The sequence below is a fragment of the Zootoca vivipara genome, chromosome 2, assembly GCF_963506605.1.
Source record: "Zootoca vivipara chromosome 2, rZooViv1.1, whole genome shotgun sequence".
Taxonomy (NCBI): Eukaryota; Metazoa; Chordata; class Lepidosauria; order Squamata; family Lacertidae; genus Zootoca; species Zootoca vivipara.
In genome coordinates this window covers 21,717,850-21,862,028 of record NC_083277.1, presented here as the reverse complement: position 1 = coordinate 21,862,028, position 144,179 = coordinate 21,717,850, and the positions used below count along the sequence as shown (strand labels likewise).

At 45.9% G+C, this 144,179-nt stretch overlaps 2 protein-coding genes and 1 long non-coding RNA gene across 9 annotated transcripts in view; 2 read left to right on the top strand and 1 right to left on the bottom strand.

Annotated features, from left to right (window-relative positions):
- The window catches only part of FHIT (fragile histidine triad diadenosine triphosphatase), a 1,048,086-nt gene extending 1,026,784 nt beyond the window's left edge, over nt 1–21,302 (top strand). For 4 of the 7 annotated variants that reach the window (XM_060271291.1, XM_060271290.1, XM_060271293.1 and 1 more), the window contains 2 exons: nt 9,593–9,703; nt 20,845–21,302. In XM_060271291.1, coding sequence (XP_060127274.1) covers nt 9,593–9,694 — 102 coding nt within the window. In that variant the 3' untranslated portion in view covers nt 9,695–9,703; nt 20,845–21,302. The remainder of the gene's footprint in view (nt 1–9,592; nt 9,704–20,844) is intronic. The other 3 variants (XM_060271288.1, XM_060271292.1, XM_060271289.1) reach the window with 1 other exon arrangement.
- Nucleotides 21,303–59,722: 38,420 nt separating this feature from the next.
- On the top strand, nt 59,723–128,019 carry LOC132591692 (uncharacterized). Its single transcript, XR_009557085.1, has 4 exons — nt 59,723–59,955; nt 74,503–74,579; nt 127,468–127,572; nt 127,808–128,019. It is a non-coding gene; the product is annotated as an uncharacterized LOC132591692 (long non-coding RNA).
- Nucleotides 108,662–109,268, bottom strand: LOC118080063 (spermatid-specific linker histone H1-like protein). Its single transcript, XM_035104995.2, has one exon. It carries the CDS (start codon nt 109,265–109,267, stop codon nt 108,662–108,664), a length of 606 nt encoding a protein of 201 aa, XP_034960886.1. The 5' UTR covers nt 109,268.
- Nucleotides 128,020–144,179: the final 16,160 nt, after the last annotated feature.

Sequence of the window (144,179 nt, the reverse complement as noted above, 5' to 3'; positions counted from 1 at the left end):
ACTATTTGCACCCTTTTTTTGCTGGGCAAACCCTTTGTGAAGCCTTATTAGTGTAGTAGTAGTAGTAGTAGTAGTAGTAATAATAATAATATAATTTATTATTTATACCCCACCCATTGGGCCAGGATTCCCCAGCCACTCTGGGCAGCTCCCAACATAATTAATTTTAAGAAGAAGAAGAAGAAGAAGAAGAAGAAGAAGAAGAAGAAGAAGAAGAAGAAGAAGAAGAAGAAGAAGAAGAAGAGCACCAGACATTAAAAACTTCCCAGAGCTGCTTTCGGATGTCTTCTAAAAGTCAGATAGTTGTTTATTTCCTTGACATCTGCTGGGAGGGCGTTCCACAGGGCGGGCGCCACTACTGAGAAGGCCCTCTGCCTGGTTCCCTGTAACCTCACTTCTCACAGGGAGGGAACCACCAGAAGGCCCTCGGAGCTGGACCTCAGTGTCTGGGCTGAACGATGGGGGTGGAGACACTCCTTTAGGAATACTGGGCTGAGACAAAATATATTTGCATCACACTTTCCCCCCTACCATGGAATGTAGAGCAACACGCATGTGGTTCCCAGACAGTCTCCCATCCAGGCATGGATCAGACCCAGACCTGCTTAGCTTCAGGAAGGTGGCTGCATCACATGCCTTCAGACTGTGCCAAAGAAGCGTGTTAATGAACTGTGCACGGGAAGTATAACGTTCTGCCCATTGTATGCTGTGGGGATGCCATCATTTGCCCAGATATTATGTGGTGCTGTGCATTTGCACTTACCAGAAAAGTACGCTTTCTGCTTAATGTTTTCCCTACACTTCTGTAAGATGACGTTGGGATTTGACTGTACCGTCCAAGTCTGTTATGAGCCCAACTCTGTTAAAGCGTGTTTGGAGGGCATCCAGGTATTATACATGTTCTCCTCTGGATATATCCTCTGGTGCAGATAACACTGCTACAAATGTTTGGAAGCCCTTTGCCAAGCTAGTCTTTCCTTTCCAAGAATACCATCTCAGCTGGAGCCAAAATGGAATTTGGTCAAGATCTGAGATATATACCATTCAAAAAATTGAGTCTGTATATTCAGTAGATTATAATAGATTAGGAGACTTTATTTCATATAGATCAGAAACATGATTGGCTGCATAATTTTGGAAGGTGCAGAATTCTCCAGATGGCCCAGTGAGTAGATGGGTGCTCATATAAGGCATTTTAGGTCCAGGCTCCAGCCAGGCAGCTGTGGGAAACATCTGGCTCCACTTCTTAGCTGGAAAGTTCCCTACCATGGAGCAGGCAACACTAAGAGGTTTTACAAACCGGAGTGGGCTTTAGAGTGGTCCACTTAGACATGGAGAACCTGCTCTTGTGTTTTAGAATAATACCCCAACTGATGTTATTACTATACAAGACTTTTGGATGTCCCTGGCTTCACACAAATAGGGATGTGCAAAATCCCCTTTTTTCACTTCTGTGAAAAGTGGCCATGCTTGTTTGAGACATTTAAATAAATACAAAGGTGATGAGATGGGGGATCTTGGGGAAGGGGGAGGCAATCTGCTAGGACCACTTGGCAGCAGGTAGGTGAGGTAGGTGAAGTCAATGACTACCTAGCTCTGCTACAAAATTATGGAACTTGCTGAGACAAGTCAGATGTTTGACCGCAGCTTCAGGAGCGCTATCCGTGATCCTAAAGGCATACCTTGGTCACTCTACAAGGTGCTGATTTTTGCCTTCCCATGCCGCACCCCCCTGCCTGTCTGTGGAACCAGGAACTTCTGGCCTCCCCTTCTTTTTCAGATATTCACCTCTCCTTGGTGGTGAACAACCCCTTGAACCACAACACTTCTCACATTGCCTTGGATCGGATGATCATCCCAAGGTTCATAAACCATGGTTTGGGAAACCATGAACTAGCATCAGGACCAGAACTAGCATCCTCCTTTAGGGCTCTCTTCCTCATTTTGTGAAGCACAAATCCCATTTTGTATGAGTTCCCTGTTACTTCCAGACTAGAGAATTCTTGTTAATGTTGGCTCATGGCAAACTTGGAAAAGAAGCCAGGCTCACCAGTAAGGATGCATTGAGGAACTCCGACTTAATAAACTATGGTTAATGAGGAGAGGAGGGAGAAGTTCCACAGTGCCAGAGAATGTATGCTGCACAAGCAGAACATCAACACTTGATACAACCCACAGTTTCCCGCTGCTCTTCGACGTTTTTTTTTTTGTTCACATGGTTATTAGTTTTGCATTGGGTTATTTCTCAATGGTTTTGCATTTATTGATTTCAGTAATTTATGGACCACTCAATACCACAGTTCCTAAGCAGTGTCTTTGCTTTGTTACTTTGGGAGCCGCCTTGTGTTTTAATTTTTAAAAGCGGGATACATTTTCCCTCTGAACAATGAAAACTTGTCTCAGTGCTACTTCGCATCTCTGCAAGCAGCCCTGTTGTTAACATAGCTCTTATTGACAGGGAAACTTCAGGAGTGAAAATGCAACGGCTGAAACCAAGCCATCTGTCTTTTCATATATTGTTTGTTGACCAATAAACTGGGATTATTAGCATATCTCCATATTCTGCTCACCCACCCACCCTTTTTATGTGTGCTGTGTTTTTCCAGATCCCAATTTTGCTGCTAGCTATAGTGCTGTGCCCTTTTTACATTTCCCTACGCAAATTTCATCCTGCTTAGGCGGCGATGTTACATTAGAAAGCCATTTCCTACCGTAGCAAGGCGTATATGATCCAATAGCTGTAGGCAAATTAACCACATTATTGTTGTTCCACTGGCAGAAAACTCATTTTCATTTTGATATTAGCTCCAGGTATGTTATAAATCCATCTTGTAACATTATTAAAAGGGGATATTTTTTTATATTTTTTTGCAGGGCGGGGGAAGTAAGGGTAAAAAGGCTCAGTGTGTAACATTGGCAACTTCTGCTTCCAGCCCTTAGGGAGGGGCTTAAAATGAATGCAAATTTCATCATATAAATTCTATGCAACTGGAAAATGGATGAGCGAGAGGAGCGACCGTCGCCTTGGCTGCTGTTTTATGTAACAGGGTTACAACGGTGTGTGGAATGAATCGGCAAGCAAGTTATGGAAGACAACAGGCCTCACGCTTTTAAAACTGAGGTTCTGTCTTCAGCGAAGTGCGGGAGTTAAAGGAGAAAGTCCGGAAAATAGTAGGTATATGTGTTGGGCTTCAAGGGGCACCAATTTTATGAGACAGGGTGTGGAAAGCTTGACACTACAGCAGTTGCAGGTGGAAATGGTAGCCCTGCAGCTCCTTTCTTCCCTCCACCCCTGACAACATCTAGGGATACTCCGTGTATTATATATGATGGCATGTTGGTGTGGGGGCAGGGATTCTTCGGTCACAAGATGCGTAGGGGCATCTTGTCTATCAAAATAGTCTCTCAAAAAAAATTCTCTCTCAGAAACTTCACTGTGTGGTTTATCACCACAACAGCTACTCACTTGGGATTTTAGTAAAGCAAACAGTCTCATTCGTCAGCACCTAAATGATATCGAGCGTCAGAACAACTTGGCCACAATAAGGAAATTTTGCCCATGGTATGACTATTTTCCACCTTCCCATTTCTACTCTCTGGCACCAGATCTGCATAACCTGTTGTTGTTGTTTAGTCATTTAGTCGTGTCCGGCTCTTCATGACCCAATGGACCAGAGCACGCCAGGCACTCCTGTCTTCCACTGCCTCCCACAGTTTGGTCAAACTCATGTTGGTGGCTTCGAGAACACTGTCCAACCATCTCGTCCCCTGTCGTCCCCTTCTCCTTGTGGCCTCCATCTTTCCCAACATCAGGGTCTTTTCCAGGGAGTCTTCTCTTCTCATGAGGTGGCCAAAGTATTGGAGCCTCAGCTTCACGATCTGTCCTTCCAGTGAGCCTGCATAACCTAGTAATTCTAAAATACAGACGTGCTTTTACTCTCGCAAGATTGAATGTATTGCCCTCAGCTGTACTTGAGGGGTGATTCCAACAGATTCCACACGAAAAATGCTTAGGTCCCTGTGGAGATGGCAGTCTCAAATCAGTGGCGCATGCCCTTCTGGCTTGCACTCTTTATAAAGACTTGAGGATGAGATTATCACCCCTCTTTTATTGTCCATTCCGGGTCGCCCAACCACTGCCACAGTGTCCTTTCTCTTGGCAGATCAAGGTGAGCAGGTGACAGCAAAGGTTGCAAGCTTTTTAGCTGGGGCAATCAGAATAAGATCCACTATTTGACTATTGATTCAAAACCCTAAAATATATTTTAAATAAGTGACTTTTTATTTTTATTCTTTGTATATCGTATTGTTGATTTATTGCTATGGCCGATGGCTGACTCAAATAAAGATTCATTCATTCATTCAGGTAAACACCTGCTCACTGGGTTGAGCTTGTGTTCAAGAACAGACCAGCAGCTAGTGGAGTTAACACTTTGCGGTGATCTAAGTGTAATTTTGTGAGTTCATAGATAGCTGTGGTTAGGCTATCTCTTTTCAGGAGGGATCACGGATGGTGCAACAGCCTAAACTGGGGCTAATCCCGCCATGTGTTGGATTTTTTAGGCACATCCTGTTTCTTTGCTGTGTGTTGTTGATTCAAATCATCTATTTCCCCCTTGTTGTTTAAAGCTGTTTCCCTGATTTCGTTTCGTTTCATTTGGGGGGTTTGAGTTTTCTAGGTCTAGGAAGTCATGGCACAGTCCAGGGTATGATTAATGGATCATATATCTTTCACAGGGCAATAATAGTTTCTGGTTTCTGATGCCCTTGTGGATATGGCTATAGAAAAATCCACCCCCTTGGCTCATCCATCTGTAGATAGGAGGTTGAGCCAAAGACAAGAGTGCAGAACCAGTGGAGATCTAGAAGGTGCAGCATGGTGTCAGAAGGAAATGAGAAAGGGCTGCATTTGCCCTCGTGGCTTAGAGGTTCAACATCCCTATATTAAATAGTTATTGCCTGCCTTTAGATCTTTAGGTTTATAGACAATATAAATAACTTGATATAGGGACGTGAGTTCCTTTTCTTTTTAAATAACTTGATGCGAGCTTTCTCTGCCTGTCTCATTCAATCATTCAATGCACCATGCTCCTTCTAAAGGGAGATTTCAAAGAGATTATAGGTGGATTTACAACTTGGGGGAAAGGGAGGCTGAGTTCTATGGAATGGCAATTTGACATATGTTGGTTTGTTTTAACTTGGCGGAACAAAATAAGCAGTGGTGCATGCTAATGGTATTTTTCAATTCCCTCACCCCAGTTCTACACCCCAGCTAATATCTGGGAATCTGGAAGGATGAAGATGGCCTTTTTCTTTACAAAAAAAGTACTGTGTTTTCAAAATGAAAATCTAAGCCCAATATAATTTCTCTTCTTATTTTAGGCACAGTGCTGTTAACCTTTAAATGCAATCAATCTTTGATGATGCTAAGGCTGCTCTGTAGGGATGGTAATTGATTCTCAAACTTGCGGCCTACAGAAAGACTCTACTATTCTGAGTTTCACTACGCAGCTGCCTCCTGTAATTATGACTGGGGTGTTTCCCATATTTTCTGTGGGCACCATCATAGTTTTGGAGGAACTTGTGCTGTCAAGGTTCATATAAAGCAGATCTGTCTAGAAAGATGGATAACGGATTTGCAGGAGATGTTCAGTACGTAGGGCCACAGGGTTAAAAATAGTTTGGATTCACAAGCATGTGAATGCTGCACTGTCAAGTGGGGGCTTTGCATGTCTGAATAAGATTACAGATTGATCCTCATATTAAAGACCAATCCTTTCTGTCAGAGGGTCGTCGTGGCTACTCTGGAGTAACTCCGCTTAAGTCCAGTTTGTCTTCAAAGACGTTTATTGTGCTATTTATTTACAGTGTAGAGACAGCTTAAAACATGACCTCTCATCCCGAATCAGAATCCGGCAATGGCGTACGTCTGTTCCTATGCCAGCAAAGTAGTCTGGGCACCCCCAAAACGCCGCCCCTTTGACCTGTGTTGCGGCGCTCTCCTTACTTCTGGTGCCGGAAGGAGTGATGCCCTTTCAGCTTCCTCCCTCAGCAGTCGGTTCCCTGGCTCTGCAGCATCCCTAAGCGTCTGCCTGCATCCCTCCGCCCCCCCGAGCTTTCCCATTGTTCCTCCCTCTGATTTCTCTCCTCCTCCGAGTCTCCCCCTCCCCCTCTGGCTGCTTCAGAACCACTGGTGCTCTCTGTACTTGACGAGGTGGGCGTCAGGATGATGGGGGCTGGCTCCCTGTAGGGAGTCACCCTTACACTTTCCTATAGTGACGGGGTATAGTTTGCCTAATTCACACTTTGTGGAATGGCACACCAATGCTGAAATGCACCCACACTTCTGTGAGTTCTGCAACCAAAAAACCTCTACAAAAAACGTGTTTCTTAGGAGAAAGTGTGCATGAATATGCAATGCCAGATTCAGCGTTCTCTGTTGCATGAGGTTAAAAGGTGAAAATAATCTTTGTGCAGTTTGAAATCCCATGCAGCAGCTGTGCTAGTGGAAGATTGCAAAGCAACCAGTTGTGCAGCAAGAAGTATGGGGGTTGTAGCAATCTGTTGCATAACCAGCCGCAAGAACCATGCTCGCTCCCTAGGCCTTTCTCTTGTGTAAACTATTCGGCTAGCGCAAGCCATTCCGCAAGGGCAACTTGTACACAGCTAAGGAACTTTAGCATAGTTCTGCACTGAGTTCCTCCCACTTACATTTGTGAAAACGGTGCATTAAAATTCATTGTGTTAGGGGAAATGGCTTGCAAAAGTACTCCTTTGAAAGGAAAGGCAGAACACACACACACACACACACACACTCACACACACACACACACACAATATACCGTAGTTTTCCGTGTATAACATGCCCCTGTGTATAAGACAACCCCTATTTGGATTAAATCAATAAAATGGGGGGAGATTGGCCAGAATTGTTAAGCATTTTTGGGGGGGGTTGCCCAGAGTTGTTGAGCTTTTTGGGGGGATTGACGAAAATCTCTCACCCGCCTGACCGACACTACCAATAGCACACATTGCCAAAGCCACCAATCATCTGACCAATCATCGCCAGAAGCCGCCAATCGCCCAACCATTTGTCACAGCAGTAGCCAATTGACAGCAGCCCTTGCTGCACCCACAAATCACCCGCACAATCACCACTGACAATCTCCTGCTCGTGGCTGCATCCAATCGCCTGTCCCCCATATGCATTATCCGTGTATAAGACGACCCCCAATTTTTAACATTAAATTATAATATATATTTTTTTAAAAAAAACCACATCGTCTTATACACAGAAAAATATGGCATATATCTTGGCAAAATTGTGAACAAAACTGTGTATACTGAGCACTAGTAATGTGCACTAGAATGCTGATGATTTTCTGTGAGGACTTTAACAAATTGCAAACGGATGTGGAAATGTGAGCAACTGAGCTTAAGGCTGGTAAACTGGAAAACCAAGAGAAATCAAAATGGATAGATTTGTCCATTTGTTTCACACTGCATTGTCTCAGCATTTTCAGTGGAGTCACTTCACACATCCAGCTGCAGAGTGGTGTAGAGGATAGGAATGGTGTTCTCTGCTTCCAAGTGTTGGATGTCATCCGCCAACCCACACATTAGCTATAAATTTGCATCTGGATGGAGTGAAAGTAGCACTTGGTAGAACACGTGATCCTGCAGCCATTCATGATGCATATAGATGCTCCCATATTAAATAATAACAGAATCAGAAGCTCCCCATTGTGGCATGTCTGGGTTGGGGACCGGGCTGATCAAGACGGACGTGGTCTTGGGGTGAAGTTAGTGAGCCCCGATAAGGGGACTCACCCTGACCTAGGTAAGACCTGTGGCAACTCTTAGGTGCTTTAAAAAAAGGTAAAGGGACCCCTGACCGTTAGGTCCAGTTCTGGACGACTCTGGGGTTGCAGCGCTCATTTCACTTTATTGGCCAAGGGAGGCAGTGTACAGTTTCTGGGTCACGTAGCCACCATGACTAAGCCGCTTCTGGCAAACCAGAGCAGCACACAGAAATGCCGTTTACCTTCCCGCTAGAGTGGTACCTATTTATCTACTTGCACTTTGATGTGCTTTCAAACTGCTAGGTTGGCAGGAGCAGGGACCGAGCAATGGGAGCTCACCCCGTTGCGGGGATTCGAACCGCCGACCTTCTGATTATCCAGGGCTTCAGTTGGTTGTTATTGTTTGAACTCGCCCTTTGTGTTTTTCATCTCCTGATTGCATGAGGCGGTTCGGGGTTTTAATTGTGGCTGTCAGCCGCTTTGGTAGCAATATGATCTGAAAAGCAGTATATAAATTGGATGGATGGGTAGACAGATTAAGAAGTGATACAAGGTTTCCTCCAACCGTTCAAGTCTGGAAATCAAAGCTACATACTGAGCAATCTGAAAGTACCAAGATTTTTTATTAACCCGCCTACTGTATTTCCTTGCCACACAGCCCAAATATATAAACACACTCTTTCCGAGATGGGCCCTCCTTCGAGCAGATGCTTACCAAGGTCTGACTTATTGAGTTTCCTGATTAATTACCCTCCTCTTTTAGCTTGAGCAGAATAAGCACCGATTGTCACTTTTGATCTCTTATAAACAGTGAGGCTCCTTGAATATTTCTTTTTGCGAAAAAGAAGAAGAAGAAAGGGATTCATTTCCTCACCCGTGTCTCCCAGTGTGACATTCTACCCAAGCTGACAATTGGGTCTCGTGTTATTTTATTAAAATCAAGAGTGCTACAGAATGGCATACTTTTCTCATCTTCTTTCAGGCTGCAAGCCCTTGAGGAAAGCACAATGCGGTTGAATAACTGATTCAGATGAAGAGGGTCTCTCTGTCTGTCTGTGTACCTCTCTCTGCTTCTCATTCTTTACAGCAAGAACTTGCACTTTTCAGAAATGTACACCATTACTGCCACCTCCCAAACATAGCTGTCAAGTTTTCCCTTTTCTCGCGAGGAAGCCTATTGAGCATAAGGGAATTTCCCTTAAAAAAAAAAAGGAGAACTTGACAGCTATGCTCCCAAATCTAGGGCTGGATGTGGCTTTGACAGGCCTGTGTGTTCTGAAACTCTTCAACGTACCTGGAGATCATGGAGCATATCTTGATCCAGCTCCACTGAACTGAAATTTCAGCCTTCACGACATAGGAAAATGGCCAAGTAAACAGCTATTTTCGTGGAGGAGAGCCAAGATAATAACTGATATGCATGAAAATTCATATATAGCTATATAATCCCTAGTGCAGTAAGATACGACCTTCGGAGCAGGCATTTTTTTTAAAAAAATTATGAACCACCCTAAAGGTAAAGGTACCCCTGACCATTAGGTCCAGTCGCGGACGACTCTGGGGTTGGGGCGCTCATCTCGCTCTATAGGCTGAGGGAACCAGTGTTTGTCCGCAGATAGCTTCTGGGTCGTGTGGCCAGCATGACTAAGCCGCTTAATTGTTCCTTGATAATTTGTCACCGCCCTCCATGATGGCACCTGGGGCGGAGCGACCCTCCTTTCCTACGCCCCTGCAGGTAGCACCAATTAACCTTATTCTTCATCTTGCCATCCCTCCCCTCCCCTCCCCAGCTCCAGCGTCACGATAAAGAGGAGGAGGATTCCCCCAGCAAGTGGAGATCTGACGACGAAATGGCCGTGGAAGCAGCAAGCCTCGAGAAGTATTTTAAGTGAAAACATGAGGTAATTATCCGGCCGAGGACTAGTATAAACCTTTTGTTTATACAGCACCTTACATATCCTAGAATTATAAGGTTACGGTCCCTAGAATTCTGCAGGCGGATCACGTGAGATGCTGTAGTGAGACAGCAGCTCACAAGATCTAACATGATTTTCACCCTCTCGCCTTGGCCTTTCCCCCAATCCCCCTCATATACAGTAAGGTATGGAAGATGGAAATAGATGTTTTTATGCAGCCTGCCTGTTCCCCTTCAACTAGCCTGCTGCCCTCAGGGGTTATGGAGGAGGCCTACTGATCAGCAGCGTTGAGTGCTAGCCTGGCTGGTTCTGTACATGAAACTGTCCTTTGCCTCAGGCAGCAAAATGTCTTGGGTCTGGCCCTGTGTGAGATACTGCACCTCTCCATCCCCAGGCTTCCTGCCTTATGACAGAACACGCCACCCCCTGTGCTGTGATAACATCACACCCTGTGACTTTGAGCTTTTGTCGTAGGGCTGTTGCTCTGGCATTAGTGCCACCGTGCCAGCTTTCGTTTAATGGGTTTCCCATCTCTGAAATCTTCATTCTGATTCCCACTTTTCAGAACGGACCCGCTGCAAAGCTCAGTGCTCTGCTCCGGAAAAGAATGACATTTTAAAAGGCAAGGCCGTTCCTCAGCGAGGCCTCTGAAAAGTGCATCGCTTTCATGTCCTTCCTTTGGACCCAAAGGGCAGGCTATCCTATAGAAACGGATTGGCCCCCTGAGACCAGTCTGTGATGCAGCGAGATGGACAGAGACATGATGACAGCCCGGCTGCTCTTTCATTTCATTTCACTGACGCTTTTCAAACCATTTCATATTTCTTCTTCAAGGAAGCATAGAATCATAGAATCATAGAGTTGGAAGAGACCACAAGGGCCATCCAGTCCAACCCCCTGCCAAGCAGGAAACACAATCAAAGCATTCTTGACATATGCCTGTCAAGCCTCTGCTTAAAGACCTCCAAAGAAGGAGACTCCACCACACTCCTTGGCAGCAAATTCCACTGTCGAACAGCCAGCTCTTACTGTCAGGAAGTTCCTCCTAATGTTTAAGCCCCAAAAGAGGGGGTGATAAATGTATCACCAGGGTGGTTTCGTTTTTGACAGTCCAATTTAGGAGAGGATCCTCTGGCTAAATTTCACGAACCATTTACCCGTGTTGCTGCAGAGACCAGAACATCGCAGCATGTCCTGAGCTGTTTTGGTACTCTTTAGTTTGTTGAACCCTCTTCCTTAGACTCTTCTTTGCGCGCTGTTGCTCCCCCCTCTCATAATGTCTGCACTATCCAGTGGAATAGGTCAGGGCTGTCCAAAGGTCATTGTCCCTTGAGGGCAGACTGCTGGACCCCCTCAAACTCCTGCTGTGACATGCATGCCTCCAGCATGATCTCAGTGCTCTGGTTCCGGCAGTTCCCATCCCTCGAGGCTAATTAAATATAGCCACTGGGGTACCCTTTATCAAGAGGGATGAGAGTCAAGGGGAGTGCAACTTTGCACCTTCTCCTCTGTCTCTCGGTGATTTTAAAAGTCCTCCTGGATCAGCTCTGTGGTATGGGTAATGAAGACGGTCATTCCTTTCCTGCCTCCAGGGTTGGAGCCAAAAAGTAGCACTGGAAGAGTGCTTCTTTGGCCCCCTAGCAATTTTGCTCTTGGCTTCCTCAGGTCACATTATTATTATTATTTCTCAGGTTTCAGTGAATTCTGATCCTCCCCCTCTCATGCAGACAGCCAAGGAAGTAGTCAAGGAAGCTCTTACTGAGTCTTTATTCAATAATCACAGTGAGAGGTCTCTGTATGCTGCCTACTAGGTTAATGGCGTTGCTCCAACTGAGCTCCTCCCACTCCCTTCCTAGCAAAAGCACTTCCCCTTACGGCAGCCACCAGGGGCTAATTGTCTTTGAGTCCTTTGCTCTTCTACTTTCAATGCACACTGGGTGCCGGGAGAAGGGGGCAGATCAGAAATGCTCTCTAGTGCTAACATCCCAGCTGGCTGCTCTAGCTCTGTCTCCCCCTTCTCCTCTCCCAACACCTCCCAACACTTCTGTTCACCTGTCTCTGAGCTCTGACCTTCCTCAAACCACTGCTGTAATTCAATACTGCCTTCCTCTTCCCTGAAAAGTTCAGGGGAGGGTCCCATCATTCCTCTTCAGTCTCATCTCCCTCAGTCCAGTCCCTGACATCATCATCATTATCATCTATACCCCGCCTTTTTCCTCCAATGAGCTCAAGGTGGTGTACATGATTCTCCTCCTCATTTAATCCCCACCACAGCCCTGTGAGGTAGGTTGGGCTGAGAGACAGTGAGCGTCATGGCTAAGCAGAGATTCGAACCCTGGTCTCCCAGGTCCTAGTCCAGCACGTAAACCACGACACCAAGCTTGCTCAGTATTACCCTCAATGCCATTTCACAGCTACATGAAGTCACTGGGAGCAGTCATTAAGGCAGGCATCCCCAAACTGCGGCCCTCCAGATGTTTTGGCCTACAACTCCCATGATCCCTAGCTAACAGGACCAGTGGTCAGGGGTGATGGGAATTGTAGTCCAAAACATATGGAGGGCCGAAGTTTGGGGATGCCTGCATTAAGGGATTTGGAACATGGTGGCATCAGTACACTGACGACACCCAACTCTGCTTCTCCAGTCCATAACTTCTGAAATCTGTGGTTGTTATTGTATTTATTAGTCAGTCATTTATTTATTTTAATTTTTTAAATATAATTCTTTATTGAGATTAAAATCAAAAATGAAACAAAATATAACAATAAAAACCATACAAATAATATAAACAAATAAACCATACCCAAAACACAAAATATACATAACCAAAAACTTCAAATAAATTGATTAACTCCAATATATACACATCCTTCTTCTGTAAACCGACTTCCACTTGTCTTCTTCCCGGGCTGATTATTAGTCAGTCATTTAAAAGTAAATAAATATGAAGCTCAAAGTGACTTTCCAAAATGAATAGTTATGGCTGTGCAGGGACTGGGTGACAGTGGTGGGCTGGATGAGAATCCTGGTTGTGTGAGAGAGAAGAGTTCAGGAAATAGGTCATTTTCCTGTTCTGGAAGAAGTCGCCCTCCTTCTGAAGAAGCAGGTACATAGCTTTGGGTGTTTCTAGATCAGGCATAGGCAAACTCGGTCCTGCAGAGGGCCAAGTTTGCCTATGCCTATTCTAGATCCATCACTGCCATTGGAAGCCCAAATGACCCTCACAGAGCTATGATTCTCAGAGTTTGCTGGGAAGAGGGATTACTGCAATCGTTAAAACCACTTTGTAGAATTGTAGGTCTGTGAGGGGGTAGAGGTGTCTCCTAGAAACTCTCAGCCCCCTTAACAAACTACAGATCCCAGAATTCTTTGGAGGAAGCAGTGATATCACCATGCTTTATGGTGTGAATGTGGCCCTAAGCCAGGCAAGGGAACATCCTATGTTGAGAGAATAATGCACATGATTCTAAACTGTGCAACATGAAGCTGATTGCCTGCTTAGAAAAGGGTCATAGCCAACTTTGCTACTAAATGTTTTGGCCAGGTTTTCCTTCCTCCTTTGTTGCCAGGTGTCCTCACCCTGTGATTTCCCCCATCTCTGCTCTCTTTCATTGGTTGTTGCCAAAGCTTCTGGAGGGCAGCCCGCTTTGGACGGCAAAGGTATTGGAGAGAACGAAACACAGGGCTTATCCATACTTAACTTTTGCCCCACTTTTTCCAGGCACAAGTTTGCCCTTTAAAGCTCCACATTCCTCCCTTCTACACAAAGGTAAGTGTGGATAAGCCCAAGAGCCCTGCGGTTTCTGGTGTCTTTCCCCATGTCTGCCTATCCCCCAAACTAAAACTGGTTTCAGTCCATCCCTTGCAATGAACACCACTAGCAATGGGCTATAGTGAAAGTACAGCAATATAAAATTCAGAATCAACGTTGGCACAAATTGCACATGCAGGGCTTTACAGAGAGGGGGGGAATGGGAGATTTAAGTGCTTCTTTATTATATTCAAATGACTCCCCCCATCCCCTGTTGCTCATATTAATGGGAAAGAAAGCAATCTGCAGTTCCTTAAGACCTTCTTGACCTGGAAGGCTTTGTAAGTGCTGGCGCTTGAATGTGTTAATGGGAGGAAAGAGAAATTGCAATTGAGGGAAGGTTTGGGATATATATATATATATAATCACATTACAATGTGATTTCTCATTTTGTGATCCCATTGTTCACAGCAAAAGCTTGTTAAATAAGTGGCACAATTGGCCGGCTAATCTGGCCCTGTTGAGCTGACCCTGTAAGACCAATAATTGTATAGGAAGATAACTTGCTCTGAGTCAGCATTAGAACTGCATGACAGGAATGTTACAGATCATCAATGAAAGATGGGCACCTAGCAGATTAAGCTGGAGGGGGAGGAGCTATTGCTTTGGGAGCAACAAATAAGTCTTTTTCCTGCTTTCTGACATTACTCGGCTGGTTGGCTACTGTGAGAACAGGATGCTGGACTAGATGGGCCATTGGCCTGATCCAGCAGGCAATGCCTGACACTCAGCTTTTTCTTTTAAAGAAAAATGTTGCATCAAGCTTGGAAGTTCTGCTATAGTACAGGCATCCCCAAACTTCGGCCCTCCAGATGTTTTGGACTACAATTCCCATCTTCCCCGACCACTGGTCCTGTTAGCTAGGAATCATGGGAGTTGTAGGCCAAAACATCTGGAGGGCCACAGTTTGGGAATGCCTGCTATAGTACATGTGTGTTGCACACACAGGGCTAGATGAGCTTGTTTATGCTTGCAGGAAAGATTAAACAGTAGTTAAGGCATTAAAAGGGTATATCAAGGGAGTTTAAGTTTGGGTCCCTAGTGATGTCACAGATACTATCCAATGGGTAACTGTGACATTTGCAGTGTATGCAACATTCAGACATGCTTGGGGAGGAGGACTGAATTTTCATTTCCTCAATGCCTGGTAACGGACCTGCAAATTTCCTTGCAGTGGAAATGTTACCTTGAGAAAAGAGAACTCCGTTTCAGCTGCCCATCTTTTGCTCACACTGCTACCCAGATCCCATTAGCTGCTGCTTTAGCAACTAGGGTTTAGGGGATCAGGCTGTAAGATGCGTAGGACTTAAGGCATTTAAAACTTGGTTGCAAGCCAGCTGCTGCCACCTAGTTCCCATCCGGCCAAAATGTGCAGCTATTATATTTATGATGCATTAAGCCGTAAGGCGGCATGTAATTGCCAGCGTTGGCACTTCTGTTGTGCAAACTGATGTGTAAGGTAAGCTCTCATGAGAGGGTCATTTAGAAGGCAGCCGTTAACAGGCCACGTTGACGGCTGAAGACTGCTTTTCAGATGTGTGCAGATTCCTAGCATTGTGGGAATCGGGCGTCTCATTAGCAAGATAAACGTTTTGATGTCCTCATGTTCCTGTATTTTTTTTCTTTATAAAAAAAAACACAGAGAGAAATTTCACTCTGATCTGTCAGGGGCACTTGATAGAGCCAAAAGGTTTGTTCCACTCAAGCAGCAGACACCCGCTGACCCAATGGAACCTCCTGTTCCCTGCAGCCATCCAATCTGCTCCAGACGGTTGGGGGAATCATCCAAAGTATATTTGCAGGGGCAGGCATGTGGGGAGAGGAGATGCACATGCGCAAAACTCCAGTTGGTGCCACATTAGATTCAAGCCTTTGAACGGATTGGTTCAATGATTTGGTTGGATGTGGCCCACGTGCCGACAAAGGTCCGTATAGTTAAAGCTATGGTTTTCCCAGTAGTGATGTATGGAAGTGAGAGCTGGACCATAAAGAAGGCTGATTGCCGAAGAATTGATGCTTTTGAATTATGGTGCTGGAGGTGACTCTTGAGAGTCCCATGGACTGCAAGAAGATCAAACCTATCCATTCTGAAGGAGATCAGCCCTGAGTGCTCACTGGAAGGACAGACCCTGAAGCTGAGGCTCCAATACTTTGGCCACATCATGAGAAGACTCCCTGGAAAAGACCCTGATGTTGGGAAATATTGAGGGCACAAGGAGAAGGGGACGACAGAGGATGAGATGGTTGGACAGTGTTCTCGAAGCCACAACATGAGTCTGACCAAACTGCGGGAGGCAGTGCAAGACAGGAGTGCCTGGCGTGCTCTGGTCCATGGGGTCACGAAGAGTCGGACACGACTAAGCAACTAAACAACAACAACAACATATTTTGGGAAGGGGGCAAGAGAGTGGAGCCCTAAGCTATAGCTTGTTTACTTTATACATAAATCCGGCACTGCACAACCTTGATAACCCCCCAAATATTAAAAAAGGGCATAAGCCCAGCAGTGCTATCGGTGGCAGCTGCTTCTCACTGACAGTTGGTATTGCTATGGGAGTTTTGAGGCTGGCACGGGCCTTCAGATAGATATTTTGAATTATGGTGCTGGAGGAGACTCTTGAGAGTCCCATGGACTGCAAGAAGATCAAACCTATCCATTCTGAAGGAAATCAGCCCTGGGTGCTCACTGGAAGGACAGATCCTGAAGCTGAGGCTCCAATACTTTGGCCACCACATGAGAAGAGAAGACTCCCTGGAAAAGACCCTGATGTTGGGAAAGATTGAGGGCACAAGAAGAAGGGGACGACAGAGGACGAGGTGGTTGGACAGTGTTCTCAAAGCTATGAACATGAGTTTGACCAAACTGCGGGAGGCAGTGGAAGACAGGAGTGCCTGGCGTGCTCTGGTCCATGGGGTCACGAAGAGTTGGGCACGACTAAATGACTAAACAACAAACAAGCCCATGTGAATAGGTGGTGTTCCCCCAACTTCTTAAATTCAGCTTCTGGAGTTTTTCCCAGGTGTGTCTACCTTGGGACAGATGCTTGACTGTTACCTTTCACACATGCATGTGCTCCTGGGGTGGTTGGTGCCATATGTCCCTGATTTGAAGCATAATGCCATGGAGGGCCTTGGAAGCACCGTCATCCCGCGCCAGAGCCCCAAAGGGGCCTCTCTCTTGCTAGATGCAATCGATCTGCGTGATCCGGCTGCGACTGCACTCAGGAACTGTTTGCATATAATCCTTGCACAAATACGCATTTTGGTAATCAGCTGTGGATTTTGACACACTCCAAGCCTTAAGTGCTATTCATTATATCACCCACTCAGCCAGCCGTAAGAACCATTAATTATGAAGCAGCAACAGCGGCAGCTGACTCCTGTGTGGATCTCCTCCGTTGCGAGAGACGAGAAAGCAAATCTGCTCGCTCCAGAAAAAATATGTTTTCTGAAGGTCACCTTAATAAACAAAACAGAACAAGAACCACATCTGTCAGTAGCACAGAACAGAGACAAAGTGTTTTCTTCCCGTAAGCAGTTTTAACGATTGACTTTTAAAAAATAAAAATAAAAAAACAGTATGGAAAGCAGAGAGTGGAAAGCCACTCTGCATCACATTTCAGGGGTGGGTTTCTTCTTTCAAATGAGTTTTCTCACAGTAGTAAGAAACAAGTAAATAAGGAGCAATATTTTCCCGCCCCCTCCTTTGCAAGTGAATTCCATAATATTGGCAGAAGGTTTGTAGACAAACAGAACCTGGCGGTGGTGAGTGCTATTTGAAATCTTAAAAACTCTACAAGCAACATGCCGAAAGTGAGGTGGTGGGTGGAAAGGAAGGCTGGGATGAGTGGGTGGGAAAATCCATATCTCAAGCAGAAAATATAAGCATGTAAGAGACAAATGCAATTACTTTACCCAGATAATAATAATAAATAATAATAAATTCTGTTATGTGTATGGGAACTCTGTTCCCCATAGGACTGGGAAGCATTAATATCTGTCACGCTTTGTGCTCTGCCGTGGTGTCTCTGAGTAAAATCCCACTTTACCACTTTCCCCTCCCAAATCTAGCTCAACGAACATTAGCTATCACAGGAGCACACAGTTGTTCAATTGAGAGCTTCCAAACATGACAATCAAACTGTACCTTTCTTCTTGTATCTCTGGCATTGCATCTATCTATAGATAGATACAGATATAGATATAGATATAGATATAGATATAGATATAGATATAGATATAGATATAGATATAGATATAGATATAGATATAGATATAGATATAGATATAGATATAGATATAGATAGATATAGAGACAGAGACAGGGACAGGGACAGAGATTTAGATTTAGATATACTGTATTGGCCCAAACCTAGGCTGCACCCGCAAATAAGCCACACCTTTAAAATTCAAGGGGAGGGGAGAGACAATACCCGAATATAAGTTGCTCCCTTAAAATTGGGTTACAGGCTGACAATTGCTGTGGTTGATAGAATTGTAACCCCGAGCCAATTTAAGCCTTTGATCTTGCAAGCCCGCCAAAGTTACCGTACAATCGCTAAAATCGCAAATCGCTATTCAATTGCTACAATTCCGCAGGCACTCAAGCTCACAGATAGGGAATAAAACATTTTTTTGTTCCGTTTTACTGCATGCATGTCTGTTTCAGCAGCGATATCATAGAATCATAGAGTTGGAAGAGACCACAAGGGCCATCCAGTCCAACCCCCTGCCAATGACAAGCAAGAGTCATTATTGCAGTTCAATGAGAGATTTCATCAAAGGAAAAGCACATGAGGGGTTTAACTATGCCACAGGTCTAACTAGTCCAGCATCCCATCCTCAGCTTGGGAAATTCAAGGGAGCACAGGCTAGGAACATAGAAAGCTGCCTTAAGTCGGAACAGGGGTCCATCGTAAAAGCCAGTTTTTGTAAGGTCCTGAATGTTAGCCGCACCTTAACTTTTCACGGTTGGAATTTGGGGGGAAAGTGCAGCTTATATTCAGGCCATTATGGTATAAGGTAAAGAATGCATGCTCCAGGAAGCCCAACACATCAAATCTGATCCTTCCACAGCCACATTGCAGGCAGACACATTGGCATAAAAGGTAAAAAAAAGAAGAAGAAAAAGTAAAGGACCCCTTTACTTGTTCAAATCTTGTTCAAATCTGTGGTAAAAGGTAAAAAAAGGTAAAGGACCCTTGGATGGTTAAGTCCAGTCAAAGGCGACTATGGGGTGTGGCGCTCATCTCGCTTTTCAGGCCAAGGGAGTCGGTGTTTGTCCACAGACAGCTTTCCGAGTCATGTGGCCAACATGACTAAACCACTTCTGGCACAATGGAACACCGTAACGAGGGCCAGAGGGCACGGAAATGGCGTTTACCTTCCCGTCGCAGTGGTACCTATTTATCTACTCACATTTGTGTGCTTTCGAACTGCTAGGTTGGCAGAAGCTGGGACAGAGCAATGGGAGCTCACCCCGTCATGCAGATTCGAACCACCGACCTTCCAATCAGCAAGCCCAAGAGACACAGCACCACCCGCTCCCTATTATATAGATATATATAGATAACAATCAAAGAGGGTGAAAAGCAAGGCTGGGGTGTGGCGTGGCTGGAGAGTGTGTTGGAGTCCTGAGGGCCACTTAGAGAGGCTTGGAGGGCCGCATTTAGTCTACAGGCCTATCATTCCACACCCCTTTAGCATAAATGCAGGTCCCACGATGCTTTCTGTGGGAACCATGTGTTAGGCAAACGTTCGCTTCACGAGTCTATGATTTCCACTGTTTCCTATGGAAATATTTCTGGTGCTGGATTGGCCTGATCTCTCTCCATGGAAAAAAGAAACCAATCAACAAAAGAGAGACAAAGTGGGGGCGGGAACAGATTTGATTGCTCTATCCTGCTCTCTGTTTCATCCAATCTTGCCTCTCTCTCTCTCTGGTTTCTTCCTGAAAATGGTTGCTGCCAATCAGCAAGACATAAACGAACAAGGAAGGAAGGAAGCCAACTGTTGGGATATCTGAATCTGCAAAGCTTCTAGCAAGGTCTGGGCACAGACCGTCTTAAGCATATCCAGTGCCATGGTGCAAAGATCCCTCCGGCTCCCCACCCCCCCAATTTCCCAGAGTTGTCGACCTTTTCCCAAGCCTCTGCAGGGATCGCTCTCCTCCAGTGCAGGATTGGAAAGGAAGCTGCACACCCGCCAGCTGTATAGTTGGCAGGGCACAGCTTCCATCATAAGCCTCTGCAGGGATTGCTCTCCTCCCGCAGAGGCTTGGGAGGCAAGCTGCATGCCCACCAGCCATATGGTTGAAAGGGCGCAGCTGGTGGGCATGCAGGAGGGAAAGGGGAGGCCACCGGCAAAGCCGCACAGCTCCCCCACTAGCTGGGGCGCCCCTGAGAGGCCGGCGGCCTGGCGCAATGCGCCAGTAAACCCAATGGGAAAGATGGCTCTGTCTGGGCATAATTCTTTACATGCAGAAAAGTGAATTTTCAGATAGCGAGCGGGCAGGCAGTGGGACCACTTATATATCCAAAAGAGCTGATGGGGTTGCAGTACCTGTTTTCTGCAAGGATGAAACCACAAGTGGTAATACCATAACTATTACATGATGAAAAGCCAAGCTGCATAACAATCCCAGGCAGATTCCCAGTGGCTGCTGCCACTGCCAGCGCTGGCCACGCTGCGGTGTGGTTATCCTGGGAAAGAAGCAGAACCTGGTGGCTCTCCAAATGTTGAACATCCACCAGTGCCAGCCAGCATGGCCAATGCTCAGTTCAACAATATCTGGAGGGTCACAGGTTCCTTGAAGACTGCCTGAGCATCAAGAACCAACACCAACACAGCTCAGGCATAATCTACGTGTAGCAGATACTGCTAGTCTGACTTCCTGATATGCATGATGCTAGCCCTCACATCTGGCATGCATGATGCTAGCCCTCACATCTGGCCACCCACCCTTGAGCACCTTCAAAGGGGCACTTGTGCACAATGGGACCTTTGAGTGCGTGGGACACCTACACACATTCAGCTACTCACATGTAAGTTGGGATGCCCGTGAACTACAACTTTGGGGGTGGACTAGAGGCATGTCTGCACTCCACATTAACCTGCTATGCATAGATGTCTGAATCCGGCTCTCATTTCTTCGCCCTGCCGATTTCTTTTTCTCCTTCACAATCACGATTCTCCCTTGGATAAATGCTAATGAGAGCTAGCTGATTGCTTAATCTCATAGCTTTCGCCTTGCTCACGTAAGGCACAAAATGTTACTGCATTTGACAAAACATCTTATTTTTTATGTCTAATCAGGCAACAAAGCACCTTTGGCGAAGTCTGGCTGAGGCAGAAGACAATGGAGGAAACCAGAGGCCCTCCCAATCTTTCCGGGACCGAAAGCTCAAGAGATGTCAATATATTCTGCAGAGATGCAGGATTCTTCCACGGGATGCTTTATTAACCTCACCTAAGGGTTGTTTCAGCAAAGATGCTTGTTGGTTTGCATATCACACAGAATGCATTGAAGTTGTTGCTTTAACTTCCTATGAAATTTTTTTTAATCTGTTCCTTGGCCGAAAACAAATAAAGCACTAATAAAATAAATAGTTTCTCTGTTTTTTTGTTGTTTTTTTAAAGATCTTTGGAAACGATGCCTTATGAGGAATGGCTTAGGGAGCTGGGTATGTTTAGCCTGGAGAAGAGAAGGTTAAGGGGTGATATGATAGCCATGTTCAAATATATAAAAGGATGTCATATAGAGGAGGGAGAAAGGTTGTTTTCTGCTGCTCCAGAGAAGCAGACATGGAGCAATGGATTCAAGCTACAAGAAAGAAGAATCCACCTAAACATTAGGAAGAACTTCCTGACAGTAAGAACTGTTCGACAGTGGAATTTGCTGCCAAGGAGTGTGGTGGAGTCTCCTTCTTTGGAGGTCTTTAAGCAGAGGCTTGACAGGCATATGTCAGGAATGCTTTGGTGGTGTTTCCTGCTTGGCAGGGGGTTGGACTGGATGGCCCTTGTGGTCTCTTCCAACTCTATGATTCTATGATTAGGCATTGTGAAGTTGTGGCCCTCCAGATACTGTTAAGTCTCCAGCTCCGATCACCTATAAGCATTGGACACGCTGGCTTGGATTGATAGGAGTTGAAATCCAACAGTACCTGGAAGTCCACAAGCGAGCCACGCCTGCCCTAGCAGGAGGTTCTGCTGAGTTCTGATCCACCAGCAAATGGAGCCCTTTATATTTGTGGAAGGGGCCCTCTGGACATTTGGAGAAAATGCAGCTTTAGACTTACTTATTTCTCTACAAAATGAAAAAAAATAAGATTTGATATCAAAGATGAGACAGAGATCGCACAACAATGGGCGTATTCGAACAGCTTTTTCCAACTGTAAATTTCCTCGCCCTTCCTCCTACTTTTTTTCTCTCTCTTCCCAGTGAAGTAAACAAATAAAAAACAGAAAATTCTGAGGGTGTCTGCAAATGTGCAGAAGAAGAAGAAGAAGAAGAAGAAGAAGAAGAAGAAGAAGAAGAAGAAGAAGAAGAAGAAGAAGAAGAAGAAGAAGAAGAAGAAGAAGAAACAGCAAATGCAGAGGGCAACAGAGGCAGAGCAGGGATGCTTTGGGAGACTGAAAGCCTTAAGAGTCCACAGCAAAACAAACACATGAGAGTGTGGCTCTTTGTTTCTGAATATTTCTATTAAGTGCGGAATATCTATCGAAAGAAATCCACAGCCGTGCCGTCGGGATTGTTGAAAGCTGATGACGTCTACTTCAAAAAGACTCTGGGAGCTGGGAGCCCACCCTGCATTTGATAACTGCACGGCGGAATATGGAAAACTCTCGAGCGCAAGTTCTTGAACTTTTGTCACAGTGAAACTCGCGTCTTAAGAGCCAATAACTGGCTGCGTCTCTCTCGCTGTCTCCGAACATCACTAGCAAGCGAGGCAGGAAGAATGGCTTTGTGAGAGGCTTTCCCTCTTCCGCTCAAAAGCTTGGCAGGGAAAGAAAAGAAGATGGGTGACAGTGAACAGAAAGCCAGGTAAATTAGGATATCATAGAATCATAGAATTGTAGGATCTTGTAGTTCAAACCCCCCCCCCCGGGCCACCTCCACTTAGGCAAACTAGGCCATCGCCTAGGGCGCCAAAATGGAGGGGGCGCTGTCGAGCCTGCCCGCCGCCTGCCGGCTGCCGCCCGCCAGCTACCCGCCGGCTGCCCGCGCTGCCGGCGCCTCCATGCGCGTCGCCGGAGCCTGAAATGGAGGGGGCGCTGGCGAGCCAACCTTTTGTTGTCTCCGTTACTTCACAGCAGTCAGAGGGCCACAAATTGCTCTTGCCTGGACAACCAAGGCCTGAATCACAGTGGCCATACCATCCCCATCCAGGGATGATGGCAGTTCTTTGAGTAGACATAGTCTGTAGAAGGAGCTCCTAGCCACAAAGACCACCAGGGCCTCTATAGTGAGAAAGATGGATCCAGGAGGACCCCTTTTGGGTTGCCACACTACCAATAATGGAAATGCTAATATAGAGCTAGGGAGATAAAAGCAAGCATCTCAAAGAGGTGGGGAGGAGATTGCGAAACGGCAGCCCCCTTGGGAACAATTAGCGTGCTGTTTGCTGCTCCCCAAAGCAAAGTTGGTCGGAACGAAACCGAGAAGGCGCCTTCTTTGAAGTCGCACGCAAGGGCCGGAGACGAGCGAAGAACAGAAGCTGTAGCTTCCGAGTGCCCAGCTGTGATCAGCTCTTACTCAAAGCAAGAGCTCTTGTGAATTCGGTTGTCACTTCTCCGCTTTGAACATTAATTTGGGAACAAAAGCTCCACATTACCCGATTGTGCTCGTTGGAAAGAGGAGGCTCAAGCTGGGGGGGACGTGCAGCAGGCACCACTTGGCAGATTTGCAGGATCTTTTACAAAGACAAGAAGCCTCCAACACGGCAATGCTCCAGGTCCCCCATCCATCAAGCCGGGCATGCCTTTGAGCTGCTTGGGGTAGTTAACGGGCTTCCTGCGGAGAAGCAGAAGGAGGCGCAGGGGAGGGAAAGACCACATCTCCTAATCAAGGGCAATGCAGAGTCATTTCAAGTGAATTAAAAAACCACCCCCTCTTTGCAATTTCTCCGCTCTCCATTGAGAGCACCCTGCTGCTATAAATACAGGGCTGTCACTGCACACACTGAAGTTTTCTCCTGCGTTTCCAGAGCTGGGCTGCCTGGACAAGAGATGCAAGTAGCGAGCTGCAGCAGCAGCATTTTTAAGGTCAACCCATGAAGCAGCAGAGGAATTTAGAGGTGAACTGCGGGATTCTTTTCATTGCCACAAAGGGCTCAGAAAGGATGGAGGGGTCGCTCTGTTTGCAGCCCGTGTCATCCTAGCCTGGTGTTTGCATTCCCAAGTCCATTCTATTTCCACATCTTAGAACCATATTTTAATTTAATAATAATAATAATAATAATAATAATAATAATAATAATAATTTATTATGTATACCCCGCCCATCTGGCTGGGTTTCCCCAGCCACTCTGGGCGGCTTCCAACCAAATATTTAAAAAACAGTACAGCATCAAACATTAAAAACTTCGCTAAACAGGGCCGCCTTCAGTTGTCTTCTAAAAGTAAAATAGTTGCTTATTGCCTTGACATCTGCGGGGAGGGCGTTCCACAGGGTGGGTGCCACTACCGAGAAGGCCCTCTGCAATGGTGAGTGGTTGGAGGATCATAGAATCTCAGAATTGTACAGTGGGAAGCAGTAACGTCTTAAGGGTATCCAGCGCTGTGGTGCAAAAATCCTCCAGCGGCCCCCCCCCGCAGCGCCCATTGAGCTTCCTCTCCTCCTCTTCTTGCACATGAAGCAGAATCAGCGAGACTCCTGCCTAGAGCAGCAGCAGGCACATGGTGCCACTCTAGGCAGGAGTCTCGCTGATTCTGCTTCATGGGCAAGAAGAGGAGGAGACACCAGCCCATGAAGCAGAATCATGAAGCAGATTGGCGCCCCTTCCGCGTCCCTGGTGGCCAGGCTCCCTGGCACCTTGCGCCACCCAGCCCGGGCCTAGAGACAGCCCTGGTTGGAAGGGACCCCATGGGCCGTCTAGTCCAACCCCTTCCAATGCAGGAATCTCAACTAGATCATGCATGGCAGATGGCCATCCAAACACTGCTTTAAAAACTCCAAATAAAGAGTGTCCACCACATCTAGTGGGAATCTGTACCACTGTCTAACCCTTACTGTCAGAAAGTACTTCCTTATGTTTAGCTGGAATCTCCTTGAAACTTGAAGCCATTGCCTCAAGTCCTACCCTCCAGATCATGAGAAAACAAACGTGTTCCCTCCTCCAAGTGACAGTCCTTAAGAAATTTGAAGGTGGCTATCATATCTCCTCTCACCCTCCTCTTTCCAGGCTAAACATGCCCAGCTCCTTCAACCGTTCCTTGTAAGGCTTGGTTTCCAGACCCTTGATCATCTTGGTTGCCCTCCTCTTCACACCTTCCAGCTTGTCAACATCCTTCTTAAATTGTGGTGCCCAGAACTGGACACAGTATTCCAGGTGTGGTCTGACCAAGGCAGAATACAGTAGGTCTATTACTTCCCTTGATCTGGACACTATACTTCTGTTGATGCAGCCTAGAATCTGAAATTGTTATTATTTTTTAAGTAGGAAAAGTTACATTAAATACATATTGTCGGACGTGGTCATTGCAAAAACAACTGCTTAGGAATTGGTGCCTGAAAAACTTCAGCATTTGGGGCTTGAGAGCTGGACCATAAAGAAGGCTGATCGCCGAAGAATTGATGCTTTTGAATTATGGTGCTGCAGGAGACTCTTGAGAGTCCCATGGACTGCAAGAAGATCAAACCTATCCATTCTGAAGGAAATCAGCCCTGAGTGCTCACTGGAAGGACAGATCCTGTAGCTGAGGCTCCTATACTTTGGCCACCTCATGAGAAGAGAAGACTCCCTGGGAAAGACCCTGATGTTGGGAAAGATTGAGGGCACTAGGAGAAGGGGACGACAGAGGACGAGATGGTTGGACAGTGTTCTCGAAGCTACCAACATGAGTTTGACCAAACTGCGGGAGGCAGTGCACGACAGGAGTGCCTGGCGTGCTCTGGTCCATGGGGTCACGAAGAGTCGGACACGACTAAACGACTAAACAACAACAACAACAAGTTTAAAGACAAGGCAGGTAAGAAGCGACATGATAAAGTTGCGTGTGGCATGGAGAAATGGATAGAGAAAAGTCGTCGTCCCCGTCATAACACTGGGATTCGTGGAAGCTGAATGTTGGAAGATTCAGGACAGATAAAATAAAGTACTTCTCACACAGCACAGTTAAACTTTGGAACTCACTCCCACAGGAGGTAGTGATGGCCACCAACTCGCTTGGCTTTAAAAGAGGATTGGACAGATTCATGAAGGATAAGGCTGGCATGTGAAAGTTTTTAACAAAGATGGAAAACGTAAATCTGCAAAATGGCACCCTCATGCTTCTCCTGCACGTAGCAGAGTTTCTCCTTTCTGCGGAGCTTTAAAACGTAGCGGTTTGCAGCTTTTCTGTTTGTAAAGCTCTCAGCAATAAAACGCTGACACAGTTTCTTCCAAACTGTTAACATTTATTAATAAACTAATAAACTTCCAGGAGAGCTTTCTCCCATTGCTTCCTCCTGGCTTGAAAAATGAAAGTAGGAAGTTTCACACACAAAGAAAGATTCCCCGTATGTGAACAGCCCCACCTAGTGGCCAGAGCATCATAGCAGAGCCATTAACTCTTTAAGCTCTGATATTCTTCACATGGCAATGGATATTAGTTGCAATAGCTACTGTATGTTCTACCTCCACTGCACAGTTGGATTTGTGTCCTGCTTCCCACAGGCATCTGGCCGGCCACTGTGAGGAAAAGATGCTAGACTAAATGGACCATTGGCCTGATCCACTGGGCTCTTATTATGTTCTTATGCATTTCCAAACATATTAGGACTTTTAAATGCATGTTGATACATTTTTCTGAGGTGAGAACTGTGGGATGACCAGCCTCATATAACCAGCATGCTTAAGTCCAATTGATGCATGAAAGGGTTAAGACCATAGAGTAAGCTGTCCTCCTTAGCCATTCACCTTGGGAGGGACTAGGTAATACAAGCCTTTGCCTCCCCCCCCCATCTACCTGAGAAGCTCAGCATGTGAGGCATGTGAGCCACCACATGGCTGTGACAAGCCTCTCGAGTTCCTATGATAGTAATTTAAGAACTTTCACCACTCTAACGAAGGGAAGTTTTACTGCCTGTGCAACCTATTCTGAAGCACATGAATCTGACCTTTGGAGAGTTTGTAAGTAAACCATTTTTTAAAACTTACCAAATTTTTGGTCTTTTTCTATGCCAGGGGGAAAGGGAAACTTTGGAAGCAACTCACAAGGGCATATTTTAAAAGTCTAACAGACTATATTTCAATGCGGTGCTTTGCTGCATATTTTGTTATTTTAAATCTCTGCTGGGGTTCACTCACCAAAGAGTGCTTCCTCTAAACCTCCATCTTGGCATCCAAATAATTCTCCTTTTATAGTTATTTTTTCCTTGCAACAAAACAAGAGCTGCACTGCAAAATTCAAAGAAGTTGTGAAATCTGATGGATCTGAAGATTAATCTGGAAGGAGTGGGTCAGATCCGTTCGTATTGACATTCACAAAGAGCTATTCTTCAACCATGCAATTCTCAGATCATGCAGTGCAGCCTTTTGAGATAGCTTTACATTGTGAACCAGAACTTGGTGTATCACTGCAATTACTCTCATTTTGTACCTTTTTATCTCTTTATAGATTTCAAACTCATTATTTTATTCTGTAGCAAGGGTTATTGGGTTCTCTGAGCAATTCTGATGGCTGGCGAGTGTTCAGCCAGCCTATCCCTTAGGTATCCAAGGCAGCAGAATGATGCTCTTGATTACCACAATGATGAATGATTCGTTTCCTCCCTCTAGTCCTGCATTAAAGAATGTGAGGATTTCTGTTTCAATTGGCTAGAAAAAAAACTGGCCAGTGAGCATGACTAGGGTTTAATGGAATTTGGGTTAGTCTGAAATGCAACATCTCCACTGCATCCTGTCAGGGTCTGGTCGGCGGGAGGTAGCAGGCCCGACTCAGGACGTCAGGACCAGAGGCAAGATGGCAGGGTGGAAGCAGGAACGGGAGTCCAGGTGGCATGGGGCTGCGGGTCAAGCAGCAGGAAGTCGCAGGGTCAAAGAACCGAAGGTCGGGAAGCAGGGTGTCACAAAGGCAAAGGTCTGAAGGTCAAGGAGCAAGGCGTCGGCAAGGCAAAGGTCCAAGGGTTGAGGAGCAAGGCATTGGCAAGGCAAAGGTCCAAGGGTTGAGGAGCAAGGCATTGGCAAGGCAAAGGTCCAAGGGTTGAGGAGCAAGGCATTGGCAAGGCAAAGGTCCTAGGGTTGAGGAGCAAGGCGAAGGATCAAGGAACAGGAGGCCAGATGCAACAAGGCAGGGATAGTGTTGCTGTGGCCAAGAGCTGAAGGGAAATGCTGAGCTTTTATCCCTCCCAGCTCTTGCCACCAGGTGCAGTGAGTTATCAAGTGGCCTCACCTGAGTGGCCACTCCTTGCTTCTCCAGCACAAGCTGAAGCAGGTCCCAGTCCTGCAAAGCACTACAGGCACCAGAGCCTGACTCCTGCCCATACTCCTGACACATCCTCTTCGTGTCATCCAGCAGAGCTCTTTCAGTTAATCTGGATTTTATTACATGCTGATCCTAATTTAACAACAACCAACCACTTTTTTTGTGGCAACTCAAACTGACTTACAAAACCCCCACATGCATTAAAACCAAAAACATACATTAAAATACCCTGTTTCCCCGAAAATAAGACATACCCATAAAATAAGCCGTAGCAGGATTTCTAAGCATTTTTGCAATATAAGCCATACCCCGAAAATAAGACATAGTGATAGGCGCAGTTCTGGAGGGCGCCAAGGAAGAGGCGAGGCTGGACGCGTAATTAAAAAATAAGACATCCCCTGAAAATAAGCCATAGTGTGTCTTCTTGAGGAAAAATAAATATAAGACTGTGTATACGTTAAAACACTGTACCCACTCTAAAAGGCCAAAGATAATTAAAAGCCAAAGGCCAGGTGAAAAAGGAATGTTGCCTGGTGCCTGAAGATATGCAACCATGGCCCCAGGTGAGCCTCCCTACTCCACAAATGGGGGCCACCACTGAAAAGGCTCGTTCTTGTGTTCCCGCCCTCCGGACCTCTCATGGAAGGAGCACGAGAAGAAGGGCCTCAGATGATGATTGCAGAGTCTGGGGCAGTCCCCATGGGGAGAGGCAGTTCTTGAAATATTGGGGTCCTGAGCCATGTAAGGCTTTACAACTCAATGTAGTGGTGGGCTGCTGATATCTGATTGCAAAGCACTTTGAGGATAAAATCACTTGCATCCACCAGGACTTGAATTCCATTATTATTATTATTACTAGCTGGCCCTGCACGCGTTGCTGTGCTTTAGTCTGTGAAATGGAGGGTAATAGCCCCCCTTCAGATCCCCCTGAGCCTCAGAGTCCCCCTGAGTCGAGGCTAGACACTGTGGAGAGGGCAGGTTTCATCCCTGTGTCCTCCCCACCCGTTCTGACCCATTACGTATCCCTGCCCTCTATTGCCCCCCCCCACCTCCACTTGGCCTAGTCTGGAAAGCGGCCTAGTCTGCAAAGCCGAGGGGAGATATTGTGGAGAGGGCAGGTTTCATCCCTGTGTCTCCCCCCCCTGTTCTGACCCATTACTTATCCCTGCCCTCTATTCGCCCCCCCCACCTCCACTTGGCCTAGTCTGGAAAGCGGCCAGGGGCCTACATAAAACAAAGGCCTAGTGGTCTTATAATGGCCGCCTTTGTGGGTGTGGCTTAGATTTCACAGGAAGGGAGGGGGTGTACTGTGGGAGGAATTCCACTTGAGGGCGCTGTTTGACTTGGTGGAAAACCAGGTCTGTACCTGCGCAGGTGTGCTATTTGAGGGATTTTTGCCCCCAACAATGCACAGGGAGTGGCCTGGATCGTTGTGTCAAAATTTCAGGACGATCGGTCAAGCGGTTACGGAGAAAAGTGGAACCTGGATTTTCACGATTTTTACATTTATATATATATATAGATAGATTATTATTATTATTATTATTATTATTATTATTATTATTATTATCATTACAATTTTACACCACCCAACTTCCTGTAGCAGGTGAGTTTCAGCCGTACTTGTGATCCAGCAGTACCGGAAGCACAGTACAGTGTCTGTCTGCTATAATAGACTAGATAAAGGCTAACAAACTGAAGCTCAGTCCAGTGAGTGAGGTAGTTTCAATGCCCAGCCAGTTCTGGAAGGGGTCTCACTCCCATTGAATGATCCAGTTCCTTGCTTGGGCATACTCAGGGATCCATTACCGTCACTGGGACACAAGTGGCTCAGTTATGGCCCTATCTGGGCATGAAGAGCCTAGCAACAGTAGTCTAAGCTTTGGTGACCTCAGGCTAGATTACTGCAATGCCTTGTGAACAGGGCTTCCTTTTGAAGATGATTTGGAAACAACAGCTGGTGCGGAATTCGGCCACTATGAATATATTGCACCGACTATGACCCAGCTGCACTGACTCCCAATACGGTTCTCACCCCAGTTTTAAGTGCTGGTTTTAACCTATACAGCCTTCCGTGGTTCAGGACACTAATACTTTGTGGCAGGGGCAGCGAACCTTTGTCCTCCTGAAGGTTGCATTCGCCTTTCAGGGGCCCCATGCCAGTGGTAGAGGGTGGGGCCAGAGGTACAAATGGGTCAAGTAGCAATGCAAAATTGTACTTTTGTACAGTTTCTACACACACATCCACACAGTCCAAGAGGCAAGAGCTGGAAAAAAAATTATTTATTTGGTTCTTCAGATTAAAATTTCACAGTCACATGCATATCTAACATACAACATAAGAACAAGATTCCAGGGGATCTCTAGGACTTCCCTCCTCCCCTTTGTGGGTCCTACTGTTAATCATTTCCTCCTGCATCTTTTATAATAATCCAAATCTTTTCTCTCTCCATTGTATCCAAAAATTCACCATTAAACTACAGGTGTTATTCCAATCCTACTAACGATTTTAACTGTTTGAAGTGGTCTTTAAGATAAGTTATAAATTTTTCCCATTCCTTATTAAAATGTTGGTCTTCCTGATTTCTGATTCTTCTGTGTCTTTAGCCATTTTGGCACAACCCATCATCTTGATCTGCCATTCTTCTCCAGTAGGGACTTTTATCTTCTTCCCATCTGCGGCAAGAGCAGCGTTCAAGGGCATATTGCAGCCAAGCAATATGATTGGAAAGAAGATTCCACCTAAACATTAGGAAGAACTTCCTGACAGTAAGAGCTGTTCGACAGTGGAATTTGCTGCCAAGAAGTGTGGTGGAGTCTCCTTCTTTGGAGGTCTTTAAGCAGAGGCTTGACAGCCATCTGTCAGGAATGCTTTGATGGTGTTTCCTGCTTGGCAGGGGGTTGGACTGGATGGCCCTTGTGGTCTCTTCCAACTCTATGATTCTATGATTCTAAGCAAAAACACTCAAGTGTGTGTGTGTGTGTGTGTGTGTGTGTGTAGTCAGGGTGGGTGCGTGACCTGAGGAGACTCCTGTGGGCCAGACAAAAAGGCTTGGAAGACCACATTTGCCTTCCCCCTCCTGACCTGAGGTTCTCCCTCCTTGCCTTAGAAGACTGAATACACCGAGAACATTGAGCTTTTCCGAGTGGCTCTTAATGTTTGTAAACCAGACAGCTCTCTTCCTGTCTTCCTCTCTCACCAGGGAAGAAAGAGTTGGCTTTAATTTTGGATCTTGTGCCTTGCCCACTCCCACCTCCACCCCTTTTGCGTAACCCATTTCTGTTGGCGCAATATAATTTGGGGTCGTCGTTCTTACAAGAGGCCGTGCCGCTGTGCACGGCATGTAAATATTTGATCACCCGCGCTCCCCTGGGATTATCTTATCAAGAGCAAAGATATTGAAATAGAACTCTTGTCATGTCGCTGCCTTGATATTCCTTAGCCTGCGAGTTGACTGACAGAAAATGAACTGCTGGAACTGGCTCTAAAGTGTCTTTCCACACATTGCTGTAACGCCGGAGGCTACTGGGGTTGCGTTCGTGGGCTGGAATGGAAATCCTTGTCGTAGTCAAAGGCGTAATTGATGTTGCTGAGGGCTGGGATGGGAAACTCAGCCCTGAACCTTCACTTTACGAGAATAAGGCAGTGCTCCTTGTTTTGACTTCCACTCTCTCCTCTTTGACATCCCTAACAAACCTCGTGCCGTTTCACTTTTATCCGTCAATATCTGACGCTGCGGCGCCAGCAGCTTCCAGAGCAGAACTGAAGTTAAGTGGAGGTAACACTCTTGGCCTAGCTAACCTAGACTCACCTCTCCCCCAGACCCTCCAAGTGTCCCTATTTTCCAGGGACAGTCCTGGATTTACAAAAACCATCCTGGTTTCTGATTTGATCCTGGAATGTCCCGCTTTTCCTTGGGACATCCCTATTTTATTTTCCTTAGCGAAATGTGGGAGGGTGTGGGAAAGGACATCCCTAATTTCATTGGAGAAACGTTGGAGGGTATGCTTCCCCCACCTTTAGGGCAAGTATATGGACCATGATGGGCAAATCTGTCAATTTTAGTTCCTACCAGTTTCTAATTTTCCCAATGTTACGTTTGGTTCCCTGTATTTCTGTATCAGTTTGTGGACATTCTCTTCCCTCAGGAAAACTCACGAGCATTTTAGTGCATACATCTCCTGGCACACACATTTTAGCAAAACAATATAATGCACTTCCGTATGTGATGGTCAGCAATGTTCATTTGCATGCTTCTTAGCCGGTGAGTTGAGGGACAGAAAATACAGGATGGGTGACACCTGGCTTGAGAGCAGTACGTGTGAAAAGGATCTAGGAATCTTGTAGGACCACAAACTTGACATGAGTCAACAGTGTGATGTAGCAGCTAAAAAAGCCAATGCAATTTCCTGCTCGACAGGGGGTTGGACTGGATGGCCCTTGTGGTCTCTTCCAACTCTATGATTCTATGATTCTATGATTCTAATTCTGGGCTGCATCAATAGGAGTATAGCATCTAGATCAAGGGAAGTAATGTGTGAAATGCCAGAACTGTGTCCAGTTCTGGGCACCACAGTTCAACAAGGATACTGACAAGCTGGAACGAGTCCAGAGGAGGGCAACCAAAATGGTCAAAGGTCTGAAAACAATGCCTTATGAGGAACGGCTTAGGGAGCTGGGTATGTTTCGCCTGGAGAAGAGAAGGTTAAGGGGTGATATGATAGCCATGTTCAAATATATAAAAGGATGTCATATAGAGGAGGGAGAAAGGTTGTTTTCGAACCACCGACCTTCCGATCGACAAGCCCCAAAGTGCCCTAGACTGTGGTTTAGACCACAGTGCTGCACACCCACACACCCTGTATATACTGAATATGATACCTGTGCCAGAGAACTAAAGTGGATTCTGCACCATGCAGTATCCTAGTAGAAGATGCAAAGCCTTCTGAAGACACACATCAGTGCAGACAACCCTAACTAGACTTATTGGCGCAATGCCTATAACATTGAGGGGGGGGTTCATTATTTTAGAAAAAATAAAAGTGGAATAAAAAATAAAATAATAAAAATAGAAATAGAAATAGAAAAAATAAAAATAGAAATAGAAAAAATAAAAATAGAAAAAAATAAAAAGTAGAAAAAATAAAAACAGCTGAGAGGCGTGGTGAGGTGGCCCCAGGCTCGCGTTCCCCGCGCGCCTCCGGAGCTTCACGCGGGGAGCACAAGCCTGGAGCCGCCTCCACTGCGCCTGTCAGCTGTTGAGTAGTTTCAGGCCGCTCTCCGGAGGCATGCACGCACCTCGGGATAGCGGCCTGAAGCCGCTCAACAGCTGACAGGCGCAGTGGAGGCGGCCCCAGGCAGCACCGGCGGGCGGCGGGCAGGCTGGGCAGTGCCCCCTTCCATTTGGGCGCCCTAGGCAGCTGCCTAGTTCGCCTTAATTGACGCGCCGGCCCTGGGGGCAATTGCTGTGGGTGTTATCTCCCTATGTTGGCAGAGCAGGTGAGAGCTGTGTGTGTGTGTGTGTTACCTGGCATTTGATGCTATCCAGCTCATTGCTTCCCCCCTGCACCCACCTCACACCTCTTCCAGCGTGAACAATGGTTGTGCAGAAGCAAACTAATTGGACGCCAAGCAGGCTATTATCTCTGTGGCATGCCAGGGCTCTACATGGGTGACTCCCATTAGCGGTAACGGACGTTCCCCTCCTTCGCGTTGCCTTTCCCAGACTCTCCGCAGAGATTACATTACTCTAACACTTCGCTTACAGCAAAGGTCAGAACGCCGGAGGGGATTCCCTGCCCAACCCCCACAACTGCTCCCGCCTTTTCCTTTCTTATTCTTCCGAACATGTTCCATGTATTCAATTAAAAATAAGTGGCATTTTCATCACCATTAATGATCTTCGCAATCACCGTAATTAAATGGATGCTCTAGCAGAGATATTTTAAGTGGTGCTGTGGCATTCTAGCTCATGACTGGGAGCCAGAGCACTCTGCACTCTTTCAAGGACACATTGTCCCCCTGGGAGCTCCCCCAGACAGCGTGTTTCTTTTTAAGAGCAGCAGTTGTCATGCTGTTTTCTGGGGAGCTCTGGGGTCTGCAAAGGTTCGCCAGGGATTCCTCAATCCGAAGCTGAGCAGCAGCAGCAGCAGCAGCAAACAAGCTTCTCTGAAAGTCAGTTTGCCTGCTGATCTTCCCATTCCTCCTTCAGGTGAGGATGTTTACCCAAGAGAATATTTACCTTAGCCCCATATATGCTGCTTCAATTGGCAGACCTTCAATCGGCAGCTGTCAACTTTCGGATTTGAAAATAAGGGATCAGCAGCCTCACCTGTCCCGGGGACAGTCTAATGCAGGGGCAGGCAACCTAAGGCCTGTGGGCTGGATGCGGCCCAATTGCCTTCTCAATCCGGCCCGTGGACGGTCCAGGAATTGGTGTGTTTTTACATGAGTAGAATGTGTCCTTTTATTTAAAATTCATTTCTGGGTTGTTTGTGGGGCATAGGAATTTGTTCATTCCCCCCCCCCCAAAAAAATAGTCTGGCCCACCACATGGTCTGAGGGATGGTGGACCGGCCCACGGCTGAAAAAGGTTGCTGACACCTGGTCTACGGTATATCTAATAATCCAGGATAGCAGCAGGAAATGGAACAAGGGAATTTCCAGCAAAAAAAGGGAAGGTTGACAGCTGTGGCTTGGAATAGGGGAGTTTCCCACAAAAAAAGGGAGAGTTGACAGCTATGGTGTGTGTGTGTGTGTGTGTGTGTGTGTGTGTGTGTGTGTGTATTCCTCATTAAAATTTGCTAACATGATAGTGCAAATTTCTCCTAATATGCACGTTGGACACAATTTTGCCTCCTATTTAAATTTTTGCAAGGCAATTTCCCCTCATTTAGCACATTTTTTAAAAATATTATTTTCACTAACGTGTTTCAAAGCACTATTTTATCCCAGTATACACATCTCTGCACTGCATCTCTTGGCTGGAGAACTGCACTGAAAAATTTGGAGAAGTGTGAATTTCAAAGGACGGCTGTGTTTCGATTCAGGTATTGTTTTGGAAGGTGTGAATTAGGTAGGTTCACCTATAAATTCAAACTGAATTGACTTCCTCGAGCATCCCCAGTGGTAGGTGAGCTGCGCAAGTGATTATACACCTGTAGCTCACCTTTACCTTAAACACAGCCCTCAATATTTACTGCATGCCTCCTGCAGCTCCCTTACTTTCACATCTGCCTTGCAATGAGCATGCATTATTAAAAGATGTCTGCTCAGAGGAACCCCATGATTTGAAAATAGTTTTCATTAGTACAACCGTGCCAGGATACTTCAGAAATCTCATTTAGTTTTTCTTCGGGCTTAGCCAGAGGGTGGATTCTGAATGTACTGATTTGTAGCCCAGGGTTTAATTTTACTAGGTGGAATTCCACACCCTGCTAAAGTGATTGTCCCATTAGCACAAGCATTTCTGATGGAACCATCTCCCCTCTCTTCCACCTGTGCACTCTTCTGAGGGGGTCTCTTGACACCCTCCCCTGAGCCAATTTTGGGGGTGCAGAGAGCACACAGGGCGTGTGAGAGAGGGAGCCCTGAGTGAGAAGCAGGAATGGAATATCTCCAAAGGTGAGAGATTAGGAGAAGAAAGGGAAAGCGCCCAGGTAAGAGGTGGGAGAGTCTGTCTTTTTCCGTGGGGGCCTGGATTCAGAGCTACCTTTGGATAGGTAGAAAATTCTGTACGTGTGCACCGTTTTTGAATTTTAGATATTCTGCTGCTGATTCTCTCCTCCTTTTTTAAAAGCAGTTATGAGAATCTGGACTTTAGTGTGTATTTCCGATTTTTATAATCGGACTTTGGATTTTTATATTTCATTGAGATTATGTTGTGCATTGACATCTGTTTTCCATTTGTAGGTTGTGCTGTGGTTTTTGGATGAATCTAATAAATCTAAATATAACACTAATAAATCAATAATAAATGTAAGATTTGGGGCTGTCCAGGTTTCTTTCTTCTGCTCTGTATTTTACATTATTTTTGTTTAGACAGTAGACATTGGTCGCATAAAGGTTCCTACATTGAGAGAGTTTCAGTTTCTATTGTGGTCAAAGCTGGTGGCCAGTAGCCAGAGTGCATAATTGGATCAATAGCTATTCTTCAACATCACCTTTGTTGGACTGGTCATGTTGTGCAGATGCCTGATGATCGTCTTCCAAAGCAACTACAGTGGTACCTCTACTTACGAATAACTCTACTTACGAATGTTTCTACTTACGAATGGAGCTCCGTCCGCCATCTTGGATGCGGTTTAGATAGGATTTTTTCTACTTACGAATTTTTAGATAGGGTTGCTTCTACTTACGAATTTTTTCTCCCTATGCATTCCTATGGGATTCGACTTACAATTTTTTTCGACTTACAAATGTGTGTTCAGAACGCATTAAATTCGTAAGTAGAGGTACCACTGTACTTTATTCCTAACTTTAAAATGGGAAGCATAATGCTGGTGGTCAACAAAAGAGGTTTAAAGACTGTTTCAAGGCAAATCTAAAAAAAAAATGTAGCATAAACACTGACAACTGGGAAACACCGGCCTGTGCGCGTTCCAGTTGGAGAACAACCTTTACCAAAGGTGTCATGGGCTTTGAAGACACTCAAACTCAGGACACAAGGGAGAAACGTGCTAAGAGGAAGGCACGCTTGGCAAATCCACACCGTGATCAACTCCCACCCAGAAACCAATGTCCCCACTGTGGAAGGATTTGTGGATCCAGAATTGGCCTCCACAGTCACTTATGGACTCGTTGTTAAAATTGTGTTTATGGAAGACTGGAAGACAATCTTACTCGGCTACGAGTGATTGCTGAAGAAGAAGAAGAAGAAGAAGAAGAAGAAGAAGAAGAAGAAGAAGAAGCGTTTGCACAGTGACTTAACGTCCCCAAATGAATCACCTTCCCCAGACTGAAGCCATCACTACCAAAAGCAGCCAGCCACTAAGGGCATCATTTCACTTTTTCGTTGCCCCACTCCTTGCCAGCACATGCTATAGAACCTCCTGCATTTAGTCCGTTACGTAAGGCTTTATGAGTAGTAGATGTGTAAGCATGCCTTGGGACAGCTGCATTATGTATATAGGATTAACTTCAGATCCTTGCCGTCTCTGGTTTTAATTTCGCATGCAGCAGGGAGCCAGTTGGAGTTTGGACGGCAAGGTATGCAACTTCCTTTATATCTCCCCAGGCTTCAGATTTTGCCTTTGAGGAAGATTATCCACTCTCAGGAAGACCAATCGTAGGATATACACTTCCCTGCGGCACCAAAGCTTTGGCATCCATGCTGAGCTTCCACCACGCTCCTTGCACGGTGGCCTGGGACAGAGAAACACTCAGGTGCGTGCTTCCATGGGTTCTTTTACAGCAGGTGGATTTTTGTTTTAAGTGCACACAGCGAAGAGTATCTCTAGACCAGCACTTAAATAAAAAAGCAACGGTGGATGTGGAAGGATTACCTGGATTTATGGCACCGCAGCAATTTGTCTGCTCTCCAATGACCCCTGTCAGAAAAACATCACCCTGACAAATGCTGAAAGGCAATCTCCTCATATCTCTCTCTCTCTCTCTCTCTCTCTCTCTCTCTCTCTCTCTCTCTCTCTCTCTCTCTCTCTCTCCTAAAAGCCCCCTTAGCAAAAGGAATGGCAGTTTTATACGATTTTCAGAGGTGGAGCCGTGCTAACCTGTTCCGACCAGAAAACACCAGTGTAAAGAGTCTCATGACATCCTTATACCTTTGGCATAAGCACACACTTGGTTCATACATTCCCTGAGGGTAAAAAGGTGAAGAGATTGAAAGAAAGAAAATAGCCCCACAATGCAAGTGATTTACTTAACCAGAGGTATGTCACATACATACTATGGGGAGTACAAATGATGCTTAAAGGTTTCCTGCTCAGATTCCCTAGACCAGTTTGAACCCTGTGGCACAGCTAATGAGTTCACAATGGACCCAGAACATCTTCCTCACCCCTGTCTACCAGGCTCCCAACCCTAGTCAACATGGCTGGTAGCCATTGATAGCACTATCTTCCATGAATTTGTCTAATCCTCTTTTGAAGTCAGCAGAATTGGTGGCCAACACTGCCCCTTGTGGGGGAGACATCCATAGTGTGTGTGTGTGTGTGTGTGTGTGTGTGTGTGTGTGTGTGTGTGTGTACAGTGGTACCTCTACTTACGAATTTAATGCTTTCTGAACGTACATTCGTAAGTCGAAAAAAAATGTAAGTAGAATTCCATAGGAATGCATTGGGAGAAAAAATTCATAAGTAGAAGCAACCCTATCTAAAAATTCGTAAGTAGAAAAAAATCCTATCTAAACCGCATCCAAGATGGTGGACGGAGCTCCGTTTGTAAGTAGAAACATTCGCAAGTAGAGTTATTCATAAGTAGAGGTACCACTGTAATTGGATCTAAGAAAAACAGTGCAACACAAAATCTGTGACTGAAATTAAAGTGATGACTGTAAAGGGAAACAATAACGGGGTGGGGGGGAGACTTTTTCAGGGAAACATGAAATAGCCACTCCAATGGGAGGTGGGAGTTGCCAGGGGCCCCAGGATTTGCATTCAACCTACTAATAAAACTCACAAAGGGGAACCAAATGGCGTCACGTTCATTGTGTTTTACTGTTTCTCTTATGGCTCTGCGTTGGCACATCAGAAAGGGCAGAGTCCCACACCTTGACCACCAGTGTTCCTTACCAGGGTGCTCTGGGGTTTTCCAGCTTTGAGCAACTTCCAGGGCTTCGTTAAGAAGATCTTCCATTTGTATGACTCAAATCTTCCAATATCCAGCTTCATTGGATGCCTCCGGGTTCTAGTGTTATCAGAGGAGGAGGAAAACATTCTCCATCCACTTCCTCCACATCCTGAATAATTGCACACACACCATTTCTCTTCTTGCACACATTTTCTCTAAACTAAAAAGCCACAGAATGTAACTTTTCCTCATAAGGGATTTGCACCATTCCCTTGATCATTTCGGTTGCTCTTTTTTGAACCTTTTCCAACTCTACAGTATCCTTTTTGAGGTGAGGCGACTAGAACTGCACACTGGCGGGGGAAGAGGAGTGGGCGGGAGCGCGCTGCCCCTGGAAGCGCGATGCCAGCAGGGTGCCATCTCGCCTGCTGTCCTGACCGCACTAGGCGCCATGCCCCTACGGGTGGTGCACCACGCCCCCGGGAAGCACGCCAGCCCCGCCCCTGCCTGCTCTCCGCCCCCTGGTGCCAGAGCATGAAGCTCCGCCACTGGAACTGCAGACAGTGCTTCACGTGTAGTGGCACTGTAGGTTTGCATTATGCCGTTTGTATCTTGCTAGCTTGTAAGCAAGGGTAAAGTGTATCTTGACAGCATCTTAAAAAGCAGAGACATCACCTTGCCTACAAAGGTCCATATAGTTAAAGCTATGGTTTTCCCAGTAGTGATGTATGGAAGTGAGAGCTGGACCATAAGGAAGGCTGATCGCCGAAGAATGGATGCTTTTGAATTAGGGTGCTGGAGGAGACTCTTGAGAGTCCCATGGACTGCAAGAAGATCAAACCTATCCATTCTGAAGGAAATCAGCCCTGAGTGCTCCCTGGAAGGACAGATCGTGAAGCTGAGGCTCCAATACTTTGGCCACCTCATGAGAAGAGAAGAATCCTTGGAAAAGACCCTGATGTTGGGAAAGACTGAGGGCACTAGGAGAAGGGGACGACAAAGGACGAGATGGTTGGACAGTGTTCTCGAAGCTACGAACATGAGTTTGACCAAACTGCGGGAGGCAGTGGAAGACAGGAGTGCCTGGCGTGCTATGGTCCATGGGGTCACGAAGAGTTTGACACGACTAAACGACTAAACAACAACAACAATCTTGCTAGCTTTATTTCCAACCTCTTACCTAATGATCCCTCGCATGGAATTTGCCTTTTTGGAAGCTGCTGCACCCTGGGTCAAGATCTTCATTGACTATGGCCCACAAGGGCTTTTTTTCTTGTCAGTTCAGCCCCCACATGTGCATATGTGAGATTCATCTTTTTTTGTGGGTTCTTTTGCTCCAATGTGCACCACTTTACCCTTGCTTACACTAAATCACAATTGCCCTTTTCCACTACCCATTCATTCTTTTTGGACAGATCCTTTCATAGCTCTTCACACCAGCTTTTCTTTTAACCACCCCGATCAATTTGGTATCATCCGGAGCGATTCACACCATTGTATGCCATAGTCACATCCCCTGTAGGAAGGCATTTGGCAAACTGGCCACACGGAACCTGAATAGAAAAATATTAAAGAAGTACATTATTTGCTGAGTGTTTTTGCCAGAAATCTGGTACCATCGCCGGACAGGCATATCAGATCACTTGTAGCCAAGATTTTCCTTATTTTGTATCATTAGTATTACTGCTGTTGTCTTTGTCCATGGAGTTTTCTTGGCAGGGATACTGGAGTGGCTTGCCAGTTCCTTCTCCAGGTGGATCACGTTTAGTCAAAACTCTCCACTATTACCTGAAGCTGAAGCTGAAGCTGAAGCTGAGGCTCCAATACTTTGGCCACCTCATGAGAAGAGAAGAATCCTTGGAAAAGACCCTGATGTTGGGAAAGATGGAGGGCACTAGGAGAAGGGGACGACAGAGGACGAGATGGTTGGACAGTGTTCTCGAAGCTACGAACTTGAGTTTGACCAAACTGTGGGAGGCAGTGGAAGACAGGAGTGCCTGGCGTGCTGTGGTCCATGGGGTCACGAAGAGTCGGACACGACTAAACGACTAAACAACAACAGTATTACTGCTAATCATAATCATAATGCTGTTATATGTTTAATACTTAAGGCGGCTAACGTAAAAATGCAATGCAATGCAATAAAGTTAGCAACGTGACGTGACAATACAGCGAAAGCAGATTGAACAATCAGCAAGCCACAACCTATTAAATTTGCTTTGAAACATACAGCAGCAGAAAAACAAATATGCTCAATAGGCCCAAATGCTGCCTAAATAAAAAGGCAGAAGGGTTTCAGAACAGTGCTAGACGGGCCTGCTTTGGAAGAGAGTTTTTCGGAACCTGGGGGTTGCCACCATGAAGGCCTTTTCCTAAGTTCCTGCCAAACAGAGATCAGATGTTGGTGGTCCAGAGACTACCCAGAAGATCCCAAAACCTGAACCGGTTTGAGGGACATTCTTCTCACTTAAACACGGATGCTAGCTTTTATAAAGCCAGATAAATAAAGCTCTGATTTTCATACGGTTTGGGGCATTTCACTTATTCAGATATGAAGCTTTTAGATTTAATCAGCGGAGCAGAACGCAATCAACATTCTTATGCTGGTTGACTGGTGCGTTTTTTTAGTGTTTTTTTTGGCAGAGCAGCGCTTTCTGCTCTGATTTGCTGAACAAAAACCAAACTCCAAACTCCTTCTAATGTCATTACTTAGTCACAGATCTTATTAAAACATTTTTTAAAGACAGCTGCATATGCAAACTGATTAAATTTTACATTTGCTTAAAATCAGTAATGTGATTTTAATTATAACGGATCAAGGAATATAAAGGCATTAGTCTGATGTAATCACGTGTGAGCTGATTGGATAACAACATTCCGCTCAATTGGTAGCAAGCTAAGCTCACATTAAAATGCAAATGAAGAGTTCCGGCGCATCCTAAACACTAATATGACAGGCGAGGAGGAAACGCATTGTTGATGAGGATTTAATTTCCAGTGGAGAGTTCAGCACCATTTTGTTAACACCTCCTCTGCGATGGGTCCATCCTTGCATGATAGGTTACAGGCGAGAGAGGAAAGGAGTAAAGCAGCTTAAAGGTAATTCAACTGCGTGTTTGCAAGGGCACCGCGGTGCAGACACGAGGGGCCTGGCATGAAGCTCATTAACACCAATGGAAGTCCATCAAGTCACTCTAATTAAGTGCATTCCACTGTAGCTCCATGTAAAAGTCTCTCATTAACATACCGTCCACACACCAGATTAAAGATTTGTACTATTTCTGGCATGACTCGCTTCCAGAAGTGTCTACCGCTTCCCTACTTCCCTCCTGCTGAATATTGTAAATGATCTATTTCAGCACATTTCATGCACGGGAGCCAATCATTTATTATACAGATATTTTTGCTATTTACTCTTCATGTTGTGCTCCTGTTGTTGGGATGTTATTTCTTCCGAGCACCAGGTGTGCTATACCTTTCTACCTTGTCTACTAAGGAACACTGACCAGTAAGCCGTGAAACCAGGGGCGGAGGAAGGGGGGTGCAGTGGGGGCGGGCCACCCTAGGTGTCACCACTGAGGGGGGTGACAAAATGCTGGGGTGCACTCACTGCGCATCTCTTCTGGGAGTGGAATGGTGGCTTGGGTGCCCGCAGGCTCCGGACTGCCCCCAATGGTCCGCCCACCGCCTCCCCCTCAGCTGTAGGGCAGCTGAGTGGGCGGAGGCAGGCAGAATCCTCAAAGACCCCGCGGAGCATCCTTCCCCGGCTTGCCCCACCCAGAGAGCCAGTGTGGTGTAGTGGTTAAGAGCGGTAGACTTGTAATCTGGGGAACCGGGTTCACGTCTCCACTCCTCCACATGCAGCTGCTGGGTGACCTTGGGCTAGTCACACTTCTCTGAAGTCTCTCAGCCTTACTCACCTCACAGAGTGTTTGTTGTGGGGGAGGAAAGGAAAGGAGAATGTTAGCCGCTTTGAGACTCCTTCGGGTGGTGATAAAGTGGGATATCAAATCCAAACTCCTCCTCCTCCTGGGCGCAGGGCACTGATTAGCTTGCTCTGCCGCTGCGTGGAACCCTTGTGCAAGGCAGAGTTTCCCAGCGCTATGTTTTAGGGTGGCACATTCAGTTCATGCAGAGCCGCAGGCAGGCCTATAGAGGATCATTGTCCCAACCAGTGTGAACTACAAGCAAGCTCTGCAATGCATCTGAACCTCCTCTGCATTCACGCCTTGCGGGAAATAAATTGGTCGCAACGAGCAAGTTGCCTCTCAAGAAAGCCCCCCTCTCATCACTCCTGATTTTGATCACGGAGGAATTCTTGCAAAGCTTCCAGGGAACCAAAACACAATCTGAAAGCCGCTGCCTGTGAGGAATTACCTGCTTTGTGGAGCCCACATTGATCGTTCTTCCACTTTCTACCTTCTCGGTCAACAAAACAACCTGACTCATTTTTACCGAGGCAGGGTTACAAAGAAACTCTTTTGTTTCACTTTCCGGAGTATCAGAGTGTTGGAAATTCCACCTCTTAATTTACTTACCGCTTTCAGTTGGTTATGGGCTATAATGGCACATATTTGTCATAGCTTGTTACAGCCTCGGTCAATAGAATAATGGAATAATCAATCACCTATATTTTAGGAGGAGGCATAATAAATAAAGTGCAGAATAGTCAATCAGGTTCCTTCTCAGGGAAAGTCGAACAAGTACAGGGGTTGTCAATTGTAAAGTGCCTTTGATAAGTATGCAAACATTGACCCCAAGTGTTACACTGGAGAACATGGAAATTAAAATCATCTATCTTATTTGTTCGGAAGCCCCTTGCATGGCATTTAAGGAAGAAGCTTGGGCTGGGCTCAAGATTGCATCTCCCAGTTAGCTCAAAATTAAATGAAGTCAAAAACTTGGGGAAATACGGGTTTAATTAAAGACACTCCGCCAGCTCATAAATTATACATTATCCCTCCCGTTGAAGAAAGGTCCAAGTAGGATATTAATTGTTAGAATTACTGAAAATCACCCACCGCCCCAATTTCTTCCTTTCCTCCCTCCCACCCCTTTTGTTTCGGCTTCATGTGGCTTATGAAGCAGATGCAAGAAATGAACGGCTAATCGTTAGGAGTTTTCATATTAATGCCTTACTTCGTTTAGCGTGGCGGCAGTTTTTATTAAAAGAGCTGCCTCCGTCAGATTGGCGGAGTTAGATAACCAGTGGAGTTGCCTTGTTCCCTCATCTTCGCAAAAGCAGTCCGGTGGCAACAGGCGGAGGATTCACTGCCCACAAAGGGGATTCTGTGCCTTTTCTGAGACAACTGCAGTTAATTCCATTTCCCAGTTCTACAGTGCCAGTCTGTGGCATTGGCTGCCTGAGGTGAAGCACAAGGTGTTCCTGTTGTTGTATTTATTTATACCCCACCTTTCTCCCTGAAAGGGACACTAGGCGGCTTACAGATGAAAAGAAGAACAGTTAGAAGCATTGGAGACCCAGCCTTTGGGTCAAAGCCCTGGAGCAAAGGAGCCATTGGCAAATCCTATGAACAAAAAAGAAAGGAATCGGAGCATTTGAAGACCTGTCTATAAGTATTTAACACCAGCAAAACTAGCTAAAATGTATAGGATGAGTAATAAAATGTGCTGGAAATGTAATGTGAAGGAGGGAGAGTTTTATAATATGTGGTGGAAATGCGTAAAAGTTAAAAGATTTTGGGAAATGATATATACTGAACTGAAAAAGATTCTTAGGTATACCTTTCCCAAAAAACCTGAGGCATTTTTACTAGGACCTATTGGACAAGAGATTGCAAAGGAGGACTATATAATATTCTTGTATGCGACAACTGCGGCTAGGACTTTGTTAGCACAAAAATGGAAAACCCAGGAATTACCAACGATTGAAGAGTGGCAGACAAAAATGATAGACTATGCGGAATTAGCAAGACTGACTAGCAGGATCCGGAACCAGGGGGAAACAAGGTTCCAAAAAGACTGGAGTAAATTTGTGGACTATATGGAAAAGAACTGTAGAAGTTTAAAGACACTTGCAGGACTGAAATAAATCCTACGAATTGATTTTAAATGGATGGAATAAAGGAAAAGAAAACCAAATGAGGGGAGGGAGGGAAGTCAAGCTCGGCAGAGCATCAGGAATGAGAGAATTGGGAAGAATTGCTAAAAAGATAATTGTGTGTGTGGTATTTGTTTTGTGAATGTTTGTTGTGTTTATTGTTTTTAATGTGTTTATTTGGAAAACTCAATAAATTGCTTTTTTTAAAAAAAAGAAGAAGAAGACCTGTCTATAAGTAGAAGACTGTGTTCCCCCAGCTGTACATTAAATAAAAGAGAGAAAGGAAGATCTATTTCCATCTGTTGAGCCCATAACAACATACTGTACCAGAAGCCACCCTTACGAAGCTGAGGATCTTTGGGGCATTCCATCTCTTTTTAATTGGACCAACACTGTAGTAGTGCCACCTTGATAGGACGTCTTGCAGCCGGTGTACAGCTTATTGGCAACTCTCGGCCGAGCCTTTTGATCAGCGCAGCTTTGCGATGTCGTGGCAGCAACGGTCACTCACAACTGAGCAACAGGGAGAAAGCCCGGCCAGCTGTTGCTGAAAGAAGAGATGTGTTTGGCTTTGAAATTAGAAGAGAGATAACTCTGGCTACAAAAGATCAAGAGCTCCGAGAAGCATGGGGAAGAAGAGAAGGCTGGATTGCGTGAACTGAGGGTGGGGAGCCTAGGGGGTTGAAAAGGCAACATTTCCATTCAAGGCAGAAAATGGACAAGGCACTTCATGCCCATGCATGCTTCTGCAGAACAACCATGCCAAAGAAAGCAATCTTTAGAAGGAGAAAAGTTTTACCCTGTATAAATCAGAAATGACCGTGGTTCAAAGGCTGAAATATTCCCCAAGAAGGATTCGGAAAAAGAGCTCCAAGTGGGCATACTTATTGAGAATACGAAAGGAGATGCTTATGATGGAGAAACAAAGTTCAGGTTGGTTTGCAGAGCGTAACCACCATCGGTTTTCTGTGTTGTTGGTAGCACTTTTCACAGGGAAACTTCCTTACATGGTTGTTAAAACACCCATAAAGTACTATTACGCAGAGCCATAGAGCCATGGTGCCTGTTCTCATGTAATATTTCCAGGAAGTGCTTTCTAACTATTGAATGGATAACCTACTCTGGTCAAATAATGTTGATGTAACTCTGCTACAGCTCTTCAGGTTAAGTACGCTTCAGGTTAAGTATGGACTTCCGGAACGAATTACACTCATACCTCGGGTTAGGTACGCTTCAGGTTAAGTACTCCGTGGACTGTCTGGAACGGATTAATCCACTTTCCATTACTTTCAATGGGAAAGTTTTCTTCAGGTTAATTACGCTTCAGGTTAAGTACAGACTTCCGGAACCAATTGTGTTTGTAAACCGAGGTACCACTGTAAAGCAATATATCTAAGTGGTGTGTGTGTGTGTGTGTGTGTGTGTGTGTGTGTGTGTGTGTGTGTGTAAAACAGGGACTTACAGTAGCTTACAAGGACACCCTACATGGTCGTCTCCAGATGTTGCTGGACTACAGCTCACATCACCCCTTGACCATTGGCCATGCTGGCTGGTACTGATGGGAGTTGGAGTCAAACAGCATCTGCTGCATTGTCTGTTTTGATGTAGTGTAAGCCAGGGGTCAGCAAACTTTTTCAGCAGGGGGCCGGTCCACTGTCCCTCAGACCTTGTGGGGGGTGGACTATTTTTGGGGGGGGGATGAACGAATTCCTATGCCCCACAAATAACCCAGAGATGCATTCTAAATAAAAGCACACATTCTACTCATATAAAAACACACTGATTCCTGGACCGTCCGTGGGCTGGATTTAGAAGGCGATTGGGCCAGTTCCATCCCCTGGGCCTTAGTTTGCCTACCCATGGTGTAAACCAGGCATAGGCAAACTCCTGCCCTCCAGATGTTTGGGGCTACAATTCCCATCATCTCTGACCTGTTAGTTAGGGATGATGGGAATTGTAGTCCCAAACATCTGGAGGGCAGGAGTTTGCCTATGGCTGGTGTAAACCAATACATAGAGAGGAGAGCAGAATTAATCTTCATCTTCACACACTAATAGCCTCTTCTGCACAGAACTGATATGCATTTTTGCAGGGTGTAGGTTGCACGGAGAGATTGAAGGGCTTTAGCACATGCACTGAAAGCAGAAAGTGCTAGGTTCAATAGTGTGACCTGCTATGAAGCCGGCTGTGTTCCCATGTACAAACAGCATGCACAAGTAGCTCTGTGCAGAATCCCAATCCTCTCTTCCATACATTACTTCACCCTACATCTTCCCAAGGCTGATCTTCCCCCATCTACTGGGTTGCTCCTAGGGACACTGGTGCATTTTCTGTCCCATATATTGGTGGATCTTACGCCGATCCTCCCGCAGCGGACACCCTGCAAGACTGTGCAGCCCAGTGCACTGGCTCAGGAACAGAACTTCAGGAACAGTAACTTGAGTTCCAGTTGCTTTTATTATATAAGGTGAAGGTAAAGGGACCCCTGACCATTAGGTCCAGTCGTGACCGACTCTGGGGTTGCGGCGCTCATCTCGCATTTTTGGCCGTGGGAGCCGGCGTACAGCTTCCAGGTCATGTGGCCAGCATGACAAAGCCGCTTCTGGCAAACCAGAGCAGCACACGGAAATGCCGTTTACCTTCCCGCTGTAGCGGTACCTATTTATCTACTTGCACTTTGACATGCTTTCGAACTGCTAGGTTGGCAGGAGCTGGGACCGAGCAACGGGAGCTCACCCCGTCGCAGGGATTTGAACCGCCGACCTTCTGATCGGCAAGCTCTAGGCACAGCGCCACCTGCGTCCCCTCTTTTATTATATACAGCAGAGCAAAACCAAAAGCAAAGCATTTACAAGTTACCATACACAGCTCTCTCATCTAACACACACCAACTATCTCCCGACTCTCTCAAAACTCCCCAACAACCACCCTGCAGTATCATGCTGCTTATCAGGGAACTTTCATTCAATCAAAGCCTGTTGCTAGGCCTCTAGGTTGCTGGGCAAACTTTAGTCACATAGTCCAGCCAATTTGGCTGCTTGCCAGCTTTCTAATTGCTTCTCCAAAGCTGCCTTACTTTCTCAGACTTTAACACCATAAGCCTGGGCAGGTGAGCATCCTGAGCTGTGTTCAATCTTCTCATCTAGCTGAAGCTGGGCTAACCATTCCCCAGTCCATCCTTTTCTGTCCGACCATCCCTGAACACTCAGTTTTCACTAAAGAGAGCCTTGCGGTAAACGTTGTTTATGCTTGCTGTGCCGGCATGCAGAGTTGGAACCCCCCAGGTTATAAAACAGCTTCCGAGCCCTGCGGTTCTCCGGCAGGAGTCCTCTTAAGTTGGGCAATATATATCCGTGATAGAAGAGGGAATTTCTAACTTAAAAGAGAGAGCAAGCCAATGAAGTTTTTAAATCCCTGTTGTAAAAAGGTCCCACCGCAGTACAAATAACGGGCGCAATCCAACTAAAGTGAAACATTCTCGGAGTCCCATTGATTTCAGTAGGAGGAGTTAAGCTGCCCATGTTTGGGGGGAGGGGCATTGTGTGTCTGGGTATTATTCCAGGAGCACTCTAGTGATGGGGAAGGCAGGAGAGCATGTTGAGTTTCACACCCTTAAGCCCACCTACCCACATTTCCCAGTAATGAAAAAATCAGGCTGCAAAGTTGCTGGGGGTCTGTTGATGTTTTGATTTTTAGCTCAATCCTAATTTCAGCAGTGATAGCTTTTCCCATTGTGGGCGCAGCTCTCCACCCCCCACCCCCGCCCCAGTGCGTCACTAATGTCTAAAAGCTCATGGCTAATTGCATGCACCATTGCTACCTGATCATTGCCTCCTATCTTAGCCAAGTCGCACAATCCCATTCTCTGTGTGCTCCACCAAAGACAGGAGTGGAGGGTGGCCGCAGGAGATCGGAACTTTTCAGTGGTGGCCCCAGACTGTGGAATGCTCTTGCCTAGCATGGAGACTTGCCTAGCACCACCTTTGTCAGGTTCTTAGGCTAAGACCTTTCTGTTAAGGCCCTGAGTTAATTAATGTTACCTCCTATGGTGGTGTTCATATTTTAGTGGGGTGGTAGGACTTGACTTCATTAAGATGTTGCTGGATGAACATTTTATGTATTTTTTCATTTCCAGTTTTTCTGGTTTTAAATTGATTTTATGTGTTGCATTTTATTTTTTCAGGTTGCTCTGAGACTTTTTATTATATAAAGTGACTGATAAATGAAAATAATGGCGATGGTGATGATGATAAATAAGAGAATCCATATGTGGTGGTGAGGCTTTGAATGTTACACCAGCCCCAGAGATTGAACTCCTGGTGGGAGACAGTCCTGTGCAACTGTTGTAACTGTCTCTGAATGGGATCCTTTGACCCTTTTTTCCTTATGACCATGCAGCAAACGTCACTTTATAAGATACTAGTTGGCCCCTGCCACGCGTTGCGGTGGCTCAGTTTGTTAAATGGAGCCTCAGAGTCCCACTTCAGACTCCCCTCACCTTCAGAGTCCCCCTGTTTTTCGTGTGTTATGTTTACATGGGCGCATCCCTGTGTCTCCCCCCACCCTGTTCTGTCCCTCCCCCCATACCCGGTTCATCCCTGTGATTGGGCCCACCCTGTCCCAACCTATGACCTGTGATTGGGCCCACCCCACCCCTCACCCAGGCAGGCCCCTACCTCCACTTGGCCTAGTCTGGAAAGTGGCCTAGTCTGCAAAGCCGAGGCGAGATACTGTGGAGAGGGCAGGTTTCATCCTTGTGTCTCCCCCCACCCTGTTCTGACCTATTACCTATCCCTGCTCCCATTTGGCCCCCCATCCCCCCCCAGGCAGGCCCCCTACCTCCACTTGGCCTAGTCTGGAAAGCGGCTTAGTCTGCTGCGGCCTTTTCAGTCTGCTGGGCAATGTTGGGCCTTATTGCTGCAAAAGGCCTGTTTTCAGTTGGTTGCTATGGAATTTTGTGATGTCATCTGGTGGCGCGGCTTTGGAGGCAGCAGCATGTGATCTGTCTTTCTGTTGGATGCTGTTGAAGTCTTCAGATCTTCTGCTGGTGATGTATAATTTGGGCGCCACTTTTTGTGTTTAATCATTATTTTAGGTACGAAAGGTGTACTTTTTTGGAAAAAATTTTACGCAAGATTCCTCCCTGATGGGCATGGAACGTTGTGGCCAAATTTGTTGGAATTCAGTTCAGCGGTTACGGAGGAAGGGTGTTACATACGCGCACGCAGTGGGAAATTATATAAATATAAATACAGGTCTCTTGCTGCCATCTATCTGTCCTGGAAGCATAGCTGCCAAGTTATCCCTTTTTTAAAGGGATTTTCCCTTATGCTGAATAGGCTTCCTCGTGAGAAAAGGGAAAACTTGGCAGCTATGCCTGGAAGGCAATGGAGGAGTGCACCTTTGGGGGTGAAGTTCTAGCCCATGGCAAACAGGACTTCTCTTTTCATTTCTGGTGCAAGAAGGAAATTGTGTAGTGCAATCCTAAAGCAGTGCTGGCTTCTGATTTGAGCAGGGTGCTTGACTGAGTTTCATCTCAAGTTGCAGGGAACCAGGCAGAGGGCCTTCTCGGTAGTGGCGCCTGCCCTGTGGAACGCCCTCCCACCAGATGTCAAAGAGAAAAACAGATACCAGATTTTTAGAAGACATCTGAAGGCAGCCCTGTTTAGGGAGGCTTTTAATGTTTAATAGATTATTTTATTTCATTTTTCTGTTGTAAGCCGCCCAGAGTGGCTGGGGAAACCCAGCCAGATGGGCGGGGTATAAATAATAAACTATTATTATTATTAAAATGGCATCTCTAAGCTGATTGGCTGGGGAGGGAGGAGAGTATCCTGGTTGATGCCAAGAACGTCATGTGCTGACACCAGGCTTGATCCTGCACATGTTTACTTTGACGGAAGTCCCAGCATGCTCCCTGGTAAGTACCGTATTTTTCCGTGTATAAGACTAGGTTTTTCCCTTTTAAAAAAGGCAAAAATTAGGGGGTGTCTTAAGAGGGACCCAGGTGGCGCTGTGGGTTAATCCACAGAGTCTAGGGCTTGCTGATCAGAAGGTCGGCGGTTCGAATCCCTGCAATGGGGTGAGCTCCCGTTGCTCGGTCCCAGCTCCTGCACACCTAGCAGTTCGAAAGCACATCAAAGTGCAAGTAGATAAATAGGGACCGCTCCGGCGGGAAGGTAAACGGCGTTTCCGTGCACTGCTCTGGTTTGCCAGAAGCAGCTTTGTCATGCTGGCCACATGACCTGGAAGCTGTCTGTGGACAAACGCCGGCTCCCTCAGCCTATAGAGCGAGATGAGCGCCGCAACCCCAGAGTCGGACACGACTGGACCTGAGGGTCAGGGGGCCCTTTACCTAGGGGGTGTCTTATACATGGATAGTGTATCCCCCCATTTTCTTAAATCTGAGTCCCCCAAAATAGGCGGCATCTTATACATGGGGGCGTCTTATAGATAGAAAAATACGGTATGTTTGGGATGGCAGCCTTTACAACAGCGAAATAAAGTTACATTATTCAGCATGTGCACTTCATTCCTGTCAGTGAAGCTGGGGTTTCTGGTCACAGAATCTTTGATTCTATAAACATGTTGTAAATTCGAAGAGAGATGTCATTATTCACCTACCCTCAGAAGCTTTCCTGACAAGAGTCCCATCAATCGGCGAGAATCTCCTGGCCCCTGAAATTTAGCTTGCACTCTTCTCCTGTGTTCAGATCTGTTTGTTCCTCGGCTGTTATATTTGGCTGATTCTTATCCAAATTGCTTGCTCCTGGTAATTTTTTTAGGGAGGAAAAAAGACCAACCAAGTGTACTGAGGCTTCCCAACTAGTTCTAGTGATTAATGGGTTGTTGTCACTGCATGTTTGGTATTTCTCAAAACGGAAGAAAGAAGAAAGGCACAATGCATGTTTATTCCACAAGGAAAAGCGGGGGGGGGTACCCCCACATTTCAATGTCAATATGCTGTGAGTTTCAAATTATTCTTTGTGTGCACAAGTCATAAAGTGAAAAGAACCATTTCCATAAAGATGAATGGACTATTCAAGGATGGAAACCCAGGGGGAGGCTAGGAAAGCCTGTTAGGCCATAAATACTTATTAGGCTCTAATCAGTACAAAGCACAGCCCTGCTATCTCATATTTAAAGAAACGAATGTACCTTTTTTCTTTTTCTTTTTTGCCCAGCCTTAGTTTGGATAGCTGTACAGGCCTCCCAGTTTACCTCAAGGTTGTCCTAGATGGTATTGAAAGGTGTGCAACGTAAGGTTTGTTTCAGGCAGTGACATAGCTGCAAGGTCTCCCGTTTTTCGCAGGAAACGCCTGTATTTTAAACCGGTTCCTGCTGGCAGCCCGGATTGGAAAAAATCCCGTAAATCCCCCAGATTTCCTACCTGCCAGGGAGGCTCCATTTGGGGTCCTGGCGTCACCCGATTTCCGGTGCCCATACATGGGTAGCGCGGCACCGGAAGTTGCTTCTATGCATGCCCGGACATGCGTAGAAGCGACTTCCGGTGCCACTCTGCCCATGTCTGGGCACCGGAAATTGCTTCTACGCATATCCAGACATGCATAGAAGCGAATTCCGGTGCCGCGCCGCTGCTGATCCCACATTTTTCAGCGGGAGACTTGGCAGCTATGGGCAGCGGGAGACTTGGCAGCTATGGGGGCCAATGTCCAGGCCTCACTCAGCAGGGTGAGGAGAAAGGCCCACAATGGCAGTAGGGACAGGGCTGCCATATTTCAGTACCCGCCCCCAACCTCGCTGATGTGGTCCAAATAGGGTTGCCATTTGTTGAGTGTTTTTTTTTAAAGGAAAATTGTCCAGCTTTTAAGGGAAAAACCAAAAGTTGTTGGGCTTTAGTTTACAAAAATAACACAATTTTTTGATTGGCATACCTAAAATCCGGTGCCACATTTCAGAAATCCCCCCCAGGTGTCAATTCTGCCTTTGAAATGCAGGTAACGTCCAGGTAAATCCAGTCGTATGACAGCCCTAAGTAGGGAAGGCTTACCATACATAAGGCCTCTAGACCCGGAGTCTAAAAATGACCTAACTGCACCACTAGTTTCAGAATTCTCACTGGCTGGATCTTACCAATATTTATCCCAGTCGAAAGATCCATGTCTTTTTAGAACGATATGTACAAGTCAATTCTGCGCACGATCCACCTCACTCATTCTGCCAGGGGGCACAACTCCATGTGTGCCAAAGAATCTTCAAATTTAGGTAAAACATTGCTAGTGGTCGGAGAGCTTGGGGTTGCTGGATCGTGGTGGTGGTGGTTGTATTTCTTTCTTTAGACAAGTTTTAATTCACTTTTGCATACAGGGAGTCTAACCATAAAAATACAGCATGTGACAGAGTCATACTAAGATCAAATTGCAACTGAACCTTAAAAGCAGGAGTGGATGGCAAAATTACCCCTCAATGGTTCTGATTAAATCAGGACATCCTGTTTTTGAGGGGGGGACATGATAGCCTGGCTCACAAAAACGCATGAGACCACAGAACCCAAAATTGCGCAACATTGCGATCTTGCAAGAGAGCATGGTATCCAAAGATGTGTGTCTTCTGTGGCCGCGCTCCTGAGTGAGTCATGTGACCCAGAGAAGAGCATGGCACCTGAAAACATGTGAGATCGCATGGTGCCCCAAAACACGCCTTTAGGGGCACCGTGCTCTTGCGCATGTGATGTGGCCCCAGAAGACGTGTGTCTCAGTTTCCCACTGAAACATGTTGGAGGGGATGTGGTAATGGTTAAGAGTTGGTGCTCTTCCAACTTCTGAGTCGCCTGCTACCTATTGAGAGGGAGAATGTGAGGTGGCGGGGACACCGGCACTGCGGAAGTGCAACAGAGGAGTAAATGTGGTCCTCAGGGCAGTGTGTTTGCACCATGGCAACCTCCCTTCTGCCTCTCTCTTCTCACTCCCCCTCCCGGTAGACAGCAGTGACTCAGAAATCAGGAGGTGAGGAGAGCACCAAGGCCCCACCATACCATTCACTGCTGATCGCAAATATCCTTAAAAGAAGAACAGAATTAACCATCTATTATTGCAATAACTATTACAATAATCAATACATAATTATTACAATAATAATTATTGTAATAATTATGTATTTACTTATTCCCTGCCTTTTCTCCTGACAGGACTCAATACAGCTTATGGTTAAAAAAAAAGAATTGGTAAAAAGATTTTTTTAAAAAATAACCATTAAGAAACAATTAAACATTAATAGAATTTAAACTATACATATATACAGTCGTAGCTTGGATCTCGAACGCCTTGTGAGTTGAACGTTTTGGCTCCTGGACGCTGCAAACCCGGAAGTGAGTGTTCCAGTTTGCAAATGTTCTTTGGAACCTGAATGTCTGATGCAGCTTCCGCTGCTTCTGATTGGCTGCAGGAGCTTCCTGCAGCCAATCGGAAAGCACACCTTGGTTTCTGAAAGTTTTGGAACAGATTCCATTCAACTTCCGAGGTACGACTGTGTGTGTGTGTGTGTGTGTGTGTGTGTGTGTGTGTGTGTGTTTAAAACATACAGATACAATAAAAAACACCACAGCACCAGCCCTTTCATTAAAAGCAGTCAATTCCCAAAAGCTGGTTGGAACAAGACGGACCTCACCTGCAGGTGGAAGGAGAGCAAGGAGGAAGGCAGTCTAGCTTCTCCAGGGAGGGAGTTCCAGAGTCAGGGAGCAGCCACTGAGAAGACCATGCAGTCCAACTCCTTACTCAAGGCAGTGAATCCTGAGCTAAAGCATCACCCAACAGATGGCTGTTGAGCCTCTGCTTATACACCCTACTGGTTAGTGTGTTTAAGGACCAGCTTTACATGCTCTTGGGGGGGGGGCATGAATCTGTCCTCTTCTACTTGGTGAAGTGTCCTAGAATCAGAGTTGTAGAGTCGGAAGGGACCCCAAGGGTCATGCAGTCCAACTCGCTGCAATGCAAGAATGTCAACATGACAAGTGGCCATCCAACCTCTGCTTTGAAAGGAAGGAGAATCCACCACCTCTCATGAGAGTCTGTTCCACCATTGAACAGCTCTTACTGTCAGAAAGTTCCAATCTCATTTCTTGTAACTTGAATCCATTGGTTTGGGTCCTACCCTCCAGGGCAGAAGTAAACAATCTTGCTCTGTCTTCCATGTGACAGCCCTTTAGACAGTGTTGTCTACACTGACGTCGCTATATATATTGAGCAGCCATACAAGTACAGTTAATATAGAAAATAATATACATGACTTTTTTTTTGTTACAGCCACACAATTCTAATAATTATTTCTTCATTGCCATACCTGCCCTTCACCATAAGGTCTCAGGGCATACTGCAGCAATTTAAAAATACAATATTGGCATCAGTTTTTCAAAAATTACATTACTACCGAATGCACCCGGTGTTAATGCAAATATAATTAGATCTAACTCTGGTCTTCTTAGGATATTGCTATATCAGATTCCAATTGAAATATGTTTTCCTAATACTTTTCAGTTCTGATTGGTACTCCTAAAATTTCGCAGAAATGTCTACACTTTGGTTCAGAGCAGGGTTAACCCGCCCCTCCCCTTTTAATGTCAGGTCTTAATTTAATATCAAGGATGGATCAACACTTCAGTCTGGGGAGCAGGAGCGCTGGAGCTTAACAAGTCTTTGCTTATACACATGCCTTTTGTGTCAGCGATGGAAATTCACCATGAGCCTTCCGAAATTTACATAGAGGGATTAGAATGCCAAGAGTGTCAGGACAAGAGATTACCAAGGCTCTTAGGATGTGTGATTAAGAGACCAGCAGACATTTATGATTCAAGTCATGCAGTCCAAGGAATTTGGAGCCAATTCCCAGAATACTGATAGGACATATTTTAAGAAAAACAGAAGGGCCCATGTCTTCAGGCCTTCTTTTAAACCATCCATTGGTATCCGTCAGGAGAATGTTTTTTCTGCATCACCTGAATGGGAAGCAGTCAAGAGTTTTCTAAAAAAATCAGGGTGTTACTTTTAAGAAGGGTAGCCTATGTAACTGAAGTGGTAGGCTGAAGGTATTGTTTATGTGACATAACACAATGGGCCTGGTGCCAGAAGCCAGCTGCCCTTAGAGCACAGCCTTGGGGAACCTGGCGTCTTCCATTCTGTGGACAAGACCAAGCCAGCATAGATGTCACTGAAACAGAAGTATGAACATGTTGGGAATGTGGGCTTGGGAGAGCACAGCATTGTTTGAGACTCAGTCCTGCCATGTGATCCCAAAACCTTCCTGACGCAGAGCATGTAGAAGGTGTTGAGGTCATAAACAATAAATAAAACATCAAAAATACATAACAATATCAAACAATTTCCACATTAATCATAATAAGAACTAAAATAAAGATACGAAAAACTATTATCAATAACAGCAACACCACCATCACCCCTAAAAGACACATATCCTGGTAAACAATACCCTAGATCTCTTGATGAGCACGTGGTCTTCAAATTTAGGGTACTTCCGGAATGTTTCTAAATTCTGATGACACAATGACAACAGATTGGGGGTTCTTGTGCGAGAAACTCACTTTCTCAAAAGGTCGATTTCTTTTTCAATAGGGAAAGTGATGGGAAATCGCGCTGAAAAGTGTAGATAATACTTGCCTTTGATGCGACATGATCTAACTTTCCCACAAACAAATCAGAGTGAATGCTTTTTAGACAGCCAAGTTCATCAGATCTCCCTGCGAACAAATCAGGGTGGATAAATAAACCCTCTAGAAGTGCCCTTAATCAGTGACATCCTTTTCCCCTCTGGATATTGCCGGCCAAACAGGAAAACAAGAGGCACCCACTGTAGATGTGTTCACCTAGGAATGTATTTACCAGGCTGTTAATACATCCCCTCCCCAATGATGTTGAGTGTCTGTTGGGGTGGGGGACTAAAAAATTAAAAAAAAAATCCTTCCAGTAGCACCTTAGAGACCCTGGAAAGACAGGGGGGATGACATGCCCTGCTTGGGTAGAGTAGCTGGCTGGAACCCTGAACAGGACTGCTCCAGTTACAGGTAGGTAGCCGTGTTGGTCTGCCGTAGTCGAAACAAAATAAAAAAATCCTTCCAGTAGCACCTTAGAGACCAACTAAGTTTGTCATTGGTATGAGCTTTCGTGTGCATGCGATCTGAAGGTATCTGAAGAAGTGTGCATGCACATGAAAGCTCATACCAATGACAAACTTAGTTGGTCTCCAAGGTGCTACTGGAAGGAATTTATTTTTATTTTTTATTTATTTTGTTAGGACTGCTCCCTTGAGAAGATAAGGATGCATTCCTGCATCTTGTGGCCCACAGTTCATGATCAGTTGAAACTCTCGGCATAAGGTTTGGCAATCGCACAGCGCACCACACATTTGAACAAAGGCTCTTTAGAAGAAAATTGTTGTGCTTGTTCACCCTGCCATAAATTCCACAAATGCCTCTTGATTCAGCGTTGAGTCGTCAGTTCCAGCATTTGTTATTCAAATTACTAATGCTTATTTAGTGTATTGGGGGGAGGGAGGTACAGGCGGGTTAGCAATCTGCACATAAAGTCCCAGCAGGAGATGATTGCTTCCCGAAGAACAAAGGAGGGAAGCTGACATTCAGTTGGCAAAATACCTGAGTTTGTGTATATGTGCTCTGTCTGGAGCAACTGTGGGTTTCTTTCTAGGAAAGCCGTAAATGAAACAGCGGAGATTCAGCTTCAGCAGAACAGGAAGCTGGCGCAGTTACAAGTCGGTGCTGGAATAGCTATTCCAGCTTGCCCGACATCTTTAGCAGAAAGAAATATCTAATTGAGCTGATTATTGGAATCCTGGGCACTAACAACTAGCGTGGGTATTTTCAAAAGAAATACCATCTCAGTCAGGGGTGTAGAATCACTCTAAGCCAGCCTTTCTTGACCTTGGGTCTTCCATTGTTGTTGGCCTACAAGTCCCATCATGCTTAACGCTGGTCCCTCTAGTTAGGGATGATGGGAGTTGTAGCCCAACAATATCTGGGGCCCCAAGGTTGAGAACGGCTGCTCTAGGCCAACAGTTCATCACATGAGCAAAACTGTTATTGGGCTGTACCATTTCAGAATGCAGGTGGGGGAAACTGCATGAGCGACTTCTCTCCAACATAAAACATCACCCCTACACACACACACACACACACACACACACACACACACACACACACAACATGAACAGATATGAAAGTAACCTAAGCTAGTTTTCAAAGTGTGAAGTGGTTGCATAAAATAAAAATAAATAGGGGGTGCCTTAAGTGATGTTATCTCCCACCCACAGCTTGAATAGTACAGACTCGGGCTACATTGACACCTTACATATGACACTACTTTAAATAGTCATGGCTTCCCCCAGATAATTATGGAACCTGTGGTTTGCTAAGGGTGCTGAGAATCATTGAGAGAACCCTATTCATCTCGCAGAGCTACAATTTTCAGAGTGCTTTAACAATCAATCCGTATTTCCCAGGGAACTCTGGGCACTGCAGCTCTTTGAGGGGGAGAGTGCTCTTGTACTGGGGTCCTGCTTACACATTTCCTACAAGCATCCGGTTGCCACTGCGAGAACAGGATGCTGGACTAAATGGGCCATTGGCCTGATCCAATAGGTTCTTCTTATGTTTTCAACCCTATGCAGATCTATTCAGATCACTTGGTTTGTACAAAGCATTATTTTCTTTTTTTCCATACAACATTCAGATACAGCTACTGTTTTAAAAAGGAAGGGGAAAGCGATTCATTTATAAGCTATACACTCATTCTCTCACACATGCATGCATTTAAAGCACATGCACACACCAAATTATCCTGGGAACTGTAGTTTGCCCACCAGAGCTACAGTTCCCAGCACCCTTTACAAACTAGAGTTCCTAGAGGGTCCAGTGATCTGACTCAGGATAAAGGTAAAGGTAAAGGGGCCCCTGACCATCAGGTCCAGTCGTGTCCGACTCTGGGGTTGCGGCGCTCATCTCGCTCTATAGGCCGAGGGAGCCAGCGTTTGTCCGCAGACAGCTTCCGGGTCATGTGGACAGCATGACAAAGCTGCTTCTGACAAACCAGAGCAGCACATGGAAACGCCGTTTACCTTCCCGCCAGAGCGGTACCTATTTATCTACTTGCACTTTGATGTGCTTTCAAACTGCTAGGTGGGCAGGAGCTGGGACCGAGCAATGGGAGCTCACCCCGTCATGGGGATTTGAACCGCCGACCTTCTGATCAGCAAGCCCTAGACTCTGTGGTTTAACCCACAGTGCCACCTGGGTCCCCAACTCAGGATAAGGAAGCTTATTAGGAAAAGGACCAAAGTTCAGAGGAAGGCCACATTCCAAAAGCCCCTGGTTTAGTCCCCAGTTGACGCAGTAGAAGACAGCTTCCTGTGTTCCTATATGTGTGTGTTTTTGTCTGAAGGTACATACCTCCTCTTCACATATTGTGGTGTTTGTCATAAATGCCGAAACACCACTTTTCTGCATCACATGAAGCGCCCATTAAAATCACCAATGAAACTGCAGAGCTTGAAAGAATTCAAAAGACAGGAATTCCAAATTCCTTTTGCTTGGGCAGGTTAGGACTCCTCCCTTTCGCCTTCATCTTTGCATGCTGATTGGGCTTGGTGATTTATGCCTCGTAAGAATATTTCTTGCCATGTTGATTGATGCCCCTGGAGCCCAATGACACGCCGCCTTATCTTCTACCCATTTTATGCTTCTCCACGCCTGCTCCTCGGGGGGAGAGGAGGAATGCAGTCAAATGGATTTGTGCATTAGCAGCAGGCCAAGAATAACTCCTGCTTCTAACTAACGCAGTAATTTCCAAGATGCTGATGCATCCAAGAGAAGTCAATGGAGCTTCACCGCTCGGCAACCGGTTGCCATTTCCTGAGCTATGGCTTGGCTCCTTCTCTCTGATCTGTTTCCCCGAAACCACAGAAGGCAAAGGAAACCCGAGTTTCAGTCCTGCAACCTGGAGAGCCAGAGGTGAAACAATTATTTTTCTGTATTTTAATTATCTTTTAATTATGGCCTGTGTCATTAGTTCGGCGAGAGCCGCTGGCTGTGTTATTATTTCATCGTCAGGGGCAAAGTCAAAGAAAAGCTGTTTCCTTGCAAATCCTTCGTCCGTAGTCTTGTTGTGAACCCGGGAAGCATCTTTTAATCAATTGATTTGTGCATGAGAGGACAGGAGAGAGTGTCCTTCCCTCAAGGGGCCCTTTCAACCGAGCACAAGAGCTGGAGGCCTTGGAAAGAGATGGTAATTCAAAGCAAGCCTGGCCCCCAAGTCTCAGCAGCCCTCGAGGCTTCCATGTATTTTTTAAAACAGCTGCCGCTCCCTTGATTTCTCCCCACCTCTCGCTCTCCAATGCTCTTGCAGCCAGAGCTGTAAAGGCAGCCTGGACATTTCAAGCCGGGAAAATATTTTCAGCACAACCTGCTCTCAGAATATGAGCAATCTGCATGGAAGCTCCAATGGAGTACTTGTTTCGCCCTATGCAGGCAGACATCAGATTTGTTTCTAGATTAAAGAAAAGCAGGTAATGGATCATGGTGATATGAATAGAGTATGCACATGATACAGTGGGAGCTAATGCCAGCAGAATTTTCCACCTGAGAGAGGCACTAGGGTTTTTATTTTATTTATTCTTTGCACTCACAGGTGCTATTCAGGGCGATTTGAGAACGAAATAGCATATGAACTCGGAGTCCCCAAAACTCAATAGCTGCTAATTCTAAGATTCCAGACCACAAAAAGCTGGTGGGTGTGGCCAGGTACAGGGCAGGCCAGTTCAAGATATTTTGCTGTCTGAGGCACAAAAACTGTTGGCAGGCAGCCCACTTAGCCCAGGGCTGACGGAGGTCCGGTAGAAACACACACACTACCTGCGTGTGCACCCCGCCTCCTGCCTAAGACGTCCAGGAGATTCTGATCTTACCCGGTTGTCCATCAGGTGTTAGTACACTAAAGACAGCAGAGACTCGTTGCAGCAGTGACCAGACATCCAGGCATCAGGCAGATAAGCTAATCTACTACACACACACACACACACACACACACACACACACACACACACACAGCACTGCAACATGGCTCCCTCTCTCTCTAGCATCAGACAGCAAAGAGAGAGAACAAAGGACAATAGTCCCACTTCACGGCACACAGTAACACAAACACCCTGTCTTCGTCACTTCTCACTCTGTGGAACGAAAACATTACACAGTCATGTGATAGACAACAATCCCATGATTGCAGACACAGGGAATGAATCTTCAACAAAAACAAGATGGTGCCCTGCTAGAAAGAAGCCAGCAGGAATGGCAGTTGAGTCTCTGTGGATAGGGCAGTGCCTTTTCTTTGACACTTGAAGGGATGCAGGCAAGCTTGGAGAGCACACCACAGGTTATGTAGCATGCACAGCTCTGTCTTCCAGTAGTTTGCCACCATTCTATCCACCAGCTTCTGCCATCTGAGGCAGCTGCCTCACTCTGCCTAATAGGAGGGAGACAGAGAACCATCATAAACAGCAGCATGAGAATAGCTCCATAAGCTATATGCATTTTAAAAGCCCGTCCCCCCAAAAATTCCTCTATTTTTCCCTGAGTTCCTGGGGAAGAGGAATTGAATGTTAAACCATAAGCACCTCCCCACTTGTGCATGTTCAGCACACACACAGCTGCTGACACGCATGCTCTTTTGGGCACCCAAAGGGGCGGAGGCAGGACAGAGGGAGGCAAGGCAGAGCGGGGCAGAACAGACTTGCACACGTAAGCAGGAATTCCCTTGCAGTGGCCTAGCATGGGTTGCCAGTGCCCAGTTGCATGGAGGGAAATAGATGGTGTGCGCATGCGCATCCGACTACCTAACGGCGTCCATGTCACAGCTGCAGAGATAAGAAATTGATAAGAAAGAAGAGCTGTTCTCTTGTCAGGAGAGGTCACTTTTTGGTTCGCATGGAGTAGCCATTTTCAATGGAGCCCAGTGATGTAAGCGTACAGTTATATTGAGGCAGCACCAGGAGTTGAAATTCTGTGCCCTCTAACAATTTTGCGCTGGGGCAACTGCCCCTGTGCCCCCACACTGCTCCCTTGTACTCTCAAAATTGTAGTTTGTTAGGGGTTTCCTAAGAACTCTCAGTACCTTTTACAAACTCCAGCTCCCAGGATTCATAGCGGAGAGCCATGACAGTTAAAGTAGGTCCAATAGTGCCTTACAGGTATGGTGGCCTAAAAGGTCCATTTAGACCTGCATAATGTTTCCCACAGAAGCCAGTCATATGCCTTTCTCTCTCGCCCCCCCCCCCCCGTCTCTCTCTTTCTCCTATATTGTCTGGCTTCATAAACTATTCATTTCCGACCTTCTTTCTTTTAGAACCATTGCTCCCTCACATAAAGTGCACGGGTTTTGAATAAAATAAATCAGCTAAGTCTTGCTCACACTGGAGTGACACCCCCACGCCGACACCCCCCCCCTCGGGCACTTCAAATGTAAAACAGAACAATCTGACTCTGTTAGCAGACTTGAATGGAGCTTTTGCCCTGTAAGCGAGCTTGGCTAAAAGTCCAATTTGTTCATTTGTCTAAATGTACTCAACCTCTCACTCCTGCTCAGAGCGGAGAGGATGCAGTCCGATCATAGCAACATGCGAGAAACAAAGAAAGATGGCCAACGTCGGGGAAGTTGTGGAGCGAGCCTGCATGGCTGCGTATTTTTTGATTTTCGTGTCTCTGGTAACCCACTGCTGTAGTACTTAAACCACCACCCCAAAGCAGGCGGAAGTTTGAGGACCATTGAGCTCTACAAATTCTCCCAATGCATCACAATTACCCAAACACCTGTGCTAAATAACTTTGCACTGAGCTCCTGCGAAAATTCACAGAGCACTCAATAGCCCTTGAAATTTCTCATTTTCAACTTCTGGCAGAACAGCTGAGTGCTCCCACATATATGGCACCATGGACGAAGCATGTAAGGAAATTGGTTTGACCCTCCGCACCCCTTTTTATTGTCCCGAAGCTGGGCAGACCCTCAGAAAACCCATTTCTTTCTTTTGTCCTCTAATTATGAGCAATTCGGCCTGTGGCTGGGTCTGAAACTGAACACACCATACTTACTCGGATAGATTGTTACATTTTTTTGAAATCTCTTCAGCTCTGCCTGTGCTTTCAAAATTACTGGGGCTGTGATAGTTTACTGAGCCCTGGGGTTATGGTGGAGAACATTTTGTATCTCTGAAGGGCCACACTCCTTGGGGGATGGCCTGCATGCTGGCAGTGGACATGGAGGAATTTTCGAAGACCTGGGTTCAAATCCCCACACAGCCACAAAGCTAAGTGGCAGTGGACTATACACTCCCTAAGCTTAACCTACCCTGCAGGGTTGTTGTCATAGAATCATAGAATCGTAGAGTTGGAAGGGACCCTGGGGGTCCAACCCCCTGCAATAGGGGAATCTCAACTAAAGCATCCATGGCAGATGGCCATCCAACCTCTGCTTAAAAAACCCCAATGAAGGAGAGTCCACCACCTTCCAAAGGAGGAAGAAATAATGGTGGCAGGAGGGGAGTCAGGTATGCCATCACCATGAGTTTCCTGGAGGACAGGTAGGGTAAAAATGCAGTAATAAAAATAGAAAGAATAAATTACTGCCTGGGGATGCTTGGGCAGGGTGGCATTCACCCTATAGGCTTCATTTTATTTATGATGAAATATTTATGTGCCCCCTTTCTCAGTGCATCTCATCCAAGGCAGCTCACATAATAACAATTCAACACAGTATTGATAATACAGTATCTAAAAGGTCAGGCCTCCGGTTTGGGATGCTGCTAAAGCCACTGCTCTTTCATTCCTGGTTCCTCCAGTATTAAAGAGTGACCAGATGACAGGAGGCCAGAAGAGGACTGGGCTCCTGCGGCTTTTAATAGCTAAAGAAGGAGTCTCAGCAGGTGTGGTGTACACAATGAGTTGAAATTCCCCTTTCTGCTCTGAAAATGCAGGAGCCCTACCTTCTTTTGAATCTGGCTCTCCTGATTCTCTGCAACTGCAGAATTCCTTACACAACCCAGCCTTCCAACAACAATTCCCATCATTTCTGATCATGGGCCATGCTGGCTGGGCCTGATGGAAGATGTAATCCGAACATCTGGGTAGCCATCTTAGGGAAGGTTGCAGAAAACAGATGGACGTGTCTTTGGAATGTGACAGCTTCCCATAAGCCATGGAAGGGTAAAGAATTATTCATGCTTGAGTAGCAAGCACAGAAGACGGCTATCGAGAGATGCTTGCCACCTTTGTGACCTGCTTGTAAGCTTACCTGTCTTTGGCCAGATTCACACAAAACATTTAAAGCACCATGATATCATTTTAAACAGTTTTGGCTTCTCCCACATATTTTTGGGAAGTGTAGTTGGTTTAGGGCAGTGGTGGCCAAACTTGGTCCTCCAGCTCTTTTGGAACTACAGTTTCCATCATCCCTGACCACTGGTCCTGTTAGCTAGGGATGATGGGAGTTGTAGTCCAAAAACAGCTGGAGGGCCAAGTTTGGCCACGACTGGTTTAGGGCATTCAGAGACCCCTAGTCCCCTCACAGAGTGGTTTAACAATCACTCACTCTTCGCAGGGAACTCTAGGAATTGCAATTCTGTGAGGGGGACAGGGATCGCCAAACAATGTGCAACAGCCTTAACAAACTGCAGCTCCGATAATCCTATGGAGGAAGAGGTACCAAATTGCTTTATTTGTAGGATGTGAATGTGGCTTTTCTTTGTTGGAAATGGAATGGTTACAGTTGTTCTCTTTCTCAGCTATGCCCAAACCATCCTTAAAATTTATTCTCAGCCCTTCTCTTCCCTCCCGGTTATGCACATTCACTTTCCCCCCTTTCCCCACAGAAAGCAAACCCGGGGAGCGGGGGCACAGCAGGTCCTGATGAAAAGGGAGTAAAGGGTCTCATTGCAAGCCAGAACATTAGGTCGATAATTAGGTGGTTAAAGCATTTCCAGAGTAACTGGGGCCTCTGATTGAGCAATATTAAAAGATCAGTGCCCAGCCTTCTTCTTTTCAGTGAGTGAATGGAGCCAGTGTATGTAAGCGCTTTACCAAAGTATAGCCACTGGAATGCAATGGTCTGAATTTTGCGATCGGGTCACCTGTATTTATCTGACCAAGTTGGGGAGTTTAAATGTCCACCTCTTTCTTTAGCTGTGCCAACGTTTTGCTTCCAGAACCTTTATAATTCCCACAGAGAAGCAGCATTTCTTCGAATGGCCTTGTCAAACGATAAAAATCGCGACCAGCAGTTAGCAGCAGGGGAGGGCGCTATTAATTTGAGGAGCCGCTGTGTAAACCTTTTAAAAGTGATGAAAAAATAGCCTCTCGCGCGCGTGCTCTTTGTGATTGTGATGCTATTGATCACCAGTGGTTGAGAAAATGGTGTGAGAACCTGTTATAATGATGCATGGGGAACAATCAATATCGTAATAGACTGTTTGTTGGTTTTACTTCATTCACTTCGCCAAAAGAGAGAGAGAGAGAGAGAAAGGAAGGAAAGAAAGAAACGAGGGCCCTCCAGTCTTTCATGGTGTGTTTGTTTGTTTGGCTTCATACAAATGTGGGTCCATTTATACATAGCTTCATAAGTGGGTTTGCCTGGTTACAGCTTGTCCAGAGGCATGCGGAGGTTTAAATTCTCCAAAACTGTGGGAGAAAATTGGGCTGTGGCTTCTCCTACTTCTTTGTTCTCTGGACTCAGCTGCCCCCCCCCCCCTCTGCCAATCTGTGGTTCAGACGCACCCAGCTCAGGATGAGGGTGAAATTCAATTCAGTTCATAGTTAAAAGGCAAACCCTCCTAATTTACACTTTCTGAAACAATACAAGAACTGCAGCAGCCAAAAAAAAGCTAATGCTATTCTAGGCTACATCAACTATTACTGTGCTGGTCAAGGGAAGTAATTGTTGCTGTTTAGTCATTTAGTCGTGTCCGACTCTTCGTGGCCCCATGGACCAGAGCATGGCAGGTACTCCTGTCTTCCACTGCCTCCCGCAGTTTGGTCAGACTCATGTTGGTAGCTTCGAGAACACTGTCCAACCATCTCATCCTCCCGTCGTGCAGGGCCACCCAAGATGGACAGGTCATAGTGGAGAGTTTTGACTAAACGTGATCCACCTGGAGCAGGAACTGGCAAGCCACTCCAGTATCCCTGCCAAGAAAACCCCATGGACAAAGACAACAAGGGAAGTAATAATTCCACTCTATTCTGCCTTGGTCAGGTGCCAGCTGGAATACTGTGTCCAGTTATGAGTGGCACAATTTAAGAAGGATGTCGACAAGCTGGAACGTTTGCAGAGGCGGGCGACCAATATGATCAAGTGTTTGGAAACCCACCCTTATGAGGAGCGGTTGAAGGAGCTGGGTATGTTTAGCCTGGAAAAGAGTAAAGGGTAAGTCTTAGCGTAGGGGAATGAACCTAACAAGCCTATGAAAAATGTCTGCCAGTTGCCAATTGGAGCCACCTGGAATGAACAAAGACATAGGATTCTTATCTCATTATACATGATCAAGCTTTCCTTAGCACCTCAGCCCTTTCTCCCCCCCCCCCGCAAGACTAATTGCAGTCATTAACAGTCGTTAACAGTCATCTACAGGTTTACCACTCCTATCAGCCCATCACCCATTCCCATCACCCTCTGAATATACATAAGGGTCTAGCTACTTCTGTTTCAGTGTATCTGATGAAGTGTGCATGCACACGAAAGCTCATACTAAAATAAAAACTTAGTTGGTCTTTAAGGTGCTACTGAAGGAATTTTTTTTATTTAGTTGCCAAACTAATTGCATCTTCTACACTTCTGGATGATACATATCACAAAAATTAATTTGCTGCAAAAGATTATTTGACAAGAGCAGTGATGATGGGCAACTTGACATTCTCCAGATGTTCCGGAATACAACAAACATCGACCCAAGCCTGCTTGGCCAGTCTTCAGCGATGATGGATGCCATAATCCAATGACATCTTTGGGCATAGAGTGAGCCTGTGCCTGGATATGCACACAAGCACATGAAATCTCCATGTAGCAAAGCAATCTCACTTGAAATGGCCTTAACTAGCATCCCCCCAGTGTGCACATCGTATGAGAAAGCAAAGTTTGTGCAATCTGCGTCGACAGCTTACTTAACGCTAACTTGCATTGAAAATTATCCTGGAAATAAAATTGCTGCTTTTAATTTTCCCCCTCCCCTCCACAATTTAAGCGAAATAAGGGGTGAAGCAGGTGACCCACATTTAGTTTCTAAGTGCAACCACAGCTTGCAAGGTTTTGTTCATTAATTCAGCAAAGGAACATTTACAATGTATTTTAAACGGTTTTTCCTCCTTACTAGCTGCCTGCAGTGTCTTCCAGTTCCTGATCTGACGAGTGATCCATAAACAAGTGCCTAATGTCTGTGGGGGCTTTCAGCTGTTCAATTAGAAATGGGGAATTCAACGTGCTGTTTTATTGTATAATGACAACAGTCGACTTTGGCTCGGGGCTCGGTCTCAAATGCTGATCCCCCCCCCCCAATGCTTGCAGGCTTCAAAACAATGCAGTGAGGGCCTGGGAAAGACATCAGGAATGTTTTGGCACGAGACTTCGTGCATATTATCTCCCAGGGCACTGGAGTTTCTATTTCACGAGGATGCAGTGGCCAAATGGTGACAAGGCAGAGGTCGGCCTGCATCATTATCACTCCCATCATCATAAAGGGCAGCAACCCGTCTTGTCAAAACATTTGTAAATTGAGAGAAGTTATTAACCTCCCCGGGGGGCTTGTTGCTGAGCTGCTCGCAAACAACAGCTGAATGCAGCACACCTGGTGTGGAAGCATCATTAGGCCAAGATCCATAACAGAAGAAGCCGCTTGGCGGGGGGAGGCAGCAACATAGAGAAGATTTGCTTGGTGGGTGATACAGGTAAGTCAAAGGCCTGATTGGTAGCCTCAGTTTATATCACCACTTCCCTAATAACTGCATCTTTCTTCTCAGCCAACATGGTCACCTCACAGGGGGTCCATAGACAACGGCAACAGCTGGGGAGGCAGCAGCGCAACCTCCCCCAGGCCTGGCGTTTGAGGGGGGAGCACCTCAGCAGGGGTTTGTTTTATTTAAAAAAAGACCCATGTCTACTGAAACCAGGAAGGGAGCACACCCCCAAACCTAGCTCTTCAATCTCCCGAGGAAAAAAGATAGAACAGATTCTTCTTTAAATGTAACTTTTAAAGGATATTTTAATGAACATTTTAAACCGTATTGTTGTTGTTGTTTAGTCGTTTAGTCGTGTCCAACTCTTCGTGACCCCATGAACCAGAGCACACCAAGCACTCCTGTCTTCCACTGCCTCCCACAGTTTGGTCAGACTCATGTTGTTGGCTTCGAGAACATTGTCCAACCATCTCGTCCTCTGTCGTCCCCTTCTCCTTGTGCCCTCCATCTTTCCCAGCATCAGGGTCTTTTCCAGGGAGTCTTCTCTTCTCATGAGGTGGCCAAAGTATTGGAGCCTCAGCTTCACGATCTGTCCTTCCAGTGAGCACTCAGGGCTGATTTCCTTCAGAATGGATAGGTTTGATCTTCTAGCAGTCCATGGGACTCTCAAGAGTCTCCTCCAGCACCATAATTCAAAAGCATCAATTCTTCAGCGATCAGCCTTCTTTATGGTCCAGCTCTCACTTCCATACATCACTACTGGGAAAACCATAGCTTTAACTATACGGACCTTTGTAGGCAAGGTGATGTCTCTGCTTTTTAAGATGCTGTCTAGGTTTGTCATTGCTTTTCTCCCAAGAAGCAGGCGTCTTTTAATTTCGTGACTGCTGTCACCATCTGCAGTGATCATGGAACCCAAGAAAGTAAACAGATCCAATTATTGACAATAACAACCCCCTTTATGCTAAATAATAATTATATGATGGGGAGGGGGAATTTGAGCCTCTGATAACTGCTGATACCAGGAGGGAAGGCTGTGTAGAGTTACGAACCAAAACCAATAAATTGCAACGCCAAAATTCCATGACTGACTGCTGTTTTGGACCCAAGCTTGCAGAAGCTATGGGAGGGGCAATGAGAGTATAATGTTGGAGTATAATGTTCTGCACCCCCTCCATTGCAGACTTCCAGGTGTATATATGGGTTGAATGAATGAATGAATCTTTATTGCTAAAAGCTATAAGCTGTCACAATTGGCCACGATGCGTAGGATACAAATAACTGAATTAAAACTGAACAACAACAGCAGCAAAGCAAACATACCAAAATGCTAAAATCACTCTTGCATAAGTTAAGCACTCCACATCTCACATTCCCCCTTATGATACTTGTCTTGGCGCCTAGCTCTCAACTTCCTTGCAACCAAGGCAAATTTTGCAAACCGTGCAGCAGTAAATACATGATTGCCAGCCAGCAAAATAGAGATTTGCTCAAGGTGAGTTTGGTTGGAAAGAGAGCAAAGGATTTAATCGAGGAATTTTTTGTCTAGGGGATGTATATAAAAGGCATCATAACAAATAGTGTTGAATGTCCTCTACATCTCCTGACTCACAGATGCAGAGTCTCTATCTATATATTTGTTGTTTAGTCGTGTCTGACTCTTCGTGACCGCATGGACCAGAGCACAACACACACACACACACACACACACACACACACTTTTCTAATTTACATTTCAAAATATTCACTTAAACAACCTTAAATCAATTACTTCCCTTCTTCTCTTTCTGTGCTTCATTTTGCATACCACACATCCCTGCATATTTTACATAAACTAAACCATTCAGTAATCCATTGTTACATCCATCAAAACTTATTTACACTGTTAAATTTATCTTAATGCTATCAGCGTTTTTAAATAAGCACAATTTTCACCCATATATTCAGTAAACATTTTGGTCTGCTTTAAACATACATTCTTCTTGTTCTCTTATTCTACACGTTAAATCTGTACGCTGCACGTATTCCATCAGTTTAAGTTGCTATTCTTCTTTGGTTGGGACCTCACTCGTTTTCCATTTCGGGGCTAACAAAACATGGGCTGCATAAGTAGCATACATAAATAGTCTTTCTTTCTTTCTTTCTTTCTTTCTTTCTTTCTTTCTTTCTTTCTTTCTTTCTTTCTTTCTTGACACATGGAAATTTCCCTCTGAATTATCCCCAACAAAAAGGACTCTGAGGTTGTTGTTTTTTTGGAAAGGTACTTTTAAACATTTTTTTCAATTCATTATATATCATTCCCCAATGTTCTTTTACCCTTTTACAAGTCCACCACATATGATAAAATGTACCTTCAACCTCGTTACATCTCCAGCACTTATCTGATTCAGACATACATTTTAGCAAGTCTTCTCAGAGTCAAATACCATCTATAAATCATTTTCAGGTAATTCTCCTTCAAAGAATAACAGCATACACATTTTTCTGAAGGTGGTGGGAGGGGGATACAATCCTTTAAACTAAGGCTGGCCTTCAAAGTGTAGTTAGGAGGTTTGTAACAAGTTCCATACATGTTCATTTAAAAATCATAAACCTATTGTAAGGGGGAGGGATTATAGAAAACCCTCTCCCCTCATCAGAAGCAGCCCGTCTCCCAGCAGTCATGAGAGCGAGGGGTCTGAAGGGGGGAGTCAGGAAACGGAGAGGGAGTGCCAGGGCTCTGGCAACATTAAAGAGCCCCAGCTCCCTAGGCAGGAAGAGAGGGAGGCGAAAAAAACTGGACAGGAATAGGTCAGACAGAAGACCCCCCCCCCCACCCCCGGCACTGGAATTGAGGAGGAGGAGGAAAGGGAGGCGCTTCTCAGTTCCGAGGCTTTTATGCTGGTCACGAACGCGGAGGGGGGGTAGTGCAGGAATATGACTCGAGCAGGTAGACATGAAATGAGCAATCCGTTGCACTGTAAATCATAGCTGCCAAGTTATCCCTTTTTTTAAGGGATTTTCCCTTATGCTGAATAGGCTTCCTCGCGAGAAAAGGGAAAACTTGGCAGCTATGTAAATAATGTGCACCAATAAAAATGTCTGAAAGTCAAGCATGTGGAAGGTCGTTACTCAAGAGTAGTCGCAACACACCCTGATAACTTTCAGGGCCGGATTTAGGTTTGATGAGGCCCTAAGCTACTGAAGGTAATGGGGCCCTTTATATAGCATGTGGGGCCCATGACTTACATCATAGGAGCCTACACAACACAAAACACTGTTGCTGTATGTAGATTTTATTTTATTTGTTTTTTATCTTCTGTTTTGGAAATGTACATCCAGGTGTTTTTTTTTCTTTTAATTTTTTAGAGGGCCCCCAAGAGAGTGGGGGCCTAAGCTATAGCTTGTTTAGCTTATACGTAAATCCCGCACTGATAACATTAGTGCACATTAGCACAGACTGTTTCTCAGGTACACAAGGAAGACCAGCCATTGCCCATTCCAGCATTTCAGATAAAAAGTGACCTACTGAGCCTTTCCCCTCTCCTGCTGTTGCTGGTGTGCCCAATATGCTAAATGCCCTTTATTTGAGGAAATTGATCTGTGTGTGGTGGTGGTGGGGAGGGAGGGAGCTTCGTGCCAAGGTCCTGGGTGATGATGATGTCCCCGTGAACCGTCTGGGAAAGTGCAGTTCATTAGAGGCCTTGCTTGTCCTGAGCTGACCTGCCCAACTCTTGCAGAAGGCCGGCTGGCCGGCATTTTCTCCAGGGACTCATTAGCCTGAGCAGATGTACTTTGGGTCATTGTGTCTGGTGAGGTAGAAAAACAAAGATGCACTGTTTCAAACTCCCTGAAAACACAAGGACTACAGGGCCGCAGAAACAGGCCCCTGCCGTATTATTTAGGCTGCGCGGTGCACAAAACTCCACCTTGTATGCAGGTGCCAGAAAATTAACTAGATCTGGGAAAAAACCCATAAGATCAGAGGATTGCAACTCAGACTGCAACCAAGCTAGAACTTTAAAGCCTCTTCATTTTTCTACTTCAAGTGCGGAGGAACAAACCCAGTGGAACTGGTCACATGTCACAGTTAATAGTCCTAATTGATCCTAAGAGGCTTTTTTGCTCCTTCCTGCTCGCATGGAGTGGAAACAAACCACAATCCCTGAGCTCTCATTATGTCCAAACCAGGGGTGATGGTCTGTTTTGTTCCAACACACCGTGATCAGTAAGCCAAGAGCAGCTCCAGCTGCGAATCATGTATTGTTATATCTGAAACAAGCCATGATCTCTGGCTGTGTTGTAACACAAAGCCTGGAGTCATGATTTCTTTCATCCCAGCCAAGGCTGCCATCTTGAATAAAATATTTGGGGGTGACCAGGTAAGCCCCGTCTCTCATAATCCATCACATGATATGGCACACGTGCAGCATTTGAATGGCAATGCCCATCAACTGGAGGGTGGGGTGGAGCGGCCCCCTCAAATATTTTATTGGGGAGGCCGAAGGAACCTCAGCCTCTACGAGTTGGCTCTTATAATCCCAGCATAAGTGGGGAGGTGTGGAAGAGTGCCCATAGACACAGTCATATTAACCATACTTTATCATGATGTGCAAACTGGGGTGGTGTATATGTATTGTTGCATGACACCCCAATCTACAATCGGTGTGAGGTGAGGTTCCAGGGGTTCCAGGCGCTTATTTGGGGTTTGGTTTCCTTGGAATGAGGGACAGCAGAGTTTGTATATACACATATATACAAACTGAGCCTATGATGGAGTAGCTTACAGCATCAACACCCCAGAAAATCTTCCTTCTCTCATAGCCACAGCCATGGGCATACCCAGCGAGGGGCGGGGGGGCAGCTGCCCCCCCCGAAGCAAATTTTTTTTAAAATGGTTATAAAGTGATGAAACGAAACAAAATTAGGCAGGGCGATGGTGAATAATCAGTTGTTTAACACACTGAAATGGTGTAAAAACCGAGAAGTATCTAGAGCCACCTAGCGACTGGTAGAGGAATCTACGATATGTCAGCCAGCCATTGGGATTCAAGGGAGAGAGAGGTCTCTAGCGGGCTCTGGCAGAGAGAAGAGAGAATCTTCTAGAGGGGTCTAGTGAGTTCCGCATCACTAAATTGAGCCGCCCGCCGCTAAACTGAGCCGCCCGCTATTAGTTTCCCTTCTTATTTACATTTAGAAGACATTGAGGCTGCCTAAATGGATATAAGAAACTGGTTCCAAAAAGGCAAGTTAAGTAATTTCTGTAGAAAATTAAATTTTAAAGGGTAAAGACCTGACTCAGAAGTACAATGGGAGAGGACAGACTGACTGGGTTGTGTTTGATGAGCATCCATTGGAAATTCTTAAAGGAAAATCAGGACTGGATTGAAACGAAAGTTTTGAACAAGTTTTCTTCAAACCCAAGAAAAATGATATTAGTATAAGACATGTAACTTTTTTTCAAGCAGATAATTGTAATAACTACCGTAATAAAGCACTGCTATAATTATATATAATTTTCTTAAAATTTTGGTTTCATTCGCCTTTTCCATGGTGAAATGTCACAACCTGAACGACCATGGCTTGCCCCCCCCCCAGTTTTGATCCTGGCTATGCCCCTGGCCACAGCCTTGGCATCAGGAAGAAATCAAGCATGGCTCTCACTCTCTGGTTTCTGCCTGCTTCTAACCCAGCTCTGACACACTGATTTTTGTCTTTCTCATTACCAGGAAAGGCAGGGGCCCACCCCTTTGCCCTCTAGCACAGAGCACCATCCTTCATCAGAATAATAAGCATACTTAGGTGTTAATTATGGTAGGGTTGCCATATTTCAAAAGTTGTTGAGCTTTTGAAGTTTTCCGGTCAACATTTTCCACATGGGGTGCCATACACCCGGCTTTTGCTTGGCTAACTCAACAATGGACTTCTCCATTAGATTCTAACCCTTGCTAGACCCCAGAATTACAAGGAACTCAGGCATCACAGAATTATAGAGTTGGAAGGGACCACGAGGGTCATCTCATTCAACCCCCTGCAACGCAGGAATCTTTTGCCCAACATCATGCAAGCTAACCGCCCCCTCCCCATACCTGCCAAGTTCCGGCCTGAGAAATAAGGGACTGGACCGGAAGTAGCAGACCGGAAGTAGCGCTGCCGCCATTTTGGAACTGGGCGGAGCATGCTCAGAAGCGACTTTTGATGCTGCTCTGCCTTGTTCCAAAATGGCCGCCACACCAGAAGTCGCGCTGCAGCCATTTCGGAACTGGGCAAAGCAGCATCAAAAGTCTCTTCTGAGCATGCTCCACCCAGTTCCAAAATGGCCGCCGCGCCAGAATAAACCGGGACAAAACAAAAAAAATCCATTTTTTCGGCTGGGGACAGCTGGAAAAACGGGGGTTTCCTGGGGAATACGGGAGACTTGGCAACTATGCCCCTCCCTCAATATGATAAATTATTTTATACATCCTATGGCTGCACATTCATTGTGCCCAGTGAGTTACTTGCCAGTCAACAAACTGATCGATCCTAAGCTGTAGTCACGTCCTCACATGTGGTCACAAGAAAGGAAAATAATTCTCTTCACAATTTCAGGTCCTAAACTGGTTTGAATGTCAAGAAAGATCAGGAGAAGTACATTGAGTGATAAAGAAGGAGGCCGAACTATCAAGGTAAGCAGTGACTGATAAGAATTCCTTACTGATGAGGATTTCATGAGGAAATCTGCCACTTTATTGACATAGTTCAGGTGTGACGAACCTTTAATCTTCTAGATGTTGCTGAACAGCAATGCCTACAAGCACCAGAAAGCCTAGCCAATGGCCAGGGATGACAGGAGTTGTTGTTCAGCAACATCTGGAAGGCCAAAGGTCCCCCACACCTGATGTATCTCAACATGAGACCTCAGATTGTTAGAGGGCAGGATCCACACCTTGATTTGCATCTAGACATGCCAACTATTTGTTGGCACAAATGGGGGCAAGGGCAGGAATTGTTTTTGTGGCTACAGTTTGGATTCTCTGAAGTAGACCCACTTCGTTTTCAATGTGGCGGTTTTGGAATTAGGCTGAGCTAAACGCAGCCTCTTCTTGTTTAGATGATCCACGAGAAGTGCTCATGCTGACAATTTCATTTAAATTCCCAGTCTTCCGGCCAGCTAGTAATTGCATCTTGGAGAAAGATCAACTCCGCTAGGACGCTTGCTCTGATGGTCTGATTTCCCTTCATTAAAATGTATGCTCACTTCCCTCCTCAGCGGACTTCCTCCAATAATTAAATTTCCTTGCTTATTGTGTGCATGTTTACTGTCAAGAGTAGCTGGGTTTTCATTCTTAGGTACTCTGTTTTGGTTGCAACTTTTCTGCCGTGGTCATTATTTTGATCTGTTTTGGAAGGGATGTCTACTTTGGAGCAATTGCAAATTCCCCTCCTCTAGTACAACAGCCAGGATGGCAGATGTAGCCAAGATAACAAGCCCAAAAAGTTGAGCAGTGGCAGATGGGCACAGAGGATGTAATTAAGGTAAGGAACGTACCACCCTGGATAAGATACTGTAGAATTTAGCACATAAGAAAGGGAAGAAGTCTGTGTCGATCTGCGAACAGGTTGGGAGGTGGAGATTTGGTATATGCAAAAGAAGGCAGGGCATATCTTAATAAGCAAAAGCAACGGGGGAAAAAGCCACTCAGAAATTTTCCCCCAAATAAACTTAGTCAAACTGGGACTTCAAGTTATAGACCTTGCAGTGCATTTTCGTTTTCAAAATCTTTGCGCTGAAGTTCATATAGTTCCATGAATATATTTATATTTGTATTTGAGAGATCAGGGCCAAACAGATCCTATAGACGTGGTATCCTCAGACCATTGATTAAGGAGGCATACCAATTATATGTTTGACTTTATTTGAAATGGTGTTTTGGGTGTGGAAGTCATAGGAACCCAGGAAGCTACCATATACTGAGTTAGACTATTGTTCCATCTAGCTAGGTATCTGTCTGCACTGCCTGGCAGCATTTTCCAGTGTTTCAGGCAAGGCGTCTCTCCGTGCCCTACCTGGAGATTTTATTTATTTCACAAAATTTATATGCTGCTCAATTGTAAGGGAGGGGGAAAAAACCTGAAACCAGTTTACCAACAGATGTCAGATATTGAACCAGGACGTTCTGCATGCAAAGTGGATGCTCTGTCAGTGAGCCCCAGGCACCCCAAATTTCTGCAGTTTATTGTGTTGGTGCTGTACTGCGATCAGCCTAGTTGCCAAACTGAAATGATTCCTTTTAACATACCAGCAAACCCAATTGCTGCTGCTGCTGCTGCTGTTGTTATAGTGATGCTTAATAACATATGCATTTGATGCACAATCCCAAAAGGACCTTTTTATTGACCCTACCTTTTAGGATAATCTTAGACCTTCTTTTGAAGCATATGGCATCTCCTGCTCTCATACGGACAACATTGCTTAATCATTTCGAGTGGGTACGCTATAGACACCTTCCTTCAACACCTTGTGGAGGTCAAGAGGATGGGTGTACGACCACAAACACCCCCTGGTACATTGAAGGGGGCAGCAAACTCGGCCACCCGAGCTGCGCCATCAATATCTTCAGATAGTCTGAATTTGCTGTGGGGCAAATGAACATTTCACTCCCAGAAATAAGGACAGAACTGAACTTGTTCAAGCTTTTTAAGACCCTGATCTCCCCTCCAGGTGAAGGTAAAATCCAACCCAGAGAAGAATTGCCACTATTCCACCTTACAGTCACCCACCCACCCGTCCCAACCATCAGGAAGAGATACAATTCAGTTGCAGGGGTAAAGAACAAGGGTTTGTGGAAGCCCATTGTTCGTAGTTGTGGGTTTATGGTTCAAGCCCCACACTGGGCAAAAGATTTCTGCATTGCAGGGGGTTCGATAAGATGACCCTCGTGGTCTGATTCTGTGATTCTAAGGGGGTCCTCTGCAGGGGACGAGCTCCCCCACTCCTCATTTTTGCAGCTATTCAGTCTTTGCAAAAAAAGATTATCCAGGCTGATGTTTTTGCGTTTATTTATTTAACAAAAATTATAGACGGCTTGATCAAAAGCATTCCCTGAGCACTCTGCATGAAATAGTATAAGATTTTTTTAAAAAAAAAAAAATACCCAGATAAAATCAACAGATGTTAAGAACGAGAATGTGTGACAAAACCTCATGTCTGGATAGGCTGGTCCAAACAAGTTTTTATCAGATGTCGAAAACAGTGTGGCAAAGGTGCCTCCTTGATGTTACTGGGAAGGAAATTCAAGTATATGGGGGCTGCTGTGCAAAAAGAGAAATCCTTCGCAGATGCAGAAGGAACATTATATGGCACTTGTAAAAGTGCAAGTTCCAGAGATCAAAGCCATCAAGTGGGTATGGACGAGGTAAAAGCATCGCTCAAATAAAACTGGTCCCAAGCTGTTGAGTTTTATATTTACTAAAAGCTACACCGTGACCTTCAGCTACGGTCTCAGGCGGCAAAGGCTGAGTGCTGTTTTGAATTTGGATTAACCTGGGAATAAGTCCAGTCATTTCCTGATTATAATTATTTTTACATTGGTTAATGGCTCAGTTTATTTCCAGGCTAATCCAATGTAAGCCATGGAGGGATTTGAAGCTATGTGAATAGCTATAGTTTCCCAAAGTTGTGAATAATCAGAGGCTGGCATGTGAATAATGCGGATTGGGCAGGAGGACAGTCGATAGCAGGAGTGGTGGAACCCAATCTCTACTAGCGATGGGTGATTGCCAATTCTGGTTTCTCTCGGTTTCTCAATTTCCTAGTCTTCAGTTCAGCCCTCTACATTTCTGCATCAGTGTGCAGTGGGCTTTTTTTCCTTTTCTTTTTTACGTCCTCATGAAAAATCACCAGCATTTTAGTGGGGATTGCTCCTAATTTGCACATTTTAAAAATGTAACTTTCCCATGTGTACACATTGCTGCAAAGCAAAGTTCTGCTATATCAGGCGTATTTTCACCAACCTATGCATTGTCTTGCACACTTTACCCTTGCATATGCATTTTTCTTCACACTGTTTGGCTGGAGAAGTGCATCGCAAAATTCAGAGAAGCATGAATTTAAAGAATGGCTAAGTTTTGGTTTGCATGTTGTTGTAGTTGTTGTTGTTTAGTCATTTAGTCATGTCCGACTCTTTGTGACCCCATGGACCATAGCACGCCAGGCACTCCTGTCTTCCACTGCCTCCTGCAGTTTGGTCAGACTCATGGTAACTTTGAGAACACTGTCCAACCATCTTGTCCTCTGTCGTCCCCTTCTCCTTGTGCCCTCAATCTTTCCCAACATCAGGGTCTTTTCCAAGGATTCTTCTCTTCTCATGAGGTGGCCAAAGTATTGGAGCCTCAGCTGTAGGATCTGTCCTTCCAGTGAGCACTCAGGGCTGATTTCCTTAAGAATGGATAGGTTTGATCTTCTTGCAGTCCATGGGACTCTCAAGAGTCTCCTCCAGCACCATAATTCAAAAGCATCAATTCTTCGGCGATCAGCCTTCTTTATGGTCCAGCTCTCACTTCCATACATCACTACTGGGAAAACCATAGCTTTAACTATACGGACCTTTGTCGGCAAGGTGATGTCTCTGCTTTTTAAGATGCTGTCTAGGTTTGTCATCGCTTTTCTCCCAAGAAGCAGGCGTCTTTTCTGCAGTGATCATGGAGCCCAAGAAAGTAAAATCTCTCACTGCCTCCATTTCTTCCCCTTTCATTTGCCAGGAGGTGATGGGAACAGTGTGCAAATGAGGTGAGTTGGCTTTTTAATGCAAACTTGGTCAGTTTTCTGCCATTTGGTAACCCCTGACACGCCACCAAATGGAGGGATCCAAATGTTCACCATAGATCAAGTTTTTAAAAAGCAATCAAAGTCCACCAACATTTCGGTGAAAATGCCTCCTTATATGCATGGCGATGGCTCAGCTGGCAGTGTATTGGGACTGCAAAATGGATATTATTTATGCAATTTGCACTAACAGCAGCTGGATTCGCCAACAATTATACCCAGGCTCTCTTATTTCCTACAAATGTAATTCTCAGTCCTGGTTGCTCCCATGCTTTTTGAAACCTTATATGCTAGGCTCTGAGCAAACAAAAGTGGTAGCCAAATACATGGAGATGCTACCACCCAGCCATCCATCCTCATCCATGCTCTCCAAGGTATAATCCTGCATGGTATTAACTCAGTCCTAAGTGTTTACGTCTCCCCGTGGTGTAGAATCAGTTCCTCTGCCGCAAACCATGAAAACAATTGATTTAGTCCCAGAGGCTTTTGGACTGTGAATTGTGGCAATTGCAGATTTTTGCCTCAAGTTTATTTCGAGTCTTTTCCAGAAAACTGGAAGGCTAAGTGCTCGTGGTTCTACCTCGGGACCCATTTTGAACTAGGCAGCTTTATACAAGTGTGTCATTTCCGAAAGCCAGGATTGCTTTCTGGCTCCTGTCCTCGTGATCGCAGGTGCTTGAATATTGCTATTCCTCACTGTTCGCAGCTGGGATCCCCTCAGCTTAACAACTCGGGGCCTATGGCTGTGCTACACCGTTATACTGTCAGGCCCATTTCCCATCTCAGATCTCTGCATATCATTGAACAAAACACGATCTCTCAGTTCATTGTAGAGTTTCATCATTGCTCGTTGAAATAACCTCCCTAGCCATTGACGGGCAACAAATCTCCTATTTATCTTCTTCCTCTCCACCATTGGACGTTATAGGAGAAAGCTTTATTAAGAAGAAAGCTAAAGACAGGCATAGGCAAACTTGCCCCTCCAGATGTTTCGGGACTACAACTCCCATCATCCCTAGCTAAAAGGACCACTGGTCAGGGATGATGGGAGCTGTAGTCCCAAAACATCTGAAGGGCCGAGTTTGCCTATGCCTGGCTAAAGAGAAACTCCATTCATGGAAACAATGCTATCCTGAGTGACAAGCACTGGAAACAAACATGCCTGTTCCCTTCAACCCCTTGTATATGGTCTTCCCAGAGGAAACATCTCAACAGGAATGGAATTCAGGGGGGAGGGTGGACCAGCCCATCTAGCAATTTTTAACTTGGGGTCTCCACATTATTACTTAGATAATGTGAGTTTTTGAATTTTTTAAAAAACAATCTTTTGGGTTTTCTAAATTTTCAAACAATCATTTTCTTAGACAGGAATAGCATGCCCACCACGACTGATTGGTTGGTAACCTCACGGTTGGAGTCATGTAATGTGCTATATGCGAGGCTTGCCTTGAGACTGGTCTGGAAGCTGCAGCTGGTACGCCACACTGTTTTTACAGACCTCCACGGGGGACGTTTTCACTTGGCGCACCTCTCTGGGGAGAGCATTCCACAAATGGGGAGCTATTACAGAGAAGGTCTGTTCTCTTGTTGCCACCCTCACGTGGAGGAGGCACACGAAGGAGGGCCTCAGGCGAGGGCCTCGGACGATTAAAAATTTCATTGTTAGAGGAAGGCCTTCAGTAGGTGCTGAAAAGACAACTGAGGTGGTGCTGGGGTGCCATGACACTAGAGGCCCGATTCTTGTATTGTGCAGAATGGACCTCCTGACAAGACAGGTATCCTCAGGAGGCTCCCCGAGCAGCTTGGGCAGCAGGAGTTTGCCCTGGTGCCACGGACCTGTTTACTGCTTTTACGCGAAGTTCGGGATTCAGTTGTCAAGGCCGTTCCGCATCTAACATTCTGCAGCAAAGTCTCTTCCCCCCCCAAAAAAAAAAAAAACCAAGGAAAAGAGCCAGATGGAAATAAGTCGGGTCAAAGGGAATACACGATGAAAAAGGGGGAGGCAAATAAGAGTTACGAAGCAAGGCTCCAAAGACTTTTTCTGCGCTACCAGAGGGAAAATAAAAGTTAAAAAAATAAAAAAATCATCACGGCAGCAGCACTTTACTGGCGTTTCATGAATGTGGGATGGGAGAAACAAAACAGCCTTCATGAAAGGGAAACTCCTTAACAAACACGAGAAGGCTCAAAGGATGACACATCCACCTCACGCACTGCGGGGGACTCTGAGGGGAATCTGGGACGAGGAAGCTCTTAGAATGCTGAAAGGTACCCAGGTTCTCCCCTTCCTGCAGCATCCAGGCAGACATATTGCATATCACAGAACAGCCTTAGGGGGGGGGGGAGCCTTTGAACAATCCGGCATGATAGAATCCTACTTGCAACAGGAGAGAAGTTGTCTTTTAACGCGTCTTCCTCTTGACGGCTCCGTGCTGGTAGCAAAGTATGTCAGGTTTGCGCTGCTTACTATGGGGAGGGGAGGCTGTTGTGCGGGGGGGGGGGGGGCAGCCATCTGAGATTCTCTTTGCTTTTCACAGGCTGGGGCTCAGCCTCTCCCATTTCCCCATTTTAAGCTGGAAAATCGACGGGATGCTTGTTTCTGGGAGACTCCCACCTTAATTTTATTATTAATTAAATCTCTTTACTGCCCTTCATACAAGGATCGCAGACCGGCTTGCAATATGGAAACACAAAGATTGCACAACATAGTAACAAACAAAAACAATACCCCCCACCCCAGTTTAAAAGGCCATAGGTCGCTTAATTAGACGAAGGCCTGGGAGAAGAGGAATGTTTTTGAAGGCGCCAAGAGAGCATTCTGCAAATGGGAAGCCACCACAGAAAAAGGCCCATTCTTGTGTTGCTGCCCTCCAGACCTCTTATATGAAGAAGGGCCACAGGTGATGATCTCAAGGTCTGGGTCAGTTCATATGGGGAGAGGCAGTCCCTGAGATATTGCAGTCCTGAAAAAGTTGTCTCCTGTTCAAGTTTTCATTGGATTTTCTGTCATTCTTTCGGAGAGCTTAGTGGCAGAGCATCTCTATTGCATGATACTCTACTACTGAGTTTCCTACAGTCCTGTTGTCATGAGATGCTTTTTAAACCCTGACTACATAAGACACAGGTGGCACTGTGGTCTAAACCACTTGCCGATCAGAAGGTCGGTGGTTCGAATCCCCGCGACGGGGTGAGCTCCCGTTTTTCAGTCCCTGCTCCTGCCCACCTAGCAGTTCGAAAGCACATCAGAGTGCAAGTAGATAAATAGGTACCACTCTGGCGGGAAGGTAAACGGCGTTTCCGTGCGCTGCTCTGGTTTCCCAGAAGCGGCTTAGTTCTGCAGGCCACATGACCCGGAAGCTGTCTGCGGACAAACGCCGGCTCCCTCGGCCTATAGAGCGAGATGAGCGCTGCACCCCCAGAGTCGTCCGCAACTGGACCTAACAGTCAGGGGTACCTTTACCAATAATAATAATAATAATAATAATAATAATAATAATAATAATAATTTATTTATACCCCACCCATCTGGGCAGCTTCCAACAAAATATAAAAAATACATTAGACAACATCAAGATTATGAGGGATTGTTATTTCAGTGCTGCTGCAGCAACACTTGGAAACTCCCTGCCTGTAGTTTTTAGCGTATGGTGTATGCTTCTAAAACTGCTGATTTTATTTATACAGTCGTACCTTAGATCCTGAACGCCTTGGTACTCAGACGTTTTGGCTCCCGAACAGCACAAACTTGGAAGTGAGTGTTCCAGTTTGCGAACATTCTTTGGAACCCAAATGTCCGGCGGGGCTTCTGTGGCTTCTGGTTGGCTGCAGGAGCTTCCTACAGCCAATTGGAAGCTGTGCTTTGGTTTCAGAATGTTTTGGAAGCCGAACGGACTTCCGGAATGGATCCCGTTTGGCTTCCAAGGTACGACTGTATTCTGAAAAACAACCACACACATAAACTTGTTTTTAACATCTGATTTAATTGGTGAGGACATTACTATTGTGCATCCGGGCTTCTCATAAGCAGCTGCTTGTTCAGGGTGAGACCAGCTGGGAGACTGACCTGATCAAGCAGCTTCTTCTTATGTTCTTACGTATTAATTGCTCAGGTCATTTCATCATACTTAAACGAGAGTGACTGTAGTGAAGGAATAGTGAAACAATGGTTTTCATAAATAACACCATAAAAGAGGTTTCTAATGACAAAAAAAGAAATTATTATCCTTATTATTCATTTATTTTATTTTATTTAAAAACCCACTTTCCGACCATAAGAGGAACTTACTGGATCAGGCCAATTGCCCATCTAGTCCGGTATCCTGATCTCACAATGGCCACCCAGGTGCCTATGGGGAAACCCACAAGCAGAGCTCACAAGAGAGCACTCTGCCCTCCTGTGGTTTCCAGCAACTGGTGTTCAGAAACATTACAGCCTAAGACAGTGGAGGCAAAGTTTAGTCATTGTGGCTAGTCGCCCTCCTCCATGAATTTGTCTAATCCTCTTCTAAATCCGTCTAGGTTGGTGGCCATCGCTGCCTCTTGCGGAAGCGAGTCCCATAATTTTAACTATGCACTGCGTGAAGAAGCACTTTCTTTTACTTCCCACCTTTCTCCCACCTTGGCGCCCAGTTCAGAAGGAAGGAGGTGATGGTGGTGGTTAGTACGGGGCCCTTCCTTTTGCTTCTGTGTCTCTAAAAGGGAAGGATGCAGCAGTGCTAGAGAACGGCGTTTCCCTTCTTGGGAATGACAAGTTCATTCCTGAAGTTCGATCCAATATCACCCTTCTGTTTTACCTTCAGCATATCTGGAACCCTCAAGAGAGAGTCACTGGAAACAAGGCAAAATCAATTGGTGACCGGCAAGATTATGACACTAACTATACACCAGGGATACTGCCTTCTGTGTCAGAGGATAAAAAATGTATTTATACAGATGTTTTAATGCTCAGATAATGATAGAGTGCCCACTGCCAACGGGTTCTCCTCCTCCTGAATTTGCTTCTTCTTGGAAAAGACTGAGGTAGCTTTCTATTTAAAATGTAAAATGGATTTAATTTACCCTCAGATATCAGGGATATAGATTACAAAGAACTTATTTTCCCCCACCCCAGGAAATAAAAATATATATTACATTGCATTAAAATGAAATTTCTAACATCAGAAGAAGCGCAATGCCACAAATACCTACTCAGAAGTAAGCTCTAATGAATTCAACGGGACTTACTACCAGGTAAGCCTGAACTGGGAGGAATGATAGCATCAGAAACATACGAGAACCATGTTTGTAAAGTGTATATTGCTTTTCTTTTTTTAAAAAAGAGAGAAGATTATTATCACTTAAATAATATAGCCATAGAACAATGTCTGGTTTCAGAGAATTACAGGCAGCACTGCAGTTTATATGCTTTTTATTTCTAGCTGCTTCTTTAGATAGTGGCAAATGTTGTTTTGAAAGAAAAGTCGCAAGACGGGCTTTTCACTGCTCACTGCGTATAAGGACCAAATGTATTCACTGTTCCAAGAGAGAGAGAGAGAACAGGAACACATTTATTCTTTTCAGAGTCTTAAAAAAAAGTAAACAAACTGGCAAATTGCTTTGCAAAAATGATCAAATTGTTTCCCCAGATCTGATAAAAATTTATTCCATTTCCCCATATTCTCTTGTACAATAGCTTTGTAGCAGGTGTAAAACATGGCAGGTGTTCTTTTCTTCCTTACAATATCTCCGTCATTGGAATTATTATTACTATTGCTCGACATATTTTCCAACAATAACATGAGTGGGCACATGAAATTGTTGCTAGCATAACTTTTTTTTCAGGAGACTCCCCCTCCCCAAGTTTTGGCTCCGTTTCCTCAAAGTTCCCAACTTAACATGATGGTGTTTTATGCAAGGGCCTCATCCCATTTGTCATCCCATTTGATCCTTACAATGGTCCTCTGAGATGGGTTAGTTGAAAGAGAGGCCCCACCCGCATACGCTTAAAGCAGTATCATGCCCCTTTAAACAATCATGGCTTTCCTCCAAAGAATCCTGGGAACTGTGGTTTGCTAAGGATGCTGGGAGTTGTCATGAGACCCCTGTTCCCGTCATAGAGCTACAATCTCCAGAGTGGTTTAAACAATCAATTCACCTTCCCAGGGAACTCTGGGAACTGTAGCTCTGGAAGGGGGTTGGTAGTGAAGTTATTAATGTTGTGCATATGGAAGCAAGAAGAAGAATAAAAACCAACTCTTCTTGAAATATAAATTGTCCAGTCCAAAAATATGGTTCCAATTTTTTCCTAACAGAACTTGTTTCAAAACAGACACTCAAAACAATAACGTTACATCAAAATAGTTGCATAAAACCTTGTGCTTGCCCAAGCACAGGCAAGACACCTTAGAAATATGAAATTGCTTCAAACAGAACTGAAAGCAATAGCTCTGTCTCTGCCCCAGCCTCCATTACAGTCCAAGGCTGTGTTCCTCCTGGAGCGAATCATTTGTACACCTTTCTTTTATAGTGCTTGAGAACAAAGGCCAACTCCCACAAAAGGGTGATTTGCAACTCACTGTGGGTTAAACCACAGAGCCTAGGGCTTGCTGATCAGAAAGTCGGCGGTTCGAATCCCTGTGACGGGGTGAGCTCCCGTTGCTCAGTCCAGATCCTGCCAACCTAGCAGTTCGAAAGCAGCTCAAAGTGCAAGTAGGTAAATAGGTACCGCTACAACGGGAAGGTAAACAGCGTTTCCGTGTGCTGCTCTGGTTCGCCAGAAGCGGCTTTGTCATACTGGCCACATGACCTGGAAGCTGTACACCGGCTCCCTTGGCCAATAAAGCGCGATGAGCGCCACAACCCCAGAGTCGGTCACAACTGGACCTAATGGTCAGGGGTCCCTTTACCTTTTACCTTTCTCATGCGATCTAGGTTAAACATGTGACAGAGCGATAGCTGCTAATCATTACTCTGTTAGGCATCCAGAGAGCTTTCGTATAGCTCATTGGAATTTTCCAACGTTAGAGCTTTAGCAATACACATACAGAGATATTTTCCATTTCAGTGTAGACACCTATAAACAGTAGGGGGTCTCCTCAACCACCCTCAGCACCCTTAACAGACTACAGTTCCCAGAATTTTAGGGTGAATGCATGGCTGTTTGAAGTGGTTTGATACTGCTTTGAATGTATCATGTTGCTGTGGCCCCAGGTCATCAAGAAAGTCTCATGTCTGCAGGACGAACACTGGTGGAGTTTCAGTGCCTCATCGTGTGCTAAATTTGGCTAAACAAACTAGGCTTAAGCTAAAGTGGGAAGTGATGGCATCTTAACTCCTGCTTGCTTTAGGATTTTTTGTGTGCACAAGCAAATTGTACAATTTGTGTGTTGCATGCAAGGCTTCTACCTCCATATAATCAGTTATAATCAGTTAATAAGATGCTATTAGGGTTCCCAGACAAAGATAAGCAAATGAGTCCCTTTATGGCAATTTCCCAACACCTCGTTGTTGGAGCAGGGGACAAATTGTATTAGAACATGGCCAGTAGTTCCTCCTGATGTACGTGATTTTCAGAAATTTGCTTGATGCCGTTTTGGAATTGATTACCACCTGCCTACTCGCAACTATGCAGTCTGTACCCAATGTTTATCAGTGTGCTTCACTTACAATGTGGCACATTATGCGCCTCTTCCCCTCGGTAGGCTTTGTTCATGCACAGCGTGTTTCCCTCTTCCAGCCCCCCCCCCCCGCTTTTGCATCACTGGATGCCAGTTAAAGGGCTTGGAAAGAAACTCTATATTTAATGTGTTAGAAATATGTGTGATAGATTAGATAGATAGATAGATAGATAGATAGATAGATAGATAGATAGAGGACAGGACATACATAATGTTATGGATACATATATAGAAGTACTTAAGATCAAAATTGCCATCTATGCTTAGAGTCAAAACTGCTTGTCCAAAGCAGTGTCCGTAAACAGCAAGAACCTTGCCCTCAGCAATTATGTTCTTTAATAGGAGATTAATAGCTGGCCAGATAAGGAGGAGGAGGAAAACATATTGGAATGTAATGCCAAGGAGTTAGCATAAACAAGGAGAATTGCCAAGGACAAATTTGGGAGGGTTAGGTAACAGAATATGCAAGCCACAACCTGCTGAAAAGGAATGATTGAGGATGACACCTTAATAAGATAGTGGGAATTTCTAAGTGGCAAACACACCCAAATGTGGTGTGTCCAATAGGGTGACCAGGTGTACACGATCTGTTCACGCATTGCTTTAGGCAATAATATTGCATAAATGATATGGGCACAAGGATTGCATCCTGATAGAAGAGGAGTATATAAGAAATGCCTACGGGCATGTACCATTGTCAGACCATGCTTGTGGCAATAGCCTCGTGGCTGACTATTCAGCGCTGTCTTATTAATTATTATTATCTCTGTTGAGCCTACCTTGCGTCTCTGACTCCTCTTTCCTTAGAGGCTTTTGGCTGTCTATTCCAAGGAAGGAACCCTGGGAATTTTCCTAACAAATGCATTTTCCTAACAAATGCATTCTCAGAAATACTAAACAAAAGCAGCCCAAAAAGGACGCCCTTATATATATGGTATCTGAAGAAGTGTGCATGCACACGAAAGCTCATACCAATGACAAACTTAGTTGGTCTCTAAGGTGCTGCTGGAAGGAATTTTTTTTTATTTTGTTTCACCCTTATATATAGTTTATCAGCTCAACATCAAAAAACAAAACACACACAAAAAAACCTAAGATCATGGCCACTGGTCCCATCACCTCCTGGCAAATAGAAGGGGAAGAAATGGAGGCAGCGAGAGATTTTACTTTCTTGGGTTCCATGATCACTGCAGGTGCTAAACGCAATGAAGCAGAAGTAGATGTTTTTCTGGAACTCTCTAGCTTTCTCCATAATCCAGCGCATGTTTGCAATTTGGTCTCTGGTTCCTCTGCCCCTTCGAAATCCAGCTTGCACTTCTGAGAGTTCTCGGTCCACATACTGCTTAAGCCTGCCTTGCAGAATTTTAAGCATAAACCACAGTTCCCGGGGTTCTTTTGTAGAAGCCACGTAAGTTTAAAGTGTTGTGATACTGCTTAAAATCTATAGCACAGGTGGTGGATTGGGTGATGCCATATCTGGCGGATCAAAAATTTGAGACCCGCCTGCTGTATACAGATTGCTTTGTTGCATCTTTATGTGATTTGAATACTATGTAGTTATGTGATTGGGATATATCTTCATATAAGCAGGCAGGCAAAGTGGAAGTGAAACGTAGCACTGCATGAGTGCTTCCCTTCTTGCTTGAAACACTGGGGCGCATCCTGCAGCTCCCACTCAGCAGTCCAAAGCTATACACAGGCTTTCGCTAGATATCTTAACATCAGTTTCATCTGACTAGCCTTGCTCCCCCAGCCCAACCTCCTTTTTTTGACAGCTTCTTGTTAGATAGCTAGAGTGCTTTGCTTGTCTGACTGGTGAATCTGATACTGGGGGGTGGGGGAGATAGTGTCTGATTGCATTGAAGATGGTTTCGTGAGAATTTAGGGTGGCCGTATGCTGTGCTTTACAGAGGGCAGTCCTCTATCTGAAGACATGCTCTGTAATTTACTTAAAAGTTTTTATAAGTTGCATTATATACAATGATATCCCCTGTGGTAAAGTTAACATCCTTCTGTATGCAACCACGGCAGCAAGGATTCTAGTTGCAAGCAAATGGAAAAATCAGGAAACTCCAACTAAAGCTGAATGGTTAAACAAGTTATGCGAATATTTGGAATTAGCAAAATTGACGGATATGATTCGACGGAAATTGAAAGATAAAATTTATAAACAGTGGGAATATCTTAATGAATACTTGGGAAAACAAGGTCTGGGAACAAAAAATTGGCTATGTTTAGACTAATCTTGTAGGAATTGTATGAAGGATAATAAATGAAGGTTAACAATGTAAAAGAGCTAAATTAAGACTGAATAATTTAAGAACAACAGAACGTCTTTCGATTAGAATATACGAATGCTGTGTGAAAAGCGGTGGAAGTCTTTTATCTCATAATGTCTTCTTTTCTGCTTTTTCTACCTTTTTCTTTTCTTCGTCTTTCTTTCACTCTTTTTTTCTTTTTTCTTCCTTTGTCTTTAGCATTATTTCAAAGATATTTGCAATGGGATGATACGAATGGAAAACAAAATTTGTTATGTTATGTTATATGTTTTGTTTTCAGCTAATTATGTTTAATAAAGTTGTTTGTTTTTTTTAAAAAAAGTTTTTATAAGTTGCTTAAGATTTCGAATAAATCTCAAGTATTCCTTATAATTTCTTATTTGCACCCAGCCCATCTGACTTGGTTGCCCTAGCCTCTCTGGACGGCTCCCAGCATATATACTGTAAAAGCATAGTATACATTAAACCTTAAAAGCTTCCCCATACGGGGCTAGAGAGAGGAAAACATCTAGAAGGATTATTGAAAAGATTGGGACTATGATGGATAACAGTAAGATTTTGATAATAGGATTAGGATGGCAATGTTAACAGCTGTTTAAAATCCCAGGACTTTGGAGCATGGGGAGTCGAAAAAAATTGTTTTAAGGATTTGGCATAATATTTGGCTTAATTGATATGTATATGTATAATTGGATATAATTGAAATAATTGAATTGTTTTTTAATTGGAAAATTTAATAAAAAAGTATTTATTAAAAAAAAAAAGCTTCCCCATACGGGGCTGCCTTCAGGTGTCTCCTAAATGTTATGTAATTACTCATCTCCTTAACATCTGGTGGGAGGGCTTTCCACAGGGTGGGGGCCACTACCGAGAAGGCCCTCTGCTTGAAGGGCTGCCTGCTCCAAGGCCACTTTAAAGATACAGAACCACAGGAAATCAGAGCAGCAGGGGGCTTGAAGTGAGCCCCTGGGCATTGGACAGGTCACCTGGTCTCCAGCTTCTCTGCTATGATGAGATGTATTGAATTTCTCTTTTAAATTATGGCAAATATTTCTAAATTTGCAGTTATACGTGTACGTCAGTACAGTGGAACCTCTACCTGCGACCATAATCCGTTCCGGAGGTCCGTCCGGAGGTTGAAACGGGTCGCTGGGAGAGGCGCCGTTGTGCGCAGGCACGGGCGGCGATTGCCGCTCCTGCGCATGTGCAAAAGAAACCCGCCAGTTACTTCTGGATTTGCCACAGACATTGGGCGAAATGGATGCAAGCGGAAGCGGACATAAGAACAGGTTTGGCTGTATATGCAATGGCCTTCCTCATTCCCTTAAAGGAGAAGTTCAATCCCTGCACGGGACAGCTGCATATTCCTGCATTGCAGGGGGGTTGGACTAGACGATCGCCAGGGTCCCTTCCACCTCTCACACTCTCTTTGGCTGCACTCTAGCCCCAGAAAAGCGCTTTTCCGGGGCTAGAGCGTGGTGTGGGTCATGTGATGTACCCGAGAGTGCATCCCGGGAGACATGTGTCCCGGTTTCAAATCCGAAAAGGTTGGGTGGTATAGTGTGAAATGCATAAATGGGGATGTCGTGGCTTGCTTTCCAATTAAAACCACCCCACATTTATGCATAAATATACAGCACAGAGAGATGCTAAATCTAACTCCAAAGAAAGGCATCTTCCCTGATGGATACATCAGGAGATCAAAGTTGTGCTTATTAGTTGTATAAAAAGTTTCTTTAGTTTGGTGTTGAAAGGGAAATATTTTGCATTTAAATAGAAAGATTAATGACTGCAGTACATAGAGCTTATACTGCACAATCCTGCCCTCCCACCCCCCTGAAAATAATATACATTGTATAAACTGTACACCTTAAGACACGTTGTGGGGGAGAGAAAAGAACAAATAACAGCAATATTTCAAGAATTCTTTCTAATACATTATAATTTTGTTATATGATTACAATGCCCAGTTGTAAACACTGCATTTCCTGGTCAGGAAATTAAAAACGAAAACAGGAGAGCTTAATGGGCTCGAGGCAAAGGTTAGTGTCATTAGGAGGTGGTGTGTGTCTCTAGTAAAAGTTTAAGAAGGTTTTTGGGGAAATATATTGAGAAAAACAAGACTCTGACAAGATGTGGTTCAAGAAGGAGGGGATGATTCCAGATAATTTAATCAAGAAAGCACTGAGAAAGGGCCTTTTCTGCAGTGGCTCCCCATCCAACCGTCTTAGGGACTCCGCTCTGGATTTGTGTAGGGTTTACTCGTTAGCCTTTTAGCAGAGGTTTAGGATCAGAGTTTTCTTTCTCCTAGGTGAGCTACCTACCCAGGTTGATGAGCCCTGTCTGCCCCCCACTTCCCTCTACAGCACATGCAGAAACTACCTTCTTGACCATTGAACCCGCTATTGGTCCTTTCTGCTCAACCCACCAGACCCTGTCTTCACAAGCAGGGGAAGTCCCTAACTCACTGATGTGTGTGTGTGGTTTTTTTTTTAGTGCTGAGCAAGTATCTTTACCCATTTAATGCATTTTGAACGCAGCCAAAAGAAGCAGCAGCAACAGCTACTACCCCAGAGGACAGGATCAGACTTAACAGATTAGACAACTGACCTTAACAGATTAGACAACTGGGCCAAAGCAAACAAGATGAATTTTAACAAGGAGAAATGTAAAGTACTACACTTGGGCAAAAAAAAATGAAAGGCAAAAATACAGGATGGGAGACACCTGGCTTGAGAGCAGTACATGTGAAAAGCATCTAGGAGTCCTGGTAGACCACAAACTTGACATGAGTCAACAGTGTGATGCAGCAGCTAAAAAAGCCAATGCAATTCTGGGCTGCATCAATAGGAGTATAGCATCTAGATCTAGCGAAGTAATAGTACCACTGTATTCTGCTCTGGTCAGACCTCACCTGGAGTACTGTGTCCAGTTCTGGGCACCACAGTTCAAGAAGGATACTGACAAGCTGGAACGTGTCCAGAGGAGGGCAACCAAAATGGTCAAAGGCCTGGAAACAATGCCTTATGAGGAATGGCTTAGGGAGCTGGGTATGTTTAGCCTGGAGAAGAGAAGGTTAAGGGGTGATATGATAGCCATGTTCAAATATATAAAAGGATGTCATATAGAGGAGGGAGAAAGGTTGTTTTCTGCTGCTCCAGAGAAGTGGACATGGCGCAATGGATTCAAACTACAAGAAAGAAGATTCCACCTGGACATTAGGAAGAACTTCCTGACAGTAAGAGCTGTTCGACAGTGGGATTTGCTGCCAAGAAGTGTGGTGAAGTCTCCTTCTTTGGAGGTCTTTAAGCGGAGGCTTGACAGGCATATGTCAGGAATGCTTTGATGGTGTTTCCTGCTTGGCAGGAAGGGAAAGGGACTATCAATGCGATTTGTGATACAGAACTTTTGCCGATGCAATGTAGGAGCTCTGCTGCTTTCACCTTGTTTTCCCCAATAGCTCTTTTCAAAAAAGCCACACTGAGTAGACTCTAATGCTCAGGGCCATCTTAGGCTTATCTGGCACCGTGGTGCAAGATCCCTCCGGCGCCCGCCCCCCATGTTTCCCTCTGGATGGACAGTAGCTGGAGGGCGGCTCCTCCGGCGGGATGGAGGCTCCGGGCGCGGTGCGGCATCATGGAGGCGGGCGAGGGCGGCGCTGCCGGCGGGACTGGAGGGCGGTGAGCTGATGCCTCCGCCTCTTCCCTGGTGCCCTCTAGAACTTTGCGCCGTGGTTCCCCGCGCCACTAGCCTCTATGGCTAAGACGCCCCTGCATATACTTCAGGCATAGCTGAAGAAGTTCCTTACCACACCTCTGCACATCTGCATTGTTTCAATGCTGCTTAGTGTCTTCTTCTCCTCCTGCCTTCTGAGGGCCATTTTGCCATTTCTTTTTACAATGCCATCAGTAAAACCACGGATTCCACGTTCAATTTAACAGTCAGCAGTGAGGGCAAAGAAGGCATGCAGGAGAGCAAAGCAATGTAAATATTTACTTACGTTCATTTCTTTAGATATTATCCTACCACCTTTTTGTGCAAAAGGACGTTTCAACAAGTAAAGGTAAAGGGACCCCTGACCGTTAAGTCCAGTCGCGGACGACTCTAGGGTTGCGGCGCTCATCTCGCTTTATTGGCCGAGGGATCTGGAGTACAGCTTCCAGATCATGTGGCCAGCACGACTAAGCCACTTCTGGCGAACCAGAGCAGTGCACGGAAACGCTGTTTACTTCCCGCCGGAGTGGTACCTATTTATCTACTTGCACTTTGACATGCTTTCGAACTGCTTGGTTGGCAGGAGCAGGGACTGAACAACGGGAGCTCACGCCATTGTGGGGATTCGAACCGCCGACCTTCCGATCGGCAAGCCCTCTAAACCACAGCGCCACCCACGTCCCTTCAACAAGTACCACAGAGCAATGTAATAGATCAGATAAAAAGCCACCATAACAGCAGCAGCAACAAAGCATTTCACTCCAAACTGAAAATAAATCGCAGCAGTGGTTAAATGCACAGCTTTAAATTAAAGGCAAGTGGAATCATTCAATTAAAAGCAGATCTGAATAGCCAGATCTTTAAAACCCACTCGAAAGCAGTCAGCAAGGTGGCCAAAAGCATCTTTTGTGGAAACGGGTTTTCCAGTGATGGGGTCAACACTGCATATTGTCAGAGTGAAAAGCAGAAGACAAAGATTGTTGAGAGGTGCTTTCTGACATGAACATGCAAAGTAGGTAAGCTTTGCCTAGGCTCGACGGCTATTAATGCAGCCCTTTTCAGTTCAAGGGTTGGGTTTCCCTCCTGAGCTATTGTCTAGGAGTCACGGTTGGGAAGGGAGGGAGAGGCGGATGTAGAAACAAATGCAAATTCCGCCTTTTTATTGTCGACTGATTTCTAGACACACCCACACATATCTCTATCCTCCATCCACACAAACAGAAGGCATTTCTGGAGTTCAAGGAGACATTTCAGCCAGGACAAACACTCAAGGAGGGTGCCATGCAGGACTGGTGAGGGACATGGCCTGAGGAGAAGGGTTGTGACTGGGTGGGGGGGTGTGGTGTGGAAATAGTCCTAAGGTCTGAAGGCAGGGACATGGGGAGTCACATTTGGACTCTGGACCCGTTCTCCGCCTCTTTTGTAGCAGGTCATGGCTGCCTCTATACTCAAGTGGTACCTCTGGCTGCAAACGGGATCCGTTCCGGAGCCCCGTTCACACCAGAGCAGTACACAACCTGAAGTACCAAATCTGCGCATGAGCGCTGCGTGACTCGGCGCTTCTGCACATGCACGTGATGTCGGACCCGGAAGGAACCTGTTCCGGCACTTCCGGGTCCGGCTTGTTCGTAACCCCTGATGTATGCAACCCGCAGCAAACATAGCCAGAGGTATGACTGTATTATAAATCCACAAAATGCTGGTTTAAGAAGGATGTTGACAAGTTGGAACATGTGCAGAGGAGGGCAAACAAGATGATCAAGGGTCTGGGAACCAAGCCTTATGAAGAACGGTTGAAAGAGCTGGGTATGTTTAGCCTGCATAAGAGGAGACTGAGAGGAGATACGATTGCCATCTTCAACTCTCTCAAGCGCTGTCATGTGGAAGAGGGAACAAGCTTGTTTTCTCCTGCCCTAGAGGGTAGGCCTCGAACCAATGGCTTCAAGTGACAAGAAAGGAAATTCTGACTATACACCACGAAAAAGTTTCTGACGGTAAGAGCTATTTGACAGTGGAAGGTGGTGGACTTTCCTTCTTGGAGGTTTTTAAGCAGAAGTTGGATGGCCATCTGTCATGGATGCTTTAGCTGAGATTCCTGCACTGACTAGATGGCCCTTAGTGTCCCTCTAGTAAAGGTAAAGGTAAAGGGACCCCTGACCATTAAGTCCAGTCGTGACCGACTCTGGGGTTGCGCACTCATCTTGCATTATTGGCCGAGGGAGCCGGCGTACAGCTTCCAGGTCATGTGGCCAGCATGACAAACCCGCTTCTGGCAAACCAGAGCAGCATACGGAAACGCCGTTTACCTTCCTGCTGTAGCGGTTCCTATTTATCTACTTGCATTTTGACGTGCTTTCGAACTGCTACCGTAGGTTGGCAGGAGCTGGGACCGAGCAACGGGAGCTCACCCCGTCACAGGGATTCGAACCGCCGACCTTCTGATCAGCAAGCCCTAGGCTCAGTGCTTTAACCCACAGCGCCACCTGGGTCCCAGTTCTATAATTCATAACAAGTGTTGCTAACACTTTACTCTGGTGGCAGCTTAATGAAGCCCTCAGTTCACACGAGACAGCAATCTGTCCACGGTGATACCCTGAGCACAACTGCAGAGGACGCGCAGGGTTTAATTGATGGCTCCTTTGCAATATCCAAACCCTGATCCAGACATACCTCTTAATTAGAGCGGGGTCAAGAGGGAATTGCCTAGCAGCCTCACACACCCTGTCAGAGTCACACTCCGGAAATAGTAGGAAGCCAAAATGCAAAGCTCCACGGACGACGCCAGGAATCGCTAAGCACCCTCAGAAAAATTCCGTTCAGGTTTGCCCCTTTGTCCCTTTAGTCTTCCACGGTGGTAACAGCTTTCCTTTAAAGCTCACAAGCAGTATTGGAAAGCAGCTGTATGGAATCAAAGGAAATTGGAAAGCAAGATGCCGGGTGCCGCACTGTGCCCGACATCCTGGATCGTGGTGGGTCGGTTACTCTGGAAGCCACAAAGGGCTTTGCAGAGATCGGAGAAAGGAATGTGCAGGGCGCCACAATAGGCTTAAGCATGCCGGTCAGTAATCTAACTTGTTCTAACTAACCAGGCAGGCTTACCATTTGCAGTGCTGCAGTGTACGAATCCAAGTATTTCATTGACAATGTCTGCTGACGAGAAAGTCCCTTATTAAGACCCTGGAGAGCTGCTATAGTGAGGGAGGTGGGCAAATAATATGTTCTGGTATAAGACAGTGTCCAATGTAACTATTTTCCCCTACTGACATTTTTATTGGCCCGTGAAGTCTTTATTACTGTATGCCCATTTAGCAGAGGCAGTTGGCCTCTTATTTTCTTTTTTTGCTGCTAGAGATGGGTGGATTTGTCAATTTCAGTTTCTCCTTTTCCCAACCTTAAGTTCAATTCTACACCTTTTCACATCAGTTTGTGATTTTGTTTTTAAACGTAGCAAAACTTTTAGTGCAAATCCCTCCCAATGCATACATTTTGGCATGCTGGTTTTCCTACCACCATGCATTTTTCTTTGCTATTTGCAGTAAAAAGGGGGGGTAAAGGACCCATGCAATATATGCACTTTATGCAACTTTACCTTAACGTTTTTGGATACCTCACTGGAGAACTGCACTGCAAAATTCAGAGGAGTGTTTATCTTGAAGAGTGGCCCTGTTTCAGTTCTCGTCTTGTTTCTGAAAGCGTGAATTGGGTTGATTTGCCTTTCAGTGAAAACTGAATCAAATCCCTACCTCATCCCTAACCAGGGCCGGCTCTTCATAGCCCCCCGGTGGCGCAGTGCACCATGGCGCGGGGGCTGGTAAGCTGGGCGCCGGCCCGGAAAGGAGGGCGCCGCGCGGCAAAGCCGCGCAGAAACCAATTGCGCCCTGCGAGGGCGGGGCGGGCAGCAGAGCGATCTCCGCCCCTCAGCACCAGGGCGCGCGATCTGCTCAAGACGGCCCTGTCCCTAACTGCTGAACAGCAGGGCTGGAAAACCTAGGTCATCCAGGCATTGCCAGACTAGGACTTCCATCACCCCTGGCCATTGACCATGCTATCTGGGGTAAGAGGAGCTGGAATTTAACAACATCAGGAGAACTGCAGGTTCCCCACCCCTAAACTTGCTCGGGTACTTTTTGCATGACTGATATTTCAAAACTGCCACATTATAGATCCAATGTGAACTTAGGAGTGGGTGGGTGAGTGGGTGTCTCCATTTGCATTTTCCCTCTTTCCTCTTGAAGCAGTTCCATACATCCATTTTGATGATGAATACATAGATTTAGCTCCAGCGTTCAAATTATACTTATTTGCCGCACACCACTGAGTCATGTAGCAGCTCTCTATCCACCTCACCCCACCCAATAGTCTCAATCCCTTCTCTGAATGTCATAGTGTCATAGAATTGTAGAGTTGGAAGGTACCCCTAAGGGTCATCTAGTCCAACCCCCTGCAATGTAGGAATCTCAACACATGATCGCTCATCCAATTTGAAACCCTATTGGACCCTGCTTAGCTTTGCAAATGTGCTGGCACTACTAGGATGTTTCCATTTCGAGGGGCCTGTCTACACAGACAAATTAAGTTGCAACTTTATGTGTTGGGAGGGGCGGCCAACTTTTTAAAGTCCTCCTCATCATCACTCATCATCCTCATCCTCATTTTATTTGTATGCTGCCTTTCCATAGTTAAAACAATGTTCAAGGCGGCTTACAACATGACAAGATTTACATAATTGTGTGGCAATGTCCCTCCTTCCCCGTGAAATAAGACACAAGACACCATGGATAGATTTTAAGTGGGGGGAAAAGGCCACAACTTTATTGGTTACGGATGTTGAGCAGTATTGGCTTAGGCATTGGAACCTAGCCGGCTATATCCGACTGCAACCCGTGCGTTGCAGTCTGGGAGAAATTAACCACCAGAAAGGAGCCCAGTGATGTACATCTACTGGGACACCTCCAATGGCCACCCTTGCGGGGTGCCTTAAGGCCCTGACCTCTGCAGGCTCAGGACGAAGCTACCGCCCCCGGAAGAAGAAGAAGAAGAAGAAGAAGAAGAAGAAGAAGAAGAAGAAGAAGAAGAGGAGGAGGAGGAGTTTGGATTTGATATCCCGCTTTATCACTACCCGAAGGAGTCTCAAAGCGGCTAACAATCTCCTTTCCCCGCCTCCCCCACAACAGACACCCTGTGAGGTGGGTGGGGCTGAGAGACTTCAGAGAAGTGTGACTAGCCCAAGGTCACCCAGCAGCTGCATGTGGAGGAGCGGGGAAGCGAACCCGGTTCCCCAGATTACAAGTCTACCGCTCTTAACCACTACACCACACTGGCCCCGGAAACCTTTAACGGAATACTTCTCCAACTTCTGGGCAGATGATGATGTAATCTGCCCCCTTCTTCTTTTATGCAAATTTCCAATGCCTAACCGCCAAATCAAAGTTGTGACGAATTGCTATGAGGTAGGCGAAAAAACCATCTTGGCTAGCCCAAGTGGGAAAAGTCCTATCAGGTCCCTGGCCAACCAGGCGACCAGCCAAAGTCCATAGCAGCGTCGGCCTAGCCTGCCTAGCCTAAAGGGTGGGTGGGTGGGTGGGTGATCCGATAGAGCTGGGAGCAAGGGGCAAAGAGGCTGAGCTCCCGTCTCCGCCTTGTTTAAAAGAAGGGAAGCCCCGCCCCCCGGCTGACCTTATTGGTCGGCCGGGTCTGACGGAGGCAGGAACTCCCACCTCACGAGGGGGCTGAGTTCTCAGCCCCCATCGCGAAAGTACAGTCGGGGCCAGCCCACAACAACAACACCTCCGTGGGGATGCGGAAGTGGTTTTACCAACATAACAACAGTCATAAGCAATAAATAGAACACATCAAAAAGTACACAACCAAATGGAAAACAATTTACACATAAATCATAAAGTCTAAAACTAAGAATACAGCGTTAATACCAATCACAATTTAAAATGACATAGATAAACAGTAAAAGCAATTTAAAAAAACAAAAACGGAGCCCTTTCTGCCCAGTAGCAGCGGCAGCAGTCCTTTATGGAGCCTGTCAGGCCCCGCCCCAAGCCAGGTGAAGAGAAGCAGGGCAGGGCCCTTCAGGCTCCCAGCAGTCTTCCTTTTGTTATTTCTTGTAGCCTGTCTAATGTATAATTTGCATGCATGATTTATCCCAATTATATAAGATGATATGAATAAAATGATATATTTGCACACAATGATCCGTACACTTTGAATTTATTCAATTATTGAAGGGTGGGCAGCTAACAAGCAAACCAGAAGACCAAAACAGAAAAGAAGAGCCAATTAAGTAGGAGAAATGGGGAGGGGTGTGTGATTCCCCTCACCCTGATCAACACATGTTTATGACACATTTTAATTTGCTTTTATTTTTGTTCCTCAAACTGCATATGGGAAACCGAAAAGAAAAGAAAACTTATTCACACAGTGCATAGTTAACTTTTGCTCCCGCAAGTGCTTGTCACTAACCTGAATGGCTTTTGAAAAAGATAAGACAAATGTGTAGAGAATTAAGGCTATCGGTTGCTACTAGTCGCAATGACTATGCTCTACCTCCCCTGTCAGGGGTCGATTGCCTCTAAATGCTAGTTCAGGTATCCCCAAACTCGCCCCTCCAGATGTTTTGGGACTACAATTCCCATCGTCCCTGACCACTGGTCCGGTTAGCTAGGGATCATGGGAGTTGTAGTCCCAAAACATCTGGAGGGCCGAGTTTGGGGGTGCCTGTGCTAGTTGCTAGGAATTGTGAGTGGGGGAGGGGGTTCTATGGCACTCCAGTCCTGCTTCCCATCTGGTTGGCCACTGGAAGAACAGATACAGCCCTAGATGGACCATTGGCCTGATCCAGTAAAGCTCTTCTTAGGTGCTGGATGTTGGAGACAATGGCCACTTACTCTGTTCCAGGTGGGTGGCGGTTGTGGCCCCTTGCGAGCCAGCCGCCTTTCTTAGCAACAGCTGGCCAACGAAGACTCTCTGGCTGGCTGCATTGGAGGGTGGGACCGCCTGCCAAAGTCCCTGATTTGAACTGCCCAGTCATGGGCACCTGAGGGGGCATAGCCTTGCTTGCAGAACTGGAAGCAAATGCTTTCACTCCGGCCTGCCAGTTGTCCTGAAGAGCTGACTGCACCCGACACCCTCAGCACAGTTGACAGAAGAGCAATCCCTCCCTCCCTGTCATGCTACTGTAATTTATCTCGTTCAACCATATTTTGCATAATAGGTTGCTTGTTCTAACTATGTTTTGCCTCCTTGAACTCTACCTGACCTTGCTATGGTTACCTATGTTGCTGGGAAGGAATTTGCCTTTAAACGTGTGTCATCCACCGGAAGCAGTCAAGTACAACATTCCTTGTTTTCCTAGAGTGGACATGCAAGGGAATGTTTGGTCCAGCCAGTCGAAACTTCCTCTTCCTCCTGGCCTGGAGCATCCTTCCTTGCATGTGACTAGGGGGTGGCTGTGACCTTTCCAGACCTGGTAAAAGGACAAGGCATGCTGCCACTCTCTCTCTTTTCCATCTTTTCGTCCTGCGAACTTCCTGGAATGAACTGCTGGCTGCCAGCCAAGCAGTCCCTCAGGTCATCTCCCTTATGGGGTAAATCTGTTTTTATACATTTGTAACTTTAAGCCTGGTAGGGACCCAGGTGGCGCTGTGGGTTAAACCACTGAGCCTAGGGCTTGCTGATCAGAAGGTCAGCGGTTCTAATCCCTGCGATGGGGTGAGCTCCCGTTGCTTGGTCCCAGCTCCTGCCAACCTAGCAGTTCGAAAGCACGTCAAAATGCAAGTAGATAAATAGGAACCGCTACAGCGGGAAGGTAAACGGCGTTTCCGTGCACTGCTCTGATTCGCCAGAAGCGGCTTTGCCATGTTGGCCACATGACCTGGAAGCTGTACGCCGGCTCCCTCGGCCAATAATGCAAGATGAGCGCGCAACCCCAGGGTCGGTCACGACTGGACCTAATGGTCAGGGGTCCCTTTACCTTTACCTAACTTTAAGCCTAAAGCCTGCTTTCAGGGATCACACTGTGCTCTGCCTGATCGTGAATAAACTTTCTTTTTGTTACTTATGAGTAAGACTGTGGTGTCTTTATTCTTTTAGAAGGGATTCAAGGTGTCTTACCAGGAAAATATTAGAACATATTTCAATCTGGACAAGCCAGATTGAATTGCATATTGTCTTAAGAAACTCACACAAGTTTGCAACAAGTTTTCTGCTGTGTAAAGGGGAGTGCACTCTGCTAAGTAAAGGAACTTGCTAGCACAAGTTAGGAAGGATATTAATAAACAATATATCCTCTCCTGCCCCCCCCTGAACATTCCCACAAAACGGATTGGCCCCGTTTGGAGGTTTTGCCTTTTCCATAGCAAAATGTCACAACTTTCGGCAGGTAAGGCATTGGGTAGAATCCTAGTCATCAAGGTTTCGAGTGAATTGGTGCAGCAACCTGACTGCAAAGCAGGTGTGTGTTTAGGGTATCCCGTTAGAGGTGTCTATGTGGAAGTCTCTACCTAGAAGCCAAGTGCGGGGCATACAGGCCATAGAGGTTCCAGCGGCAACCTGGGGGTGGCCACCTTTGTAGATTGGTGTCTTGGGGAGGCCATGATCCTTGGCACAATCCTGTCAAAAGTTTCAGCCCTCTAGAGGAGGCTAAAACAGATATATACCCAATGCCTGAGTCAAAGGCCACCTACAATGATTCCTCAACACCTGCAATGATTCTTCAACATCAACTTCATTACACTGGTCACGTTGTGCGGTTGCTTGATTATCGTCTTCCAAAGCAACTACTATTCCATTCTTAAAAATGGAAAGCATAACGCTGGTGGTCAACAAAAGAGGTTTAAAGACTCTCTCAAGGCAAATCTTTAAAAATGTAGTATAAACACCGACAACTGGGAAACACTGGCCTGCGAGCGCTCCAATTGGAGAACAGCCTTTACCAAAGGTGTCATGGACTTTGAAGACACTCGAACTCAGGATGAAAGAGAGAAATGTGCTAAGAGGAAGGCATGCTTGGCAAACCCTCACCGTGATCCAGTCCCACCCGGAAAGCTACCGGTATGTATGTCCCCACTGTGGAAGGACGTGTGGATCCAGAATTGGCCTCCACAGTCACCTACAGACTCACTGTTAAAACCATATTTATGGAAGACAATCTTACTCAGCTACGAGTGATCACCAAAGGAGAAGAAGAAATCTGTAATCAATAAAGTTGTGGCCATTTCTAACTCAGATTGTTGTCTTGTTGAGTTTGTTACTTTGCTCCTTAGTTACAGCCTCTGCACAGGGAGGTGTGGCACTGTGACTGGGACAGACCACAACTGATCAAATGATCCAATCCTGGCACACATAGTAACTGAATTTTAGGGTGACCATTTGAAAGCAGTGGGTGGGGCAAGGGGAGTTTATGCCATTTCCCTAAGTTGACATATCCTGTGCTAAGAGAGGTGAGTAATTCTTAAGAGATATTTTCAAGGCATTGTACTTGATGGGAAAGTTAGTGAGGCAAATGTTCGAAGAGGTGAAACAAATTAAGGAAATGCTAGTAAATTTTAATGCTTAGTTCTAAGTGCGAAGTTCACTAATTTAATTAAGAATTGTCACCACAAATGGGAGAGAGCTGGTAAGAAACCAATGTGTTATTGCAATTATAATATCTACAGCTTGATTCTAGGCAAGAGTTCAGTGAGAATACTCCCCAGTAAGTGTGCGCAGGATTGCACCTTTAATTACCCTCAGTCTTTTCTTTTCTGCTGTAGCAATTAAAATTATCATGTTCCATAAATAGAAGGAAATACAATCTGGTCAAACCACGTTGTATACTACAACTCCTGTGCCTTGTCAATTTGCTCGCTATTTTTCTATTAGCAATACTGAATTTGCAATTTGTTGTTTTATTGCATTTATTAGGAATATATTAGGAATATTCGCTCTGTAAGGGTGCTCTCAAAGATGGGCAGAAATGTGGGACAAAATATTCTTAAAATAAATAAATGTATCAGTGCTACCAAGTGGCCAATTCTCAAAGTCAATGGGTTTCAAGAGGCTCAATGGGTTCCACAGAACCCATTTTGATCAGGGCTCAGTAGTACAAATAGCAGCATAGAACTGGGCCATGAAACGTAGCATGTCTATGGTGATCTTTTGCCAACATCAAACCATAAGGTTGCACCTCAGCTGACTGAATGCTCATTGATTCAGTGGAGGTTTCTCTAAGCAGAAAATGGGGGCAGACAGTTCTGGATGAATCTCCTTTCCCTCTGCATTCCCTTCTTACAAAGTAGTTCAGTTCAGCTAGAACTCATTGCGATGGATCCCGTCTACCTAATGCTAAAAAGGTGCGACGGTTGCCCCTCTTACTCTATTATTAAAAGAGCACCTAGGGAACCCGTCTTCTCTCTCTCACTTACTAAAGGAACTCCTAGGGAATCCTGAGGCAAAATCCACCTCCCTATTTCCCTACAGATCATTTATAAACCCCTCTTCAATTTTGGGTTTACTAGTAAGTGGAGTTTGCTTCCAACACACGTGGCCAGGTCAGGGCCTGTGCTAGGGCTTTTTGCGCCCTAGGCAAAAACACCTTCTGGCGCCCCCTGGGCGCATGCGTCATGACGCCCCTGTGTCCCCTCTATTGGTGGGAGGAGCGCGGGCCAACGGGTGAGCTCGGCGCCCTCCCGTCTGTGGAAGGGACACTTTGAGCTCCTCAGCGGCGGCGGCTGCAGCGAGTGAGCAGTGGTGGCAGCAGCGCCCATAGCTGAAGGCTTCAGCTGTGGGTGCTGCCGCCGCTTGCTCACCACAGGCGCTGGGGAGCTCACAGCGTCCCCTCTGTGGGCGGGAGGGCGCTGAGCTCTCCTTTTGGCTCACGCTCCTCCCGCCTATGGGGGGGGCGCTGTGAGCTTCTCAGCGAGCAAGCGGGTGGGGGCGGCAGCGCCCATACCTGAAGGCTTCAGTTGCGGGCGCTTGCCGCCGCTACTGCCACTGCTCGCTCGCTGCAGCCACTGCTGGGGGACTCTCGGCGTCCCCTCCATAGGCGGGAGGGTGCTGAGCTCTTATTTTGGCTCGTGCTCCTCTCACCTGTGGAGGGGACGCTGGGGGCACCTCGGCGGCGGCGGTGAGTGAGTGGCGGCGGCAGCGGCAGTGCCCGTAGCTGAAGCCTTCAGCTACGGGCGCTGTCACCGCCACCACTCGCTCGCTGCAGCCACTGAGGAGCTCACGGCGTCCCCTCCATGGGTGGGAGGAGCGTGAGCGTGCGCCTTGGGAGGGCGCTGGTGGCGCGGGGGTTTTGTGGGGCAGGCTCGCCAGCGCCCCCTCCATTTTTGCGCCCTAGGCAATGGCCTAGTCCGCCTAAATGGACGCACCGGCCCTGGGCCAGGTATCTTATGAAACTCGAGGCTGTTTGTGTGACTAACGCCTTTGTCCCCAGTGAAGAGATCCCCTCAGCTTGAAATCCCTCACTCTAAAAGCTTGCCTACCCGCTTAGGCAACTTAGTGACACCCCGGGTCGTCCACCTTCAGCCTATACCATGTTACTCAAGGACACAAACTATCGACGCCACTCTTGAGGGAAGTTTTGTCCTTTAAAGAGCCTCCACCTATACTGTTTTCGATACCGTGCTGGAAATAAGAAAGACGATTTCTCCTTGGCACATAAACGAGGAACGTTTATTAACTTAAATTCATAATGGTTGCTTTAAAGATTCATGCGTGTATAAGCTTTGTTACTGTCATAAGTTATTGCTGTCAAACACGTAATATGGAACTTGCTTATTCCTCATCTAAACCCTACACTACCCTGACCCCCACGCTCCCCCTCCCTTGTGCTCTCCAACGGACAAAACCGCTCCTCCTTCCTTTTAAGCTCCAAGCAGACCCGCCTCCATTAGAATGTCCAGTCAATCAGGCTGGATGTGGGTTTAACCCTTGCAAAGCCAGGCTGATTTTTTTTATTAAAAAAAAACCCACTATGTCAATTCATTACACTCATCACATGCCTTGTGACTACGTGCTTACGTATCTGGCTTCACTCTGAGCAAAAAGAACGGCAACAGTGCAATTAAAGAGAGGAAGGTCAAGCTGGGAATAAGTCAAGCTGAAGCCCAATATCGTTTTACTCAGAAGAAGCTCCAGTGGTTCCTGCCAAGGATCTGCAGAGTGACTGAATCACACTTCAAAATGATACCCCAGAGGACAGAATCACACTTCAAAATGACCTTAACAGATTAGACAACTGGGCCAAAGCAAACAAGATGAATTTTAACAAGGAGAAATGTAAAGTACTACACTTGGGCAAAAAAAACCAAAAGGCACAAATACAGGATGGGAGACACCTGGCTTGAGAGCAGTACATGTGAAAAGGATCTAGGAGTCTTGGTAGACCACAAACTTGACATGAGTCAACAGTGTGATGCAGCAGCTAAAAAAGCCAATGCAATTCTGGGCTGCATCAATAGGAGTATAGCATCTAGATCAAGGGAAGTAATAGTACCACTGTATTCTGCTCTGGTCAGACCTCACCTGGAGTACTGTGTCCAGTTCTGGGCACCACAGTTCAAGAAGGCTACTACTGACAAGCTGGAACGTGTCCAGAGGAGGGCAACCAAAATGGTCAAAGGCCTGGAAACGATACCTTATGAGGAACGGCTTAGGGAGCTGGGTATGTTTAGCCTGGAGAAGAGAAGGTTAAGGGGTGATATGATAGCCATGTTCAAATATATAAAAGGATGTCATATAGAGGAGGGTGAAAGGTTGTTTTCTGCTGCTCCAGAGAAGCAGACACAGAGCAATGGATTCAAGCTACAAGAAAGAAGATTCCACCTAAACATTAGAAAGAAGTTCCTGACAGTAAGAACTGTTCGACAGTGGCATTTGCTGCCAAGAGGTGTGGTGGAGTCTCCTCCTTTGGAGGTCTTTAAGCAGAGGCTTGACAGCCATATGTCAAGAATGCTTTAATGGTGTTTCCTGCTTGGCAGGGGGTTGGACTGGATGGCCCTTGTGGTCTCTTCCAACTCTATGATTCTATGACTGCTGTAGAGGAGAATTTCTCCACTGTAACTAGTATGTGCATTAATTCCCCAGAACCAGTACTGTATATAATGCAAGTAAGGCCTCTTATCTGGCCATTTATTATTCCTTGCAAATAGTGGAACAGAGGAACATAAGTCCATTGGTCCACCTAACTCAGTACTGGCCACACTGACTGGCAGCAGCTTTCCAGCGTTCCAGGCAGGGTTCTGTCCCAGCCCTACCTGGAGGTGCCAAGAATTGAACCGGAGAGCTCCTGCCGTGCAAGGCAGATGCTCTATCTCTGAGCTATGACCCTTTGCAATGTGTGAGCATAACAGGCAGAGAAAGAGGTGGAATGCTAAATCTGCACTCTGATCTTTCCTTCTTAGGTGGCCCCATATCACAGATGACAGCAGCAGCCAGGTGCCCATGTTGAAGGTCACTCACATCAACCTTCTCCATATTCCATTTGTCTGCAAGTCCACACACACTCCTTGGCAGTGCCAAGATCATCTCCAGATGACTGCTCTGTGAAAAGAGGTTCAGAAACAAACGCCGAAGGAGAAATGTAACAGATTGAATTCATGTTGAACTTCTCCCTTTAGCTGCTGCTGTTGTTGCAACCTGGGTGATTTGTTCACACACACACAGCACCCTTATTTCAAGTCAGGAATTTCTTCCCTTCGGTAGGAAATACAGAAGTAGACTCCTTTTGTGTGGCAGACTCGTATTTCCAGCCTTGCACTTGTCACAGAGGTTAAGAAGATGTTCTTCTTGTCAAAAAGTGACAATCCATATGTCCAGATTTAAAGCGGTTCACACCTAGACACTGCTTCTGACAGCCGATTCCCTATGTCCAGGAAATCCCAGGTGCAGGGCAACTGGCTTCTGAAGCTTGCAGACTTTTGGCTGTCACTGTGATGTTTCATGTCCACCCAAGACAGACTTCGCTTCACCTGTGTCCAAGCAGTGACTGAGCATGCTTTTAGTGAATGAATTCAGCCAGGCTTTCAGTAAGATGGCAAAATCATGACTGTAGGAACCAACTCCTAGGGCCCAAGGTCCCTTCAGCCTCCCCCCTAAAATATTTGATGGATGTTGCCATTCAAATGGTGTGGTGCACAGCATCATGGGATTGATTGCGTGGGGCAGGGCTTACTTCCCCCCTCCCAATAGTCATACTTTGGTTTACAACAGCCGTGGTTCGGTTTGCGACCGCCGCGGACCCAGAAGTGTTTACATCCGGGTTCCGCAGCGCGCGAATGCGCAGAAGCGATCTGCACAGCACATGCATGCGCAGAAGCGCTCTATCAACGTTTCATGCATGCGCAGAGGAGCCACTCCATTTACGACGTACTCGGAGAGCGACCGGCTCCCCGGAACAAATTGTGGTCGTAAACCGAGGTATGACTGTACTTCACTCAAGTTGGCACCTCCGATCATGACTGTCAAGTTCACAATCCAGGTTCTGTCTTCTTCTTCTTCCCTTCAGCCCTCATGAGTTCAGGTTTATTTGTCCCATTGATTATTCTGGTAGTATTGTCATTGATTTCAGTATCGGACACCTGTAAAGTGCATCGGGTGTCTATGATCTCTCAAAGTGCCTGTTGCGCTTCTGCCATTATCAGCTGATCTGTGAAGGAAACTGAAGTGAAGGGAAATTAAACTTGCCTTGCCCACAGCATCCAATTGCCACATAATCCACTGTGTTATCGCTGGGGGAGATGATCAGCGCTGATAACAAAGCATTTGGCTATTTCTGAGGCCGTGCTTCCAAGGAAACTAGAATCCCACATATCTTACGAAGTTGCCTTGGAGTGACACAGGTGATAGGTCCATTTTAGCCCCCACCAGCCTCAATCTGACTCCAGCCAGCTGCTGCTTGCAGCCAGTCGGCTCTTCCTGTCATTCATTCTGGCTCCACCTACTGGCTTACACCCTACCCATCTCAGTGAGTATCAGCCGCTGCTGCTTCTCCACCTGCCAGCACCTATCCAAAGGTCTCATCTCTTCCTACCCTACCTTATTCCTATGTATCCACCAACTGGAGTGAATCCAGGACCTTCTTTATGCAGAGTATGAGCTCTGTTACCAAGCTGTGAGCCCCTCTCCACACCCCAAACCAATCACTCCAATGTTCCGATGTGTTCTATCCTCAAAACGTCAGAGTACATTAGATTTCCATGCCTAGACTACTTTTTTAAGTGTTGAAAAGCCTTACACTGTTTTTCCAGAGCCATACCAAACTGCAAGACCACACTGAATCTAAAGTAGTGGTGTCTCTAGAGCATGCTTCCTCAACCTCGGCGCTACAGATGTTTTTGGCCTACAACTCCCATGATCCCTAGCTACCAGGACCAGTGGTCAGGGGTGATGGGAATTGTAGTCTCAAAACAGCTGGAGGGCCGAGGTTGAGGAAGTCTGCTCTAGAGCCACCCCAAGGTACTTATCTGCCTGTGGAGAGCTCTGTCAGTAGAGCATGAGATTGAGGGGCATGGGTCTGAGCCAAACAGTGGGCAAAAGATTCCTGCATTGCAGGGGGTTGAACTAGGTGACCCTCATGGTCCCAATTCTACAATTCTCTGATTCTATGACTAGGACCTAGGAGAGACCAGGGTTCAAATCCCCAGGCAGCCATGGAGCTCACTGGGTGTCAGGGACTGGCTGGATGACGAGGAGTGGTGGGAGTCTGAAGCCTAAGGAAGCCCCAAAGGAGGAAAACTTAGAGCAGGGGTCAGCAAACTTTTTCAGCAGGGGGGCAGTCCACTGTCCCTCAGACCTTGTGGGGGGGTGGAATATATATTTTTTGGGGGGGAAATATGAACGAATTGCTATGCCCCACAAATAACCCAGAGATGCATTTTATATAAAAGGACACATTCTACTCATGTAAAAACATGCTGATTCCCGGCCCGTCCACAGGGCGGATTTAGAAGGTGATTGGGCCGCATCTGGACCCCGGGCCTTAGTTTGGGAACCTCTGGCTTAAAGCCCAGGGAGTGGTATTGGGGCACTGAGGACAGGTCAGAAGACACTTTCTACCCCCACCACATTTTCTGCTAGGTAGGAAATCTTTACTATTAGTAGAGACAGTATTACAGTATTCCACCCTGCCTTACACAGAAGAAATATACACACACATCCCCCAGTTGAATCAGACCTTGATATTAAAAGAACGAGAAGAAGCTGCCCTTAGACTTTCATCGTGTCTTTTGATTTGATGTTACAATCTCATGTCCAAATAGGAGGCACAAAAATAAAGGCACTGCAAATCCTTACACACAGCTTCAGCTATGGAAAGCTCCTGTCATCAGCACAGGATTCTGCAAGTCAGGTGGCTCAGGTGTCTTCTTCCTTCTCCTCTTCCTCCAGTTCCTCCTGTTCCTCTTGGCCTTTTTCTTCCTTTCCCTTTCCCTCCTCTTCCTCCTCCTCCTCCTCCTTTTCAGCACCTTCACCAACATCTGGTTGATTGCACAGGAGCTTGTAAGCCCACAGCCGGTCAACTTCCTCAACAGACCCTTGGCAACCAAGGTCCTCTCAGCCCTCTTGAAGAGCCTCTTCTGTTTCTCAAGGTCACATCTCAAGGCTGCCACTCTCTCTTTAAGACTTTGCAGAGAGGCTGTGGAACATTGATCATGTGAGGCCAACATCTCAAGAATGAGCTTGGAGAGCCCATGCTTTGGGAAATGGGATTTCCCGGGATATGAAAGTTTGTGGGCCTCTTTACGTTTCGACCTGGACCTAGATGCAGGCTTTAGATGTTCACCAGAACAAGATGGCTGAGGCTCCCTAAAGCCCTGGTTTTCCTGTTGTAAGTCAGAAGATGTTTCTTCAGAATTCCCTTCATCAGAGCGTTCATCATTATTTAACTGAATTTTGCCTAGGGTACTCATCTTCTTAAGCCTGGCTTGGGTTCTACATCCTCACCATTTCCCAATGGTGGGGATGGGCTTGAACTAAATGGTTGTCATGAAAATAGCTTGGTGGATTGTGAGATCACAAGAAACCCAAGATGCTGCTCCTATGCCCTTGTTGATGACCTAGGGAAGTCCCAAGACATGTGGCTGCCTAAGGCCAATGATAAGGTAACATCCCAGTCTCGTTCCGTGTCTTGAAGCCTACCAGACCAGAAGCTGAACTTTATTCAGATACTAGTGATACCCTAGTGATAAAGGAACCCAGGTGGCGCTGTGGGCTAAACCACTGAGCCTAGGGCTTGCTGATCAGAAGGTCGGCGGTTCGAATCCCTGTGACGGGGTGAGCTCCCGTTGCTCGGTCCCAGCTCCTGCCAACCTAGCAGTTCGAAAGCACATCAAAATGGAAGTAGATAAATAGGAACCGCTATAGCGGGAAGGTAAACGACGTTTCCATGTGCTGCTCTGGTTTGCCAGAAGCGGCTTTGTCATGCTGGCCACATGACCTGGAAGCTATACGCCGGCTCCCTCGGCCAATAATGCGAGATGAGCGTGCAACCCCAGAGTCGGTCACGACTGGACCTAATGGTCAGGGGTCCCTTTACCCTTTTCCTTTAGTGATACCCACCCACCCCCACTGCAACTGAAGGCAGCAGGTGTGTTTAGGTGATGCAAAGCAGGCCACAGAGCACACACAACTCCTCCCCCCCCAACACATTGCCACTACTCCTCACTTGCAACTCAGCGCGCTTTACTGTGTATCCATCCCAATTAGTTTGCAGTGAGGTTGGATGACTTCAATTATTTACTGCGCATTCATTTTCATTTGTTTGCAGGAGGTTAGGCAACGTTGTGCCGGTGACTCAAGTGATTGATTCATTTTGCCCAGCAGAGGATGGCCTATTGGAGCAAATGGAGCTCTGCCTCACCAGCCACAACCTGACCCCAGCCAGCCATCTCTTACAACCAGTCATCTCTGGCGCCACCTACTGTTGGTCTCCCTGCCTTATGCCCTACCAGTCACAGTGGCCACCAGCCGCCATTGCTTCTCCACCTGCCAACATCTATCCAAATTCTCATCTTTTCCAGTCCTACCTCATTCTTTTGTAAAAAAAAAATTTTTAAATAAGCTTTATTTAAATTTTAAATCTTACAAAAGTTTAGAAAAAGTACCAACAGAAAAAAGAAAACAAGAAAAGAAAATATGAAAAGACATATTAGAAAAGCAAAACATCCAATAGCTTAACATAAAAAAACGTATTCCCAAAATCATATAATACAATAATCAAATAATACAAATAATACAAATTTTCACACTCATATGAAGAAAAAAAGCTGATATAATAAAAAAGAAAAATATGACATACAAAAAGAAAAGAAAAATCAGGTAGTCAAAGAGTTACCTCCCGTTATTTACAGCACGCTTCCCTTACTATATTCGCTTTATACCTCTTACTTCCCATATTTCCATCTCTTCTCAATGCCTATAAATTAATCCTCACCTCTTATATATTCATTCCAAGCCCGTCACTAGGTTGTTTTTTTAATAATTTCTCTTTCCAAGTAGTTTTGAACATATTCCCATTCCTTCATTATCTTCCTCTTTGGTACATTCCTAATTATTGCCGGCAATAATTAACGGCAGTCCTACCTCATTCTTGAGTATCCCCCAACTGGAGATGGCAGAGAGTGAATCTGAGACCGACCTAAGGCAGAGCATGAGCTCTGTCACTGAGCTTTGAGCCCCACCTGCCACTCTTTCTGGTGGTGTGTTGGTCAGTTAAGCTCTCAGAGACTAGTCACGAGGCACACCATCTCAGTCCTTGGTAGAGGAGCAGTAGGTCATCTGCAAATCCAGCCCTTTCCCCCTGGCATTGGGTTCCTTAGAAATTTTAGCCCCGTGAGTCAGGCTTGGTATGCTGAATCACGATTCCAGTGGCATGTACCAAGAGGATGGTGGCTCATTGTGCTCAACTTAACTTGAACATGTTAAGAGAGAGGGAGAAGGGAATAGGAGGACAGCAGTGATTACATGCCAGCTGCGCCAAAGGCGAAACATCCAAACACTCAATTAAAGAGCCATGTTTCAACAGGAACCAAAATATCTCAAATTTCAGGATAATTTCACCTATGTTTGTAATTAATTTCTGAAAAAGTGAAAAGTGATTTTAAACTGCTTTAATTAATGGTTTCTTTATCCTCTCTTGAGAAGTTAATGTTGCTCGCTTGTGGGGGGAGAAAAGTGTCTCCTAGCAACACGAAAACACTATAGAGCTTCCACAAGTGCCTTCTCGTCCTAAGTTGAGGCACAATTCCTGTAAGAAGGCGGAACAAAGGCCCCATATGCTCCCATCAGGCTCTGACAAGACCAGGGATGGGGAATGCTGTAGCCCTCCAGATGTCGTTGGACAACACCTCCCATCGTCCCTGACCATTGGTCATGCTGGCTGGGGTTGATGGGAACTAGAGGAGGGCACTAGGAGAAGGGGACGGCAGAGGACGAGATGGCTGGACAGTGTTCTCGAAGCTACGAACATGAGTTTGACCAAACTGCAGGAGGCAGTGGAAGACAGGAGTGCCTGGCATACTATGGTCCATGGGGTCACGAAGAGTCGGACATGACTAAACGACTAAACAACAACAGAGTACAACAATGTCTGGAGGGCCACAGTTTCCCCAACCCTGTTCTATAGGTTCCCTTGGTAAATACTGTTGCATCCACCATTTCCTCAGGCAGTGAGAAGTTCCATTGGTGGTGGTGGTGGTGGTGGTGGTGGTGGTAGTTGTAGTTGTAGTAGTAGTAGTAGTAGTAGTAGCAATCCTCCTCCTCCTCCTCCTCATCTTTTATTTGTATCCTGCCCTCCCCAGCCGAGACTGGGCTCAGGGTGGCTAACATAAAATATATAACATTGCTATAAAATCAAACAATAATTAAATTACCTCCTAAAAACAAGTAATAATGCTATAAAAATGCTGTCTTGAATTGGAGTACTGGTAAAAGGTAAAGGTAAAGGGACCCCTGACCATTAGGTCCAGTTGGGGATGACTCCAGGGTTGCGGCACTCATCTTGCTTTACTGGCCAAGGGAGCCAGCGTACAGTTTCCGGGTCATGACTAAGCTGCTTCTGGCGAACCAGAGCAGTGCATAGAAACACCGTTCACCTTCCCCCTGGAACGGTACCTATTTATCTACTTGCACTTGACGTGCTTTCAAACTGCTAGGTTGGCAGGAGCTGGGACTGAGCAACGGGAGCTCACCCCGTTGTGGGGATTCAAACCGCCGACCTTCTGATCGGCAAGCCCAAGAGGCTCAGTGGTTTAACCCACAGTGCCACCCGCGTCCCTGGAGTATTGGAAGCTATCTTATGCCTCTGTCAGACCAGAGGCCCTGTCAGACCATTGTTCCCTATAACTCAGTATAATCTATGCAGTCTGGCAGGGCCTCTCAAAGAGTTAGGACAGAGGCATTTCCCTGAGTTACCTGGAGATGATGAGGAATGAAACCTGGAACTTGCAGCATATCCTCTCACTGAGCAAATCCCCTCCCCCGTGTGATTGTCAGCATCAGAATTTTTTTTCTGCAACGATTTCCTGATGAGCATATGCATTAATAAGACACTGACAAAAAAAAGCAAAAGCAAACTTAATGTGATGATTGTACACTATGTTATTATTAATATTGGTTTTGCCCAATGGTTTGACAATGTGCAGGAGCATCAATAAAACGATGAACAAATGGTATTTTATGCAATAAAAATGGTATTTATGCAATCATGTGCATGATCACACCAAGACTTTCTTTTTTCAAAAGGGGGGAAGAGGGAATAAGGTTTTATTGGCACTCACACTGGTGAAATGGAGAACTTGCCAAGTGAGGCAATATTTTCAGCGACATCCCTGTGGTGAGTGGAATGTCTGTTTTCATCCTCAAATAACCGAATGCATATACCATTTGAGACACATCCAGTAGAGGCTGGTCCATTCAAGGGTTGCCTAGAAAATCTGGACACAAAAGTTTTTAAGCTTTTTTGCAAAGTAAAAAAGTAGTTTTGAGCTGTTTTTAAGGAAATTCACCAAAATCTACACATCAGAAATGGGTTGCCATACATCTGGATTTTCCCAGCATTTCCACCCGGACGCTATTTACAAGGGCCGAATCCCAGCTATGTCTGGGAAATTTGAGACATATGGCATCCCTACATTAGGCTGAACTGCCCCACCAACCTCAGCATGTCCTCAGCAAGCCCCCACCTGTCTCCCTTCTCATGTACATCTGGTGCAGAGGCTGAGATTACCCATCGGCTTCCTCCTCTTTAGTCAAGTGTTGCCCTTGCACAACTCAGCAGGGAAGTGAATGGGGACAGAACTTGAATGAGTTGGCTCTGCCTGTCATTGGCTCTGGCTCAGCCTATCATTGACTCTGGTTCCATTGCTGGCCTTCCTGCCTTCTGCCTTACCCGTTCCAATGGGCACCAGTCACCATTGGGTACATCTCTATAAGCCTCCTTGCACTCTACTCTTCTGAGTGGATCGAGGACAGAGTTAGGTCCCATTTCCTGCCCATTACACTCAGAATGCTTGAGTGCATTTTTATTGTGCAGGTAACAATAAAGGAAACCATTTCTATCTACTATCAGTGCTTTCAACCTGAGATAATTCAGATGACGGCCTGTTTGGGGCAGCTGACAAGGACTAGGAATGTTTTGCAAAACGCTAACAAGAAATGACGGGACATAAAAAAACAAAAAACAAAAAAACCCATGTGCAGCATTTTCAAGAGACCTAGATTATTTGACTTAAATAATGTTGTTCTGTTTGTCTCTCAGCACTTAACCAGAAGAGACAAGTAAATATTAGCAGAAGCTCTGCTCACACAAAGATAAAACAAATTATCAGTTTGGGGAGTCTTGCTTGGTTTCAGTTTGTTATACACATATACACAGTATCAGGCCCCAACAATCCCACTCTAGCCACACACAACTATTCATGCAGTTGTCCATGGGCATCCTGAGAACAGGATGTTAGACTAGATAGGCAGCTGGCCTGATCCCGTAGGCTGTTCTTACGTTCTCATGTCCTGGAGGAGTGATCCTGGATGTGAATATGCATCCAGAGCTGAAGGACTGATACACAGAGGACAGGACTAGATTTAAAGGGCTTAAGTTACAGGTGGAAAGATTTCAGTTGAACAAGGGGGAAAACTTATTGATTGCAAGAGCAATTTGACAACGGAACTTTGCTAGAAGTTGGACATCAAATTCTTGAGGGTGTTCTAGGTCTACATCAGAGGCACCAACTTCTCAAGATGATTAAGGGAGCCTTACGCAATGTCCTTACGTCGTATGAGTGACGTGTGATGTTCTGACGTCATGGCTGCAATGTCATGCAACATCCTGACGTTGCATGTGCAACATTGTGAGGAGCCAGGAGGAGAAGGCGGACACCCTCTGAACATTGTGGGGGCCTGCCCCCCTCAAAAAAAGTCACAAAACATTGGGGTCTCTAAAAGTGCCTTGGCCCCCTATGGGCTGGTGCCTATGGTCTACATCAGGCATGTCCAACAGGTAGATCGTGATCTACCGGTAGATCACTGGATGATGTCTGTGGTAGATCACTGGTAGATCACTGGCTGCCCCCAAAGAAGCCGAACAACTTTGGCTCCCCTAAAAAAAGCTCAACATCTTTGCCCTGCACCCCCCCAAAAAAGGGGGTAGATCACTGTCAGTTTTTAACTCTGTGAGTAGATCACAGTCTCTTGGGAGTTGGCCACCCCTGGTCTACATCAATCAGATCCTACATCAATCAGGCAGTTGGACTTGATAGTCTCAAAGACCTACTTTAGCTCTCTGATTCTATGACCAAAAGAGATGGACATGGAGAGGTGCCTTGATACCCATATCTCTGGAACATAACATCCCTCTTCCACATCTGGATCTCCATGTCTGGACTGAGTGACCTGGGTTCCCAGGTAGGGTGCAATTTGGTACATCATCTTAAACTATGCACGCTAATTTGCTAAGGATATGACACTACAGAACATCCCTTAGATTCAGGTGCACGAAAAACTTTGCTTGACCTCCAAATTCATATCATTTGAATCCCCCTGGGCTGCAATCCTATACTCACTTACCTAGAAGGAAGCCACATTTAATTCAATTTGACTTGTTTCTGAGTAGATTGCACTGTCAAACTCCTTTCTGCCAGGAGTCAGAGAATGACATTCTTGCTAATTAGTGCATAGTGCATATCTTTGACATTCTTTCCAGGTCAATGCAGAACAGGGTGCTGTGGCGGAGTTTCCTGGATCGGCATTCCAGAATCCTATATAATAATTTGCAAGTTGTCCCTGCGTCCAAGCTGTCCCGTGTGTCCCTGGGTCACTGCGCATGTGCCCCAGCGACACAGGGATTGGACGGAGGGATTGAACCGCTGCTCCGCCAACCGCCGTTCCGAAGCCCAGTCTCATGCTGGAGGTGCGCGGCGAGGCGGCGGGGGAAAGAAGCGCTCCCCCCGGCAGCCTTGCCGCGCACCTCCGGCATGGGACGGCGCTTCCTCGGCCGAAGCGGCAGCGGGCGCCTAGGGAAGCCGGCTTTGGCTTGGCGGCGGCGGGAAGAAGAGGAGGAATTCCTCCTCTTTTTCCCACCGCCGCCAAGCCAGTCCCCAAGCCGAAGTGCGGCGCGGTGGGGGCTTTTCGCTGTTTGACTTCCCGGAGTGAAGGGGGAGGCAAACGGCGAAAAGCACCCGCCGCGCCGCACTTCGGCTCGGGGACTGGCTTGGGGACGGCGGGAAGAAGGGGAGGAATTCCTCCCCTTCTTCCCGCCACCGCCAAGCCAGTCCCGGAGCCGAATTGCGGCGTGGCGGGGGCTTTTTGCCGTTTGCCTCCCCCTTAGCTCGGGGAAGGCAAACGGCGAAACCCCCCCCGCGCCGCAATTCGGCTCTGTCCCCCGTGCGCTTTAGTTTGGGAAGCAGGCAGGGAGACGCAACAGCCCGGGAAGCTGCGGGCTGTTGCGTCTCCCTGCCTGCTTCCCCGAGCCGTAGCGCATCGGGGGACAGCCGAAGATCGGCGGGCGCTGTTTGCCGGGGTTGACAAACCCCGGCAAGCGGCGCCCGCCGATCTTCGTGTGACAGGCAGTGGGGAATGCAGGCAGGCAATAGAGCAAGCGCCTGCCTGCCTTCCCCGCCGCCAGTCCCCCGGTGCTTCGTGCAGCGCTGCTGGGTGCCGACCCGGCAGGCCGCTTCCTTGATCTGGCGGCCTGCCGGGTCAGCGCTGATCAGCGCTGCGCGGAGCACCGGATCGAGGAGCCGGCATGCATTCTAGCGCCCGTTTATTTAACGGGCTGAAGACACTAGTAGTATATATTCTGCTTGATATTAAAAACCTGTAACCTCCTGACTGCAGTCTGACCTAGAGCCCAAAGGTTTTTTTTTTCTTCCTGCTTGCTAAAAGACTTACAGAATGCGGAATCTGGCCTTTCTGTCAAGCGCACAAGGTCTATTGAGCGTGTAATCCAAATTCACTTTAGCTGGAGATCCTGTTTGGTTAGAAGAAAAGAAAAAGGATTATTCTAGCTGTTCTTTTAAAACAGGGATGAGGAAACTTGTGGTTGGATGTTGCTGAACTACAGTGCCCATCATTCCATGCTGGCTGGGGCAGATGGGAGTTCAATGACACCTAGAGTGCTACAGGTTCCCCATTCTTCTTGCAGAGGAGGGTAGGAATCATCTGCCTCATACTGAATCAGCCCATTGGTCTTGTCTGCACTGACCAGAAGTGGCCATCCAGTACGTTTCCGAGCACAATTCAAAGGGTTGGTGCTGACGTTTAAAGCCCTAAATGGCCTCAGTCCAGTATACCTGAAGGAGCGTCTCCATCTCCATCATTCTGCCTGGACACTGAGGTCCAGCACCGAGGGCCTTCTCGCAGTTCCCTCGTTGCGAGAAGCCAAGTTGCAGGGAACTAGGCAGAGGGCCTTCTCGGCATAGCTGCCAAGTCTCCCGTATTCCCCGGGAAACCCCCGTTTTTCCAGCTGTCCCCAGCCGAAAAAACGGATTTTTTTTGGTTTTTCCCCGGTTTATTCTGGCACAGCGGCCATTTTGGAACTGGGCGGAGCATGCTCAGAAGCGACTTTTGATGCTGCTTTGCCCAGTTCCAAAATGGCTGCAGTGTGACTTCTGGTGCAGCGGCCATTTTGGAACAGGGCAGAGCAGCATCAAAAGTAGCTTCTGAGCATGCTCCGCCCAGTTCCAAAATGGCGGCAGCGCTACTTCCGGTCTGCTACTTCCGGTCCAGTCCCTTATTTCTTGGCAGCTATGCTTCTCGGTGGTGGCGCCTGCCCTGTGGAACGCCCTCCCAACAGATGTCAAAGAGGAAAACAACTACCAGAGTTTTAGAAGACATCTGAAGGCAGCCCTGTTTAGGGAGGCTTTTAATGTTTAATAGATTACTGTGTTTTATTTTTCTGTTGGAAGCCGCCCAAAGTGGCTGGGGAAACCCAGCCCGATGGGTGGGGTATAAATAATAAATTATTATTATTATTATTATTATTATTATTATTATTATTATTATTATTATTATCCTGGGTTTTTTAGGCAGGGATTTCTCCCAACCCCACTTAAACTCAAGATCTTCTGTATGCAAAGCAGATGCTTTTCAACTCAGAAACGGGCCTTCCCCAAAACATATTTGCTGTGAAAACAAAACAAAAAAAGCTTTCTTTAGTCCATGGGTTGGAGTAATATCCATTTGGGAAAGGGGCATTTCAAATTAGACTACCCCATAAAATTATACTTCCAATTAGTAAACGATCTACCGGTAAGTACTCTTCTATTAGCTATTTTTCTGAGTCATGCAGAGTGATGCAGTGGTTTCACCCTTGAAGTCTTAGTGATGAAGGAGACTCCACACACAAGACACATTATGGATTATTACCCAATACTCTTTTACCCCTTTACTGGTCCAGCAGGTTGGCAGATATTGTAGTCCAAAACATCTGAAGGACACCAGGCTGGGGAAAGCTTCTGTACAGTTGAAAAGAAAATACTGTAAGAAAAGGAAGGGGAAAACCTTCTTGCTGCACCAAGCCTCTCTCCTTCATAAGGCTCTGAAAATAGAATCAATCAATCCAAACGACACCAGAGTGTGCAAATCTATTATATTCCTGAATGATCATATGGCTTTATATGTTATAATTTGGTCTGAATTATGGCCCCCATCAATTATAATTGAACACCACTTCCCACTGTACAACCAGGATGTAAGAAAAATGGAAGAGGTACTGGATGTTGGAGGGTTGCTATCAAAATCCCCTAACTTAATTAAGGGTCAGATTTATTTAAAGGGGTAAAATTAACCTGTGTTTTATGAGACTAATAATTAATAAGGTTGCTGTGGAGCATTTGAAAGAGAAATATACAATATTCAGCGCCAGCAAAGCCTTCTTTTAATATAATAGGATAACAATGAAGTACTGGGCACTTCAGGTCAGATAACATAAGTGTGATTTGTTAGAGAGAGAGGGAGAGAGAGAGAGAGAGAGAGAGAGAGAGAGAGAGAGAGAGAGAGAGAGAGAGAGAGAGAGAGAAAGGTAACAGGACCAAATAACAATAACAATAACAATAACAATAATAATTTATTTATACCCCGCCCACCTGGCTGGGTTTCCCCAGCCACTCTGGGCGGGTTCCAACAGAAAAATAAAACACAGCAATCTATTAAACATTAAAAGCCTCCCTAAACAGGGCTGCCTTCAGATGTCTACTAAAAATCTGGTAGCTGTTTTCCTTTTTGACATCTGATGGGAGGGCGTTCCACAGGGCAGGCGCCACCACCGAGAAGGCCCTCTGCCTGGTTCCCTGCAACTTGGCTTCTCGCAATGAGGGAATCGCAAGGAGGCTCTCGGAGCTGGACCTCAGTGTCCAGGCAGAACGATGGGGGTGTAGACGAGATTATCCTATCTCATATGTATCACAGGATAAAAGCTGGCTGTCTTCCTGTTACCTGTGAGCCACTACTGCCCCAGCCATCAGGAGAGCAGCTGTGAGACCATTTACCTGTTCACAAACATCATCAAGGGGGAGAGGGAGTGGTTTCAGTCACAGAACGCCGGCAGTGTGGCTTTTGTGGGAGTTTCTCCCTAACTCTCAGATTTCATTTTCTGCCCCATAATGACATTCATTCTAAACAGACAGAAGAACAAGCATAATTTCTTCAACTATTATAGGGTTGTTCTTTTAATAGAAAGAAATATACTTTAAAGATTGCTTGGCAACAGTGGAGGTTGAAAATGCCTTCCATTGGCTGACAGAATTATGATGCTGTGATCTGGCTTCCCCGGTTGCCAGCTGAACCATCTTTTGGACAAAGTGCTCGCTCAGTATTCTACCTCTCTTTGATTGCTCTATCAGGCCCATGAAGAGAGCAAGATGAATCATTTTAGATGAATAGAAGATGGGGATTGTGTTCCACCAGCTACTTTTACAAAGCTGGACTAAGGTCATATCCAATGAGACCAAAGTCATTTGATTTTTCTTAAGGTTAGTATAATGACCAGAGTTAAGCACGCAGCGCTAGTCCTACTCAGAGTACACATTCTGATCAGTGATCGAAATAAATCGATTCCTTCCTTCCTTCCTTCCTTCCTTCCTTCCTTCCCTTTCAGTACAGCTAGGGTTGTCAGACTCAATAAGGGACAGGACTTCCGTGCCTTTAATTGCCCTCCTCTCTTTTGAGTCTGGAAACCTTAAAGAGAAACCAGCAGACCCTTTGTTTAATTTCCAAGCAAAGGGTCTGCTGGTTTCTCTTTAAGGTTTCCAGACTAAAAAGAGTGCAGGGCAATTAAAGGCACAGAAGTCCTGTCCTCTATTGAGTTTAGCAACCCTAAGTACAGCTATTGAGGTTAACATATGACTCACTTAGGTCGCTCGTTCTACTCTGAGTCGAACTTAGTTGATGGGAGAAAAGCAATGACAAACCTAGACAGCATCTTAAAAAGCAGAGACATCACCTTGCCGACAAAGGTCCGTATAGTTAAAGCTATGATTTTCCCAGTAGTGATGTATGGAAGTGAGAGCTGGACCATAAAGAAGGCTGATCACCAAAGAATAGATGCTTTTGAATTATGGTGCTGGAGGAGATCAAACCTATCCATTCTGAAGGAAATCAGCCTTGAGTGCTCACTGGAAGGACAGATCGTGAAGCTGAGGCTCCAATACTTTGGCCACCTCATGAGAAGAGAAGACTCCCTGGAAAAGACCCTGATGTTGGGAAAGATGGAGGGCACAAGGAGAAGGGGACGACAGAGGACGAGATGGCTAGACAGTGTTCTTGAAGCTACGCACATGAGTTTGACCAAACTGCGGGAGGCAGTGGAAGACAGGAGTGCCTGGCGTGCTGTGGTCCATGGGCTCACAAAGAGTCGGACACGACTAAACGACTAAACAACAACAACAAATCCCGGTCCCCCTTCTTAATAATAGAATCAAATTCACACTGTCATTAAAACAAAATATTTGACATAGATGTGGGAGGAAGGATGCCTATAAAAAAAATGGGTGCAGAAGAAAGTGGGTAGAGGAAAGTTTTCCTCCCTCTTTCATAGTACTAGAACTTGAGGACATCCAATGAAGCTGAATGTTGGAAGTTTCAAGACAGACAAAGGAAAGACAGACAAAGGAAAGTGCTTCTCCATGCAGCACATAAATTATGGAAGTAATTCCCACAAGAAGTAGTGATGGCCACCAGCTTCAAAGGCTTTTTAAAAAGTATTGGACAAATTCTTAGACAAGGCTCTCAGTGGGTATGAGCAGTGATGGCTATGTTCTTCTTCCACTGGAGACCTCTTCACACTGGAGGCAGTATGAATACCAGCTGTTGGGAATCACGAGTGGGGGAAATGCTGTTGCACTATTTGTGGTCTTCCCATAGGAAGTTTGGCCATTATAAGAACAGAATGTGGACTAGATGGTCCTTTGGTCCTTTGGTTCTTTATGTTACATTCTTAACCATTCAGGAATAAGTGGGATAAGGAGATAAATGTTCCCAAAAGTTGACAACTAATGGCTGAAACTCCTTATCAATCTGCGGCTCCTTCAGCCTCATTAGGGTCAATTGGAATAAAAAATAGTAATTGGAAATTGCGCTAATAACTTTCAGTTCCTTCTCAAACGGTTCCTTTTTCTTGCCACCGTGATGGAGGAGGATATTAGGCAAAGTGAATCGTCTTGCATATCCATTTAATGAGTGTCTAAATAATATCTTTATCTGGCGAGTACAGTACACGTTCTTAACACATTGAAGGATGGAGGGCTGGGGCTGTTTTCTAACCCTCAGGGAAGGGATGAGAACAGAGCATGAAGCAAACCGTTGGCAGACGGAGCTACTGATGAGAGGAGAAGCAGCAGCCAGGGAAAGGAGCAGCAGCGAAAGAAGAGGAATATAGAAAACATGGAGAATGGGGGGGGGGGCGCACTGGAATGAGCCATGATAAAAACACCAAGCGCTGCTGGAAAGGGAAACAACGTATATGAGTCAGAGTCACTCCTAGTACTGGGGAGAGTTCTGTTTGTTTCAGGAGAATTGGGTCCAATATCTCTAGGGTGGTAAGTTGTACAACCTTTCCTTTGTATAACCTCAGGCCCCCTCTCTCTACCTCAGGCATCCCCAAACTCGGCCCTCCAGCTGTTTTGGGACTACAATTCCCATCATTGAGATTGAATCCTGACAAGACAGAAGTACTGTTTGTGGGGGACAGGAGGCGGGCAGGTGTGGAGGTCTCCCTGGTCCTGAATGGGGTAACTGTGCCCCTGAAGGACCAGGTGCGCAGCCTGGGAGTCGTTTTGGACTCACAGCTGTCCATGGAGGCGCAGGTTAATTCTGTAACCAGGGCAGCTGTTTATCAGCTCCATCTGGTACGCAGGCTGAGACCCTACCTGCCCACAGACTGTCTCACCAGAGTGGTGCATGCTCTAGTTATCTCTCGCTTGGACTACTGCAATGTGCTCTATGTGGGGCTACCTTTGAAGGTGACCCGGAAACTACAACTAATCCAGAATGTGGCAGCTAGACTGGTGACTGGGAGCGGCCGCCGAGACCACATAACACCGGTCTTCAAAGATCTACATTGGCTCCCAGTACGTTTCCGAGCACAATTCAAAGTGTTGGCGCTGACCTTTAAAGCCCTAAACGGCCCCGGTCCAGTATACTTGAAGGAGCGTCTCCACCCCCATCGTTCTGCCCGGACACTGAGGTCCAGCGCCGAGGGCCTTCTGGCGGTTCCCTCGCTACGAGAAGCCAAGTTACAGGGAACCAGGCAGAGGGCCTTCTCGGTAGTGGCACCCACCCTGTGGAATGCCCTCCCACCAGAGGTCAAAGAGAACAATTACCAGACCTTTAGAAGGCATCTCGGCAGCCCTGTTTAGGGAAGCTTTTAATGTTTGGTGGATTTCTGTATTTTAATATTTTGTTGGAAGCCGCCCAGAGTGGCTGGGGGAACCCGGCCAGATGGGCGGGGTATAAATAATAAATTATTATTATTATTATTTATTTATTATCCCTGACCACTGGTCCTGTTAGGTAGGGATGATGGGAGTTGTAGTCCCAAAACAGCTGGAGCGCCGAGTTTGGGGGTGCCTGCTCTACCTAGTCTCTCTACCTGGCCCTCAGGACACTCTCCAACTTCCCTCAGTCACACCCTTTCCCCCAGGCTGTGATCCTCACTGCTTCATGTGCTCCTTGAGTGCTATGTCATTGAACTCTGATAATGCCTCTTGGTTCAATGGCTCGCTTATCTGTATCCTTGAAAATGCCTTTGCTGATGAAGGATGGGGAGGGCATGTGTAGAAACAAGGTGAAATCTATACCCGCTGCCCCACCTACATTTGCCTCTGGCTGTGCCCGACTTGTGGACCTCTAAAATTTGCCCAGAAGGGAATATGGCCCTCTGGCAGGAGAAAAAAACATTCTCCCTCCATGTTCAGGGAAAACTTTCTTAAATAGCCACCACTGTTGCTTCACAATAGAATGCAGTGCCAGGCTACGGGTGTATGGTCCCCTTCTCCCCAAAGAATTTTGCCGTCATCACCTTTGAAATATACTCGGAGTCGAGAGTGAATTTCATGCTCTTTATTCAGCTCGTAGTCATCAAGGAAAAGAAGAGAAGAATGCCCTTTTCCCAAAACCATCTGCTTATAACATTATTTACACAATGGGCTTTGCGTGATTGGCTACTTCAGGGCTACACCTGTGGGCCAATCAGTTTGTGGATTGACTTCTGCCAGCAGCCTGATTGGCTGCTCCTGCAGGCCAATCAGGTTGCGGATTCACTTCCACCTGGAGTTGGATTGGGTGGCTCCTGCGGACCAATCAGACTGCTGATTCTGGATCCTATTGTTCTATGATTCAGCTCAGTACATAACAACCTTATTCTTCTCTGGGACAAATATAGCAATAGCCTGCCTTCCCTGGGTGGGTGCCGCTCTCTAAACCAATTATACCAGAGGCCAATGTCAGTCACTGGGCACTTCTTCCGTCTTTCTTTCTTCTTCTTTTGCATTATCCAAGCCAAAGGCGCATTAGAGGAGAGAGTGTGCAGAATCGATGGGGGAAAAAATTAAGGAAATGTGTTTTTCATTATACAGCAATACTTAGAATTGATCCCATAGGCTTTGGGGGTCACCTCCGCTCTGCTCGATGCATCAGCGGGTGCAGTGCAGTGTGAAGCAGTTACAATGCAGGGATGGAGCAGCTGTAATCTAATTCCAAATGAAGTACAACCAAGTGGTTGGAAGATAAAGTTGGGCAGGGCAGTGGGTGGCGAGAGAGAGAGAGAGAGAGAGAGAGAGAGAGAGAGAGAGAGAGAGAGAGAGAGAGAGAGACCCACAAAAGTCTTGTTGGATTTCCCCCCGGCTCTGTGTATAACATTAATGATAAGAAGGGGCTGGGAAACCTTTTTTTTCTGGAAGGAAGGCCACATTCTCTTCTGGGCAACTTACCAGGGAGGCTACATGCCACGGGTGGAGGGGGGCCAGAGACAAAAGCGTGGAGAGTAGGGTGATGACTTTTTTACAACCTCATTTCCCTGTATCATATTTTGATGAACTTTCATTACAGATTAGATAAAATCTTACTTTCAAAGAGATTTGATAAAAATAAAAACCTCACGCACAAAATGATTTAAAAAAAATTATTTATCAGGTTTTGACTATTTTTGAAGTCACTGTAAGCAGATATAAAATTGAACCCAAGCTTTAGAGTCGCATATATACAACATTATATAGGGTCATCAAACACACAAGGAAGCTTTTTTTTAGCTGCAGTAACAGTATAGACTAGAGGACGATGTTTTGCTACCTCTCCTGTAGGTTCTTTTCCCAGCATGCCCGGCAGGGTCTGCTGGCTGAGTTTTGAGGTCCCAAAAAGGGGCTTTTACCTTGTGCAGGTGTGACAATTGCATACCCTATGTTGCTAAGAACACTCCCCACTGTGGAATGTGGTGTTGTGTCTAAATTTGATACGAAATATATATAGAATTGTTAAAACAATTTTATGAAATGTTAAAACGGCATACAAAAAAATTAAAAACAGTTTGTGCGTAACCTTTTTTAATATTTCAATGGAATATACCTCATTTTAGTCATTAATAGGCAAAAGTTCATACATTTGTGCTACAGGGGAAAAAATGAAAAAAAAATGAAAAAGTCATTACCCTAGTGGGAGAGCATTGAATGAGAACTTTTCTTTACTCTAGTATGCATGTTTCGTCTCACCCATACCCTCTCCACATCCAGGCAAGCAGAAAAGCATTCTCTTGAGTTCAAGGACACATTCCAGCAAGCAAAAACACTCAAAGAGAGTGTGAAGCAAACCTGAAGTTTCTGGGTTTTCCTGTCCTCCCCCCCCCCGAGGTGGGGAGGGGGCTAGAATTTCTAAGTGGGACACAGCACCTTCGCTATGCAGGCTCCCTAAGCAGGTCAAAGGGAATGACCCCCTTACTTCAGCTTTGTTGTTGTTTAGTCGTCTTAGTCGTGTTCGACTCTCTGTGACCCCATGAACCAGAGCATGCCTTGGAAACTCTCACTTTCTTCTCAAAGCTTCTCCTTTTTTATGTCCATGGAGTTTTCTTGGCAAAATACTGGAGTGGTTTGCCAGTTCCTTCTCCAGGTGGATCACATTTAGTCCAAACTCTCGGCTATGACCTGTCCATCTTGGGTGGCCCTGCATGGCATAGCTCATAGCTTCTTGGCATTACTCAAGCCCCTTCGCCACGACAAGGCAGTGATCCATGAAGGGGCTTACTTCAGCTAGGCCTGAGGAAAACCCCATTTCGATAAGGTTTCCATTTTAATTTCCAACCAGGGAACTATGCGCTCAATAATAATAATAATAATAATAATAATAATAATAATAATAATAATTTATTATTTGTACCCCGCCCATCTGGCTGAGTCTCCCCAGCCACTCTGGGCAGCTCCCAATCGAGTGTTAAAACAATACACATCAAACATTAAAAACTTCCCTAAACAGGGCCGCCTTCAGTTGTCTTCTAAAAGTAAAATAGTTGCTTATTGCCTTGATATCTGCTGGGAGGGCGTTCCACAGGGCGGGTGCCACTACCGAGAAGGCCCTCTGTCTGGTTCCCTGTAACCTCACTTCTCGCAATGAGGGAACCGCCAGAAGGCCCTCGGCGCTGGATCTCAATGTCTGGGCTGAACGATATGGGTGGAGACGCTCCTTCAGCTATACAGGACCGAGGCCCTTTGTTAGACTTTGTGTTTATTCTCTTGAACGACATGCTCTCAGCAACAGGGCTTAATGCTTAATGTTTAATGGCATCACTGGGGCCCACCCCTGTAGTCTTGCCACCTGTTCTGTACAATACAGTATTTTCCTGTATTTCAGTGTAAAATGCTATGTTGTTGATACCGTTTTGTCCTGTCTTTATTTCGTGTCTTCTATCATCTATCTGCCTGCCTGCCTGCCTGCCTGCCTGCCCGCCTGCCTATCTATCTATCTATCTATCTATCTATCTATCTATCTATCATCTATCTATCTATCTATCTATCTATCATCTATCTGTACAATACAGTATTTTCCTGTATTTCAGTGTAAAATGCTATGTTATTGATACCGTTTTGTCCTGTGTTTATTTCATGTCTTCTATCATCTATCTGCCTGCCTGCCTGCCTGCCTGCCTGCCTGCCTGCCTGCCTGCCTGCCTGCCTGCCTGCCTGCCTATCTATCTATCTATCTATCTATCTATCTATCTATCTATCTATCTATCTATCTGTCATCTATCATCTATCTATATCTGTCTTCCAAGTGAGGGATCCTCTCCAAATGCATGTGTTTGAAAGGTCACATATTTAAAATCTGGGTAGCCAAGCACAGACAGATTTACAAATTCATGCGCATGTGTGTGTTCATATGTGACAAATTCCAGAAGGGCCATCCTGTTAGGCTGCAATAGATTGTAATGGATTGCTTTGAAGTCACTTCAGCACCAGATGGGGGAGGGGAGGCCCTCAACTGCCCTGCCCTGCCCTGTATTTTGCCAGAACAAAGGTGGCAACCCCAGCCCCTTGTGGCATCACCAGGGGCTGCCCTAAGGTCTCAGGTTTTGGTCCCCAAAATCTCAGAGTCTGGGATGCTGATGACCTGGTGACCCCAGAGACTAGGGAGAGTTTGGATTCTGGGGAAAGGAGATACGACCTAGGATGACCAAGGGCCATAGGGAGAGGCCCAGAGGGCCACATCTGAACCCTGGACCCAAGGTTCTCCATTCCCCTTGAAAATATTGGCATAAGCAGGCACCTTCCCTGTACTCATGCTAAAAACATTTTTGCTTAGACAAGCCTACCCAGATGTTTCAAAACTTTTAATAAGGGTATTTTTTAAAACTTTTTGAATTTCTTATAATATTGTTAATTTATTATTTATGTTATTGTTTTTTGTAAAAAAAAAATCTTTTTGGAAAGAAGGAAGGAGAGGGCGGGAGGGAGAGAAGGGAGCAAGTTTATCAAGAAAAATTAAGTGTGAAAGCAGTAGAAAATACAGAGGCTGTCAGCTCTTCTTGCCCATGCTTGTGATTGCTAAATTACAGCTGATAAGCTGATAAGCGTCTAAATCTCATGGAGCTAGAAGTAGCGGATATCTTACTTGAAGTAATGAGGACTTTCCTCTGCAGGTCTGGAACTCTGTTGTCTGCAGAGGTTCTTGAATCAATACGGCAGTTCTGCTTCGGGGAATGATGAAAGAAAGAAAAGAAGCGATAAATCGTCAGGCAAAACAGGTGAGGGTTTCAGCAGCGCTCCCCACCACTCCAATGTTAATCCCCCCGAAATCACTGATAGCTGACATTTGCAAACTGTATGTAATTTTCCCTAGCGGTGAGCACTGTTATAGCCAATCAATAACTTTCTTATTAAACCAAACTGCCGCCAAATTATTAATGAGTCTTCTTCTTTTTTTTCAATTGTGCTTTGTGCTTCTCCCCCGCTGCACCTCCCGTCGCTTTCAATGAACAGCCTCTCACACAACACCTTTCGCCCTCAATTCCACGAAACTTCTCAGGGTCTCACGGTGAGGGTTCCTGAATCAAGCAAGAAGCAGCATTTTCAGCTGCTCTGCATGCATTCGGTATGGGAGCCAGAGCACAAATAAATTAGAACTGAGTCTTTTTCCTAAATCATATTCTACTGCTACCCTTTGCTCCACAAAAAGTTTGCCTGGAGGTGGCTGGGACTGTAGTGGCAGTGAACAGAAGGTTTCTGTAGGGATATGAGCCACTCTGCAAACTACATAGCATCTCCACCCCCACCATTCAGCCCGGACACTGAGATCCAGCACCGAGGGCCTTCTGGAGCTTCCCTCATTGCGAGAAGTGAGGTAACAGGGAACCAGACAGAGGGCCTTCTCGGTAGTGGCACCCGCCCTGTGGAACGCCCTCCCAGCAGATGTCAAGGTAATAAGTAACTATTTTACTTTCAGAAGACAACTGAAGGTGACCCTGTTTAGGGAAGTTTTTAATGTTTGATGCTGTACTGTTTTTAATATTCAGTTGGAAGCCACCCAGAGTGGCTGGGGAAACCCAGCCAGATGGGCGGGGTATAAATAAATTATTATTATATCGTGTCTGTGATGCCACTGAGTATCCTCACATCTGTAAATATGAACAGGTGGACTTGGAAAGAGTGATGGTCACCAACTTGATGGCCTTAAAGGAGGATTGGACAAATTTGTAGAGGGTGGCAACATGAGAACGGGCCTTTTCTGTGGTGGCTCCCCGTTTGTGAAATCCTCTCCCCAGAGAGGCTCCCCTGGCACCTTCATTACATATCTTTAGGTGCCAGGCAAAAATGGTTCTCTGTATCCAAGTCTCCGGCTGATTAAACAATCAATGGCCTTTCCAATGTGTTTGTGGGAGGGCAGTTATTGGTTTGCTTTTGTTTTTTATGTATTTTGTGTTCTCATATTGTATATTTTAAAATGAAAATGATGGGTGGTATAGTAGTAGTAGTAGGCTATCAATGGCTTCTTCTTCTTTGGCGATCACTCGTAGCCGAGTAAGATTGTCTTCTATAAACATAGTTTTAACAGTGAGTCCGTAAGTGACTGTGGAAGCCAATTCTGGATCCACATGTCCTTCCACAGTGGGGGCATTGGTTACCAGGTGGGAGTTGATCACGGTGTGGATTTGTCAAGCGTGCCTTCCTCTTAGCACATTTCTCCCTTGCGTCCTGAGTTTGAGTGTCTTCAAAGCCCATGACACCTTTGGTAAAGGCTGTTCTTCAATTGGAGCGCTCACAGGTCAGTGTTTCCCATTTTTAAAGATTTGCCTTGAGAGAGTCTTTGAACCTCTTTTGTTGACTACCAGCATTACGCTTTCCATTTTTAAGTTCGGAATAGATTAGTTGCTTTGGAAGACAAAAATCAGGCATCTGAACAATGTGACCAGTCCAACGAAGCTGATGTTGAAGAATTGTTGCTTTGACACTGGTGTTCTTTGCTTCTTCCAGTACACTGACATTAGTTCACCTTTAAAAAAAATTGGGGACACTGTTGATGGAATCTTTCGAGGAGTTGGAGATGTCATTTATATGTGGCTAGTTATCAACGGCTACTAGCCATGATGGCTATGCTGTCCCTCCATAGATGAAAACAGAAATGTTTCTGAATAGGCAGGGCCGTCTTAAGTATATTTGGCGCCCTGGTGCAGCGAATCCTCCGGCGCCCCCGCCCAGCCCTGTTTACCGGGCGGAGCTGCGCGGCCGGAGCTGCGCAGCTGGGCCAGCGGGCGGGTGCAACGCACAGCACGGCTGCTGGGGGTGCAGCTCCGCGGCGGGTGGGCGAGCGCCGCTCCACAGCAGGTGGGTGGGCGCAGCTGTGCAGCGCCCCACTGGGGGACGGGCGCCCTGCCGCTCTGCGCCACCCAGCCTGGCCATAGGGCCGGCCCTGTGAATAGGTCTCACTTAATGTCATGTTTTGTGTATCATAACATTTATTGCTGTCCCTATTTGCCTCATTTCTGCCCATCTTCTGTTGTCTGTCCATCTTTTAATCCCAGCTAATAAGCTCATCAGATGTTACAAAAATAGCTTCACTGTTCTAAAAAGTGTTGAACTTAAACATTACAGTGGTTCCTCGGTTTACAAACACAATTGGTTCCAGATGTCTGTACTTAACCTGAAGTGTACTTAACCTGAAGTGAACTTTTCCATTGAAAGTAATGGAAAGTGGATTAATCTGTTCCAGGCGGTCCGTGGAGTACTTAACCTGAAGCGGACTTAACCTGTAGTGAACTTTCCCATTGAAAGTAATGGAAAGTGGATTAATCCATTTCAGACAGGTCCGCGGAGTACTTAAACTGAAAATTCTCAAACCGAGGCGTACTTAAACCGAGATATGACTGTATACAAGTTGCTGTTGGGATTTTATGCAACTGTTACTGCTAGTGTGATTAGTATAAATCACATGAGATGTCTGAGAAGAGTGTGGGAATGGAAGACTGTCTTATCTCGTCCGTCTGAGCATGTTTTTGTACTGTACTTTCACTTTTGCAGTATGCAACAGTTGTTCTGCCAGAGCTTGGAGAACACAGACGTGATAATGGATTGCTGTATAGAATGTAAATAAAATGTAGTTTAGATCTACAGATGTTTCTTTCTTCCTGCTGTATGATGCCAGAAGACTTGTCTGCACTTTTCACATGAGAAGTGTCGCAGAAAGGCACTCTGGAGATGAAGGAACATGCCATTCCAGAGACTCTCAGAGACTCTCAGAGGTTCTTGGGGGGGGGGGGTCGCCGTCTCCCCAAGAGCGCTTGCCAGCAGTTGCCTGTCTATTGAGATGCATTGTAACCCAAGAAATAATCAGAACGGACCCTTCTCTTCCACACCGCATTTCGTTCTTTTCAAACTTAAATTTCACACTGTAAATAATTTCAAGGGCTGCTGAGCATTGCCACGTCGGGAATGAACAGAGCTTGCCGCACTGAGACTGAAAGACAGTTGGGAAAATTTGCAAGAAATTTGATGAAATCTAAGCCTGCAAAGCAGCCAACGCTTTTGCTGCAGAGCATTGCTATTTTCCTTTTTTTAAAAGGAAGGCTGCACCTCCCGGTCCCCATGTTCCCCATGTGCATCAGTTCAATGCATGCTGCTTTTACTTTCACACAAGGAACATTTCAGACATGCTGACCCACACTGACAAGGAGGTCACTCTGCGATGGTGTGCGGAGCCAAGCCTCTTGTGCATGCCATAATTACCAATCAATTTCACATAAATGGCAAAATTTAGTCCTATTATGCTCATTTGTGTCAAAATTAAAGGAATTAATTAAACATGGGAGGAGGGAGGAGAGGAGAGGCGAGATGCCTTCCAAACTGTTGCTGCCGAGAGAAGAGGAGGAGGAGGAGGAGGAGGAGGAGGAGGAGGAGGAGGAGGGGGCGTTTGGACTTGATATCCTGCTTTATCACTACCCGAAGGAGTCTCAAAGCGGCTAACAGTCTCCTTTCCCTTCCTCACCCACAACAAACACTCTGTGAGGTGAGTGGGGCTGAGAGACTTCAAAAGGTCACCCAGCAGCTGCACGTGGAGGAGCAGGGAGGCAAACCGGGTTCACCAGATTACGAGTCCACTCCTCTTAACCACTACACCACACTGCCTCTCAGAGAAGGGGGTAGGTAGGCAAATTTAGAAATCAGAAGCAAAGGAGGAGGGGGAGGATCATTCAATATCGTACCTAGAAAGTCCAGTGCAGGCAATGTTTCGTTCAAGAAACTCACAAAATAATTTTGAATTCTGAGCAACCACTGTGAACACATGGCCATCTGCCTTCTACGGAGTTAGATCCTTGGTCCATCTATCTCAGTATTGTCTACACTGGCTGGCAGCAGTTCTCCAGGGTTTTAGACAAGGGAGTCTAGAGCTGGAGATGCCGGGGATTGAACCTGGGACCTTCTGCATGCAAAGCAAGTGCTCTGCTATGGCGTTTCCCAATAATTATGTCTCTTTGTATATGCTTTCTGCTGTTTGGTTTCCATAGGAATTCAAACACACAGGGCTACTTTGCAACAAGATATTGCTCACAGCACTTAATGGATAGAAAGTTTTTTTGTCATCCCAGGCTTGGAAGTTTTAAGTCTCCTAATGACCACAAGGGCTTGAACAGGGCAGTCTCGAGCAGGTCGCGCGCCCTGGTGCTGAGGGGCGGAGATCGCTCCGGCGCCCCCGCCCTCGCAGGGCGTAGCATGGTTTCTGTACGGCTTCGTCGCGCGGCGCCCTGCCTACCGGCCCGGCGCCCTAGCGCACCGCGCCACCGGGGGTCTACCTAGTGCCGGCCCTGGGCTTGAAAAAACCCACATTTGCTGCTGTGCAGTTAAGCAAAGGGAGTTTCACAAGTCTTTTAACATTTTCATCTCTCTGATGACGGTGCTTCAACAGGCTACGTCCTCGAGGTGCTATGACAATAAGGAAAGTGTATTACAGTCAAGGATCTCAAGAAAGAGGCTTTCAATGCCAGCTGCTATGGAACAATGAAATATATACTTTCCCTTAAATAAACTAGTGTTAGTTGGCGGGGCGGAGGTAGGGTGGGGTGAGGTGAGGCAGGAACGAAATTGTCATGTTGTAGTTGTGATATCTTCATCTCTTCCTTAATGAGATTTTTTTTTATGGCCAATGTAAATTTGTCTCGAACTGAATCTTTGTCTTCAGAACCCTGAATAATGTTACACCGACTCGTTCCCAGTGTGTACGTTCAGGCTTCCGCACTCCCTTCTCCCCTCCCTCTGAAAGTGGCTCCTTCTGGCAAACCAAAGGCAATTGAAGCTGAGTTTAATTAGCTGCCTTCTGTAAATATGCCATTATTCTTCTCACTCAGCGCTGGAGTTATATTTACAAAGGGAACAGATAGCAATAATTATTTTGGGCTGTAGTTAGTCAGTATTAGTTAATGCCTGGGTGTAATTGAGGGGAAATTAAGACAAGTGTAGTCTTTGCTGGTGGGAAAGGAGGGGGGGAGGGGGGGGCATATGAGGCAGCCAGCAGCAGGAAGCACCTGGAATTTCAGTCACCAGCAAGACATATGGAGGTCTAATCAGAGAAGTAAATATTTGTCCCATACCTCGTACCCTCTGGGTTTTTGTTTTAATTAGTCATAATATGTTATCAGGTAGAAAACGTATTATAAATCAAAGGGAGCTTTTTTTCCTGAGTGAAACCAAGCTCTGGTTTGATCATGTAAGGAATATAAAGGGACCCCTGACCATTAGGTCCAGTCGTGACCGACTCTGGGGTTGTGCGCTCATCTCGCATTATTGGCCGAGGGAGCCGGAGTATAGCTTCCAGGTCATGTGGCCAGCATGACAAAGCCGCTTCTGGCGAACCAGAGCAGCACACGGAAACGCCGTTTACCTTCCCGCTGTACCGGTCCTTATTTATCTACTTGCACTTTGACGTGCTTTCGAACTGCTAGGTTGGCAGGAGCTGGGACCGAGCAAAGGGAGCTCACCCCATCGCAGGCATTTGAACCGCCGACCTTCTGATCAGCAAGCCCTAGGCTCTGTGGTTTAACCCACAGCGCCACCCGCGTCCCTAAAGGGAATATAAACTGGAGTAAAAGTTCCTTCCTGTTATCCTGTTATCGTACTGCAGTGAAATTGATGACCTTTCATTGGCCAGTCCTTAGTCACTTTTATTGACTAACACTGGGGAGGGGGATGCGACTGGAATACCTATGAGAAATTGTTGTGTTCTCGTGGATCATGGGTTATGAAGGATGTTCCCAATTCTCTGGTCAGTTGTGCCATGCATACAGCTCCTCAAAATTCCTCATGATGACCTCTCCTAGATAAGATTTCGTGGTGTCTACTTGAGCAGAGTTATTATTCTCCTGAATTGTCAGGGACCACACTGAGCAGGGCTGCACTAATAATAATAATAATAATAATAATAATAATAATAATAATAATACATTTTTATTTATACCCCGCCCTCCCCAGTCAAAACCGGGCTCAGGGCGGCTAACACCAATAAAATTACAATAAAACAAAAAAAATCAATTAATTAAGATACAGATTAAAATACAATATTAAAATTTAAAATGCAGCCTCATTTTAAGTAGTCCTCCTAAGGAGGAGTGGTGGGAGCCCCCCCTCCCCCTGCTCCTGATCAAGATACTGAATCTACCCAGAAGGAGTGGGACAGTATAGATTTGGAACAGTGGTTTGCAGAGGGGCATAGCTGAGAAGGCAGAAGCTGGGAAATACTGGATGGGGAACAGCTAGGAGAAGAAACACTGGAAGAGAGAGGGTTAACAGATTCACAGTCTCCGGACAGCATTCCTCCGCTCAGCCCAAGATCAAGAAGAGCTCAGAAAGTCTCAGAACAGAAAGCACAAGCTGAGGATACAAACTCAGATTACAAAATGCTGGAGTGACGTAGATTAATAGGGACGGGTGTGTGTGTGTGTGTAAGCTTCATTGGGAGCACCACCATTCTGGGTTGACACTTTCTTTTGCCCTTCCCTGTGTTTATTAGAGAAACTAACTGGTAAGAATTCCTTTCCTTTGATCTGCTCATTTATGGCCACCAGTATCATGTCATTTACGGAGCCTGACATGAATAAAGAACTATTTCTTACTTACAAATGAGAGCCTCTGCGTGTGTTCTTTCAGCTAGGAGTCGGGATGAACCAAATGGCAGGGTTAGGGAACCTACAGCCCTCCAGATGTCATAGAATCATAGAATCATAGAGTTGGAAGAGACCACAAGGGCCATCCAGTCCAACCCCCTGCCAAGCAGGAAACACCATCAAAGCATTCTTGACATATGCCTGTCAAGCCTCTGCTTAAAGACCCCCAAAGAAGGAGACTCCACCACACTCCTTGGTAGCAAATTCCACTGCCAAACAGCTCTTACTGTCAGGAAGTTCTTCCTAATGTTTAGGTGGAATCTTCTTTCTTGAAGTTTGAATCCATTGCTCCGTGTCCGCTTCTCTGGAGCAGCAGAAAACAATCTTTCTCCCTCCTCTATATGACATCCTTTCATATATTTGAACATGGCTATCATATCACCCTTTAACCTTCTCTTCTGCAGGCTAAACATACCCAGCTCCCTAAGCCGTTCCTCATAAGGCATCGTTTCCAGGCCTTTGACCATTTCCATTGCCCTCCTCTGGACACGTTCCAGCTTCTCAGTATCGTTCTTGAACTGTGGTGCCCAGAACTGGACACAGTACTCCAGGTGAGGTCTGACCAGAGCAGAATACAGTGGTACTATTACTTCCCTTGATCTAGATGCTATATTGGTGCAGCCCAGAATTGCATTGGCTTTTTTAGCTGCTGCATCACACTGCTGACTCATGTCAAGTTTGTGGTCTACCAAGACTCCTAGATCCTTTTCACATGTACTGCTCTCAAGCCAGGTGTCACCCATCCTGTATTTGTGCCTTTCATATTTTTTTTGCCCATTTAATTGGATTCCAAGTCTCCTCAGCCCCAGCCAATGGCCGAGGATGATGGGAGCCGGAGTCCAACGATACCTGGAGGGCCCAATGTACATGGGATAGGCTTTGCACTCTAATTCCAAGCAAACTTTCGAGGGGAATGATTCCTGTTTCTGTTATGCGTTGACTCTAAAAAAAGGGGGATGTGTAAAAGGCCTGCCAAACATAGACAGATATATCTGTGCTTTAGACTTTCAGTAAATTTGAACTCGGGTGACTCTGAAAAGAGAATATGTAATTAAAAATTGGTGGCTCTGCTGGAAACGAGCGCTTAATGTGATGTTGGTTAATGAAACGTTGGCTAATTTATTTCTCTTTTGTAACTGAAACGAAATCTTCAAATAAATAAGCTAATTAAGGGCACAATCCTGTGGTCCCTGGGAAGTTATCCAACACACCACAGGACATTGCAAATCCTCTTCTCCACAGGCAGGGGAGGCGGGATGCCCTCCTAGAGAGAGACACTCTTGGAAGACTCTGTCCGGTCAGAGTGGAAAGAGCTATGCATGCCGTTTCCCAGCAAATCAGAAAATCAGAACTCTGATGGCAAAGAAGAAGAAGAGGAGGAGGAGGAGGAGGAGGAGGAGGAGGAGGAGGAGGAGGAGGAGGAAGAAAGTCATATCTGTCCCAAAGTGCTTCTTTTCCCCTGACACACACCCAGAATGCAGAGGAAATTTCCAGCGAAAAGGAGCGAATACCCCTTATTTTCTTTAAAAGGGGGAGAGGGAAGGTGTAGGAGGAAACCCCCCTTGCAAATAAAACACAAAAGATTGGGGGTGGTGATGGAGGTCTGATCCTGCATTTGTTAGCATATGGTTTCAGGTGACAGAGTGCAGTGTACGATACAGAACTGTGGGACATGTAGGAGAAAGTTGATCACGCTCCAGCATCAGTGGATGAAGGTGTGACTTGCATTATTCCTTGCTCCCTGAAAGAGATGTTACCAAAAACACACACACACAAAAACACCAACGCTTCAAAACCTCTAGTTGAGTTCATTAAGCTCTCAAACCCATCCAGCAACAGGTTGTGTGCAAATTAGTTATTTCCCTATGTTTGAAATCTTGAAGATAACTTATTATGGGGGGAAACAAAATGCATCCATGGAGGGATATGCGTATCTCCAAAATATATTCATCTGTTTCCTAGGACGGTTAAATCCACGGTGCTCAATGAATGTTTCAGCAGTAGAAGCTCCAGATCTAGATACACAATGCTACTGAATTCATAGGTGGCACCGGTTGAGTGGCAGGATATTTAATAAGTTGAGAGGGTATGCAAGCTACTCTGGTGCCCACATGCTATTACCAGGGAAAAACCCACAGCCGGTACAGTAGACTCCTGGGTGCTCATTCGACACAGAGCCAATTCTCATTTGAGCTATTATGTAGACGAGATGCTAAAAATGGTCCTATGTGACTTTGGCATTGCTGTTGTGAAAAGCACCAGCTCCAAAATCAAGCAATAGATTATATTTTTCCACTTGCCTAATGCCAAGAGATTTTACGTTTCTGTATCTCGTCGGAAGTTGCTACACATGCAGAGTTTTGGGTATCTTTTTTTCTTGCCAGTATTCAGATGGGAACCGTTTCCATAATTTAAAAATGAGTTCCACGTTTGGCCAGGCAACCATGACTCGTTCCGGCTTGGGAAAGAGTCAGTGTGTATGGGTTGCTTCCTGCATTTTCAGGGTTCTTTCATTGCTGCGCAATTTTGCAGAATAGCCTCTATTTTCCGAATAACTTCTTTGAACAGCTTGCAGTTCTGGAAGTCATAGATATCTCGGGATATCAGATACTTCTGATGAAAGTGGAAACAGGAGTGCAGATTCCTTATTCACCCCATGTCCATAATGGAAATGAATCCAGTGGGTGCAACTGGTGTTCACAGTTGTTGATTTCAGTCCACAAATGATATATAGTTGATTACGTTTCCCTCCATTTGCATTGTGATTCATTGAAATGAATGGGGTGGAATAACTTAATGACAACATGATTCATGTAATTTATATTATTAATTGTCTAAACTACATAAACGGAGTGTCAGAATGCTGTCAGCGGCTCCCGGCTGGTTGCCCAGGAAAGTATAAAGACAAGGATACGTTTATTACCGTCCTTTTTTATTTCAATATTACTATAGAACCCAGACTCTTGGATAATGGCATTGTCCCGAGTGAATCTCCACACACATACCCCGCCTCTCCCACTTCCTCATTTGTCACTTCTACGGGTGCTGCTACATGCTTTGAGTTCTTTGAGTTATTTGCTCTCCTACTTTTAAGGCTCACCAGGTTCTGGGAAATGAAGGGGTCTGGAATGTTTTCTAAAGACACTGTGTCAGCCAGCTCCCACTCTGGTTCTGCTTCCTCCTCTCTCATTATTTCCCCATTTTCCCCCTCATCTGCCTCTGAGCTGTGACCTCCCTCAAACCACTGTTGTAAATCTATACTGTCATCATTCCTCCTCTGCCCAGTCCCTGACATTGAGTAATTTTGCCACAGGGGACACTAAGGCAAATAACGTTACGGTAGCAGCAGTTGAAGTGCAGTGGAACAGAAACAGAGCTGCATGCAACAAATACAGAGTGACAATTGACCACAAGTGGCTTGTGCTTCCACTATTATGTATCTCCTGAGCACATTTAACTCTTTGGACATGAGACCAGATCCTACTTGCCAGCTTCTCAGCATTCACACCATGCATTTAATGCACTATGTTGCAAATTTAAACACTGATGGCTTCCCCCAAAGGATCCTGGGAAGTGCAGTTTGTTAAGGGTGCTAAGAGTTGTGAGAAGGCCTCTATTCTCCTCACAGAGCTACCAGAGTTCCCCATGAAAAGGGATTGAATCATAGAATCATAGAGTTGGAAGAGACCACAAGGGCCATCCAGTCCAACCCCCTGCCAAGCAGGAAACACCATCAAAGCATTCTTGACATATGTCTGTCAAGCCTCTGCTTAAAGACCTCCAAAGAAGGAGACTCCACCACACTTCTTGGCAGCAAATCCCACTGTCGAACAGCTCTTACTGTCAGGAAGTTCTTCCTAATGTTTAGGTGGAATCTTCTTTCTTGTAGCTTGAATCCATTGCTCCGTGTCCGCTTCTCTGGAGCAGCAGAAAACAACCTTTCACCCTCCTCTATATGACATCCTTTTATATATTTGAACATGGTTATCATATCACCCCTTAACCTTCTCTTCTCCAGGCTAAACATACCCAGCTCCCTAAGCCGTTCCTCATAAGGCATCGTTTCCAGGCCTTTGACCATTTTGGTTGCCCTCCTCTGGCCGTGTTCCAGCTTGTCAGTATCCTTCTTGAACTGTGTTGCCCAGAACTGGATTGATTGTTAAACCACTCTGTTTTCAGTGCTACAATCGAACTACTCAAATCTGCGCCTCTTCTTTCTCAAGTTTGCAACAGCTGCCACCACCTCTCCCAGTCCTGACAGATGGCCTGACTCACAGGCTGTCATTCAAGAAATGCCAGCTCCAAACCACCACCAGATGGAAGCTTCCTCTCACCTGAATCCATACCCTCCAACACTTCTCTGATGAAAATAGGGACGCCCCATTCCATAATGATAATTTTACTATTTATACCCCACACATCTTACTGGGTTGCCCCAGCCACTCTTGGCAGCTTTCAACATATATAAAAAACATTAAACATTTTCAAAACAAAAACAAAAACCCACCTCCCTATACAGGATTGCCTTCTGACGGCTTGGGGGTTGGATAGCTCCATACCCTCCAACGTTTCTCCAATGAAAATATGGACATCCTAAGGAAAAGTGGGACATTGCGGGATCAAACTGGAATCTGCGATGGTTTCCCAAGATCAGGGACATCCCTGGAAAATAGGGACACTTGGAAGGTCTGTGAATCCTGATAAATTGTACAGACTTCTGAGACGCACAAGCCTGTTCAAGGAAGTTTTTTAATGTTTGAGAGCCTCCCAGAGTGGCTGGGGAAACCCAATCAGATGGAAAGCATATTATTATTATTATTATTATTATTATTATTATTATTATTATTATTATTATTATTCCAGGCTGCAGCTACGCAGGGATTTTGAACCCAGTCCTCCCGTCAAAAGCCCCACACTACAATGACTTCTCTCTCTCTCTCTCTCTCTCTCTCTCTCTCTCTCTCTCTCTCTCTCTCTCTGCAGACACTGGTAGTGGGTGGATATAGGCAGTTAGATTAAAAACCAAATGGGAGCATATTTGCTTTCCTGCAATTTGCAACAATATTTTTAAGTAAATAAATAAATCTCCCTCCTCCTAATTTTATATTTCAATTACTTAGTAAGCCAGAGGGGTGGGGGAGAGAGGCGATGGGTTATCGCCTTGTTTGCAATCGCCGTTGACTTCTGCTGTGCAGAGACTTCTTTTAACAGCAGCCTCTACTGTTTTATATTAAAGATAATCAAGTATATTGTAATCATAAAATAGCAATATAGCCCAAAAGATCATTCTGCTATGCCCTTGTCAGGGGTTTAACTGCATATCGGAGTTTAGTGGAACTCTGTCTACTGCACAGCGCATAAAGCGCAGGAAAGCTGATGGGTTTCTATAAGGCTTGCTCTTGAAATCCATTCTATAAAAACCCAAGTACAAACTAGTGCAGCTTTCCAAGTACTTCCCCCCCTGGCATGTGTGTGTGTGTGTGTGCGCACACACACACACACACCCCGACACACACAAACAGATGCCCTGCTTATTCAGTATTTGTTCTGGTTTCCATACACAGCGGTTAGACAATGTCAAGTGTTTATTGAGCATTCATTCTGATTTGTTTATGGGGCGGTGATATAACAGCAAGCATTCATCCTGATTTACTTGCAGGGTGTTTACACGTCTTCCCATTCATCATTTGTTCATCCCACTTTTTTTTCCCCTAACACATTTCTCTGTTCACTTTAGTTACTGCAAAAAGGTCTGTTCTTCTTTTTTTAAAAAATATGGATTTGTTGCCCTGAGGCAACAGGTTGATTTAACCCATTCTAATTGCAACAAACAAAAAACTAAGGTTCCAGTATTTGCTTGAATACTACCTGCAAAATAGTGACATTCTAGAGCAGACACCCCCAAACTTTGGCCCTCCAGATGTTTTGGACTACAATTCCCATCATCCCTGACCACTGGTCCTCTTAGCTAGGGATCATGGGAGTTGTAGGCCAAAACATCTGGAGGGCCGCAGTTTGGGGATGCCTGTTCTAGAGGCACCCGCAGATAACTTTTTAACAAAAGTCTTTTACAACACGGTAGGATTCTCACCTGAAGTACGCCAGTATTGCTTTCATGACTTCAACTGAGATATACTTGCTGAAATACTGGCCCGCTAATGAACATTTTCACAAGTTAATCTCGCCGTCCTTCAGCAGGAGAAAGTGTTCCATCTGCTGGTCACGCGACGGAACTGCATCTTCTGTGGTGAAGCAGATGGGAGATGCTAAGGCGGCTCCATAAATGGAATGTGAGGAGAATGCTCTTATAACACTTGTTGTTGTTAGATTATGCCTTCCAGGTCAGCCAAATGTGTCAGTGCGGAATGACCACCATATCCATAATAAATTGTGCATTCTCGGAGCCAAGGCCGTCTGTGCTGAAATAACTTAAGTACAGCAAACATAAATATATTTAAACTTTCATTGCACTCTAGCAAATGTTAAGAACGGAGGCTGCAAGAAAACATTCTGCTTCTAATGGAAAGTGGGAAGGTGGCCCTAGAAAGCTTGCAAGCATGGCGTGATAGTAGTGTCCATGTTCTGCACTTTGTCCCCAAAGGTAAGGTCCCCAAAGGTAAGGTAAAGGACCCCTGGAGGGTTAGGTCCAGTCAAAGGTGACTATGGGGTTGCGGGCCTCATCTCACTTTCCAGCATTTGTCCACAGACAAATTACATATGTGTATGACCCCTGTTCCGCAGATTGTATACAAACAGTAAGTTATAAAACTGAAGAAGACCAAACCGAAACAGTATGATTACCTTGGATCACTGTCTCGCATGGCGTTATAGTTTATAAAGATAAAAACACATATATTTCGCCCGTGGAATTGGTCGACGTGTTGCCTCTTTTTTTGGTATTTTGACTCAATGTTTAATTGTTTTATTTCATTTTTTCTGTTGTAAGCAGCCCAGAGTGGCTGGGGAAACCCAGCCAGATGGGCGGGGTATAAATAATAAATTATTATTATTAATATTATTATTATTATTATTATTATTATTATTATTAATATTATTCATTAGCACTCATCTCACTTTCCAGCATTTGTCCACAGACAGCTTTCCGGGTCATGTGGCCAGCATGGCTAAACCGCTTCTGGCACAATGGAACACCGTGACAGAAACCAGAACGCACATAAACATTGTTCCAGCAGTTCCTATTTATCTACTCGTGCTGGCGTGCTTTCGAACTGCTAGGTTGGCAGGAGCTGGGAGAGAGCAACAGAAGCTCATCCCATCGCGTGGATTCGAACTGCCAACCTTCTGATCAGCAAGCCCAAGAGCCTCAGTGCTTTAGACCGCATCGCCACCCGCATCCCAAATAGACCCAGCCCTACCATTAGGTGGAGTGAGGCAGTGACCTCAGGCAGCAATTGTTAGGGAGCAGACATTGCAGGACACTGCCTGCTCTGCACTCCCTAAGCTGCCTTGCTGCCCTTGGGTGCAAGAGAGAACTGGGCCCTTTCGCCAGTGTTGAAACATTAAAGTGTTTGATGGTCAGCATCTGGCTATGGATTGGGATGTAGCACCATCTCATACTTTTTGCTCATGTCTTGCTCTCACCTCACATGCCTTGACCCTAGACTAGAGCTGGGGGAGGAATTCAGTTCAGTTCTTGTTTAAAGGCAGAGGCAGCCCAGTGTGTCTCATCACCTGAGCAAAGCGGGAATTGCCACCTCCTGGACCGACATGCCGCACTTCTGACACCTTTGCTGCGCCCTGGTTCTTGTCGAACTCAGGGAGAGACAGGGCACTGTTCAGAGTGTTGCTGGTGGGCTTTCGCCTCTGGGGGGGGGGGGGAGCCAAGCAGCAACCAGCTTGCAGGAATGCCCCATTGCTCACTCAGCTTCTCCTAGGGATGGGAAAGCCGAGTGGCAATGCCACATGCTAGAACATAGAATCATAGAGTTGGAAGAGACCACAAGGGCCATCCAGTCCAACCCCCTGCCAAGCAGGAAACACCATCAAAGCATTCCTGACATATGCCTGTCAAGCCTCTGCTTAAAGACCTCCAACGAAGGAGACTCCACCACACTCCTTGGTAGCAAATTCCACTGCCGAACAGCCCTTACTGTCAGGAAGTTCTTCCTAATGTTTAGGTGGAATCTTCTTTCTTGAAGTTTGAATCCATTGCTCCGTGTCCGCTTCTCTGGAGCAGCAGAAAACATCTCCCTCTCGGTGGCGGAAGCACCGCCTCCTGGACTTCCACCACCTGAGGCAGGTGCTTCACCATGTGCCATGGGTGGTCCAGCTCTGTTTAAAGGCAAACTTACCTAATTCACAGATGCAGACCAAAAGTCAGCCATCCTTCGAAATTCACACTTCCCCCAGATTACGCCATGCAGTTCTCCTGCCAAGTAAGGTGTACAAAAATGCATTGCATACACTACACTAAAGTATGCAGTTAAATGCATAGCTTAGTGAAAATAGCATAAATTAATGCATTGTATTGGGGAATTGGGGGGGGGGTTATAGGGCAAAATAGAACATAAAAATGTGCTTATTGGGAGAAAATTTCACTAAAATGCTTGTGAATTTCCATGAGGCCTTAAAAAACAAACCCAACTGCTGTGGATATCTGTGGAGCTGATTTTAAGATTGGAAACGTAAGATTTCACCCTGACCTCTGCGCATTGAACATGTCTTGTGAATAGAGACTACAAATACTCACACAGTATGCTCTGTAGCAGGGTTAGGCAACCCGTGGCCCTCCAAATGTTGTTACAGTTACCTAATTTTGCCCCCAGGATCCATTTCGGAGCCCTGGCCGCTAGCTGAAAAGGACACAGGGCAAAGCACCGTGTTTGCGTACGCACGCGGAGCGGTTTGCGCTCCTGAGCATGCGCGAGCGGCAAACCCAGAAGTGACCCGTTCCGGTACTTCCGGGTTTGCCACAGACATCCACCGGAATGGACACTAGCCAAGGCGGATGTTCGTGGAGGTATTACTGTATTCTCATGTTCCCGTTAAATAGGGCAATGGGCAGGAACGATAGCAATTGTAGTCCAGCAACAACCGGATGGGGCCAGAAGTTTCCTATCCCTGGGACAAAAGCCCACACAGACCAAACCTCCTACGTGAACCCAGTATTTGCAGACTTGGGCTGTGAACATAAGACATGGTTGCCACATGGAGGTGTCAGAGGTAGGGCTCGACAATGTGATGATTGTGCATTAACGGGGCTAATTTTCGCAATTTGCTTTTGGAGTCAGGCCTGCCAGAACTGTGCACATTATTAAAAAAGCGAGTGTCCCCATGGATTTACACAGGAACATTGCAGCACTTCCCATTTCACAGGCAGTCCCAGGCCAAAAGGGACCCCGAGAATAGAACACTTATCCTAATGCATGCAAAAAGCACATCACAGCAGGGCCGATTTCCCAGCAATGAGAAATTCTTGGCTTCTCATAGCCGATCCATCTTTGGCCTGTCCCTTTTTGTGTGAAAGCATGGTTGTTTATTTACAGATAAATCTTGTTTCTTACTTTCAGGCATGAACGGCGAATGCTGTCTCCGGCTGTTACTAATGATCCCTATTCTGCTGCCTGGTTTCCTTTTCTGTCTGCATGGTAAATTCAGCTGCGCTCACTGGGCAGAAGAGGCGGAGGGGGTGACCCCAGCAGATACACATCTCCACATTTTTGATCTTCCCACTGGAAGGCCAG

Coding starts and splice junctions, on each gene's coding strand:
- LOC118080063 (XM_035104995.2), bottom strand. CDS start 109,267: ATGAGTACCCTAGGCAAAATTCAGTTAAATAATGATGAACGCTCTGAT.